General features: G+C 33.8%; 2 protein-coding genes across 12 annotated transcripts in view; one reads left to right on the top strand and one right to left on the bottom strand.

The window, feature by feature from the left end:
- The window catches only part of LOC120355023, a 1,216-nt gene extending 292 nt beyond the window's left edge, over window positions 1-924 (bottom strand). Inside the window, exons 1-2 of the mRNA XM_039443264.1 lie at window positions 665-924; window positions 1-559 (exon numbers count right to left, since the gene is read on the bottom strand). The exon at window positions 1-559 is cut by the window's left edge and continues 292 nt beyond it. Of these exons, the coding sequence (XP_039299198.1) occupies window positions 1-559; window positions 665-872 (767 nt within the window). The 5' untranslated portion in view covers window positions 873-924. The remainder of the gene's footprint in view (window positions 560-664) is intronic.
- A 26,018-nt stretch (window positions 925-26,942) lies between these two features.
- LOC111047107 (single-stranded DNA-binding protein 3) lies at window positions 26,943-132,837 on the top strand. 11 transcript variants are annotated; one of them, XM_039443252.1, is made up of 17 exons: window positions 26,980-27,211; window positions 28,448-28,520; window positions 29,174-29,235; window positions 29,953-30,037; window positions 33,529-33,570; window positions 35,278-35,364; window positions 40,696-40,761; window positions 41,871-41,948; window positions 44,120-44,168; window positions 46,506-46,535; window positions 76,032-76,246; window positions 77,069-77,107; window positions 90,513-90,573; window positions 96,518-96,583; window positions 98,856-98,926; window positions 121,116-121,319; window positions 128,840-132,837. In XM_039443252.1, the coding sequence occupies exons 1-17, from the start codon at window positions 27,156-27,158 to the stop codon at window positions 128,942-128,944; spliced, it is 1,389 nt and encodes a 462-aa protein (XP_039299186.1). In that variant the 5' UTR covers window positions 26,980-27,155; the 3' UTR covers window positions 128,945-132,837. The 11 variants fall into 11 exon arrangements, with proteins under 11 accessions (XP_039299192.1, XP_039299194.1, XP_039299195.1 ...); XM_039443256.1 differs by lacking the exon at window positions 40,696-40,761 and having other exon boundaries at window positions 26,946-27,211; XM_039443254.1 differs by lacking the exon at window positions 96,518-96,583 and having other exon boundaries at window positions 26,967-27,211.
- Window positions 132,838-144,179: the final 11,342 nt, after the last annotated feature.

Below are 144,179 nucleotides of genomic sequence, written 5' to 3'. Positions count from 1 at the left end.
TGTGAGAAATAGAATTTCTCTGCCGGCAAGTTATGATTGAACTGCATGATAAGATGGTCTGAAGCCAGTGGTGCGTTGGATGCATCTGGCTGATTTGAACTGAGAGTGAAGAAATCGTTCAGTTCATTAAGAGGTATATTGATTCTAGTATTAGATCTGGCTTTATGCGCTCCTAGTCTTCTGACATTATCCCACAGAGTAGATGTTGAATTATTTTGATTAAACTGCCTGTGATAGAAGCGAAGTTTTGCATTGCGACTCATAGATTTCACACGATTTCTCCAAGTTTTAAAGACCTCAAAGTCTATCTGGCTGCTGGTCCTTTTAAATACTCTTCTGGCTTTATCACGCTCACGTCTGGCAATCAGTATCTCTTCATTCATCCAGGGCATTGGTTTCCGCTTAGGATGTGCAGTACGCACAGGGGCATGCCTATCAAAAATGCTGTGAATCATATTATTGAATACTGCAACCTTATCATTGATGTCATCAATGAAACCTATAGTGTGCCATGGCATGTTGATAGCATCCTCAAGACATCTATCATCATTGAAATGTTTGAAGTCTCTATATAAATAGCTCACTGCAGACAACTCATCACATTTCAAGTTGTAGACTAAATAAATCATATCATGCATGGAGAAGCAAGGCATAGGTATCTGTCCAAAAGAAGAAACATAATCTTTATCACTCACCACCGCTAGATCTAGTAAAGTATGTGAATTGGGTAAGTGGTAAGTCGGGTCAACATTATTTACAATGTGGAAGTTGATAGAATCAAAGAGTGTCACGAGTTGCCTCCTTTCGAAGCTATCTCTCAATAGATTAGAGTTGAAATCACCAAGTAAGACAATATGTTGATAGCTATGCATTATCTGCAACAGAGAGTGCTCAAGGAGTGACAGTCAACCTGCTTTGGGTGGCCGGTATACAATCCCTACAAGAATTTTGTCTTCACAAGCTGTGATCTCTATGAAGATAAACTCTGGAGAGTTGGAGTAGGGTTGAGGAGAAGATAACACATGTTTGGGTGACAAAGAGGAGCGAACATACACGGCAACCCCACCTCTGTCCCTCCCGACTCTATCATTATGAAAAATGCAATACTCCGGAATGCTGAAAGAACAGGAATCCAGTGATGGTTTAAGCCAGGATTCACTAACACCTATTATATCAAAATTCAAAATAGTGGAAAATGTCTCGCTGAAATCATCGAAATGACCAGGTGAAGATTCAGCATTGATATGACAGAACCTGAGAGAAGACGAGTGACCATCTAGCAGTCGTGCTAACTCAGATACGCTCACATCCATTAGTATGAAATGTAATGTACTAGTAATGTATTAATATATTATTATAGGAAGATATATGAAATCACAGTGTACCCTGACAATGGTCTTAAGTAATCTTGAACAGAGCAAATTTATTAAAAATTACAGAATGCGTGAAATCAATCAAGTAAAGATCAATATTTATTTCAAATAGTTGGGAAGGTAAATTAAAAATTTAAATGATAATCTCAATTTAATCGTAGGTGACGTCGTAATTGAGCCCCCTTTGATGTGAGATAACTACTGAACAACAGTGGGCGTAAGTAATCTTAAACAGAGCAAATTTATTAAATATTACAGAATGCGTGAAATCAATCAAGTAATCCAATAAAAAAATATTCTTATAAAATAAAATAATCGTATAAAATATCAATCTCAATAAAATATTAAGAATAAATCATTTCCATGATGAACTCATCAAGTAATCATGAAAAAAAAATTCTATAATGACCAATCATAATAATCATCATAATGATCAAACTACAATCATTCTTCTAATTGAGATCATAATTCAAGGAATATTGAGATTACAAGGATACATGTTCACAGAGAAGCGGAAAAAATAAAAATTAACATTGCAATAATCATATTCAAAAGTACTGTCAGAGTTAGATTAAAGAACAGTGAAATCAAGTTCATAAGTATGGAAAATATATGGCTTCTATTAATTACTCGTCGAAAATTAGCTTCATGGAAATAAATAAATATCGAAAGGAAAATAAACAATAGTGAGAAAAAATAAATAAATAAATAATAATAATAATAATAAGAAAAATCATTTCAATGATAAACTCACCAAGTAATAATTATCAGTGCTTGGTAGGCAATGAAACTACGTACAGTACTTTACATATGACTATCACCAAGCTGATCCGAATTCGCATTATCATTAGGGCCATTAGAGAACTCAGAGAAGACTCTGTTGTTGTCTCTCCAAAAAACACGTCCATCACGACTCCAGATGTTCTTGAAACCCACTCTTCCACACATTTCCCGGAAAAACAAGTGACGCTTACGCGTGAGATCTTCTTGCACTGAGAAACCAGTACCACTCAACTGACGCCTATTCGATATTATAGAACTTCGCTTTTGATAACTGATAAACTTGACGAGAATCTGCCGAGGTCTCGGCTCTTGGTTGTCACGCGGTTGAGCGAGGCGACCGACGCGGTGGCATCTGTCGATGTCAGCCGGCTGGATCGGAACGCCCAGCTTGTCGCTGAGTAATTGCACCGTGGTCGCTGTCACATCCTCGTCACTCGCCTCAGGAACACCAGTGATGCGGATATTATTTCGCCGGGAATATTGAGCCAAACCGTCCAGTCGCATGTCTGAGCTCTCCTTGAGTTGAGCAAGCTCGGCGCGAAGGGCATCCATCTCGCCATTAAGATCGACCAGCCTGTTCTCAGGCACCTGCAGATGGCCCTCAAGATCCTCCAAGACTCGAGCACTGACAGTCTCCGAGAGGCGTGCAGCTAGTCAATCAACAAAGGCGTCGCTCGTCAACAGTTTTTCGAGAGCCGCCGCAAGTTGTTGTTTGGTTGCTAAGGAGACAGCAGAGCAGTCAGCTGTTGAGCAAGGCGGAGAGCTATGAGGCCGGGCAGCATTCCCTCTCTGTTGTTGTTGTTGTAGAATCTTTTTCTGTTTGGGCTGCTTTGCTGCCGGCGACTGCGCAACAGAGGTGGCCTTATCGTTTTCAGATTTCAGCCCTGTGTTTGCTCGTGTAACTGCTGGTGATGGAGACATAACGTTTTACGATTTACCGTGTTTGATAATAGAAAAAACAACAAAGTAACTAGATCAATCGATTCACAAAATACTATTACACTAGTAAGCAAAAATTCAATTCGATCCACTTAAGAAAACCCATGAAAAATTGACAAAAACTGGGAGCTCGATTTATAACACGCTAGCCTGACATTTCTCTTATCAAGAAGTGATGATAGATGGCATCATTGGTGCAGAGTTAGTTCCTCACTTGCTACGTGGGAGTCCTAGTATGGGTGAATCGCACGAATTGATGACTGTTAATAGTGTCTTTGGTCACATTCTGATGGGGAGAGCGCCGATTCTCACTTCAACAACGAATGTGTCGAATTGTTTTACAGCCATCTGTAGTCCATTCGTTAATAGTCCATCGTTGGATAGTTTTGTGGAACGTTTTTGGGAGTTGGAATCGTGCCCTGCACCAAGCTGTCAACTGAAACCGGAAGAGTTGGAGTGTGAGGTAAATTTTCGGAAGTCTGTACATCGTGTGAACTCTGGTCGTTTTGTTGTTGCCTTGTCATTTGCGGAGCCGCCCAGCAGCTTGGGAGATTCGTATGCTGTCGCCGAACGCAGACTGCTGACTTTGGAGAGATGACTAGAGCTTGACAGCAATACTCGTATTTCATATCATGAAATATTGATCGATTACCTACTTCAGGGTCACATGTCGTTTGTAGCAGATCAGACAGACCGAGGTGGTTACTACATACTGCATCACACCATCGTGAAAGCAAGCAGCACTACCACGCCCATCCGAATTGTATTTGATGCTGGTTCCAGAACATCATCGGGTTTGTCATTGAACCAGGTTCTTCATGCTGGTCTCAAATTGCAGACTGACATTTTTGTTTTGTTAGTTAATTTTCGTTTGTTCCCAATCGCACTAACTGCCGACATTAAACAAATGTATCGACAGATATTAGTGGAGGATTCCTGCCGTCGTTATCAGCGTGTATTGTGGAGATTTTTGCCGGAGGATCCGATCGAAATTTATCAGCTCAATTGTGTTGTTTTTGGTGTTTCAAGTTCTCCATATTTGACGCTTCGCACCGTCCACCAGCTTGTAGAGGAGGATGGAAATCGTTTTCCAGCAGCCAAGGCGAGAATACCAGGAGACATGTTCATGGACGACTTAGTCACATCTGTCGCCACAGAGTCAGAGGCCGCGGAGCTGTATCGTCGGTCCAAGCAGCTGTTTGAGGGAGGAGGTTTCTCGCTCACAAGGTGGACTTCAGATTCACCATCAATGTTGGGGAAATTCTCGGAGGAAGAGAAATCGTTTTCGTACAAGGATTTCGAAGCAGACAACTTCTTGGCTATCTTGGGATTGAATTGGCAACCTAGTACTGATCTGTTTCAGTTTTCTGTCAAGTGTGGTGAGGTCGTCGCTACTAAGTGTTCTATTCTGTCAGTGATGGCTCGTATCTATGATCCACTTGGTCTCTTGTCACCGTTTACATTATTTCTAAAATGTCTTGTCCAGAAACTGTGGAAATTAGGAGTGGATTGGGACGAGAAGCTGCCTGAGTCTATCTGCACTCTTTGGGAGAATTGTCAAAAAGAGTTGCCTCTATTGTTGAAATTTGCTGTTCCATGTCACGTTGGTTTGTTTCAGAATTCTCACATCAGTTTGATTGGTTTTTGTGACGCATCATTGTCTGGTTATGGCGCAGTTATCTATGTGAAGTCGCAGAAAGAGAGCGAGGAGCCAAGAGTTGTATTATTGTGTTCAAAGTCCAAGGTAGCACCATCCAAAGTTGTTTCAATACCTCGTTTGGAGTTGTGTGCGGCACTCTTGTTGGCAGAACTCATGAATTCAGTAGTCACTATTATTAGTGAACGTTGTCATGTGTCTCATATTGTCACACTCTCTGATTCTACAGTCACCTTGTGTTGGATTAATGCTCCATCCACGGAATGGCAAACTTTTGTTGGTAATCGCATCGCAAAAATACAGGATTCTTGTATACAGGAGTGGATGCATGTTGCCGGAATTGAAAATCCCGCTGACTGTTTGTCTAGAGGTTTATCACCAGTTGAGCTTGTGAACTTTCCGTTGTGGCTCTCAGGTCCATCCTGGATAGCAGAGGACGAATGCGATTGGCCCGTTCGAACTCAAATGGAAGAGATAGTGGATCCACTGGAGGCGAAAAAACCGTCAGTGTTGACAGTCACAAAATCTCCTGATGGTAACAGCAATGCAATATATTCATTGATTGGTTGTTGTTCGGATTATGGTCGTCTTTTGAGAATTGTAATTCTTGTTCTCAAATTCTTACGAATCTTACCCCAATCAGAAGAATCAGATTTCGATGTTGCTGAGAGGTATCTATGTAAAGTGGTACAGAAGATACATTTTTCATCTGAATTTGTGCAATTGGAGAAGGGAGAAGATTGTTCTATGCGCCTACGTCGCCTGTCTCCATTCATTGATAAAGGTGTGATTTGGGTCGGCGGTCGTTTGTCTCATGCTGGACTGGAATTTGAGACTTGTCATCAGATGATCTTACCAAAATCCGACGCTTTCGTATCGATGTTGATTGATTATCATCACAAGAAGAACTATCATGCTGGACCTTCGTTATTGTTGTCCTTGATCAGACAGAAATTCTGGATACTGTCTGCTTGCTCTATTATTCATATTTGTGTTTTTAAGTGTAATCATTGTTTCCGTGTTCGACCTAGTAATAATACAAAATTGTATCCACTCCCAACTCAATAGTTGTTGTGCTTGTTGCATTTTTTCTTTGTGTTGTTTTTTGGTGTTGGTGTTTTTGTTCTTTTTGGCATGTCTGGATTTTTCCTTTCTTTGGTTTTTTCAGTTTTGTAACTTGGCTGAAAAATAGTTTTTCAGAGGCGGGGGTATGGTCCGGCCAGAGAATTCGAATTGTAGCGCCAAATCCCAGACTACAGTTCTGCCAATAGCAGGTTTGTTGGCAGCAGTGCCGACTGTCCAGCTGTTTTTGGTTTGTCGAGAAAAAAGCCCGAGTCATTCTTGCTTTCGTCCATTAGTCGTCATTCAGTTTGTCTTGTCTTGTCACCCCATTGTTGTGCAAGATCAAATTTGTATTTTGTCATGTAATTTCCATCGGAAATTTCTTGTAATTGATTGTTTGAGTGTAGTGTGTGTGAATTTTGAGTATAACAGCGTAAATAGTGTTGAATTGAATTAATTTGAATCAGATTTGAATTTATAAAGAATCCAGTTTGAGCTTCGTTCAAAATACAGTACAGAGCCTGCAATTTGAACGTGAAAAGGCTGCCCGGAAGCAAACCTGTCTTTTTCCCAGATTTCTTCCCACCTGAATCTGACCAAAACACCTAATAAAGGCTTCGAAGGGCAAGTAGACAAAATTGGACTAAATCAGGTGAGTTTTTGCTCTTTTTTATTGTTCATTAATGCAGAGTTTAACTGTACCAATAACCTGGCTCAAATTGAAGATTAAAATTTGCTCCTTGTTTGTATTTGATAATTTGAATAGTAAATTACAGTCCTCTAGTAGCTCTAGCCTGAGCTTTGTTCAGAACAAATGTTTTTCTCGAAGTTTCATTTAAATAACTGTCCTATGCTTTGGAGTTGATCTTAATTCAATAACATACTTCATTTTTGCATTGAGGTAAAAGTAATTTAATTAAAGTAATTTAGTAGGTAGAAAATGGGAAATTAGAATTCAAATCAGCTGTTTTGTCCCCCCACCCCTCCACAGCATCGTCCCCCACCCCACCCCCTCCCCTTGGCTGAGTTGGGGGGTCACATGACAGCAGGTTAGTGATGTCATCAGCTTAGCTTTAGGACACTATAAAATTCCACTATTAACAGATGAGAATTTGCCTGTTGCATCTTCTTGTTCTTCTACCTCCACATCCTCCTCTCCTTAACCCTTAGAGAAAACATTTTGTAGTAGCAATAATTTTATTTGATGTGTGTGTTACAGATGATATCAAAAATTATTAGGTTGAATGTTGATGCCATCGAAATAAGCTACAATATTGATCAACAGTGCATGAGAATAAGACATGCAGATACTGCAATTGTATCAGCTTGTGTTCAACAAGAAAATTGTGTTAAATTCATATTCAAAATGAATATCAACAGACTATGGTTTGAAATAGAATTGACGGTACGAAAAAGTGATTTTACATGTGTTGAAACAATTGTAAAGTCAAACAGTGCATCATTTTACTTCTCGTCATTTCTTTTGAAAGGTACATAATTATTAATAGTGAAATACTACTATGGTTCTCCTCACCATCGTCAACATCATCATCAACCTTATATTGTGGCTTGTATGCCACCACTAAGACTATAGTGTGTGTATTCATGTTTTTATATATAAATCTTTCACTCATTATTGTAATTATTGTATGTTACTAACAACACTGACACTCTTTGTTTTGTTATTCAGAAGAAAATCATAGTGTTTTTAAAGGTTGTGTATGTGTTTGTCAAATCAAATTTGTGACTTGTATGTCACTAACACACTCTATAGTGTTCATGTTTATAATATAAATCTTTCACTTATTATTGTTAATATTATTATTATTATATGTTACTAACACTCTTGTTTGTTATACAATACAGTCACTCTTGTTTGTTATTCAGAAGAAAATCAAAAAGTTTTTGTGTGTTCATTCCATAATGTGTTAATAAAAAAAGCATAACTAACTCACACTGTGTCTCTCTCTCTTTCTTCTCTATTCCTAACTACAACTACACTAAACACACAACTGAAAACTGTGTCAGTTGTTATTCTAGAGGAAGATCAATATAGCAAGTTTGTCTTGTGTCAGTTTTTACATGCCCTACCCCAATGGGGAAGGGGTAGAAAAAAAAGTAGTTGTATAGGCCACAAAAGCACTACAATCAATAGTCACAATTATTACAGACTAAGCTAAGCCGCTGCTACCCCGCCCTCCCCCCTTCATTCCTCCCAGCTTTTTAGCCAAAAAGGAGAAAATGAATAGCTCATAGTATCATCATCAAGCTAACCAAAAGGTAGTAAACAGGGGTAAGAAACAAGGGGTTTGTTTATGCAACCAGCAATACATCAAATCAATACTTGGTCTGGTGTGTGTCACTGAAAAAAGCTTCCTTACTGGGTAAGGTGGAAATCAATAGTGTTGTTTGATTGCAGCTGCTACTATTAATATTTAATTTCAATAGCCTATTAGATGCGACACTGGGGAGTGGTAGGGGGGACAAAACAGCTGATTTGAATTCTAATTTCCCATTTTCTACCTACTTGTATGAATAGGCCTTTGTCCTATTCAATAGGAAATCTAATTATAAAACACAAGATATTTTGAGGTTCCTTTGTAGATTCTGATGTTACAGAACAGTTGGCAATAAATAAGAGATTAAAAATAGTAAGCAAGAGTAGTATTAGAGGAAGCTATAGAAACACTGAATAAGAAACTGATGATATGAACTCAAAAAAAAAAAATTATACGAACCTATGAACTGTTTAGTGGATAATATTGATATATTGACTAATATATGTTATGCTATAACAACTTACCAGGTATTTCGGAAACGAAAGGGTATGATTAATTCAAGTCTTTAGTCAGCATGTAAAGGTGTACCTGTTGATATCAATTTATTGTTATAAATTAAAGTCGTAGCTCAATAGTTATGAAGAATTGTCTGCTATAATGAGTGAATCAGCATAGCAGGAAATATGGTGAGACCCACCTAGTCATATAGGAAGATGGTCTTCAACTCCAAATTAAACAAACCCATTGTTCCAGTTGCACAAAAGCCTGTTGAATTTTATTCATTATTAAATGCCAAAAGAACCAATCAGGTCAGTCTTTTTTGAAAAGAAGGCGCCTCTTTTCATAGCATTCAACCATGGTTAAAGTTTGACAGGCTTCTGTGCAACTGACCCTATACAAAGCTGGATGGCTACCTGCTGGCTGTTGTTTCTCCATCTCTTTCTATTCAATACCATTTCCTATCTTCTTCCTTGTCTCTCACTTCAATGGCTACTACTTCCTCGAAACAATGGCTTTTGTATAATTCATGAGAGAAGAATTGAAATAAATTCAGAATTATCTAACTTTTAACTGGATAATTTTATCAAAAAAGCTAAAGGAAAAAGACGTTCAGAAAATTAATCTGAGTTGAATGGAACTTGAATGGAAGAGAATGGTTAGGAAATAAGGGAAATTCCAGTTAATTTATTTTAAAGATATCAAGCGCACAAAAAGGTTGAAACAAATCATTTTTAAGGCCTCAGAAACTTTCTAACCCTAAAAATGTCCAACCCAAAACTTTTATCACTCCAATTAAACATTGTGTGGTGCAAGGGGGCACAGCCCAACCCCAAATTAAAAAAAAAATCAACCAAAAAAAATCTGGTGTGGCGCACTCACACAACTTTCCTTGCCGTTATTAGAATTGATCACCTGACGCTAGTGTTCACGCGCATCACAAGTCTACTTATAAACAAAGATCTAAGCCAGCTGGTGACAGGACAATAACGCTGGAGACATACGAAGTCTGATATCTCTCCATAGTGAATGATTTAATAGAATCAACAGTTGCCAACAGATTGCAATTGGATAATCACATTTTCTCGAATTTCGAGCTTAATTTCAATTTTAGGTGAAAATGTTACTCAACATTAATTGTAGAGATTTTTATGCTCAATCTTCTCCACTTGAAGTTTTCTGTTTAAATTGTATCTGAAGCCTGATAATTGGGAATCTGAAATCCAACTCTGCATAGATGGGGCTGAGCTCCTGAAATGTTTACAGATATGGGACTTGTGGCAATTGATAGAGCTTATCAATGACTATTCCAGGTAAGAATTTAATCAGAATCCTTGGAGCCGTTTTCGAGAAAATCGCGAAAAACCCTGTTTTTGACAACATTTTCGCCATTTTAGCCGCCATCTTGAATTGCATTTGATCGAAATTGTTCGTGTCGGATCCTTATATTGTAAGGACCTTAAGTTCCAAATTTCAAGTCATTTCGTTAATTGGGAGATGAGATATCGTGTACACAGACACACACACACACATTCAGACCAATACCCAAAAACCACTTTTTCGGACTCAGGGGACCTTGAAACGTATAGAAATGTAGAAATTGGGGTACCTTAATTTTTTTTCGGAAAGCAATACTTTCCTTACCTATGGTAATAGGGCAAGGAAAGTAATAATTTATACCAGAAAAACATTTTCATGGGTGCTGCGTTATAAATACTAGGCACAGGAATAATCTTAGAACTGAATTTCTACAAATTGCAAGATCTCAAAAAATGTGGTTTCACACAGGTACAAAATTATATGTCTGATTATATATAGTAATTGTTAGAGATCTTTCGGGTATAGTTTTCAAAAACACAGTAAAACATATTTTTAAGGAAGAATGTTTATGCGTAAAGTTGTTGATTTTTCAAATCAACTTCCTGGATTATATAAAAAGGTAAATTTGTTCATTACTCTAAGCATCATACTATATAATCTTTTTCTATTCTCTGAAGCTTATTAATTTTGTATCTTTCAAATTCTTTATAACTTTAAACTCTTGTAACTTTGAAAGTTCGGCATGTAAAATAAAGATACCAGCATCTTTCCATCCTCCAATTGAGTTTTGTCAACAAAGGTGGTCAAGTCATATACATTCCAGTACTTGGATGATGGTCCCCAAACATAATTTTAAGTAATGGGAATCCATTACTACTGCATTATGCCTCCTTCATTGACAAATCTAAATATTTATCTATCTTCTATCCATCTATAAGACGAGATGGTGTCTGTCTTTCTGTCTGTTTGTATGTGAGCTCATCACACTTGAAATGTTGTTGTTGTTTCTTAGCACTACAGCCCTGGGTGGGCCTTGGCTTCCTCCGTCACTCGCCTCCACTCATTCCGGTCATTCGCCATCCTTCTCCATCCATGAATCCCCATTCTATTCAGATCTCCTTCGACATCCTGCAGCCACCTTCTCCTGGGTCTCCCTCTTCTTCTTACTTGGAAAATTTCACCCTCAAGCAGTTGTCTCTGGAGTCTGTTCTGCTCCATTCTCCAGACGTGTCCCAGCCATCTGATTCTTCGTGATTTGATGAAACGAACTATGTCCTGGTTTTGGAGGATATTGTTTATCTCTCTGTTGCTTCTTATTCTCCATGTTTCATCTTGCCGAACTGGTCCAAAAATTCTTCAGATGATTTTCCTTTCAAAGACTCTAAGTGCGGATATATCGGCTACAGTGAATGTCCATGCTTCGCTGCCATATGTAACTACTGGCCTGATTACTGTTTTATAGAGTTTTATTTTAGTGTCACATGTTATCAGCTTGGACTTAATTATTTTAAAATTTGCAAAATATGCTCTATTACCACTGATTATTCGTTTGTTTATTTCTTCAGACATTTTATTTTCCACATTCAGCTCTGTGCCTAGGTAAACAAAACTGCTCACATTTTCAAACAAGAACTGTCCTATCCTAACTGGTTCGTTTCTTCTTCTTCGGGCCTGCACACTTGACATTAGCATATACTTAGTCTTAGATTTGTTCACCTTAAGTCCTAGTGGCTTTCCTTCCTGCTCTATCTTTAAAAACGTCTCCTTAAGTGTAGTCAGATTCCAGGTCACCAACAAGATATCGTCAGCATAGGCATGAATTTGCTTTGATTTATATATTATTGTGCCTCTTGGGTCCATCTCCCGCATGACCTTGTTCAAAGCCAAGTTGAAGAGAACAGCTGACAGGGCATCTCCCTGTCTGACGCCCTTGACAATGTCAAGACTTTGGCTCAACCTTCCTGCCACTAGAACCCTAGCTTGACTTCTCATGAATGTCATTTTTGTCAGCATTATAAGCTTCTTTGGCAAACCATAGCTCTCAAGTGCATCTAGCAGCTTATTCCTATCTATCACACTTGAAATACTTAACTGATTAAGCTGTAATTCTTCACAAAGATGATCGTTCTGAAAATCCTTTAAGGATAAGCCCTATCTACCTTAAAAGTTAATATGCTTTTTTATGAAGGAAGTTTCCATTATTTGGTTTTCAACAAATCAGAAGTTAGAATCATTACAAAATGTATTTTGTCTGGCATCACAGTAGGATGTGTCCTCAACTGTCGCCTGCTGCAAGCGAGTCTCTAATTTTTGTACAGGCCTGACAGTCGAGACCAGCGAAGGTAGAGGACTCCTGAAAAAGAGGCCTCAAATGTTGCCTGCATTAGGCGACAGTTGAGGCCTCTCCAATTTTTGTACAGCCCTGACAGTCGAGACCTATGATGGGAGAGGACTCCTGAAAAAGAGGCCTCAAATGTCGCCTGCATTAGGCGACAGTAGAGGACTCTTCAATTTTCGTACACTCCTGACAGTCGAGGCCTACGACCGTAGAGGACTGTAAAACAGTCATCTACTGTCGCAGGCCTCGAATGTCGTCGGTCTCGACTGTCGCGCCCCCCACTTAAGAAACCATTAAAACGGTGTACACACGTACGTTTGCCTCGGGTGAGCATACGTGTATGGGCTTGCATTCGCACGTGTGGACACTGTTCGCTGAGGCATGTGGGCGAACCGGAACCCTGTCGGTATTTTGGCGTGCTCAAAGGCGCCTCGGGCGAGCATTGAATGTACGTGTGGACGCGATTTTGCCATACGGGTGAGGCAAAACGTAAACATTGAAGGCGTCATAACCTAATTCCAATGAATTAGGTTAATGAATGACAAATCAAATTGTGATCCAATAACTAATTGTAAATTGTAGGATTTTTGTAATTTTGTAGGATATGTGGATTGTCAAATATTTAAATAGAAACATGCATGGAGTAGATAATTTGTATCATGATTAACAAATTTAGAACTGCATAATTTAAGTGAAAAAAGCTTCTTTACAGGGTTCCTACAAGAAAGTATAGCTCAAATATTATTTTACTGTGGCTATCAAATCATCTTGTGTTTGTTTCATGTTATCAATCAGAGTTGTTAATTAAAATTGTAATCTTCAATATGATATTATTCGTTTTAGATAGCTAGGCTATCTATAGAGAGATTTATTCAAACTTTGAACTAGTGTATTCCCTTAAAGGTAAATCTTGGAGCTAATTTTTGGAGAATCTTGTTTTGTCATGTGTATGAGCAGAGTTAGTTCAAAATGGGCAGCAATTCAGTATTTGATTCAATTTATTGCTAATTTCCTCAAAGAAGACTGTCAATTTTTTGAGACAGTGTTAAGTGCTTTGATTAGGTCATCAAAACTTCTGGAATTATTGTAGAAATTTTCTTTTTTTGAGATTCAGAATAGATATTGGGAACCAACAAATGAATCCCCTAATGCCAAGAATCTCAAAGTTAGAGCCAATCGTTCTTGTGGAGTTATTGCTTCCCTCATGATGATATCATTATTGTTTAGATAACTAGTTGAATTAGATTCAGTATATTAACAAAATGATGTTTTGACAACCTAATAAAGTTTGAATTGTCAATTGTAAAATCTGACAAAGCATCTATTGGAACGGTTTCACTTGTTATTCGTTCCGCTACTACGTAGACTTCATGTCGTCATCATGTCTGTCTGTCTGCGCGCTGTGTCTTTTGTGCGTCTGCGCTGATCAGTGACGTCTCAATCGCGGTTTTTTGCCACTGTTCTATCAGCTGGTTTTCTATACATTTATTCGTATTTTTTCGTCGGATTGTTTGCCATTGCAATTTTAATATTTGTGCTATTCAATTTTTTAGAATTTAATCTTGTCTTTTGGCATCTTACCTTTTAGTTATTTGCCACTTTTTCACCAAACGTTTGTGGACGTTTCACGTACGTGGCTACATTTCCGCCTTCTCGTTTTTGTTGCTAGCGTTTTTAGCTTTTCCTGTCTATCTATTCATGGAGGTCGTCGAGTGTGTTCTTCCTGCGCTCGGTCTAAACCTTTCATCTGAATTCATCGGACTTACAAAACCTTTTTAAAGTGTGAATTATTCTTCAGATTAATTCGTTTGTTCTATTCTTCAGTGTGATTCAATTATTCATCGAGTTCTTTACTCAGTTACTCTGTTAAAATTGGATAAACTTTGTCTAAAATTGCAACCTCGTGTGAGCGTTTCATCGCTATTCATTTGATCTACAAAACCTTTTTAAAGTGTGAATTATTCTTCAAATTAATTCGTTTGTTCTATTCTTCAGTGTGATTCAATTATTCATCGAGTTCTTCACTCAATTACTCAGTTAAAATTGGATAAACTTTGTCTAAAAATTGCAACCTCATGTAAGCTTCAGTTGCCATTTTTTCTACAATTGGCTTCACCTTGTGAACCTCAAATTTTCAAGTGCATCATCTCTACTGTTTGGAAATCAATCCAAAATTTCCACAATTTGAAGATCGGATTATTCGTTTGGAATTCTACTCACTCCAGCCTACTTTTCCATTGGGGGATTCGCCTGCTGTAATGGACGTTTCCATGCTTGTCATCGCATGGCCTAATCAATTCATCGCTTGCTGATGTCCTGTTCCTGTTGGTATTGCGGAGTCGTTGCCTGTCTGCCTGGCCGCATCTCCTCTTCAAAATTTTATTCAGGTTATGTAAATCGTTCTTTTCAATTTTTGTTTACGTATGCATCATTATTGTTTTATTAATGTCTATCTTGACATTCAACTCATTGAGGCCACTGACGCCTACTTACTATTTGATTAATGTCTATCTTGACATTCAACTCATTGAGGCCACCGACGCCTATTAATTCATTGTATTTAACAGTTACCCTTGACTTCACAAGTGATTTCCTGAGGCCACTGACGCCTACTTATTATTTTATTAATGTCTATCTTGACCTTCAACTCATTGAGGCCACCGACACCTACTTATTATTTTATTGATGTCTATCTTGACATTCAACTCATTGAGGCCACTGACGCCTATATAATTGTATTCAATAGTAGCAACTATTAATTCATTGGATTTGACAGCTACCCTTGGCTTTACAAGTGATTCACTGAGGCTACCGACGCCTACCTATTGTTTAGTTAATGTCTAGCTTGACATTCATTTCACTGAGGCCATCGACGCCTATTTATTTATTGGATTTGACAGCTACCCTTGGCTTTACAAGTGATTCATTGAAGGCCACTGTCGCCTATTGTTAATGTCTAGCTTGACATTCATTTCACTGAGGCCATCGACGCCTATTTATTTATTGGATTTGACAGCTACCCTTGGCTTTACAAGTGATTCATTGAAGGCCACTGTCGCCTATTATTAATGTCTATCTTGACATTCTTTCACTGAGGCTACCGACGCCTACCTATTGTTTAGTTAATGTCTAGCTTGACATTCATTTCACTGAGGCCATTGACGCCTATTTATTTATTGGATTTGACAGCTACCCTTGGCTTTACAAGTGATTCATTGAAGGCCACTGTCGCCTATTACTCGTTCTAATTGATGTCTGTCTTGACATTCAATTCATTGAAGGCCCATGTCGCCTATATTCAACCCGGACTGTCCTCATTTGTATTTATTAGCTACCCTTAGCTCTTAAGTGATATTTTTAAGGCCAGTAACGCCTATTAATTGTTAGGTCGAAATCTATTTTGACATTCAAATCACTGAAGGCCTATGACACATATATTTTTTATGTATGTTATTTGTTGAGCATTTTTTTACAGCTTATTGTCATTTTTAATCATTATTATTGTACCTTAGTAATAACTTTCATTATTGCACTCAATTTATTCATTTCAGGTATCATTATTAATACCTTTGCATTTATTGCAATATCATTAATAATTTAATATCATTAATACCTTTGCAGTTATTGTCAGATCTTAATGGTCATTAATGTCATTGACCTAATTTCATTTAAGTTTTGTAGTTCTCTATATTATTTCACATGTTGTAATTTTCCCAAGATTTGACTAATTGTTTTTTTGTATGCGGCCATCTGCCTATTATTATTTAAAGATTCAAAGACTTAACCTACTTACAATTGTTTTTGTATGTGGCCATCTGCCTATTATTATTTTATTGATCTCAAAATATTTGATTCAATGTTTGTATGTGGCCACCTGCCTATCATTATTTTATTGATCCCAAGATACTTGTCACAATTGTTTTTGTATGTGGCCATCTGCCTACTATTATCATCTTATTATTATTAAATCTTATATTGTTGATTCATTTAGTCTTTTATTGGCGTACTTACCACACTTCAAGCTATCAGTATTTTTATGTACAGAATTCAAAGATTTATTTGTAGGTATTTATACCAACTATCATCCACAGTCCACTGCCCTGCCCTTGGATTCTGTCACAATCTTATGTCATGTAGCAATTTATTTCCTTACTTCAACCTACAATCGTTCAACCCACCAACATCGTTTGTCAAGTTTTATTTTTGATTTTATTATATAGGTCATTGAAATAAAATGATACTGCTGCAATTTGTGATAACTATCTTCAATGATGGAATGACGCCATTGTAGTCATGTTGTGGAAAATCTACATCTACCATGTCTTCGTGTCGTCTGCAAATCAGATAGCTTTTTGAATGCCGAGGCATACGTGGATCGCGTCCACAAGGACGTACAGTGAATGTTGAGGCATATGTACATACGATTGTTCGCGCGAATCTGTACGGACGTGTGTACAAGGCTTAAACCGCACTCCTACAGCGGGTACGCGCCACCTTAGTCCTCGACACACCCAGACCCTGACAGGAGTGAACAGCGATTATCTCATCCATCGACACCATATGCCAGCGACAGGGAAAGACTGTTTTGAAAGAGTCTCGTATTGGCGTGTGCGTTAGGCGCCAAAACCGGACACTTTTACATTCGTACAGAAACGACAAAGTCAGACACATCGAATCTCTGACACTTCCAAAACAAGACGGTTAGGTTACACTTCTTGGACGGACTGTACTACACAAAGCTGTCTTCTTTTATTCAAACAATGGTCATTGTTTGATGAACCCCCATGTGTAGGCTATTACCATTGACAATTTATTTCTGAAACCTATCACTCATTTCTATCTCTCTTTGTAGTTATATCAGGCGATGACTTATCTTGTAACTGTATAATTCGTTATATATCATTCCTATTTTGTGCAGTTGTCTCTCTTTTCTGCAGTCATTTGGAGCATAAATAATAGAGCTGTTAGTGAATTTCTGGACACAAAAAAAAACTTCACTTCATAGTTAAATTATCAAGATTAGTGAGTACACTGAAACCTCTCGATAGCTCTATAATTCGTAGTTTTGCCATCAAAAACACTGTAATTAGTATTCCCATAAAGATAAATACACTAATATGCCATTGTAACACTGATAACTCCAGTTATAAGTTCATTGAAAGCTCTGTTGATTCACATATAATAATATAAACTAGAGACACCCTGGGTTAAAGAAGTCGCTCATGAACAGGTATTGATCTCTGAAATCTTTTACAAGTATGTCAAATTAATATTTATAACAATATTTTCTAATATCCATTCATAGAGGCTATATTATGAATTAATTATGGGTAATGATGGGATCAGTATCCATGATACAAGTTTTTCGTATTCTGTTCTATCAGCCACGATATTGCAGAGCCTGATATATAATATATATTGATATTGCAGAGCTTGATATATATTCGTCACCCACCAAAATTTGTATCCAACGCTTGGTCCCGTAGGCTACAAATTATTGAGGTTCTACTGTGTTGAATGTAGTCTACTGGAGGGTGAATATACTCGAACATTGAGTATTTTGAAGATGATAGTTTTTTTTAGTATTGTTTTTCATTTTGAATTTCCTTTTATTTGAAAACCAGCAATAGACCTTTGAGACAATTGGTCTATCTTTTCATATTCCCTAAAAACTACCTGATTGTTATAAGCTTATGTGCTTCCTCAACATAGAAATACCCTTTTCTTGGAATATGGGGATGTAGAGGCATATTTATATAAGATAGAATTCCTGGAAGATTGGATATGTGAGCATGTTGTCAATGGAAATGAGTAGAATACTGTACAAAAACTTTGAAAAGTATAATAAAGTTGAATGAAATCAGCTTCAATTATTGTATGGCAAGATTACGATACTTATGAACTCTACTTAGAAATCCTATTATATTTAGCGAGCAATTTCTGTATATATTTTTATATTTATCTGGTTATTTTTATGTCTGGTTATTTATGTCCAACGGATCTCGAAAACAGCTCTGACGATTTTCACGAAATTTGGAATATAGTAGGTTTATGATATAAAAATTTGATTGCACTAGGTCTCATCCCTGGTAAAACTCGCTGAAGGACATTAAAAGGATCATTCAACCTTGGAAAAATAGCTGAGATTTCCGTCATCTGTGGATAATAAAGTGAGTGAGCGAGTGCATCTGTGGAAAATCAAAATATCTCATCCCCGAAATTCGTAAACTGACGTTTAGCCAGCTGTAAAATATAAACACGATCTCAAAATAAAAATTCAGGGAAGAAACAATTTTGGGCTGTGCCTGTTAATCCTTCCAAAATTATTTTGTTCTGTTTATCAATAAATAAAATAATAACGAGCGAAGCTCTGTGCCCTGATATTGGATTGTGAAACAAGATAATTGTACTGGAATGTATTGAGTAGTTCTGTGAACAGTAGACCTCACGCAGTTTTCTCATCCACAAGTATCCAATGTCACCTGTTTGAAAAGAAACTCAGTTCATGTTTGAATTTGTATTCCATATGATATAATTCATCCAGTTCTATGATAATCTTTCTTTCTGATAAGAATTATTTTTTACAATAAAAAATATCATAATCTCTTCAGCATTATTAAGTTCATTTGATTATCTTTAATCAACTATTAAATTAGTTTTTTTCAAAAGTGAGAATATTGATAATGATGGGCACGCATAATAATACCAATATCGGGGAACCGAGCTTCACTCGTTATTTATTTATAAACTATTGACAAAAAGAACACAATTCTTAAAAATCTGGTGTGGCGCACTCACACAACTTTCCTTGCCGTTATGAAAATTGTTCAACTGACGCTAGTGTTCCCGCGCATCTCAAGTCTACTATTCAAAGATTTGAGCCAGCTGGTGACAGGGCAATAACGCTGGAGACATACAAAGTCTGATATCTTTTCATAGTGAATGATTTAATAGAATCAACAGTTGCCAACAGTTTGCAATTGGATAATCACTTTTTCTCGAATTTCGAGCTTAATTTTAATTTTAGGTGAAAATGTTACTCAACATTAATTGTAGAGATTTTTATGCTCAATCTTCTCCACTCCAAGTTTTTTGTTTAAATTGTATCTGAAGCCTGATAATTGGGAATCTGAAATCCAACTTTGCATAGATGGGGCGGAGCTCCTGAAATTTTTACAGATATGGGACTTGTGGCAATTGATAGAGATTATCAATGAATATTCCAGGTAAGAATTTAATCAAAATCGTTGGAGCCGTTTTCGAGAAAATCGCGAAAAACCCTGTTTTTGACAACATTTTTAGCCGCCATCTTGAATTGCATTTGATCGAAATTGTTCGTGTCGGATCCTTATATTGTAAGGACCTTAAGTTCCAAATTTCAAGTCATTTCGTTAATTGGGAGATGAGATATCGTGTACACAGACGCACATACACTCATACACACACACACACACACACACACACACACACACACACACACACACACACACACACACACACACACACCACACACACACACACACACACACACACATACAGACCAATACCCAAAAACCACTTTTTCGGACTCAGGGGACCTTGAAACGTATAGAAATTTAGAAATTGGGGTACCTTAATTTTTTTCGGAAAGCAATACTTTCCTTACCTATGGTAATAGGTAAAATGATTGGGGAAGGACTAACAGGCACAGTCCAAAACTGTTTCATTCCCGAATTTTTATTTATACATTAATTTTTTTGTATACTATAAATAGTCCAGAAAGTAGGCTATGTCACATACACTTCCATTCAGGTTCAATTTTCAGTCCAAAAATTTAAAAACAAAAAAGTTCTAATTTTGATTATTTACAAACAAATTGAATAACAAAATAGCACTCACTAATCACTTAAAATTGCCAAATAATGAATAACTTTGAAAATTATGATATACTCTAGTTTAGAATGATTATCATGTCATGTCAACAAATCAGATTATTCAATCTGAATTATTATTGATGATCAAGTCGATTAAAATTTCTAGATAATATTTCTCGCCGATTGATTACTCAGCTGGAAATAATTCTGTCTCTCTCCCACACATGCATCTTCTGTTTCGACAGACGACAAAATTATCATCTGTTTTTCCAAGGATGAATTATTATTGTTATCCTTTTCATGTCCTTCAGTGAGTTTTCCCAGGGTTGAGACCTAGTGCAATCAAATTTTTATATCATAAACCTACTACGGTATATGTTCCAAATTTCGTTAAAATTGTTAGCGCCGTTTTCGAGATCCGTTGAACATAAATAACCAGATATAAAAATATAAACAGATACACCATACACAGAAATTACTTGCTTAATGTAATAGGATGACTGCAAAACAAGTTATTAAAACCAAAGACCTTAAAGATGCATATCTCTTTAAGGTCTTTGATTGAAACTGTAGACCTTATAGAAATTGACACGGTTTTTCCAGACATCTGTGCAATCCACTTGTCAGCTGATTGTTATGAATAATTCTATAGTCTGATTAATCCTATCTTCAGAGTAGATGATATATATACAGTGATATCAGAGTATGGAGGAATTCCTTTTCTTTTCATATTATCCTTGAAATTCAAAATTTCAAAGAACCTTGTGTAACTTATACATCGACGCGCAGTTGAAAAAGGAATATTCCTGCCAAATCTCATCTAATTCTATCAACGCGTTTGGCCGTAATTGCGTTACATACAGACAGACAAAAGAAAATCCGAGTTAAAACATAGACCTCACTACGTTCGGTCAATAAACTGTGATATTTTTATAACTATTTAAAAGCAATAAAGCCGTCCATTACAATCATTGAGAGAAAAACCAATAAGTTTCTCATATTATCTTCTCAAATCTTAATACATTAACAATACGCTATCGGTAATTCATGACTAAATACTGATGTTGAATGAAAAAGACTAAGAAATTGTCAAAAAACCACAGATTAATCTGATTAAGAAAAATCTGTGGTTTTTTGACAATTTCTTAGTCTTTTTCATTCAATATGAATAATTACCACAATATCTACTTCTCAACTACACAAAAAGTGAAATACTGATGTGGTCGATTTCAATGAACATTAAATGAAATGGTTGTTTTCTTCTAAATCTCTATACTTGAGCATTCTGTTAATTTCGAACAGAAATCACTTTCACGGGGTTTTCTCAGATGAGGCAGCAATCACTGAGGAATCTCCAACACAGATTTCAATAACCCAGGAGAGAGTAATCTAAAATTAAAATGATTAGTGCTATATTGCTGAATTATTATTGCCAATTATTAATGTTTTTCAGAAAATTATTAATGCCATAAATATGTCTCTTAATTAAATGATAAGTTCTGGAGTTTCAATTATTATAATATTTTTCGCATTCCCATTTCTCATTTTTTTATATTTTGAATCCCTTCATTTGGGTCTCTCGTTGTTTAGTCGAATATAGTAAGATTATATAGTATTTATATAGTATTATTCGGTTATATATTTATCAAAGAAATCTCTCTCAGCAGCGACTATATAAACGCTTAACATAGGTTGTTAGGGAACTATAATAATAAGAATATGTGATGAATAATCTATCCTGTTCTAGGCGAGCAATATCTCTGTATCACAGATATCCAAAAACTTCAACACTAGAATGTGAATATTCTTTGAAACGGTTTGATATAAATTGATGGGCGATTTCCACCATTCATTATCTCTTGAAATTCTATTTTTGAATCTTGCATTAAAACCTTCCCATAAAAAATGTTAAATTCAATGACCAATGAATCAAGATGGAAGACCAAAAATTGTGAAGCTACCTACAGATTTTTTTAAAAATTGGAATAGGATTTCCCAGTGGAGCCCACTGTCAAATTATCTTTCGAAAAGGAGCATTAAGTTGTTTTCCTATTAATATTAAGCTGTAGGCCTATATGAATCGATAGAACTTCATAGATTTCTCCTTATGGGTGAATGATTCAGAATCAAAATTCAAATTCATAAAATTAATAATACAAACGTCAGAGCAAACTGCCATCAGAATTTGTATTATTAATATTACGCGTATGTTATTGAAGAATAATAGTAAGGCAGACATGTTACATTTGTTTCCTGAAAAAGATGAGTAAAATATTTTGTTGTTCAACGAACTTGACTTGTAGAAAGGTTTGAAGAGTGAGTAATAAAAATTTGAAGCTGATCGATCAACTCTTTCCAAAGTTATTGTAGTACATTCAAACAAACAAACCCACAGACTGGCAACAACTTTGAACTTGGGTAAAAAGTGAGAGCTTGCTAACGCTCGTTCAATGAATATTATTGAGAGAACAACGGGCGGTATGCTCAAGTTGGAAGCACATAACTTGAAGGAGTCAAATTATTTCAGTGTAGGGGATTGTATATTTTACAAGAGAGTATGTTTCTGAGGGATATAGTCCTATAGTGAGAAAGTGAAGAAGAGAGGATTCAATTGAATCACTGCTTTAGTTTTGTTGCACAGCCGGCCTTCTCTCACATTCAACCTCTCGTATTCTCCAGTATGATGCTACATCAATATTATATTATACAATCCTACTCAGTGGAATGGGGGGATTCACAATGTTACAAGCAAGAGTTGATAGTAATGGATATAATTGACAAAAAAAAATACAAATGTAGGCATGGGAAAGTCAAATACAATATAGGTAGAAAATAATATCTCTGAAGCATTGTATGAAATAATAACAAAACCCTGAGAGAAAAGAAAGAAGAGAAGTATGAAAAATATTACTAATCACAATGAATATGACATGCAATTTGAATGTCGATAATATAATAATATAGTGAACTACAAACTGTACCTTACACATTGATTTAGATCAAATGACAGTACCATATTATATAAACGACGAATTTCCTTGTATGAAAAATTTAATAATTAGAATAATGATTAAATGTCATTTGAATTTTCGATTCTCTGAGAAGGATATAAAATAGTATCATTCCCATCAGCACACAACCGGGTAAGAGAGAGAGAGAGTGTGTGTGTGTGTGAGATAGACTGGCGCAGGACTGATAGAGAGAGGGTTGAGGGTGAGGGAGAGATAGAGAGAGTGAGAGGAAGCAACAGAACTGAATAAGGTTGAGATAAGAGACAATGTCACGCAGGAGTATTGTCTTATGAATGGTCACACACACTTCTCCAGTCACACTAAGTTATAAATAGAATACTTCCAAGAAGGTACAGTCTGTGCCAAATGCAAACCAGTTTACTTTCTCGCCATTCTTCCCGCAAAACTGGCATAGACGACAAGAATCGATGGGGACAACCAGAGACTGTTTTCCAGGTAGAGAAATTACTCACCCCGCCAAAACAAGACACTTCTTTTTCAACACAAGAACGACAAAAGCAGCAACCGCCAAAACAAGACTGATTTTCAGTGCTAGGATGGATGTGTCTGACTTTGACGGTGGTGTATACTGACATCGCCCCCCTACAGTTACGGTTCAAGCCTATGGCTTGTGCGTAATAGAATATTTCGCACCTAGGATCGAAAATGTACGTTTTCCAGCTCGAGATCGCGGTTTTCAAGTTTGAGACAAAGTCGAGAACTTGAAGCGTTCAAGAGCCGGAAAAACATTTTTGCCCATGTTGTGAACACTATTTTTCACCACACCAAAAAAAAAAACTTCCCAATATATAAGAAATTGAAAAATAAATAAAATTCAAACAGCCTATTTTGATAGTTTGAATCTTGGTTATGAAAACTTTTACTGTCAATTTATTTCAATATTACTGATTAATAATCTACAATAGTGACCATATTTTTATACTATTAATATTTCGAATAATTGTTTGAATTTTTATAGCTCGCACTTTGTGCCCGGTGCAATATCTCATGGATAGATGGATGAATAGAATTTTCATTACTATTTTGAAATAATGTGATGAAAAAATTAATATAATTGCATATTTCACAGTTTTGTCTCAAAATATATCTAAAAAATTTATTGAAATTTAAATTACGGTAACTAATATAAAAAATAGCTAATAAAAGTCGAAATTCATTGACAAAAAAAGTCATTGACTGAGATTCGAACCTAGATCATGCTTGTTATTCACTGTGCTTTGAGTTCTGATGTATTACACTTTTACGCTCTCGGCCATTGCGTATTGTTGAACATAGGGGCCTGACTGACTGACTAGGCTACTATATTATAGTGTATAGCAGCAAATTTGAAGCCGGTTTGCCGGCATTTTCACAACAAAATATTGCTCTGAAAATAGTTAAATCATAGAGAAAACATTCGAAGATTCAATCTTGAGTGGGCCTAATGTTTTCTCTATATGGTTTAATATTGAAGAAAAATTATCTAAAAGTTTTAATAATGAATTACGGAAAAATTACTAGGAATTTTTCAGTCAAGGCTGAGTTTCACCAGTAGGCTTACCTTAAACTTCAGATCTGTGCTGTATTTTCTTATTATTATTGTTGATTGTATTGCATTAAGAAGTGGAATTCGATAATAAAAAAGAAACAATTATTACTCTACCTCAATTTTAAATATTGATACAATTGTTGTAATTTGATTTCAAATTCGATTCTTCACTTTTAAATACTTGCGATACGTACCTTTCTGACAATGGAGAATGCAGCCAACATTATATTGTTGAGGCTATGGAGATATCATCATATTCTATTGTTTGATATCAAAAATACAATAATAAATATTAAATTATGAAACAGTAATTTATAAAATATATTATAGACATAATACCGCGATTCATGATACATAATTATATATATTATTACAGTCGTTATGAGATTATCTCTCTATGATTTTTGTGAGATCCGACACGATCAGCTGTTATTCAAGGTCATTTTACAGCCTTAGGGCCATAAAGTTTTACCGGCCTGGTCGGAAAACAATCACTTTCGGCATCCATATGACGCACGTAAACCAGCTCATTACATCCAAGTGTGGCGAAAACGTTTCTTTCGGTGCAGCAAAGTAGCACTTTGCACTAATTGCACAAATAACTATTTCCTACAGTTACGTTGAAAAGTGGCCATTGCTGCACTGATTACAGAACGCAAAGAATCACTTTTCCGCTCTAGTGCGGGAAAAATTTTTCTGCACTCCAGATTTGCAACATGGCAACGCAAAATACTTAGTAGGTTATATGGAGCAACAGTGCAGCAAAATCAAAATGAAGTTGGTAACAGTGACTGGGCTGCTATAGTGAGCAGAGGTGCAACGAAGCACAACGCACAAATTATTAGTATTAGATATTATAACCAAGGACAACATTTTTATTCAATTTGACAATAAATTAAGGTTTTTATTAATAATAAAATTACACAGAAAAACATTTGATGGATTTCAGGCAATTTTACCCATAATTACCCACTTTTCATATTCAATGGTAACTGTAGGAAAAACTTAATGTGAAATACGTGCACAAAGTTCCTCTGCTGCACTCAAGAAACCATTCCGCCCTCGCCTACGGCTCGGGCGTAAACGTTTCTTTCGGTGCAGCAAACTGTCACTTTGCGCACTAGTTGCACAAATAACTATTGTCTCCTCATGGCAGTAGGTTTGCTCCCAACGTTTTCACTTAAACATTTCTGTCATAATCATTTAATTGTGACGGAATACATTATCACATTGATCTTCTAAATCCAGCTACATGTACATCGATTTTCGTAAATTTGTTTTTTACAGCTCCTATGAATTCTACCAGGTTCAGCACAACTTCTTAAATAACATTATGTTTGATTCAACAGAATTCATAAGGACGGCAAAACATCGAACGTCAAAAAATCGCTTTCTGAGCAACTGGCTTTAACAAAACATGGCTTCACGAAATACAGTACAGTACGATAATTGTTACGATAGTTTAGTTTTAGTACAATATTAGTTTTTGAAACAATAATTGAATGACTAATAAAATTCTATTTTATACCATTCTATTTGTCAAAAAACCAAAAGGCCCATGCAATTTTTAAGGGAAAATCGAAATAATGAGTAGCCTACTGAACACGAAAAAACTATGGTTTTTAACTGGTATGTTAGTTTTCAAGTGTAAATTGCGCATAAAATCGCACCAAAATTGAATTTAGCCAATAACTTCGAAATGCGTAAAATCGCACCAAATTGAAGATAGCCTATATTTTCAAAATTTTCCGGGGAAGATCCCTCGGACCACCCCTTTTATGAGGGATTTTTCAAACTCCCCCCCCCCAAAGTTTAGGTGCTTTCTACGGCAATGTTATGATCCCAACCCCCACGAAATTGTTTTCTGGATACGCTAATGTGAACAGGTAACAGAGTACAGAGTAACAATGTACAGTGGCTTCGTGATCTATCGATCTATGGCTCAGGCTGCTTGGCTCACTGCCCACTCACTCACTCAGCCAGGAAGAATATTGACTTCTTGCACTTCCGAAAACCATTGCCAGAGCCGCATAGTGTCCCTTTCTCAACTGTTACGACTGATAGGAACCCTCCCTATTAGCCCTGTTGCTTATCCGTCAAAAGAACAAAAAGTTTGAAGATCGAACAGAATTATATCTGAATCATTCAATTATTTCCACAAATTGAGTTATAACCCATGTCTATAAACTCATGAAATTGAATTAAAATATCACAGTATCGAGTAAGAGAGCGATTGATCTATAGCTTTTAAAAATGGGGCGTAGCATCAGTAGGTGGAACAGGCTGCTCTATAATCGTTCAACCAATGGCGGCTGCTTCTCCGCTTGCTTACGCAAACCGAGAGTAGGTCCGTGAGCGCAGCTCAGTGTTTTGAACGATGGGGCATACAGTGTTTTCGTTGAGTGTTTCTAAAATTTTAAATTAAATGTTGACATAAAATAAACATTTTCTGATGGGGTGCTACTGTCAGTGAAATTGTGATCCAATTCGAAAATGTATGCAAAAGGAAAAGGTTCCACTGTCCCTTCAGATGCCCAAGCACGCGAAAAGTAAGTAGTAAAACGTTTCTATTGATTGATTACCTAAGTTTTTATTTCTTGGCTGTTTATTGCTAAACAGTATTGAAATTATTTGAATGAATTCGGAAAATTTTGAGCTGTTATTCAGACTAGTTCTATTACTTGAGCCGAGTCAGGTTCGGCGTCTATTTTACTTGAACTTTCTTTTGTGCTCTCATTACTTAATGTTCTTGAGCTGAACTTTCTTTTATGCTCTCATTACTTATGTTCTTGAGCTGAACTTTCTTTTATGCTCTCATTACTTATGTTCTTGAGCTACAGCTTGCTTATTTAGGTAATAGAATTAGTCAGATCTAAGAGTTAAACATTTCTCTATCAAATCTATTCTAATTTTCTGGGAGATTTATGTTAACCATTATCTAATATATATTATCTCTTAGATTATAATCAGTCATTTTATATATAAAATTTTTTGGGAGCTGTTCACTTTTGACAGCTTATCACTAGCTATAAGCCTACCTGCAATGGGGCTTAATTATTTAGAAATCACACATCTATAGCCTATGTTGTATGTCATAATTTCTTTTGATAACATGAGACTGGATAGATTATAAAATTGACAACATGTAATAGGCCTTGTACTGCCACTAGTGATACCAATGACTGCATTGTTTACAAACAAATTCAACAAGTTGAAGATTTTGTGGTTCGAGTTCCAAGATTTGTTAGGTCATTGTTGTGAAGCTTATTAGCATAGCACAATCACAAGTAACAATATTAAGATAACTAGCCACATTCATGTCTAGTTCAACTTAGCCTATTTGGGGAACCTGAAAACTCATAAGGTAGACACTTTGTGATATCAATTCAAGTGTAAATGAAATTGTGGTTAGTGTCATTGCTTGATATGTTCAACTCGAGTCAAATGGTTGTTGATCAATTTTGTGCACTGAGCGGTGATCATCCAATCATTCAAAAATTGGAGGCTTTCATTTGATGGATAAGCCCTATTACGTTACTCGAAAATTCCAAAGTTTACATTTAAACTTGACATTCCTCGCATTACGAACCTTTGTGCATATAGTCTTCACTTGACAATGGTGATTGAGTAAGTTTGTGCATATTACTTCAACTATGCAAGTATAAGAGAACCAAATTCAATCTCTCAATTTTTGAAACAGAAAAGATAATAAGGGATTGTGAAGTCCCATGAAAGTAAGGCAGCTTTTTCGTTGACACTATTAATAGATGTGATCATTATTTCAGATTGGCGCTGTATGTTTATGAGTACTTGTTGCACGTTGGTGCCCAAAAAGCAGCACAGACATTCCTATCTGAGGTAAGAATTATAATTATGACTAAATTTACAATTCGAAAATTAATTTTCATTCAGGATTGGAAATGAATTTTAGTCTATACAATTGACAATATTGAGGGTCTTGAATGTGCTCAACCCCAATAACATTTTTGAGATTGATGTAATCAGTTCATTCGCCTCACTTATAGATCAATCCTTGAATTTATTATTCACATTTTATATTATTCATTTATTGTATTTTTCGACATCGAATAGTAACAGTACGTATGTACTGAAATTGAACCGTAAAGGTACCGGTAAAATTTTGATGCTAATGGGGACTTCTCTCTTAATATAGCTTATAATGCTTAATATAGCATCAAAACTTGGTTGTTACTGTTATTAGTAATATTTTATTTCATATCAACTTTGTTCTATGTTAATTTTTCTTCGAGCCTCTGAGAATTTTGTCTATTCTCTTATGATATTCTGTTTTCTTTACTTGTTGCACCAAAAGTATACATTCAAATTAATATGTGCCCAAACAATGCTTTTTATTTGCCATGTACTTTACTTTGTGTAAAATTTCAACTAATTTGAATTTATTTATATTTCAAATATTTTCTTTTTGTATGATCAGAAAAACAAGATTCGGATTTTCGATTATTGTTGTAAAAATTATTTCTTGTTTACAGATAAGATGGGAGAAAAACATCACATTAGGAGAACCTCCAGGATTCTTACACTCTTGGTGGTGGTGAGTATACTATACTGTTTGAAAATATTGTGGTTTCAATTTCTCAAAGTTCTCTTGATCTTGCCTTGAGATTATTTTAGTTATGGACTCATGGCTTGATTTGAATGATGAAAGTACATGTTAGTTCAGATAGTCGCAATGATTAATGATTTTGGCAATAAAAATAACTATGTTCTATATTATCTGAACAAGTCAAACAACATAGATTAGGCTGTATTCCTATTTGATATTAATTCCAGTAGAACAGTTCTATCCTAGAAAAAAGAGGTGTATTATTTGTGAATCTCAACCATGCTTCACCTACACATAAATATGACGTGTGTCCTTGTTTAATCATATTTATCTGCACTTTATGATGTTTTCTCCGTCTCAAACGAATGGTCTCAAACTCATTAAAAATTTGTGTGTACAGATGCACAATATTTCATACCATCTCCCACTTTATTCATTGTTTATTAACATATTCTACATTTACTATCGTTGATTGTAATCGATAAACATTTGATCGTTAGATTGAGAAGCTCACAAGTCTTTAGATTTCAGTTTTGAGTTATTATGAGGTCAACGTGTGGATTTGGTAACCATTTATATATAGCCTACTCCTGTAAAAACAAATTCATACTTGATCGTTAACTTCAACTTGAAAAAATTGTTATACTGTACTAATAATTGAACTTGTAGTGTAGTGAAGTTATTGTTTTGTATTTATATTTTCAGCGTATTCTGGGATCTGTATTGTGCGGCCCCTGAGAGGAGGGACACTTGTGAGCACTCCAGTGAAGCCAAAGCATTCCATGACTATGTAAGTCCAACAATGGAAACTAGATAACTTGAAGATTGAACTACAAAGATCGCTTCTTATCTATAATTAATTAGTACAGTTCCATCTCTATGCAGGGTGATTCTTAATTATGGTAAATAATTTAATACGTGATAGTAGAGGTAAAAATAAGAAAAAAGTTCTTATAAACATATATCCATAAACGCTTCATTAGCGAGCTATACAGAGTGAAAGATTTCGCCCGGAATTCAGTTCCTCTGGTGATATACACCGATGCTGAATTTTTAGGGGACTAGTTTTTGAGAAACTTATGCTGGATTCATATGGAAAAATATCTGAAAAATTGAATAAAACTAGTCTGGAAGCTGTAGTGTGAGTAGTTTTTGAGAAAAAAGTTGAAATATGCAAAATATTTAAGTAGATAAACACAGACTTCTACGTTTGATGCCCAATAATTTTCTTTAATAACCAGTAAACAAATAATTTTTTGCAACAAAAATTGTAGAGAATTTAATTCTGGAAAGAATCATGTAAGCTGTGTAAACAAAATTTGAATAAAATTTATTCTTATGTAGTACATTACACCGCAAAATTTTGCTGTTTTATGAGGAGGAAACTAATAACTCATAGGTTGTAGCTGATTGCAAATAAAACATGGATTTAAATAACAGCTGTTCCAAAACAGCTGATTTATTTTGTTTTAAATAAGAATATATTTAAAAGAAATTATCAGCTGAAAATTATTTTCAGAAATATTTTAGTTCATTGTTGAACAAAACAACAAACTAAGTTAGGCCTACTGTAACCGCGCTGTGTTTTTTGTTTAATCTATTAACCAGTTATTTGTAATCATTTCACTTTGCTCTGAGTGTTGGCAGGTAATTTTAGACATTATTCATACTCCGAATTAGCTGACATGCATTTTAATGTATGGAATGGGACACTGTAATAGTATTGAAGCAAGACGTTTGTATCAAGAGAACTTTCCTAACCGAGTATGTCCAAGTTCAAGGTTTTTTGTCACTATTCACCAACGTCTGTCTGAAACAGGTTCTTTGATATCCAAAGAGCACATTTATGCAGGCAGGCCCTGATCTACTATGACTGTTGAGTTAGAAAAACAAGTTTTTAATGAAATTTATGAACATCCAGAGAAGAGCACGAGGGAATTGTCAGTGCAGTTTAATGTCAATCAATCTATTATTTGGAGGATACTAAAAGAGCAACAATTACATCCATACCACCTCCAGAAAGTTCATACTCTATTGCAACGAGACTGTATTCCTCGTGCTGGTATTTGCCGATGGTTTTTAGAAAAACTTGTTAACCTAAACTTTTTAACAACCGTTTTATTTACAACAGCTATCGTTAACGTCCACAACCAACATATTTGGGCAGATGAGAATCCTCATGCCATCAATCCTAATCGTCCACAACATCAGTTTTCAGTAAACATTTGGGCAGGAATCATAGGAGATCATCTACTTCTGTTCGAGCTTCCTCCCAGGCTTAATGGCATAATCTACTTGAACTTTTTGAGAGAGGAGCTATTTATAGTACTTGAAGATGTACCTCTTCAGTTGCGCCAAAACATTTGGTTTATGTATGATGGAGCTCCAGCACACTTCTTCAGTGTTGCTGTTCGTGAACACCTGAATCACAGCTTTCCAAATCAATTGATAGGCCGAGGTGGGCCACTACCATGGCCAGCTAGGTCACCAGACTTAAATCCTTTGGATTTTTATCTTTGGGGACACTTGAAAACCTTAGTATACAATACTCCGATTGATACCATTGAAGAACTCCGATTAAGGATTTTGAACGGAATAGAAATGATAGAGCAGACTCCTTGAAATATTTGAACGGGTCCGACAATCGATGAGAAGACTTCTGAACATATGCATTCAGAACAACGGAGGTCACTTTGAACATCATCTTTAGTCTTTTGGTATAAGTTTAATGTGATTTAGATATGTTACTTTCATAGAAAAATAAAACTTATCATAAAAAACCGAATATTTTGTTTGCAATCAGCTACAACCTATGAGTTATTAGTTCTCTCCTCATAAAACAGCAAATTTTTGTGGTGTAATGTACTACATAAGAATACATTTTATTCAAATTTAGTTCACACAGCTTACATAATTCTTTTCAGAATTAAATTCTCTACAATTTTTATTGCGAAAAATTATTTATTTATTGGTCATTAAAGAAAGTTATTGGGCATCAAACGTAGAAGTCTGTGTTTTTCTACTTGATTTTTTTGCATATTTCAACTTTTTTCTCAAAAACTACTCACACTACAGCTTCCAGACTAGTTTTATTCAATTTTTCAGATATTTTTCCATATGAATCCAGCATAAGTTTCTCAAAAACTAGTCCCCTAAAAATTCAGCATCGGTGTATTTCACCAGAGGAACTGAATTCCGGGCGAAATCTTTCACCCTGTACAGTTCGCTAATGAAGCGTTTATGGATATATGTTTATAAGAACTTTTTTCTTATTTTTACCTCTACTATCACGTATTAAATTATTTACCATAATTAAGAATCACCCTGTATTTGCTGATTACTCTTTGTTATATTTATAATAAATGTATCTAACGAATGAACTACTGATAAGAGTGATGAAAGTGAATATGTAATGTAGAAACACAATAAAAGTTATCTAGTACCCTTTTTCATTTCATTAAAAAGTGAGTATGTGGCAGAGAATTGAGCTTCCACTTTTTCAACATTAACCTTATCATATAAAGTAGGACAAGGTCTTTGTACTAAAGTGAATGTGTTGTCCATAAAGCCTGGTTTTCACTAGTAGAGTTAGTGGTCGAGTAACTGGAATACTAACTCTATTCTAATTACTTGGTCGAGTAACTATTTTCACTACAATTGAGAATAGTAGCATAGTAGGTAAAGTGTGTTGTCTAATGAACAGAACTAACCTTAAAATGTCAATACTTTTCAATAAATTAACACTTTGAAATGTTGAAATCAGGGCTACTTATTTTTATTTTTAAAATAGAATTATTATAGTAGCTTTTTTAAATTAATAGAATGGTAGATTAAGAATACAATTATATTTAATTATTGTATTCGTAATCTATTATTTTATTAATTTCAAATAATTCTATTTTATAAATAACACTTTTTAATAAATATCAATACTTCTTGATAGCCTACTGCACGACTACTAGCTCGAGACTGTTTTCATTAGCAGTAGTGGTAGAGTAGAGAGAGAAGCGGTGGTTGATGAAGGCAAGTGGTAGAGTACTATCCCACTCTACTAAAAACTAGTACTCTACCATGACTACTCTTCCATGAATGTTTTCATTGGGAGAGTTTACAAGATAGTTAGTACTTGCCCAGGGAACTCTACCACTAACTCCACACTAATGAAACCCAGGCATAATAGTAGTTGTAGGCCTACTAGTAATGCTATTATACTGAATCCTGAATAGAAAACGAGCTTGTAGAGTCTGGGATACTATAATTCATTATTCATTTGTTTTGCAGGGATTTGTGAACTCAGGCTATGGAGTCAACGGTTTATCGCATGTAAGTTGCACTTTCTTATCTCGGCTGTTATATTTGTTGATATACAATTATGGGCTTCACTTGTAACTTTTGCAAATTTTCATATATGTGATTGATGTAAACGATTATATGATTGTAGTAGAGTTGAACTTGAATTCGATACGATAATAAAATTAGTAAAGAGTGTTCCATGATATCTATCATAAGAGCACATTATTGATCTACATTCACAATACGATTCTTCAACAAGATCTACAAATTCTGAACCTGTGTTTGCCTTATTATCCTCATATTATTATAATTTGCTATTCAGTTATATATTAATATTTTTGAAGATTCGTCATTTAAATCATTTAACATTACCTAGTTTCTTCATACTTTTAATTTCTTCAATTATCAATGCAAACATTATATTTATTTATCTCGATTGACTCATTTAGACCTTTCTAAATTGATATTTATATATCATTGAAAAATATGTATAATAGCTTTATGTACCAAGGGTGTAAAATGCGACATTATTGCTTCAGCAAAACAGTTCTCGTATTATTCTGCTATATTATATAATATGGCTAGAAGAACTAGCAATCAATCAGCTTATTGTAGACAAAAAAATTATAAATCAAATTTTCAAATTCATTTTATCAAATTGAATTGAATAAATCAATACAATGTATGTTTTATAAATAATAGATTAATATAAAATACAAAATAATATTCCAATCAACACATAGACTCTTGAACTAAAAATAACACGTTTTTAATCTGACAATGCCAGCAAAATCTAGGTTCATAAAAATTATGATTTCTTGATTTTAGCAGGCGAAAAAGTAAAAACCGTAATGCGCATGCGCAGCAAGCAGTTGTAGAAAAACATGTTTTTTCACAAATTGGATAAAAATCATCACTATCTGGAAGAAAAGAATGGGTATTTTATGGGTAAGCTACTGCAAAAAGTATCAAATTTGGTGATTCATTAGAATTATTTGATTCTATTTAAATTCATCCCGTTGATGAAATTTTTAAAATCACGTAAGATACATCAAAATTTAATACTAGGAAGATTGATCATAAAAAAACAGTGGTAGAAGTGAATCCATTAGGAATTTTAAAGTTGGGGTTATGCGTAAGCCCATGTTGTCTTTGAACGTTGCATGTTTTGTGTTGTCCTGCTAGGGCTAATATCGTATTTTTTATACAAGAAATGAATGTAAAAATATAACATTTTACATCATAACATATTGCCTAATGTTTCAATGTATTATTTTTTTCAAGTTTTAACTAAACTGATTCGAAGCACTTGACATTAGGCCCACCCGCCTATAATCACTCCCCTCCCCTAAATATTTTAGGGATCCCTGCTAAAAAGTTAACCAGTCGTCATTTCAAGCACTTCCGACCTTTTATGACCCCCCCCCCCCCTATAAATTAATCAAATATACAGTATAATTGGTAATTGGCAACATGCATATTGAATGATGGACTTATGGTCCCACCCCTACCACTAGATACGCCAGTGGTTGTTGATATTAATAGTTTGTATAAATTTCATTGTTCGTAGTTGAAAGAAATGTTTGATAATATGCAATTTTACAATATTTTTTTAATTAGAATTGAATAAATTATTCTGCTACAACTATATTATTCTGCTGGGACCGTTTCACGAAATTCACTAGTTGCATTTTGATCAGTGAATTGTTGAAAAAGTGTGAACTTGACATGTTACAGAACACGGGACCAGCACCGAGTCCCATGAGTCAGATGCCTCCCAACGATGGTATGCCAGGAGGCCCCATGCCTCCGGGATTTTTTCCTGTAAGTCGTTTATCATGCATGATTCTGTTAAACACAGAACTTAAACTATGGGTGACAGTTGTTTATTTTCGACGCTAAACCCTATCCTATTATCGCTGGGACTAAAATTAATCTTTGAATCAATTTCATTCGATATCAACTTTTGATAATCTGTAGGTGGGTTGAAATCGCAGTTTACTCATGTCAGCTAGAAATAATCGTTTCAGTTCTAGGATTTTACCTAGTCCTATTTCACACGGCAGAATCACGTCTCCTATTGTTAGATCATATTTCGCGCTTCTCCTGTGTCTTTCACGTGGGAATCCTACAATTCAGGCGACGTTTGCTACACTATGCATATAATTATATTGTAAAAATGTACTTAAAAATAAGATAATAATTCTTCTGTCTCACAAAGAGATAGGAAAAGGTTTATAGAAGTTTGTAAACACATTGAAAGTTTGAACATGAAAATTTTAAAACTTTGGAAGTCCTAGTTTTTAAAAACGTTTTAAACTTTGAGAAGATGAATCCAAATATGAAATCAGAAATCATCTCCCATTATCACCCAAAAAATATTAGAAAAAGGAATCTTGTACAGTAAACTTCACTGTATTGTTAACGTCATAATTTCAATATGTTATTCAACAATTTAATTTATTAGGTTCAAATCATTGAATAGTACTCTAAATTCCAGTAATTTTTGGCTTAAAAACTTTGCATCGATCAATAAAATCTATTATGAACATACAGCATAAATATTGTGCTGATCTGAATCGATCTAATGGTAATAATAAAAATTGAAAGAATAAAAGATGTTCTATTCCATGTAAAACGAAAACTAATACTTGTGTTTGTATTAAAATTGCTGAGTGGATACTGCAGACTGAGAAATGTATAAATAGTTCAGACCAGCCTGGCGACTTTGATGCTATTGTGTTGCTAAAAAAATGATAATACATTAATCACTGATGACTTATATTATTCAATGCAGCACATTAGAACTTAGTGAAGTTGACCCAGTAATAATTGAAAATATATTCATCAATGGATTTGAATTATTTTGAATCGATATTGGATGAATAATATTGACAATAGTTAATAGTTGATAAGTTATTAGTAATCCAGGTATGATGATGTGATAATCATAAAATTGATGACAGAATTCATTCAAGAACTTGAATAAGAGTTCTCTTTTTTCAAGTCGGCTGAAAACGTTGGGTTCTAAAAGTTTTTTACTCCCTTATTCTTGGGTGTTTTCGGAAATAAAGATTCCACCTTATTTCTCACACGGATCAGTATAAGTTATATTATAATAGCTACAGTACATACGTACTATCTCTCTCTCTCTCTTGGGTTAACAGCCGTAGGGCTGGTTGGCAGCAGCTCTCCATGCTTTTCTGTCGTCCGCTTTCCGCTTCAGCTCGTAGTATGATCCACATCTCATATCCCGTAGCAATTGTTTCATATACTCCAGCCTAGGTCTTCCTCTCATATTCCTTCCCTCAACCATTCCCTCCATTATCCTTGTCAGTAGAGTGTCATGTCTGATGATGTGGCCAATTTTAAAATTAAAATATATACTATACCGTACGGTAAATATACGTAAAGTACTGTACTGTACCTGTACGATTTTACTATATAATTATATGATAATGGAAAGCTATATTAAAAACAGTCATGACTTCCTCCTTGTTTTCGGGTATTTTTTAAAATTGGACATACGCTTTAAAGAATTTGGGGTCGCTGAATCCAAATCTTAAATCAGAACAGGTATTTAAAGTCTTCTTTAAATTCTTACGCTTTAAAGAATTTGGAGTCGCTGAATCCAAATCTTGAATCAGAATCCTCCTATCGTTTTCGTTTTCAAGAAAGATAGATTTTGAGAGGAAAATGATCCTCATATCTTCATTTTCAATAAAGATAGATTTTGAGAGAAAATGATGACCTGAGAGACTTAGAATCATCATATGAAAGACGCCACTTGTCCTATTGTATCTCGATCAGGAGAGGAGGTTGCCTGCCTTGAGGGGAAAAGACGTGATGAAAGCCGGTTCCTCATGTGAAAGACACCATTAGACTCAATGTATTTGAGCAAAAAAAGATGAACACTTGATCACACAATAATCATGGTCCGTCCACGTCTCCTATCGTGTAGAACAGGCCTTACGGTTTATTGTACAGGATTGGTGAGAATTATGGAAACAGCTTAATATTTCTTTTACAAGGATAATTTGACAGTAGGTTCCATTGGGGATCCTATTCGAAAAAAACTATTGCTCTGTCGCTGCTTCAAAATTTCGGTCCGCTATTTTGAATCGAATTCAATTTTTTTAAATGGGAAGGTGGTCAAGTGATACATGATTTTAATACTGATTAATTTCAAGAGAAAATCAATGGCCAAATCCGCATATCGATATTTTAAACCTTTTGAAAGATTACTAATAAATCATACAATTTTTAGTTTTTAAAGAAATAATTGATAAAGTTCAATCAGCCGCCATTTTGGATAAAAGTATCATAGAACATTTTTATTGATGTATTTTTTCTCGTTTTGAAAAGGGCTTCAAAATTATGTATCACAGAATGGGTGTTTACATTCAAAATATTTGAGTTACAACCCCTCATTTCTTTAAAAACTAAAACTTCAATCAGCCGCCATTTTGGATACAAGTATTATAGAACATTTTTATCGATACCATCTTTCTTGTTTTAAAAAGGCCTTTAAAATGATGTACCACACAATGGGTGTTTACATTTAAAATATTCGAGTTACAACCCCCTAAGTCAGCCCTTATGACGGGTTGAAATTCAGTTGTACGTCAAAAGGTAGAGTATTTGACCAATAACTTATCCTGAAAGTAACAGTATTATATCTACAACAGTCTCCAACTTATTGAAGGTTACCATACATATGACTCACTCTGTATATTACTAAAGTGAGATTCACTTCAAACTGTCAGCATTTCTTATAAATAACATCAATGCTTCTCATTCAGTCTATGCTGACGTTTTGAATAGTCAACAGATTTATATGTTCAAGATTGAGAAAGTTTACTATAATACGGAGACTGTTGTTGTTAACGAGCTGTCCATAAACGGCGTGTTATGTAATAATAAATTCGTTGCAAGTTGTAATAGAAATATCCTGTATGCCTCTGGTTTATTCTGCATGAATTGTTATTTTATTACTATGCTAAATATAATTATTTTCGGCGCAGTTTAATTATATTAACTGCAATATTGTGAGCTTTTGTTGGATGTCAATGTGCCTATTATATTTTAGTTTATACTATGTACAGCAATGATTTGGAAATTGAAATGAGAATGGGTTTGAATGCAACGTGTTAAATGTCGAAATGAATGGGAAACTTGTTAATTTGTTCGTGTTTGTATGCTAACTGTCCATTATCTGACATTTGCCTGTTGGGAAATGTACATCAAAATGTCTATTATTGTGGCCTCAAACTTTTCATGAGGAGAGGTATGCTTCAATTTCTTCAGGTCATTATGTTGGAAAACTCCATGGTTATAAATATTTATTCTCAATTCGGGCCAAAATTTCTTTCTTGAACACACAAGGGTTGGTAGTATGATGTGTATTAATGTCTTGAAAAAGCGTTTACATTGTTTCATTCATATTTATGGAATAGCTTTAAATACAATAAATAAGCACTAAGTTATTTAGTGCAACAGTGAGCTATTAGGCTAATCATAGGTGAAACTGAAAACAATCTGACTCATATACTTTCAAAAGCTAGAAATTCTCAGCTTTTCATCACAGAATGTACTTCTCTCAACGAAAACAGTGTGGCAATAATATAAGATGCTCTATTATACATTTTTATGAAATATAAGAAATCTTACAATGATCATCATCGACCCACTATTTGATGAATGTTGCGAATTTGGGTTGCAATATCTATAATGTATTACCCGTACATAGAAAAGTTGAAATTCTCAAATGTGCAATTAAATTGAACCAATACCTAATCAGATGCTGTTTATATTTTATGTGTACCTACAAAGATTGTCTTCAAAAATGCTCTTACCCCTTTTCACAGGAGATAGTGAAAAGGAGAGCCTGAATGCTCGAAATAACCATCAATGATATGAAATAGTGATGCTGATTTGTTAATTCTTTGGTCGAAAATTTTCATTATTACGCTGTTGTCAACTACTGAACGTCAATAAAGAGTAACGCCCTAACTTATTTTGTTTGAGCAAGTTTCAAGTCTTGGCAAAAACTTCATTATTTTCAAGTTGAAATTCAAATTTCATACAAGAGCTCAATCGCCTCTTATCGATCATGAAAATCGCGTTATTTCCATCATTCACGTGTTGTCAATCTGTTTCAATCTCACCAAAATTGTTTTTGTACAAAAGCAACTCCAATTTCAAATATAAATAGAAGAAACGTGTGCTTCCATTGTATTGCTTATTAATGACTTATATACGATAATATTTTTCATGAGATTTTCTAGATTCCCTGCAAATCATTATCAAATCCGTCAAATCTTAACATTCGCTTTATTCTAATTTTAGAAAAGGGTGTCATTTCTTGTGGTTGGTTTATTGAGAGACAAGAAATTAGTGTATCAAATGTCAGTTTTCTTGAACTACATTCAGTAGTCATTTTGTTCTACTAATCACTATTGAATAGTAAGGAAAATATATTATGAAATATGAGTTTCAAATCATTTTCAGCATTTTTGATAATTTGCTTTTCATATTTTTACTTGTTTCTGATTACTCACAACTCGTACTCATTCTTAGTTTTCTTGAATTTTCATTTACTCTTGTTTAATATCGTAGCAATCCATAAACTTAATTCAAATTTATACCACTGAACATTCTCGAAACATCACCTCATAATGAGACATTTCAAACTTTGATCTATAAAAGACACGCTTCGGTTATTTATAGCTTCTTATTCCTTTCCACCTTATAAATTAGCTATTTTAAAAAAAATGTAACCAATTTTAAAATAAAACTTCCAATCGAATAAATTGCTATTAGTAGCGAACCAGAAGAATAATCTCAGATTTTGTACATTCTTCGAGGGATACATTTTTACAATGATTACAGTATTTAAATCTTCTCTTGAGAAGATCATCACCAAATAACTTTGAATTGTTGTATCATTCCAAGGAAAGAGTTGCCGTCAGATAGCTGCTTAGTTGTTGATCAGCTAGTGAGAAACATTAGGTCGGGCAGAAATGAAAAGCAGTGAGCTTGTTTGGCTTGGGCGCTGCGAATCCCTTCTAATAATTCATAATTTGTTGAGAACTGTGTTGAATATGATTGCGTGTAATATTGAGATTTCAGTGAGATATTGAAGGTGTTTTTCAGAACTCCGCCATGAGGCCGTCACCACCTTCACAACCATCCCCGCATGGTCAGATGATGGCTAGTCAGGTACAGCATACCTTCAGTACATACATGCCTACATTTTGCTACTGACTTCTAGACGCTAGGCTGTAGAGCGTCTTATCAACTTCAACCAGATGTAGTTCTATTTTTCTAACTCCTGTTTGAGACACCACTCTACATTTACAACTAACAGCGGAATCGGTTAAATTAGGCTTGTCATCATTATAATCTATTTGTATCATCTTGAACTTTGTTATCATTAATTCTGTATAGCGATCAAACATTTTCTTTTCAATTATTTTCTATCAATTTTCAATTCATATTTTAACTTTTGATCAACTGTGTCGAGAAGTTTTCTAACAAAAGTTGTGTGACGAACATTTTCCAGTTACTTTTCAAATTTGATCAATACATTCAATTAATTGAACTAATAAATCAATTATGTTTAAACATACCAATCTCACCAATTACTCGTTTCTACATTGTGGTTAGCGGGATTATATTAATGTAGTCTGCTATTCCAAATTAAGTATCTTATCGAATTTCTTGTTTTAATCTCTTCATCTGTCCTGTTTTACTGACGTAATTTAATGTTGCTTCAACTAACATTTCCTGTAACTTACCGATCTTGTACATGCATGAAGATTGATGTTGAAGCTGGTGCGTAGCCAAATTCTTGAAGGGTTGAATAGAGTAGTTATTTTGGCGGCTCCAGTCACTATTTCTTCATAGCGCTGTCTACTTTCCATTCGATCGTAGTAGCTGATGAATTTTCTTCTGAAATCTCATTATTATTTTCTTCCAACTTATTTTCAACTTATAAGTTGAATGGCTAATTGCGATGAGAGATTTTTATTGCAACGCGTTCTACGTTCATAAGCGATTCTAATGATAACGGGTAGGTCCTTTTTATGATACTCGTCTATAATTTGATGTCAGTTATAATACTATTGCAACACTTGTGCCTTATATATAGTACACTTGACCTTGAGACGATTTTCATGTTTAAATATCCATCAGTTTTCTATAATAATAATAAAGAGCTACTTGCGTTGGCGGTGCATGGAGAAATGGAGCAATTGCAATGGTTTTGGGTGAATATGGTGGATGTGATGGTGTTGCTTTAAAGTATGTGTTTCCGCTTGATGTTGCAGCCTTTCATGGGCCCTCGCTACCCTGCCGGCCCCCGCCCCGGAGTAAGGATGCCTCAGCTAGGCAACGACTTTAGTGGGGTTTGTATCTTCACTATTCAATCCATTCCAAATTCATAAATGCTACTCCCAGTTGTAATTGAATTATTCAATCAAGGGTCCCAGTCCACTTCTGTTACTTGATACATTATTCTCTTTATATCGAATAAGAGATAAATCTTATTCCTATGTAGCACGTCCGTCAATATCCAATAGTGTAAAGTCTTGTAGTAATTACTTGACACAAAGTGTTGCCAAGTTGAATGTTGCTACATGAATTCATTTTGAGTTAATTTCGCTATGATAAATATTATCTATATCTCTTGTCTAAAAAAAGTGTTTAGATTGAAGAATTTAAGCAGTGCTTCAATACTGGAGAATTTAAGCATTGCTTCAATACTGAATAATTTAAGCAGTGCTTCAATACTGAATAATTTTAGCAGTGCTTCAATACTGAATAATTTAAGCAGTGCTTCAATACTGAAGAATTTATGCAGTGATTCAATACTGTTCCATCGTATTTTGCTTGCAAGATTCTGTCTGTGGTTATGTGTCCTTGTTTTATAATATTGTATATAATCGTATGCCGAATGCTGTATAGTTATAAACATATTCAAATAAGCAAGATCCAAATCACGATATTTCTTTCGAAGAGAAATGAATGCTTGTCGATACTCACTCATGCATGAAATGAATTTTGTTCTGTTCATCAATTAATATAATGTCATGGCTTTTTTGACACATTGCCATGTTTCGTACTTTTTCTGTAATATTCAATAGGTGATAATAGTTACAATTTTGTTGAGTTTCAAATTGGAGAAGCGGTTAGTCGCGCTGATACTGATAAGCTATCGATAAGGTGATTTAAGATGAACAGTGTTCATTGTAGGGATGATCACTGATTCCAGGACCCACTTCAAGCTGTAGGTCTACTTTCTCTAATAGATCTCTAATCATCACAATCTCATAACCCACATGCAAGCTAGAAGCTCATGTGGGCATCACCTTCGGTAAAAAATTTTTAGTCCAAATGCATAGAAAGTTAAATTTATATGAATATTGATCGTAATCAATATACAGAGTGTTTCGAACTCCCAAACAATATTCTAGGGCTGTGTTCCTGGGTACGAAACATATCTAAATATCAATTTAAAACTGTCTGAAAGTCCGAAAATTACTCAACCGCCATTTTTTCCACTCATAATTTTTTCCCCTAAATAATGGCCGAAGTGAAACTTTGCACGAACAATCACAACTAGAAAGCTACAAAAAATTATGGCAGTTTCTTCAAATTTATAAAAAAATGGCGGCCGTTTAAAATTTCTATTTCTTGAATGACCAAAAAATGTACAATGGTAACATTTTTAGTAAATTTAATTACAAATCATTTGACACCTCACTTTCCAAAATTGAACGCATATTAAGTGAGATATGGCAGCTTCAATGATAGGTGACCTATAGAGTGTTATGTAACGTCACAGAATGCAATAAAGAATGGAAAGTCGGCTATTATTTTGACGCAAAAATCCGCTATCTTGAAAGAAAGTTCAGCATTGTAATACTATAGATGTGAGGTTCGGATCACTTTACTGATCCGGGCCAATTGGTCTCGTTCACTGCCGCGAGCCAATCAAAAGACCCGGATAGCGGTGATTGTAATTTCCAACAAGATGGCGCAGTCACGTGACGTGGTCTTGATGCACTCAAATCTTTGCGTAATGTAAAATACATTGTTTGGATTGATACTTTCCATTCTGTATGTATTCTGTAGTAACGTTTTATTATTGTTTGAAATAATCTAAAAAAAATTGTAGTTCTGTCTAGTTGTCATGCAAAGTTTCACTTCCCTATGTTCAGCCATTATTTCGAAAGAAATTGTAAAAACAAAATGATGGCTATTTGAGTAACTAAGGTCTTTCGGACATTTTGAGAATAATATTTATATATGCTTCGTACCCAAGAACAATGCCCTGGAATTTTGGTAGGGAGCTCGGAAACACTCTGTATTTTATCATCATAGTAATCGATTGTAATTGTGAATCGTATGACAAACATTTCATAATTTGTTAATTTCATTTTAACGAGTAAGCTATTTCAGCTATAAAATCGAAGTGTTGGCTACTATCTAAGTATGATTTTTATCAGTGACTCAACTGTTCATTTCCCTTTCAATGGCTTGTGAGTTTCTTAATTGTATTGTTTGATTTTTGCAGCCACCAGGTCAGCCTATGATGCCAAATACAATGGACCCCACCAGGCAAGGTGAGTTGTAAATATAGAATCTTTAGTCGCGGTAACTGTTTCCATCTTGTAGCTCGCTTCTGTTACTGTCTACCTCCTTTAAAACGTACAAACGTTCCGCCAAAAATGATCACGAATTGACAATTTCTACTGACTCACTCATTTGCCTCATTCCACATAGATCATTACAAGAAAAATCGTCCTTAGTATAAAATGTTAGGAGCCAAAATCTTAATATCCTCGTATCTTCTCGTGTAGAGAATAGAGTAAACTACTATTTGTTACAAATCTTGCATAATTTTTGTGATGAAAGCAAGAAGAAGATGACTTAGATAGCCGATTCTTGATTATTGGACGGTTCGATGCATTCAATAAATTGAACTCTATTACTTTTTATATTTTTTATTTCCAGTTTCTTTGTCATATTGTGTAAATGAAGGTATGGATAGGTGAGATTAGAGGATTATGCTTGCACACACTATTCGTGTTCGGTACTATATAATAAATATCGTCTTCGTAGAATGTTATATAGATTAATTGACAAATGTAAAGTGGGAAAAACTCAATTCTTCAAATTGAGAATGTTGACATATACAGTTGATACTCTACTAAGCTATTACTGGAATTTCCAGCAGTCATTTGATAGAAATCGTTTGCCCTATTATATAGTGTACTGTTTTCGTTTTTATCCCCGCGAGAAAAACTGATTTATGAATGAGTACTGTAATTTGCTTGAGATAGTTACTATCATGGTAATATTGATGCAATAATAATATTACAAACTGGTTGAGTAAAGAAGTATTTTGCTTTCAATGGATGCTCCTGTAAAAAGGAATATATAATAATCCCTCAGTAAGGAGCAGCTATAATTATATATTATATAATTATAATATTACTTTTGAAAAAAAAATCAACTTGGAGTTTAGAGCTTGTAATCAGAATATACATTTTGTTCAATGATATTAATGATATTGATCTATAGCGAAAATAAATTCTATTTGTTAGATTATTCAATCTACAGTATTGGATTGAATTGATCCTCGAATAGCAAAACATTTCTATTGTTAATTTAGCAATTATAATAATTAAGCTACAAAGCTGTGTGTAAGGAAAAAAAAACTGTATTCCTCTTATTGACTAAGAATTACAGTCAAACCTCTGTATAACGAAGTCGATTATCCCGAGAAAAAATCCGAGGTATTCGTTATTGAGAGGTTCTGTCAAGAAATCTGCCACGATCCTATGGATCTTATAATATCGTATCACGGCAGTAAATAAATTGATATGGTACATAGAACATATCATCGCGAACGTAGATAGGGTACCTATTAGGCCAATATTAATTTGGAAATTTGAAAATTCAAGCTGTTTGGAAAAAAACATGTTTTTTGAATATTTATAGAATGTAATAAGTAAGTAAACTCACCAATTTATTTTCAGAAAGCTTGATTTGTACTATTAGTGGCGTTTAATCTAACTAAGTCCATACTCTGTAGCAATATTTTTCAACTCTTTACACTATTATTAGATGGAACTCAAAATACGGTTATTTTGTCAATAACTTCACTATAAATATCAACTTTCCTATTTTTTAATGTTTCATATTTGAAAAAGTGAGTAATTTTCGGTTCAATCTTGCATTTGAATAAAAAATCATGTTTGATAAACGACTCACATCTATTCAAACAGTAATAGACATGTCTGGTACACTATTTTCCAGTTTTAATCCTTGCCTGATAATTTTGAAAGCCTCTAGAACTTCTTGATCTGACGGATTCTTCTCATCAGGTTCCGTCACAGCTGTCATCATCATAGAATTGAAATGTGTGACAAAAGCAAAAATGGGGAAGTCCAGTCGTTCACCTGCCTGGTCTACAATAATGACAAGCTCTTGGAATTCAGTATCCAGTAACTTGCATTGAATTTCCGACATGTGTTTCACCCTCTATCAACTGTCTACCACCCTATCTTCTTCCTACCTGAATTGCCATTATTTTTAGTCTATTGACCTTTCTGCTGAAACTAAACAATTCCTTGGAAATAACCGTCTGCTTCCAATACACACTACACTTTGTAGTCAAGAGAAAACTTTGTTGTTGAGAGGTCCGAAATTCTTTACATAGAGGTAAATAAGCAGCTAAAACTCAAAAATGTCATGTGACCAGGTAAAAATTCGTTGTGTAGAGGATTTCGTTAAGTGGAGGTTCGTTATAGAGAGGTTCGACTGTATTTATGTTTTATGTTAGATTCTATTTATTTTACTGAAGATATTAATACAATCTGTTGATTGTACAAGGAGTAGGGGATGATTATTCATACATTCAATGAAAGTGATGAGTGATGTTGTTTTTTCCCCAGGTGAGGGCGGAGAGTATGTAGGGTGGCAAGGTAGGCACAACTTGTTTTAAATATTTATAATAAGTTGCACTTGCACTCTGCTTCCTCTGTCGCACTTATTTCTGTTTTGTGTGCATCTGCTATTATTTCAGCTGTTAGCATACTAGAGCCTTTATAATACATGTGTATTCTACTTAACAACTTTAATAACAACCAGTTATGCAATACTGCCTCACAAATAATAATACAATATTCACTAGAATCGTGAATCCTAACATATCAAGTTGCATGACGGATTCAGTCCTTATATGTCAACGGATTCACACGGTTCCTTGGGTTTTTGGTTACCGTGTTGATTTATTTATATTATTTTTCTGATGTACGGACCACTACAATTCCTAATACCTTGTTTATTTTAATAATGGATGTTGTTTTAAACATTTTGAATACTTGAACGTGAATTCATAGAGACATATTTTCTCAATTTAAAACTTACTTGATTACAATAACTGAAGGGAAGCGTACTCTCTTGAGACGAATACATGCTGTAATTAGTTGCCAACTTTACGAATTTGCTTTTAATTGGAATCATTGAAACCAACATGATTTCGAAACCATTCAAGTTTAAGAAGATAGTAGTAAGTAATACATATTTGAATTCTAGGTCCCCAAACTTCTATATTGGCAAAAGTGTATTAAATGCCAGATGAAAGTGTTCGTTAAAGAGAGTTTGTTATTCATTAGTACTGTTCCAGCTGTTGTTTTTGTTACGTTGTGTCAGAAATTATTTTTAGAAGAAGATAAAAGGAGATGAATATCAGATAGGAGAGGAGAGCAAAGCAACTAGCTTATTAGCTGCTGTTAGATGTGTTGATTTTAATTATTTATTGTGATGAATCCTCAACTTTATATGAGTTTCAAATTTGAGCAATTACTAGAATATAGATTCATTTGTAGGAAGTATTTATTTCATAATTGTCTGATCATGTCATTCGCCGTATCTTATATTAGCTCGATATTGCCAAAACCAGTCTGAGTTGCGATCATTTGATTCGGAATATGTTTCTTTAAGTATTTCTATTTTGTTCACATAAGCTTACCTTTGTAGTGATTTGACTAATTAATATTTAGTTAATTGACCATGAAACAGTGATATCTCAAATATATCTAAATTAGTTTCTGGCCAATCTTTTGAGGCACTTCCCATAGAGCTAGTAGTTCTGTTGCTAATTTCTATTTCATGATAATTCATCTACTTTAAAAGGAGTTTGAAGTTAATAGGAATAGAGCAGCTTCTTTACTTATTTGAATCTCAGGTTGAAATGAATGCTGAACCCTGTTTTGTTAGAATAAAAAATATATTATTAATAATGATGAACTTAAATAAAGAATGACAGTTCTTACAATTTATCCAATAATTTTCAATGAAATATGCGCACCATTTCATTCAGTCAAATTTATTTAATCTGGCAACCTTGTTGGCCGGATGATTTTATCTGTTATGAGCAGGAGGAGCCAATAGCTCATTAATCTGAAAATAATATTTGGAGAAAATTTCACTAGAAATGTAATAGAATACTATTCGAACTAGTAATTTTTGAGATGGATAATGTTTTGATATCATTTTTCATGTTTAACATTCTTGACGGAAAGCATTAAATATATTCGTTCAAGCTATAAGCTTACCTTGCGGTCAGTTACTTCAGTTACGGTCAGTACTTGACTTCTTCAATTACACTTGAAGTTTATTTTATAAACTCCTAAACACCATCTATTTGATCATGGTCTCTGACCAATATTTATAGATGATATCCTAGCTTTCATATTAATTAGCATTATATTAGATTAATTAATTAGTTTTATTAATTATTGCTATTAAATAATTCTCATACGGAATATAGCACAATATCCAAATCTATTGCAACTGTTCAAAATTGACAGTGGAATTGAAAGCAACGCATGTGTATACTGCTCCGCCCGCTTCTTTATGTTATCTTACAATATAATAATATACTCGATGTATTGCATGTTTTTCGTAGCTTTTTCCAACTGTATCGTTACATGCGATTAACACTCATTCGTTTGTGCGCATGTACCTGACACTTCAATTGTATTAATAATATTCAAATATCAATTAATTTTATATATTTTTCCTAATTTTATGAAGCTTCAATATACATTTTAATGTTGCTCGAAATAGTAATTATTATTCCTTCATATCAGCTTAGTTTGAGGTTAAGGGCCCTACACACCTACGGATTTGGATCGTGGATTTGGCCTGTCTTGGCCTGTGTCCTTGAACGACTCGGGAGCAAAATCACTACACACTAGTCGTAAGCATCGCAAGCCCGGCCTGCCGTTCTTTTCAAGGCTACCCTCTCCACCAAAATCTAAATCGTCCAATAATGGAGATAGAGGAATTTTGATTTCAGATTTGAATTCAGCGACCCCAAATTCTCTAAGGCGTTAGTCCAATTTTTGAAAATACCCGAAAACAAGGGAGTTATGGCTGTTTTTAATATAGCTTTCTATTATGATAGTAAAAACGTTCTAGGTTAATAAGATAATTATTTTTTGCTCACAAAGGGAAAGGTTTTTAGAAGTGTTAAAACACTTAAAAGTTTGGGTCTAAACATGAACATTTTCAAAACTCTTTTTTTTATTTTAAACTTTGAAAAGATGAATCCAAATATGAAATCAGAAAATCAAAAATCAACTATGATTATGAGAAGAGTTGAATATGAATTCAACTCTGACCATTTTCACTTCCATTTCATTCTTATTGTTATGTTATGTTGTTATCTGTCTCTCTACTCTCTCTCTCCCTCTCTCTCTCTCACACACACACACACACACACACACACACACACTCTCTCTGACAGATGTGAAATCAGTAGGCTTTTTGAGGTCCGCTGAAGTGCAATTTCATTATCAGATCTTTCAACGCCACTCAAAAGTAATTGTGCTTTATTTGTTGTTTCTTTTTAATATAATATTATATATGTTTTACTTTTCTTCTTCATTTCTTTTCCCTGTCCCCTTATTTTTCTCTATTCTCTCTTCCTCCTGGACAGAGCTTTCTGCTATCTTATAATTATAACAATTAATCTGTCATTTTCCAGTTATCTACTAATTTTTCTTTTTCTTAATTGCATTAATAGGCTACTATTTTGCTCATGATACTATCGTTTATTTTGTTCAATTATCTGGATTATTTCTAATTGCATTAATACTATTTTGCTAATGATACTATCGTTTATTTTGTTTAATTATCTGGATATATATTTGTAAGAAGCTGGTTGCTCTACATTCACGCTTCTTCTTTCTAATCATATGAACCATATGACTTGTTAATAATTTACTAATGTTGTTTATCAAACTAACAGCAGAGCTGATGAGAGAATCATTGAATGTTCATATTTGTACAGTTTAAGATTTATTGAGATTTATATTATAATTGACATTAAAATCGATTTTCTAAAGTAAATGAAAATCTTTCGTCAATTATTCATTTTAAGTAATATGTGCGAAGTAAGATCATTATAAATCGATTTTTTTGTTCAACATGCCGAAAAAAGGTAAGAGTGAATTTTCAATTGATATTGATAGGAAATTTGTTTTGGAAAAATTCTCTTGGAAAATTGGACAAAATGCTAAATTCTGGCTGGAAGATTTTGAGAAAGAATGTATCCGTTACAATATCCATAACGATGAAGAAAAAATAACATGTTTAAGACTATTTTTAGAAGGGAGTTCTGAAGATTGGTATACTTCCAACAAATATAGATTAGGATTGAAAAATTGGAATTTGTGGTCAAAAACATTTCTCCAAACTTTTTCTAATAAAGGCTGGTCAAATGTGAGATATGCATATTCATTCAAATACATTGAAAATTTTGGATCTATGCTTGATTATGCTTTGAAGAAGGAACGATTATTGCTTGAATGTGAGAGAACTATAACAGATGAATCTAGAATCTCACATATTGTTGTGGGACTACCAGTTCATATTCAGAATAGATTAGATAAGGAAAATATCGAGACCACAGAAGATCTGATGAATGAGATTCAAAAATATGATTCATTCACAAACTCAAACGGACATAGTCATATAAATAGCCAGAAAAAAGACTCAACCAAGATGGAAGAGATAAGAAGAAAGAAGACTCCTTGTTCTGTATGTACAGCCTTGGGAAAACCAAATCGCTTTCATCATGCAGAGATCTGTAGGAATAGAAATAAAACAGTGAATTTCACAACCTGTGAGGAAAATACACTCGATGTTGATAACTCAAAAAACTGAATAAGCCGGCGTGTAAGTTCATTCCATTGATTACAGTTAATGTACTAGTTGATATAAAGAAGATTGTAAAAGGGGTTTATGACAGTGGCTCAAATATCACTCTAATAAATCAGAAAATTGTTGATGAGCTGAAGACAAAACTTATGAACGACCATAACCTTTTTCGAACTATTAGTGGTGTGAATTTTACAAATCGCCGGGCCAAAATTCCAATGAAAATCAATAAAATCGAAGAAATATTAGATGTATATGTTGTGAAGAACAATAATTTCTCTTATGACTTACTTCTTGGATTGGATGCAATAAAAAAGTTCAAATTGATACAGAATGAAAATTTAGAAATTTTACAGAAGGTTGATGACAAAACAGATGTTGAAAGATTGAATTATGAGTCATCTGTCTTCTCTGTAAATATGGAAAGCAATCTGAATTATCTTGATACTGAAAAGAGACAAACAATAACAAGGCTGATTGAAGGTTATGAATCACTATTTGCAAAACACAAATATGATGTAGGTGAGGTAAAACATGCAGAGGCAGAAATCAAACTTTCAGAAGATAGATATATTATTAAGAAGCGATACAGAACGTGTATCCCAGATAAAAAAGAAATAGAACAACAAATTTCAAAACTTTTAGAGGCAGGATTGATTGAATATTCAACTTCACCATTTGCATCTCCTGTTACACTTGCCTTCAAACGAGAAGAAAAAAAAAATCACGGGTATGTATTGACTTCCGGGAACTGAACAAAATTGTAATACCAGAGCCACAACCATTCCCAAGAATAGAAGATATAACAGTGAAGGCTGGTAATTGTAAATGGTACACAGTACTTGATGTTAATTCAGCATTCTGGACAATACCAATAAAAAAAGAAGACAGAATGAAAACTGCATTTGTGACCCACGAAGGCCATTATCAATGGTTACGGATACCATTTGGTTTGAAGACCGCGCCTGCAATTTTTCAAAGATTATTGGGTAACACTTTACAAAAAAATAAGTTGACTGATTTTTGTACTTGCTACTTTGATGATATTTTAATATTTTCAAAGACATTTGAGGAACACTTGAAACATATAAACCTCGTACTTGATGCGGTTTATAAAGAAGGGTTCAAGCTGAAATTGGAAAAATGTAACTTTGCAAGGAGTTCAATTAAATATTTGGGACACATAATTGAAAATAACTCAGTCCGTCCACTCACTGACAATCTCAAAGCAATTGAAAAGAGACAAACAACCGAAAACCAAGAAGAATGTACGCCAGTTTTTGGGGAAAATAAATTTCTATTATAAATACATAGAGAATGCAGTGAAAGTTCTAGAACCTTTACACAATCTACTGAGGAAGGACATACCTGACATCTGGTCAGAGACATGTGATAAAGCTTTCCAAAACGTGAAGAAATACTTATGTTCTAGTCCCGTATTACAAATTTATGATTATGAAAAACCAGTATTCATTTTCACCGATGCCAGTGGAGAGGGATTTGGAGCTGTACTGAAACAACCAAAAGAAAATAATGAGCTTCATCCAGTAGCATATTTTTCAAAAAAACTGAGCCCTGCTCAAAAGAAGAAAAAAGCTATTTATCTGGAATGTATGGCTATAAAAGAGACAATTATGTATTGGCAATATTGGTTGATAGGACGGAAGTTTACAGTGATCACAGACCACAAACCATTGGAGAATCTCAGAGTGAAAGCACGAACCGATGAAGAATTGGGAGATCTTGTATACTACCTATCACAATATGATTTCACATTGATATATAGCCCAGGAAAAGGAAATGTTGAAGCAGATACTTTATCAAGAAATCCAGTTTTAGAGCACTTTGAAGGAAATGAAGACATTTTAACAGTTGTGAATCTGATATCTATACAAGAAATAAAAGACGATCAAGAAAAAAACAAAGAAGCAATAATGAATAATAGGAATGTTGAATATAAAGAGGAAATATTCGACAAATGTATGAAATGAAACAAAAGAATCTTCCTTTCTCAAGAAAAGGGTAAAGAATTGATTGAGAAAATTCATTTTCAACTAGGACATATCGGAACTCACCACACACTATTACACATACGTCCACATTACTACTTTTCCAACATGGATGAAATGGTCAAGCGCTATTGTGATTCGTGTCATATATGTAAGAAGAATAAAACAAGAAGAGGTCGCTCAATAGGATTACTTTCACAATTGGGTCCAGCTAGTGAACCGTATGAGATCATGTCGATAGATACTGTTGGAGGGTTTGGTGGAAACAACTCAACAAAACGATACCTACACATATTGGTCGATCACTTCTCTAGATATGCATTCACTTCAAGCTCTAGCGGTCAAACTACTAAAGAATACATTCGTTTGCTAGATCCTATCTTACAAAACCATTCTGTCAAGATCCTATTAGCTGATCAATATGCGTCTATCAAATCAAAAAAGTTTAGAGATTACCTACTCGAAAAAGGTGTTACAATGGTGTTCACATCGGTAGATTGCCCACAATCAAATGGTCTTAATGAGCGGCTAAACCAGACATTGGTGAATCGTATTAGATGCAAAGTGAATAGTCCAGAAGGAAGAACGCAGACGTGGTCGAAAATAGCGGAAAGTTGCACATCAGAATACAAGACAATCCATAGCACTACTAAATTTACACCAAGATATCTGCTATTGGGAGAGAATTTGGAAATAATACCATCACAACTGAGGAAAAAACGAAACTTACAAATAGACAGAGAAGAAGCAATAAAAAATTCCAATTTAAACCACAAACGGAACAAACTGAGATGTGATAAGAACAGAAGAATATATATGGTTTCAAGGAAAAAGAACTAGTGTATATAGAAAAAGGGAACAAGTTGAATAGAAATAAATTAGATGAAGTTAGAAGTGGACCGTTCCCCATTATAAGAAGAATATCAAACTCAATGTATGAAGTGGCCTGCGGAATCAATGGGAGTGAACCAATCATCTGTCACTCAAGCAAATTGACACCTTCGAGGAAGTTTCTCGTTCAAGGGGGGGGAGATGTAAGAAGCTGGTTGCTCTACATTCACGCTTCTTCTTTCTAATCATATGAACCATATGACTTGTTAATAATTTACTAATGTTGTTTATCAAACTAACAGCAGAGCTGATGAGAGAATCATTGAATGTTCATATTTGTACAGTTTAAGATTTATTGAGATTTATATTATAATTGACATTAAAATCGATTTTCTAAAGTAAATGAAAATCTTTCGTCAATTATTCATTTTAAGTAATATGTGCGAAGTAAGATCATTATATATTTTGTAATGCTGTTTTTGTGCAATGGGTCTGTCGAGACCAAGCACACTATCAATAGAATCAATCAATCAATATCTCTCTGTCTCTCACACAGACACACACCAACTCTTAATTCACACAGCTTACAGTAGATAGAGAAAGAAAGAAATATGAAAGAAAGAAAGAAAGAAATATTTATTGCCAAAATCATTAAACACAACTTTACAAATGTGAAAAATATAAAAATTTTCATATACAATACATTACAAAAACTTAAAATTAAAATATTTTTCATTTAAACATCAATTATAATATTATCATTGGCGTTACCAGCAAAACTAAGTAGTTTGAGCGATGGCAACGAGTAATCAGTCGGCTATAATTAGTGGCTTGAGATTCAGTCGAAAATAGGAAAAATATAATAAAGAAAAAAGAAACATATGGAATGTATGAAAAACTAGAAAAAAAAAAATAATAAAATTTCAATCCGAAAAGAAGAAGTACTAAGAGTGAAATACTAAGAGAGTAGAAAAACTAGAATGAATTCATAATAATTTAAAAACTCAAAAGAAAAAGAGATGATTCATGTAATTATTAATCTACAATTCACTGTACATATGTAATTATAGTAACATTTAGTAACGTAATGTAATTCATTTGTAGCATATATGCAATTCCTTTTGTAAGCAAAAAGAGAAAAACAATACAATACAGTACACATGACACAAAAAATAAAACTTAAACTCAGAGAGAGAAAAATTAATCTGGGAGTATAGCCCTACTAATAATAAATTCAGAGGAACTGAGGAAGACAGTATATGTACATCAAATTAAAATATTTTAGGTATGATATCTTCTGTCTTTATCCAGCTTTCAATTTTTAATTTAAGTGCTTTTGTAGGTTTTCCTGCAATGAAATGTTCTGGCATAAAATTAATAAGCTTTTTTGTTGTATAGTTGAATTGTCTTCTGCATATAGTTAGATCTGTTCGAGGAACAAAGCATCTATTTACTGATCTAAAACTATAATTAGTTGAATGAGGTGTAAAAAGATGTATATGGTTGCTGATATATTTAACAAGATTTCTGATATACAGTTGCCTAACTGACAGAACTCCGAACTCCATAAAAAGTTGATGGGTAGGGTACCTTCTATGCACTCCTAGTGCTGCCTTGAGTATACTCTTTTGAATAATATTTAGTTTATTGAAATGAGCATTAAAAGCACCACCCCAGACCCTAATTCCATACTGGAAAACTGATTGGGCGTATGCAAGATAGACCATTTTACTTAAAGATTTCTCTTTTAGTAAGCTCAGTTTATAGAATTTATGAATCATGAATTTCATCCTGCTACACATCTTATCTATATGCTTATTCCATCTTAGATTTGGGTCCAAAGTGACACCTAAATACTTTGTTTCAGTTACCCTCTCTAACACAGGACATGAACAACTCATATCATCATTGTTGGGGTCATTCAAGCAAGTCCTTTTATGTACTCTAACTGCATTTACATTATCTATTTTGTCAGTTGGCTGTGTACTCGAGTTCGGAGAAAATGTCATATAAACACTTTTTTTATAATTCAATGTCAAAACATTCTTCACAAGCCAAGACCTCACCCTGCAAAGTCCACTGTTAGCAAGAGATATAACACTGTCCCACGAGGATCCAGTAAAAGCTAATACAGTGTCATCTGCGTAAGACAATATCCTACACCCCTGAATAGGAAGACTCAATAAATCGTCTATGTAAGCTAGAAATAGAATCGGGGATAATACTGTTCCTTGAGGTAGGCCAAATCCTGACAAAGCTATTTTACTCTCCCTTCCATTCAAATTAATCACCTGTGTTCTGTTTTCCAAATAACTAGCAAATAGTCTTAATACTGGACCACGAAAGCCATTTCCTTCAAGTTTCTCAAGCAGGTTTGAATGAGGGATGGTGTCATACGCCTTAGCCAGGTCCAGGAATACAGCTAAAGTTTTTTTATTTGACTTATAGTTATTTGTTATTATATTTACAAGTTCAGCCATGGCATCCTCAGTGCATTTATTTTCTTGAAAACCATATTGATATTTGTTTATTAAATTGAATTTATTCAAGTATGGAACAACCTGTTGTTTTATAATTTTTTCGAAAACTTTGGATATATTACTTATAAGGCTAATTGGACGATAATTGGTTGGGTTTGTTTTATCTCCTGACTTGTGTAATGGAATTATGTTGGCAATTTTAAAATGACTTGGGAAATGCCCTGTTTCCATACATTTATTGAAGATTAAAGTTAGAGGTAGAGCTATGAAGTGGGCTATTCTTTTAAGACAAACGCTACTTAAATTATCGAAACCAGGAGCAGCACTATTTTTTAAACTATTTATCTGATTTATAACTTCATCATAATTTGTGGGACGTATGAAAAATGAATTCAGAAATCGAAAGTTAGAATTATTACCAGTTTCTTGAGGAAAATTTTCATTTTCTTCAAATAGTTTTTCTGCATATGTCTTTCCCACCTGTGAGAAATAATTATTTAATAATTCAGGATCAATATCAGGGGGGAGCTTATGACGTTTAGTGTCTAAAATTTCCTGGATGCAGTTCCATACCTTTTTATTGTTTCCTTCACATGATTTCAGTTTGTTTTTATAGAATTCGAATTTAGCTGATTTAATAAGTTTATTTAATAAGTTTCTATAGGCTCTATACCTCTCTTTCAATGTGACATTAAAAGGTTGTTTTTTCAAGGCATTATGCATTTTGTCTCTTGTTCTTATACAATTTACCAGGCCTGAGCTTATCCATTCTTTTAGGGGTCTATTCCTCCTTTTTAATTCTATTTGACTAGTTGATAATTTTATATAAGATAACAACTTATTTACGAAACGGTCAACTATATTATCTAAGTTAGTAGAGTTATCCAATTCTGAAATCTCATCTATCCAGGTTTCTTTTTTTAAAAAATCTAAGAGTTTGTCAAAATTTATTTTTTCAATGAAATTATTGGAGTTATTCGATTTTTCAGATGCCAGAGAATTTAACCTTTATACTTAATACTGTAAAACCTCAACCAGCTCCCAATAAGTACGGTATAGAACTTTTTACATCTTGTGTAATATAGTATTTAAAATACTATGACAATTCATTGATTAAAAAAGGTTGTCATACTCGATAGTGTCCTGTAAAAATAGAGAAAAAAAAATTATGATTCAATTTCAGCTTCCTCAATAAAATTTCACACAAGTAGACAAAATTAATATAAAAATGAGTTCATTTTCATTGAAAAAAAAATTGAAATACTCGTATGTACTACAGCTAATAAAATTTTGTGGGAAACGCTGGTTTTATTATTGTACAGTACTGTACTAGTATTTTCTTGCTTTAAGTTCAACCAAATTCTTCATAGAAATAGAATTCTTCATTAATAACATTGAAGTGCTCACAGAGTTTTTTTTTCGACTATTTTAGAGTTCCCGCGAACCATTCTACTAATTCGAGGGCACTGAATCCGAATCTGAAATAAAAATTTTGCTATCTCGATTTTTAAGCGATTTAGATTTTTGGTAACTACACGGATTTCGCCCGAGACGAGCTGAGCCGCGCCAGTAGCCCTGGACGGATTTGGCTCGGCTCGGCTCGCAATAAAATCGCCTACACACCCACGGATTTGTCCCGAGCCGAGCCAAGACAGGCCAAATCCGTAGGTGTGTAGGGCCCTTTACAGTCATTGAGAGAAGAAACTTCATTACATCAATTTGAATATCAATGAGCATTATTATATACAGAGTGGGTGAAAAGTCCGAGAACGGCTTAATATCTCATACACAAAGGTAATTTGACGGTGGGTGTGATTGGGGATCCTACTCAAACTGAAAATACCACTTTACTATGACTATAAAAATCTGGTGCGCCATCTTGGATCCGCCATATTGAATGCAACTTTATTTTTTCAAATAGGAAGGTTGTCATACAATGCATAATTTCAATACAGAATTTCAAGAGAAAATGAATGGCGAAAACCGCACATCAATACCTCAAACCGTTAATAAGATATTCACATTATTAATCAATACCATGCAAATCAGAAATGAAATACAAAAGTGGTATTGATTATTAATATGAGTATCTTCTAAACAGTTTGAGATATCGATGTGCGGTTTTCAACATTCATTTTTTCTTAAAATTTCGTATCGAAATCGTGTATCTCAAATAAGTTTTCAAAGATGGCTGCGCAGGCGCAGGATTGAGAAAGTAACTCTTCATGTAGCTCTTCATTTTAACGTTTATTTTAAATTGTGATGGATAATATATGAGTTCTACTTACGTTATTATGAACCATATAGTGGTGGTTTATTGTTGGTGTCAAGTGAATTCTTTGTGTATTGTGAGTAGTTGCTGGTAATACAAATTCTATTTTCGACTGTCTACATAACCTAAGACTCAACCGGCTACTAATTTATTTTTCGCTTCAGCGTCAGATCCTGTTGTTCATACTATATATTTTGGAACTTTTTGAATGAGAGATATATATACTGAATGTTTATCTTGGTGGGTCGAACTGTACAAATTTTACCGTCTTTTCGGCCGTTTCATTTTCAAGTGATAAGATAAGACAGTTCTGTATTGGAAAGTGCTTTTGAACCGTTAATTGGTATGATCAGCTGTGCGGACTTTTGATTTTCTGGCGGGAAACTCGTTGCCATAGCAACCAAGAGTATTGTTGGAAATCTGTAGCTTCTCATTACTTGTGTTATCTGTTGTCTTTGTCTCTGACAACGCTGATTACTCACTCTCATTGAAATGGAAAGTATTAATCTTTTTCAAACTTCAAAGGGTAAACCTGGAATTATATATAAAGGACATAAATACAGAAAATCTTTCAGCTCTACTGTTAGCAATCGTATCACGTGGCGGTGCCTTGATAAGGAGTGCGCGGCTTCCTTAAAGACTAATATAACGTGTGATAGCATTGTTGACTTAGCTGGTACACACACGTGTGATAATATTTTAACGCATTCTTTACCCGAATTTTCGTCACCATCCCTTGTTACTGATGACTTTGCTACCCAAGTGGAGAAACAAAATATTGACTTCAATCAATCACTATTGGTATCCAATAGTAATTCGAACCTTCTATCTGGTCCATTAAATGAAGAACTTTCTCAGTTAAGAAGTGAAAATGAACTGTTGAAATCTCGTCTTGAGGAGTTAGAGATTCAGCGTAATGCGGCCTTAGACAGATCAATTAATCTAGATATTCAATTGATGCAGCGCCTGGATGCTGCTAGAGATGCAACAACACAGACTGTTAAAATTGGAGACAGTACGCCTACTGGAACTCTAATTGACCGATTACATACATTCATAAATGATGAATTACTCACGGACAATGACATAAATGTATATTGTAGGAAAATGTTTTCTAGCTGTAAGGATTTAATTGTTGTTGATACGGTTGTAGGATCACTTATTGTCAATGATAATGATTATGATCACTCTTTTTTAAGTTCAAATTCGTGTGTAAACAGAAATATTGCATTCATTCTGAATGACAGTCGCACCAATAATTGTATGGATGGATGGACTGGCTCTCACTGGAGCCTAGTTGTCTTTGATCATATTGAAAAACGTTTTATAATTTTGACTCATTGCGACAGTATAATAACAAATCTTTAAATATCTTAATAGAGAGGCTAAAACCAACATTCAATTCAGATAGAGTGGTTCATATTGATTGTTTGCAGCAGCAAAATTCTTTCGACTGTGGCATCTTTGCACTTTTTCATCTTGAAAGTTACATTAAAATTAGAAATAAAAATAATTGTCCCGGTATTTATAAAAATTTTAAATTAAGGAAATTTGACGCTAAGAAACAAAGATTGCATGTACTGAACACTATTGTCAATTATTTGAAGCATCAGACTGATGAATTTGAAGCTACAACTGGTGATTTTCCACAACCGATTATTTCAATGAATAATGTTAATCTTGAGAGAGAATCTCTTTTGCTCAAGTCAAAAGCTTCTGATCCTATAAGAAAAATTAAACTTTTCATGGATAGTGCCGTGCTACCAATTTTTCCTTAAATCGGTTGGAATAGCATTTAACACCTATTAACCTAAGGATAGTTGTCGGCTCCAATGTAATAGATTCTTGATAAATTATGAATGGATCTATCGCCTATGAATGAGAAATCCAGTTTTCAGAGCAAATGAACTTATAATCTTCAGATGAATTTATACAAATACACAAAGAACCATATCTTATAAGCCTAATTATTAGAGTTACTACGAACTAAAATACTTATCTAGTTTACAGTTGAAAAACAGTGGCTATTGGCTTGAATACACAAATAGCAATATACGAACAAAATAGAACACTAAAAATTGTTTAAAACTCAATTTAAAACATTAATAAACGAAAATGATTCAGAGCAAAATTTTACAACAACACACGTAGCCAGCCATTTTTCTAGAGAAGAAGGAAGCCACCGGAAAAAACTACAAGTCAGAACAAAGCCTGGTTCGGTGTCGATTTTACAGACACGTCACCAAAAAATTATAACTTACAAGTTTAGAATTCACACCCTACATCTGTTCTCAATAAAACTTTATTTTGAAACTGTTATTTTAATTTTTCATATATATTCTCTATTTAAATAAACTATTTATCTATTAATTCTGCTAACCAAGCCTCGGTGACACCATGGAACAATGCAACAATCATTTACGATAAAAAAATTCTCCGTCGAAAAGTTTGTCCGTCTATTGATGACTCTGATATTTACTATAAAGTTTCATAGATCTCGAATTGAAGATTCGATTCCAATGTGAGAAGAAAAATGTTATATTACAAATACCCCCCTCTTGACATAAAAAAATTTTACTGTTTGAAAATTTAAAGAAAAAAAAATTACATTGACCCTAATGAAAATTGTTGAAATTTGAATTCGAGAACAGTAACAATTTTTTCTAGAAAAACATTACATGTCATCCAATAATATTGAAAATTATTATAAAAATTCATCAATAGCGTTTGTTTTTTTTTTTTTTTTTTTTATTTTTTTTTAGCCAAAAAACAGGATGTCACAATTTGACATATAGGCCAGTCAATATAACAGTAAAACACTCAGTCAATACAAATACTGTCAATAAAAAACAATACAAAGTCACATTTACAATAAAAACATGTATGGTATATTAATCCTATTCATATGACAGTACTATTAATAAATTCTAAATATTGAAATCTTCTACATTCATTTTCATGTCGATAAACTCTTCAACTGAGTAAAAGGGGTTCTTCAAGAGAAATATTTCTAAAATCTTTTTGAACCTCCTGTGATTAAGTTGCCTCACCTCAATAGGAAGCCTATTCATCAATTTAATTGCAACATTCGAGGGACTTTGATCAGTTTTATGCAGTCTGCTTCGTGTTACATTGAGCGTCTGATTGGATCTTGTATTATAAGAATGAATTGCATTTCTCAACTCCATTTTCTCTGGATTTGCTTTCAGGAATAGTAAGCATTGCAATATATATAATGAATATAGAGTTAGAATTCGAAGACCTTTATAAATATCTCTACAATGTTCCCGATTCCGCGCCCTGGCGATGACTCTGACAGCCCTCTTCTGCATTATGAAAATGTCTTGTGCTTGTGAAGAACAGCCCCAGACTATAAGGCCATATGAAATGTATGGATGAAAAATACCAAAATAAGCCTGACGTAGTCCATGTTGGTCCAGCTCCCCACATAATCGTTTAAGGGCAAACACACCGCTGCTCAACCTACTTTTCAGAACAGCAATGTGTTGTGCCCAACTTAGAGTAGGGTCAATAATTATTCCTAGGAATTTCTGCTCCTTACCAGTATCATTTGTTGCTGATCCCTTTTTGAGCCTAAAAGTGACTGTTGTGGTTTTGGCTTTGTTGAGGAACAGTTCGTTGGCATTCAACCAAGTTTGCACCAACTCCAGATTCCTCTCCGACAGTGCAACAGCTTGAGCATCATTTTTATGCTTATTAAGAACTGTGGTATCATCGGCATACATGAAGATTTTTGTTGGGACATTTATGCTAAGATCATCAATCATGATCAGAAAAAGCACTGGACCCAATACAGACCCCTGAGGCACACCACACTCCACAGGCAAAACGCGAGAGTTGTCACCATTCACGGAGACGTACTGCACTCTGCCTCGCAAATAGGAAGAAAATAGCTCAAGAGCAGGTCCCCCAACATGAAGGTGTTTCAATTTCGCCAGGAGGATATCATGTGACACACAATCGAATGCACGACTGAGGTCACAGAAAGAGACAGCGGCAGAGGATTTATCTTCAAAGCAGTCAAGAATTTCTTCAACCAGTTTTATAAGAGCATGTGTGGTTGAGAGTCCTTTTCGGAAGCCAAACTGTGTTTTGCAGAGCAAGTTATTAATTTCAAGAAATTTGCAAAATTGCATTGCGAGCAGAATTTCGATTATTTTAGACAGTATAGGGACCAAAGCAATAGGTCTATAGTTGGCAATATCATCATGCTTGCCCTTCTTGTAAATTGGTATAATTTTGGTAATTTTAAGAGAAGTGGGGAATTTTCCATTAGCGATGACTTCATTAATAAGTGCAGTGAATGGGGTAACAATACAATCTATGATTCGTTTAATTAGGGCATTGGATAGTCCATAGTGATCTTTGCTTATCTTTGGTGACATATGCTTAACAACTTCCAGAACGCAATTCTCTGTAATGGGCCTGAATTCAAACATCTCAATACTTTCAGGAACATTCTTATTCTTTAGTAGATTATCTGATGTAACTTTATCATTTTTATCAAGTTTTTTCTTAATTTCATTAGCAATATTTGCAAAGAAACTATTGAAACTGTCTGGAGATATAATGTTCTTGAGTAGTTCTTTTTTTTCTGATTTATTCTTGTTTACTATGTTCCACAGTGTCTTCGACTTATTTTCAGAATTCTCTATTAAACTTTTGTTGGATTCTCTTTTTGCTTTTTTTATCATTAGTCTGTAATAACTTTTTTCTCGAGTATACATATCTTTATAATCAGAGGATGTGTTGGAAAGAAAGTATAAAAAATCAAGCCTATTCTTATGATTTTTCAATTCTTGTGTATACCAGTTTAGATTGTTACTTGAACGTCTACCAGAACCAGTTTTCCTATTTGTAATGATTACGTTGAAACTTAATTTATAGTAATATATAACCGTATTTAGAAATGCTTCAAAATTTGTATCTACTTCAGCATGATTATTGAAAATATCTGACCAGCCTTCTATCAACAGGTAACTCCTAAGTACATTAATATTACTGTCATCAATTTTAGTTACTATTTTATAAATCTTTTCAGTGTTTGTCTTAGATTTCTGTGTATCGATATAATTCACTCTACTCATTGAAATAAGTTGGCTCAAGTGATCACTAACATGACAGTTACTCACTAGAACACTCAAACTTTCTTTGAAAGTTGTGAACACATTGTCCAGACAGTTGGTACCCCTTGTCGGTTCATGAACCCTCTTTTCGAACCCATACATACAACACAAATTAACAAAGTGTTCTGCATCCTTACTATTTCTATTAAAATGTAGGTTGAAGTCACCACATAATATTGATTTCCGGTTTTTCTTATTTAAATAACTTAAAGCTAGTTTCATAACCCTGCAAAACGTTTCAAAATTACCTTGAGTACTTCTATAAACAGTAATGACCATGATATCAATATTCAAGAAATGAGCTCCTGCTAATTCACAGTCCAACTCAACCGAAATGTTATTTAAATAGTTTAATACTTTGTATTGGGACGCATCATGATTTGAATATATGGCCACACCACCATGAATTCGTATTGAGCGACAGTAGCCGGTTACTAAATGTAGATGCTTAATATTAGAGTTTACTTTAAGCTCAGCATCAGTCATCCAATGCTCCGATACACATAAAATGTCCAACTTATAATTAACAATAATCTCCTCCAGCAGTCCTATTTTATTTGATAAGCTCTGTACATTTTGATGTAAGATATTTATATTACTTTTCCTAGAGTGAATGGCATAATCATCCCTATGATTCAGCCGATATGGATTGAAATCAGTCTCGGCTGATGGCCTTAGTAGTTTTTTAGAGGAATAAGTTTATTGGTTGGAATTATCACGTCTTTATTGAATTGTTTTAAGATTTGTGAGGCAACGTACCGCTTTCCAAGATTATTCAAGTGGTGCCCATGTTTCGTATGAAAACGTTTCCCCAACTTACAAAGCTCTAACACAGTGACATTTTCAAAATGTTTACATGTTTTATGTATCTCAGAATTTGCCCATTGAATTGCTTTATTTACACAAGACCATTTTGGGAGGTCATACCTGTGTGGAATGTCAAATAAAAATACTCTGGTGTGTCTTAAATCAGCCAGCCTCCTACGCAGGACTGATATGAAACCTTTGGCATCATTTCTGGCAATGTCATTACCCCCTCCAATCAACACTGCCGCATCCAGAGGCCCCAAATCTGAGCAGTCACCCACGCTCTCCCTGGTCACATCCTCAAAACAAGCTCCAGGCTTTAGTGTACCTGTTACTTTACATTTTTCATCTTTGTCACGCATTAATCTATCAACAACAGTACGACCCTGGCTACTCATGAAAAGTTTAATTTTTCTAACTGGTTTAACAGTTTTTGACTTCGGAGCAAGAGATTTTTTTTTCAAGATTTGTTGAGACAGTAGATTGAGAAAAATTACCAATATCATCATTCTGCTGCTTTAAAAAATTAACGATGGCACTCAATACCTCCAATCTATACTTTTTTGAATCAAATCTGGCAAATTCAAAACTATTATTAATGGATTTACTTTTGTTCTTAGTTCTGATTTTGATGTAGCTTTCAAGGTGAAAGAGCGATAAGAAACCACAGTCAAATGAGTTTTGCTGTTGCAGACAGTCTACATGAACTATCCTATCCGAATTGAGAACCAGTTTCATTCTTTCCACCAAAATATTCAATGACCTGTTGTTATATTCTCTCATAGAATCGAAATTATAGAAAGTACTATCAATGTAATCAAATACAACAAGACTCCAGTGTGAGCCACTCCATCCATTTACAGAATCAACTTTGCAATTGTCATTAAGAATAAAGGCAATATTTCTGTTTACTGACGAATTGGGGCATAAAAAGGAGAGGTCATAACTACTATCATTGACAATCAAAGACACTACAGCCGTGTCAACGACAATTAAATCTTTACATCTAGAGAACATTTTCTTACAATACACATCAATGTCATTGTCTGTGAATAATTCATCACCGATGAATGTATTTAATCGATCAATCAGAGTTCCGCTAGTCCTATTGTCCCTGGCTGGAGCTGGAACGGTCTGTGTCGTAATGTCTTTAGCTGCATCCAGACGTTGCATCAATTGGATATCCAGTTCAATCGATCTGTCTAAAGCCGCATTACGCTGTATCTTCAACTCCTCAAGCCGAGATTTCAACGATTCATTTTCAATTCTCAAAAGGAAAAGTTCATCATTCAGAGGACCAAATTGAGAATCCGATCCATCGAGCATCGATGACAAACTATTGGAATCGATATTTTGATTTCCCACTTCAGTTGTAAGTCCAACAGAGATAGTGGATGATGACGAAATCGGGGATTCAGAAAGCATTGAAAGTCGAGTATGATTCTTATGAGTACCAGACAATTCAACAACCCTATCACAGTTCACATCAGTCTTCATGGAAGCCGCACATTCCTTATCAAGGCAACGCCAAGTGATAACACTGCTAACAGTAGATGAGAACGATTTTCTATACTTATGTCCTTTATATATTATTCCGGGTTTATTCTTTGAGGTCTGAAAACGCTGAATATTTTCCATTCTTATAGAAAATTGTTCACAGTGTTGTGTAAGATGGAGACAATATACAACGCAAGCAACAAGAAACTAGAAGTTCATTAAGATTGTAGGTAAGTTGCTATCTAGAACGATAATAAGAAGGCACGTGGAATCAACAGGTTAAACACTGAGAAAATGTAACGGGTTGTCTATAAGGTTTGCTGATAACGATTCATTGATGATTATTTGTCCTTATCACTTCAGAGAGGTTTTGCAGTCAGATTGAAAATCAACTATACTCTTGAAGTCACCGTTACAGGAATCAAAACTCACCCGCACTCACAGCAGCAGACTACTATATGGCATGCAACTAGTGGCATGCAACTGATCAAGGCGCAAAGACTGATAACATTGCACTGTTCAAGACCTAGCCAGCCGGCATCCGAAAGTGAGGTTAAAAACACTGATCCAGAAAACACACAACAACACGAACTTGATTCAGTATTAGCATATCTTAGTAACTGCAATATGAACTCAACACTTTACTTTAGTCCTACCATAACTGATTTTTCTCTATAACGTGAGTAATACTTTAAGTTACGTAAAAGTTTCGGAACAGATACAACTTTGAAACATCACAGGCGGTCCAGGCCTGCCAAGTCATATATGTTTCATATGTTATATGTTTCCAAACAATATTTCAAAATATAGAATATCAATATTACTTTTGATTTAGCTTTATAATTTAAAGGAAAATATCTCAACAGAAAGTTTAATATGTAAAGAATAGTTTTTTGAAATTGCACATAAATTTAATAGATAGAAAAATTTAATTTTTATTGCATAAAAAAAAAATTAGTATGTTGAATGAAAAATTTATTATTATTATCATTTTTTTTTTTTTTTTTTTTTTTTTTTTAATGAATTGATGAATTGTTACATTTAATTTTCACATAAAATTTCAATAAATCAAAAAATGTTCATTTCTTTCACTATTGACGCACTTGATTTTATTGATGCACATTTTGGAAAACAGTCCGTTAAGGCACTCAGTATGATTTTCAGTTAAGTGTGACTCCAATGTGATGACGTTAGTGTTGGGCTGATCTGGATGCACGTAGTGTTGGGCTGATACTTGTAGTCGACTGATGCATATCAAACTCGATACAGGTGACATCTCAGTTAGCATTGCCTCATGCTTGTAGTAGACGGCTGCATACCAAACTCGATACAGAGTCACGTAAATTTTGTATCATATAATTATACAATGTACATTTCAGGCTTGAAATGACAATGTAATTCGTTTTTTGGAAAAGAGATAGACGCTGCATACAGGATTAATTTAGGTGAGGATTAATTTAGGTAAGGTTTGGTTTTTTGATACTTTCAGTGTTCAAGGTTTAGAGTTCTGCATAAAGGAATAATTTAGGAGAGGATTTTTGAATCAATTCTTTCATGATACTGTGACTGTTATTCTGAATTCAAAGTTGTGAATGTGAACATGGATGGCAATTACCTCCAGGTAATGTAGTAGTGTTGAAGTTTGAGATACAAAGTCAGCAATAAGCGTAGGCATTGTTATTGGCGTATGCTTTGGTGTCGGCATTGATTTTGGCATTGGCATCAGCATTGGCGCAGGCATAGGCATTGGTATCAGCATTGGCGCAGATATTGGCATTGGCGCAGGCATCGGCGTTGATTTTGGTGTTGGCATCAGCATTGGCGCAGGCATTGGCGTAGCTATTGGCATTGGCATCAGCATTGGCGCAGATTTTGGCATTGGCGCAGGCATTGACATCAGCACAGGCATCGGCGTAGATTTTGGCATTTTGGCGTAGTTATTAGTGTTGATATTGGCGTAGTTATTAGTGTAGGCATCAGCATTGATTTTGGCGTAGTTATTGGTGTTGATATTGGTGTTGATATTGGTGTTGACATTGGCATAGTTATTGGCGTTGGCATCAGCATTGGCGCAGATTTTGGCATTGGCGCAGGCATTGGCGTAGCTATTGGCATTGGCGCAGGCATTGGCATCAGCACAGGCATCGGCGTAGATTTTGGCATTTTGGCGTAGTTATTGGCGTTGACATTGGCGTAGTTATTAGTGTAGGCATCAGCGTAGATTTTGGCGTAGTTATTGGTGTAGATATTGGCGTAGTTATGTCACACTAGTTCGAAAATCACCCAAATGTTCTTAACACTCTTCATGGCGTTCACTTGTTGCTGATTTCGAGATTCACATGATAACTATTTCAATGTTAATGTCTGTGCTGTACCTGTTATCTTAAAATGCTTATAAACCAAGAAGAAAATCTTGATTAGGCTATCAATACAATCTAATACACATGAAAATTATTTTTAAATATATATGAAATTGAAATTTGTTAACATCCTATTATACAGTCAGCAATACATAAATTGTGAAATATGGACATATCAATTACAAATTTTCACTATAAAAAAAAATTTCATTTCCATCTATTCACTGTTCAAATATCAAAGTTTAATCCATTCTTCAAAATAGAAATAGAATATCATAACACCCTGTATCATTATCAAAATTGTAAAAAACATCAGATCATCACAACAAAAATTAATTTCAATATATATTTCAATAATTTCAGACAATTGATCTTCTATTCACAATCATTTCATAATATATCTGCATTTCATTATCATTTAGTATAACATTTCATTTATAGCAAGTTCATTTCACATTTATGATTTATCATTCAGGGTTTCAAAATTATTTAGTTTTAATTTTGTTCAAAAATTGTATAAAAAGCAAATTATTTAATATTATTAATCATCGTTTGTCGGATACTATAGTTTATTTCGACTTTTCAATGTTCTGAACACAAGCTACATTTCATGACAAAACTTTACTATCAATCATTAAACAAGAAATCATTCAAAACATCAATAATATTTTGCTTCAAAGGCAAACAATATTCATAATTAATCATCATTTTGCATCTATGGCAATCAACATTATTAATCATTATTTTTGCATCTATGGCAATCAACATAAGTAATCAACACAAAAAATATTATCTCATTACTGCCTCTCTAAGTCATAACCTCTGTTATTCCTTCTTTAGGCAATAATGGGTTTCCATCTCAAAAAACAATCACATACCAGCAAAATTCTAATCAACAAACCCCACTAAAAATTCTACATACACTCCAGCATCCATTTCAAACGATAATCAATCATATCAAAATTTATAGAACAAACAGTTTTAAAATTTAAAAAAAAATATCAATTACAAAACACTTTAGAAAAATTTTTAGCCTTTAACTCATTTCAATTTATAATATAACACAACGTTTTTATTCAATAAAAACATTATTATTCAAGCTAACTTTCATTAATACATCACATATATATGGCTACAGAATTCATTAATACTTTCAAATTTTGAAGTTTATTTATTATAATAGCATAATTTATAATTTAAAGACTGTATAATAAGTACAAACATTTCAAGATTATAATACAAAGATGATCAAGATGAATAATGGGTAATAAGTTCCCTAAAAAAATACAAAAAAGAGAAAAAGAAAACTGGGTAAATAAATTTCCTAAAACAATACAAAGAAGAGAAAGATTAATTAGAGCCTATCCTACATGTCAGTACTGAACTTTCATAAGGAAGTATATTTAATAAAATATACTACTATGGAATTTTGTAAATTCCAAGTATGACTCTAATTGTTATAATTGTGAGCTATCACTCCCACAAAAACAACTGGTGAAGGAAAAAATGTTGACTATTGTGACTGGGTGGATAGTTCCTAGATGTCTGTAAGGCAATGTGATAGCAGACTCTAGTATCGGACCACAAAAACAAAAGTATGCAAAAGTTTTTACAAACATTTGATGTTGCAGTCTTAAGGTTTTTATATCGCAAACAAGTAGGTCAGATAATCGAGTCCAGCCGTATGTGGTTCACGCCCACACCTCTAAAAGAATCACACCTACTTGTCTACCAAAAATCCAAAGTATTGGACAGCAAAGAAAAAATAAAATGCAAAATGGGTTAAAAGCCCAGAAGAAAACTATAACCTAATTACATATGGCTTATGGCACGATATGCAATGAAAGATGAGAACATGGGACAAAATTGCTCTGAAAAACCTAATTACCTAATATAATACCTGAAAAAAATAGACATGATTAAAATATGTAATACATGATGAAAAAATATACCACAAGCAAACAATTATTTACACTACAATGGATAGATTTTAGAAAAGTTAGGTTTTATCAACAATTTAAAGATTAGGAAAATAAGCTACTATTTCAACTTCTAATATTATTTCAGAAGAATACAAATTTAAATGACTATGGACAAGATTGGTTAAGATATGCATCATAGAAGAATTTTACTGAACATTACACAAAGACAGGAAAGAATTGAAATTTGAAAAGATTAAGGGCCAAGAAAAATAGGCTACAGGAAAGAAAAAAGACACAATTATGGACTCTTACCATACACTGCGTAGCGATTATGCTATTCTGAATCCCGGCATAACACAGGATTCCTAATCATTGTGTGTTGGGGAATACCCTTTCATCATGTGATTCACTGTCATCATCTTGTAAATAAGCAACTTGAAACAACCTTTGAATACTAATACATCAATGGAGACTTTGTGTTTTGTTTTCTTCAAGAACATGATTTTATTATTCATGGGTTCATTTGTTTCAACAAAGCCGTTTTGCCTACAAAAGTTAGTCATGTTCACTTGAGAGTGCATTGCATACACCTTTTCAATTCTCAGTTGAAAGTTGAATTCATCAACTTGATTCAAAGCAACATTCATTTTGTTTACATTGTTCCTAACCTCTACAGAAACCTGTCTCATGTGAACATTCACTTTATTTATAGTTTTCCTAACCTTCAATGTAGCAATATTACTTTCATGATAGTTGACTTTCAGTGAAGACAACTCCCTACCTACTTCTTTACTCAATTCTACTATCTCATTAGGGTTGACTTTTTCAACAACAGTAACTAGGCCTACATTGTCAGAAACTTGAATGAGTTGATCCTGTATCTTAACACTACTATTATCATGCTTCAATTTGTTTTCATCTTCATGATTATCACTCAATGTTTCATGTGCATTTTTCAATAGAAGGTTTATACTAGCCTGCTCTAGTCTAATGCTAGCAAATTCTTGCTTCATCTCATCAAACCTAGCATTTAACTTAGCATTTTGATTTTTAAACATTTGGTCTAACTTAGCCTCTTGCTTATCAAACAGTTGTGTTAAGGCAGCTATTAAGTCATCATCTTTTTTAATATTTTTCATATTATATGCCATTTTGCTAGTCTGCACAGATAATATATTCATTAGGACTTGATCTCTCTTGAACCGATTTCCCACTCAGCAACAAACCATTCATAACCTATCAAGATATCTATCCTACCAATAATTTTTTATAACCAGAGATATATTTTGTAGTTTGAGTCCCCACACCAGGGCGTACCATTTGGGACATATTTATTTTGTAATTCTGTCCCACCACAGGGGTAACATTTGCCGTGCTACCAATTTTTCCTTAAATCGGTTGGAATAGCATTTAACACCTATTAACCTAAGGATAGTTGTCGGCTCCAATGTAATAGATTCTTGATAAATTATGAATGGATCTATCGCCTATGAATGAGAAATCCAGTTTTCAGAGCAAATGAACTTATAATCTTCAGATGAATTTATACAAATACACAAAGAACCATATCTTATAAGCCTAATTATTAGAGTTACTACGAACTAAAATACTTATCTAGTTTACAGTTGAAAAACAGTGGCTATTGGCTTGAATACACAAATAGCAATATACGAACAAAATAGAACACTAAAAATTGTTTAAAACTCAATTTAAAACATTAATAAACGAAAATGATTCAGAGCAAAATTTTACAACAACACACGTAGCCAGCCATTTTTCTAGAGAAGAAGGAAGCCACCGGAAAAAACTACAAGTCAGAACAAAGCCTGGTTCGGTGTCGATTTTACAGACACGTCACCAAAAAATTATAACTTACAAGTTTAGAATTCACACCCTACATCTGTTCTCAATAAAACTTTATTTTGAAACTGTTATTTTAATTTTTCATATATATTCTCCATTTAAATAAACTATTTATCTATTAATTCTGCTAACCAAGCCTCGGTGACACCATGGAACAATGCAACAATCATTTACGATAAAAAAATTCTCCGTCGAAAAGTTTGTCCGTCTATTGATGACTCTGATATTTACTATAAAGTGTCATAGATCTCGAATTGAAGATTCGATTCCAATGTGAGAAGAAAAATGTAATATTACAATAGTCAGGGTCTAATGTCGTTGATAAATTAATGAATGACAAAAATGAAAAATGTCAAGTAACAGGTACACTTAAGCCGGGAGCTGTTTTTCAAGATGTGACCAGTGAGAGCGGTGGTGACTGTTCTGATTTAGGTCCGCTGGATGCCGCTGTATTTATTGCTGGAACTAACGATATAGCCAGAAATGAGGCCAAGAATTTAATATCAGTTTTACGCAGGAGACTGTCAGATTTGAGACATACTAGAGTTCTCGTATTCGATGTTCCTCACAGGTACGACCTCCCTGATTGGTCGTGCGTTAATAAATTGGTTGAATGGGCAAATATTCAGATACGAAAAACGTGTAAACGCTTTGGAAATGTCACTCTTTTGGAGCTGGGTAAGCTGGGGAGACGCTTTCATACAAATCATGGGCTTCACTTGAACAACATGGGTAAGCGCTACATTGCTGATCAGATTTTGAGGGAACTTAATACAGATACATCTTTTCAAATTGATAAACCTATTCCTTTAAAAAACTAGGCCACTTGGCCGGTATTGATACTAATCAATATCGGTTGAGTTTTGTCAATAATGATGCCTTATCTGCTCAAACAAATAAGTCCGCGCCTCTGAAAATAAAATTTATACACCAGAACATTAGATCTTTAAATAACAAAATAGATAGACTAGAAATATTCCTTGACTTGGAACGACCGGATTTCCTAATTCTAACTGAACACGGTTTAAAAAACACTGAGCTAACTTGTTTGAATGTACAAAATATGCGTCTAATTGATTATTATTGTAGAGTTAATAAGAGTATGGGTGGCGTTGCTATATACCACAGTACGTGCGGTAATCAACAGCCCCGTAACATTGTTAAAATGAACATAAATGATTTTTGTATAGAGGGATGCATTGAATTAGCTTGTTCCAAGTTCAATATAAATAAGGATGTATACGTACTTCTAGGTATTTATCGGCCTCCAAATGGTGACGTAAACTTATTTTTCAACAATCTGATTAATGTCCTTGAGAAATTGTCGGCGAATATGGGAATCAAATTAATCTGTGCAGGTGATTTCAATATTGACTTCTTGATGGATTCTTCCCAACGTAGAGCTTTTTTGAATGTACTGGATCAGTTTAGTTTAAGGTACAATATTGAAGTTCCCACTAGAATATCAGAGCTTAGTAAAACGGCCATTGATAATATAATTACTAGTTCCTCATTGACTAATATTAATGTAGACGTAATACACTCATGGCTATCGGACCACACTGCTCAGTCTATTGTGTTGAATTTTACGAATTGTAATCCCATTGCAAAAAATATTTCCTATATTACATTCCGTAATTGCAGTGTCAATAATATGGTTGGCCTCGAGGCGGCTTTGTCAGTTGTAGATTGGAGTGCTGTTGCCTCCGAAAATGTAACAAACAACAAATATGAGTTGTTCCATCAAACCTTTCTTCACTATTATATCATTCATTGCCCTATGGTGACCAAGCCCTCACCTACGACGAAAAGGAAGAAACGTAGCGGTGGTAACTGGATGACTGAAGAAATTAAACAAATTAGAACTGTGCTTGAATTTGCAACAGGGAAGGCAAACGCAATACCAAATTTAGATACATCTCTTATCAACAGTGTAAAAAATCATTATGACCAGCTAATAACCAGAGCAAAAAAAGAATTTTATGGTAATTTAATTAAAAATTCAACAAATAGATCTAAAACCAGTTGGAAGCTAATAAATCAATTTAGAGGTAAAGGGTTTGAACGAAAAATTGACTTACTAGGACTTGATATTGAGGATGAACATGTTACTGACAAAAGACGTATTGCAGACGAATTTAACAATTTTTTTGCTAGTGTTGCTCAAAGATTAAGTGAAGATTTAAATAAAACACAACTGACTTCTAATAATACTCCTATAAGCAACCAGAATGTTCCAGTTCCGCCATCTGAGCACTTCTACCTAATACCATCTAACGAAGATGAGATCTTACAAACTATCGATAGATTTAAGCCAAAAAATAGCACTGGTCATGATGATGTCTCCTTAAGGGTGTTAAAACAGTGTAAAAGAGCCATTGCCCAGCCAATATCTTGCATCGTCAACTCTATGCTCGAATCTGGTGAATTTCCGGCCATTTTAAAAATAGCTAAAGTTATTCCACTTTTCAAAGAAGGTAGCAAACATGACATAAATAATTTCAGACCCATTTCAATTTTAACAGCTTTTTCAAAGATTTTTGAAACCATCATTCTCACTAGACTGGTAGCCTACCTTGTTAAGCACAATCTGATTTCACCCAATCAACATGGTTTTGTAAAACAGAAATCAACTACTTCAGCCCTAATAGAGATTTTTGAAGGACTGATAACAAACATTGAAGATGGTAAATATACGGCTGGTGTAATGCTAGATCTATCAAAGGCTTTCGATTGCGTGGACCACAGCCTGTTGTTAGATAAATTAAATGGCCTTGGTATAAATGGTAGAGCAAATGATCTCATAAAGTCATATCTGTCTGATCGATATCAGTATGTTTCAATTCAAGGCGATCAGGAACAAACCGCTTCAAAACTTGTTAAAGTATCCTCAGGAGTACCGCAGGGTTCTATTTTGGGACCTCTTCTTTTTATACTATATATAAATGATATTTCTTCTCTTGTACCTCAAAATAAGTTGACGCTATACGCTGACGATACATCTTTGATATTTGCGGACAGAAACTTGGAAGACCTAGAAATTGATTGTAATCTGGTGTGTAATAGAGTTGTTCAGTATTTTAATTCGCTCTCCCTGACAGTAAATTCAAAAAAAAGTAGTCTAATAAACTTTAGTCTGAGACAGTAAAAGTAGTCTAATAAACTTTAGTCTGAGCCACATTTGTTTATAGGAAATGATTGTATACGAAATACAGATTCTGTGAAATTACTTGGCCTAGAGCTAGATTTCAAGTTTGTGTGGGATGAGCATGTAAATGTCATAATTAATAGAGTGAGTAGAGATCTTTTTGTGATAAGAAATATGGTAAAATTTGTACCATTATCTGTTTCAAAGATGGTTTACTTTGCATTGTTTCACTCCCATGTTGCTTATGGGATAGAGTTATGGGGAAGCACTGCAGATTTGCACTTCCAAAAAATATTCAAATTGCAAAAAAGAGCTATTCGCTATTTGGCTGGACTCAAATTTAATGAGTCATGTAGAGAGGCTTTCGTCTATTTGAACATTCTAACTCTACCCTCAATTTATATTTTCAAATTATTAGTCTTCACTCACGACCATATCTCAGATCTGGCCACAAATGCTGACATCCACAATCATAATACTAGAGGCAGAAATAAATTAGCTTTAAGACAGCACAGGCTTCAACTGTATGAGAAAATGCCTTCTTACATTGGTTCAAAGCTTTACAGTAGTTTGAATCTATGCTAAAGAGCGTCTAATGAAAGATAAAATCGTTCAACCAAGATGCAAAACATATTACAATAAATCAACTTATTAAACTAATTACTTAATGTATTTTATTCAGTTGTTTTGTGACTGATGTTGTAGTATTTCTGTGATGAATAAAACAAGAAATGGTCAACCACTATTGAATTTGAATAATTTACTTGAGAGAACAAAGTGGCGACGTGTCAGGCAATGCCATGGAATCTGGTTTTCTTGTGTAAACCTATTCATGATTTAACAGTAGGTGACAATTTCTTATTTGCTTCATTCGAATGGAATACAGTATAATAATATTGATATGCTATTTGCAGGCCCCCCAGGAATGAGTCCAATGAACCCTCGCATGAATCCGCCTCGTGGCCCCGGATTGGGACCAATGGGCCCAGGCTCCTACGGCCCAGGAATGAGGGGACCACCACCAAGTAGTACTCTAGGCCCAGGACCTGGACCTGGTGGCCCAGGAATGCCTCCCATGTCCATGTCTGGACCTGGTGGCAGACCCCAGTGGCAACCTAATACTTCCACTGTAAGTCACCCAATCATCCCTTTGATCTTTTTTCTTCTCATGTCAATATACATTTTATTTTTTAATGAGCTTGTGATTTGATTTGAGAATAATCACTTTGTATGCCCTGTCACTGGTCCAGCCTAGTAACCCAACTTGGGCAAATTAAGGCCAGCAGCGCTGGCAAACCACCCATCCACACACTGGCACTGGTCGTCATTGGCTTTCATTGGGCCAACATGTAGATGCGGCATGAAGGTTTTAAAAAAAAACAGATAATAGTCAATGACGAGAAAAAGGTTGATATTGCAGCGGCTTAACAGCAGCAGACCCTTTTCTCGTGACTCAACCATCTATAGTTTGAAATAACTAAAAACAAAGGTTTTCATTCGAATACCATTTAATTTATACACCATAATATTTTGAATTTAATCCAGCAAATAACAGATTATAATTTGGTAAAGCTAAATTAAGATGGTCATTTTGCCCACACATCAGTGACATTCGATGTGAATCAAAGCTTGATACAGCAAGCATTATCTTATTATTTATTGAAGTTTTTCGGTTTATCGTTTGATAGTTTGACACCTTGTCAGACCGGACTCCCCAATGATTATATTATTCATCTTTCAAAAGAGAGTATTGTTCTTTATTAGTATTCACATTATCATTATTTTAATCCATATCAATAAACTTGTTAGTCGTTTGCCAAAATACATAAATCAAAACGTCATAATCATAGAAAATAGAGAATCAATCTATTTCATCTTGTATCTCTTCTTTCTAAACCAGGAAACTATTACATACTATTGAGTAATTTTGTTTATCTGTTATTTTTTACAGCCGATGAACTATTCCTCGTCATCACCTGGAAATTATGGTGTAAGTATATTATTTCTTATACAGTATGCCTAAAAATATGTTTATACCTCAGGAACGAAGGTAATTGACCTTGATCACTTACCACTATCATAGAGGAAAGATAGCATTAGGAGATGAGCATGAGGTAGAGCCTATAGGTCGTTTATGTTCCAAATTTCAAGCCGATTACTGTCGACTACTGTCTATTATTACTGATTTTTGCCGAGTGAGAGTGTGGGTACGGCACAGTATGAGAGACTACAAGGATCACATAGCGTCATGAAAAATAACTACTAGGATTATCGGCATGAGTTAACATTGGAATATGAAACATAAACGCCCTATACCATCCATGACCCTCAAGCATACCCTTATCTTCTTATGATATTTTTTCTCTATTCCACTACTACACCTCAAACTATTATAATTCATAATATAAGTACTGTTATTAGTTGTTTTTATTACTGAAGTTTCAAATTATGTTGAACTCATTGATCAATGAATATTTTGGTTCGACTCGATTAGTATTTATTGCGAAATCATATAAAGGTGCGTACAGATATACGCGCCTCGAACACGCTTCGCACTCGCTCCGATCATGGATGTGACCCTTTCGACCCTTGGTTCGAAATATGTTTGAAGGATGATAGCTCCGCTCTTTTCTTATTGTTGACTTTGCTACAACCTAACCTCACAAATGTGAAACGTCCAATCCAGCTGATCGGATGACAAAACTAAATAAAATATTCTTACCAGGGGATTTCTGGGTAGCCTAATAATACATTATGTTTATATAATAAATAAATAATAAATATTATGATTATTGCATTTATTTTAATGTTTTATTAAAAGGTAATGTCTGTCAATGTTTCAAAAGGTGAAAGGCTTGATTGGGAGTTCGGCTTCTTTCTTCTAAATGCTAATATTCTGGTACCTATTATTATAAATGCTTTTATAACTTTATATTATTTAATTTTGATAATTTCATTTGCTAACACAAAGATCGTAACGTAACTATTAACAAACATTACAAACAAGAACGTTGACCGCGCAAGCGCAACTATTGGTTAGTTCGACCTAGGAACTTTGAGCTCTGTTACACACTCTTTTCGCGTTCCACTCTTGCTCCACCTGCGGTCATCAATCGATCTGCTCGAGTGACGTTCGATTGCGGAGCAGAGCGTAAGTCTGTACGCACCTTAACACTAACAATAAATCTGAAATAGATCTGAAGCTGGATAAAAAAGTGCTGCATTCATCTGCCAAAGTAATGTACTTGAATTTCTTTATCAACCAGTAAATGCGAAAAAATAAGGAACTATATGAAGTCTTTCTTATCAATTAGTAAAAAATGAAATAGAACTTTGAATTTGCATGTAATGATTTAGATTTGAATTGCATTGCTTTAAAAGTGGGCGGTAACAGTTGGCCATATTGAGTTATGTCTCCAATAATATCAATGTAATCTTCTTGAACACATAGCGTTCTTATGAACAGAAATTCAACTTCTATATGTAATTTGAAATAAAACTACCTCAAGGCAATTATTTTTCAGTTTTAAAAATACTGTGATTCAATAATCGAATTAAAAATAAAGTACTTGAAGTTTTTATCGTTTTCTGGTAGGAATATTTACAATTTGAAAAATCCATTGCCCTGTAACATTAAATACTTTATCCGTTCATTTTTTTCGAGAAAATCCTATGGCTACAGGACTGCGTTTTTACTTTTATTCACACCCAATTCAAAGCAGTGAAACCACGTATTTTTTGCTCCATGCCGTCTCCGCCTATTACTCGTGTTGCTGCTGGTTCGAAGTTTGGCAATGATAAGGCCAGTCTTATCTCTCATTCACCGGCTGGGCAGCAGCAGTTCAATCAACAGAGAGGGGTGACTCGGCTGCATACTTCTTCGTCTTGCTCGATAGCTGACGGCGTTCCTGTTTCCATGAGGACCGAAGGTCAGTTGGAGGCGACTCTCGAAAAACTACTGTCAAGCGATGCATTTGTTGACTGAATTGCTGCCCGTCTTGAGGAGCGTTTGTGCGAGCGTCTCTCTCAGACAATTAGCGCTCAGGTGCTCGCTGAACTCGATGGCCGGCTGGAAGCGGTGGCGCGGAGAGCTGATGATGCTGCGAATGAGTTGGTCAGCATCAGACCTCGTGTCTCCGAGCTTGAGAATAGCTTCGATTTTCGACTTGATGAAAAATACTCCAGGAGAAATAATATTCGTTTATCCGGTGTTCCCGAGGGCGAAGGGGAGGATGTGACTGGGGCCGTCGTTAGTCTGCTCAACGACAAGCTGAAGGTGAGGATTGTGTCGGCCGACATTGACAGATACCACCGTATCGGTCGCTTGATCGCTCCTGCTCCGCCGGCGGCGCATCCTCTGCGCGTGAGCCACGCCACGGGCAGATACTCATAAAGTTCGTAAGCTATCAGTAGCGGAATTTAGTTATTTCAAACAGGCGCCAATCGAGTGGTTCTGGCTTATCCGTGTATAAGGATCTCACTATGAAGCGACGTGTCTTGTTTAGAGAAATACGTGGAAAATTTGGTTTTAGAAATGTGTGGAGTCGTGATGGTGTTGTGTTTTGGAGACTGAACGGGAGGGTGGCTCTCAGTTCTCAAACGGCCGTGATAGTGTTGTACATGAAAATCAATATTATTGCAATGAGTGTGTATTGGCTATAATTCACGCGTATGAAAGTGATTTTTTTTTTCTTTTTTCATTGAATCTTTTGTATGTGTATTTTAAGAATATTTTCTCAACTCTCCAACTTGATAGCTAAATCCCCTGTAATTTCTTAATGTTTATAAATTTCTCTGGGTGAAAATAGCTCCTCCAGAGAGGTTCATTAAATATTATAAAAAATAGTAGGCATTGCTGAAAATGATAATATATTATTATATAGCCTATAATGTGATTATAAAGTATGATGACATTGAATTCCGTAGCTCCCGCAATAAATTATGTGTCTGAATACAACTATTTTGTTATTCAAGTTTTGAGTGAAATTCTATATTATTTGATAGGCTAAACAATTAGATACAATATGTAGATGAGTAATTTATTGAGGATGATAGTTCTAGGTAGTCAACTAGTTGAAATCAACTAATTGCTCTGTTATCACTGCATTTTTAATTATTATTTCGTTTCAGCAATTCAAACCTACATTTACATGGCTTCTTAAGGTCTTTGATAACCGTACTTGTGGTATATGCAAATTTGCATAGCTTCTTGTATGGTGTGTGTGGATGTTTTTGTTGCTGGTTAGATTTGTTTTCTCAGACTTGACATGTAGTAGCAGGGTGTACATTTACAAACAAATAACTGTCATTTCTCTACTTTTAATAAAAAGTGGCTTACAGTGGGCTCTCATCTCCGAATTGGTTATAATTCTAATTGCTTTCTTTTGTAATAAAAAACTTCGGATATTCTTGCACAATTTCCCCATAGAATAATACCATAATTCAATATAGAATGAAATAGAGCATAATAGATACTTATAAAATAACTTTCAGGTACATGGTATTTCAAAGTCTTTAACAAATAAATAACCTTTGAAAGCTTACTACATACTGAATCTATGTGGTCACCCCATGTCAAATGATTGTCAATCTGAACCCCCAGTAATTTAATTTTTCTCACATATTTTTCTGGAAACTTGGATCTGGTGTTCAATGAATAAATGGCCTCTTGAGTTTTTGACTCATTGATGACAAAACTATTAGCTTTGAACCATATGACAGCTTGATTTAAGGTTTCATTGGCAATCCTGTTTAGAGTTTGTAAGTCTCTGTCAACAGAAAGAAAAGTTGTATCTTCTGCGAACATGATTGTTTTTGAAAACGTTGTACTATTAGGAACATCATTGACCATCACTAGAAACAACAGTGGCCCCAGTACTGAACCCTGAGGCACACCAAACTTAACATAGGAAGCAGATGATTTGTTTCCATTCACATCAACTATTTGCGATCTGTTATCCAGATATGACTTGAAAAAATTGAGACACTCTCCACGTATTCCCAAGTGATTTAATTTTTTGAAATAGAATTGAGTGATCTACACAGTCGAACGCTTTACTTAAATCGCATGCTGTAATTTGAGCCACACACTTATCCTCAAAAGCCTGTATTATATCATCGATAATAGTTAAAACTGCTCCTGTAGTATTTTTGCCTACTCTATAGCCGAACTAGGAACTACTTATCAAATTGAGACTGTCAAAGTAGGTACAGATTTGGGTCTTCACAATTTGTTCAAAAATTTTGCCAAAAATTGGAACTATTGAGATTGGACGATAGCTTTTTGGTAATAACCTATCCCCACTTTTTTGAACAATGGTACTAGTCTTGAGATTTTTAATTTTGATGGAAAAACTCCCTGTCTCAAGCACATATTGATGCAATAAGTAATTGGTACAACAATAGGCTCACACACACACTTCAAAACCTGGTTGGAAATGTCAAATATGCTCTTTGAATTTTTCATAATTTTTATAACTTTGTAAACGTCCGCACAAGAAACATCCCTCCATTTGAAATTTTTGTGTGGAGAAGGCAGGCGCTCCATGAAGTCCTTAGCTGTCAACTGAGGTCGCTCAATGCTGTCTCTTGCATCCTGGACTGATGAGAGGTAGTAGTTGTTGAACTCCTCTGGTGGAATCTCGATGCTTTGTGACTTGAAACCTCCATTCCTCACGTTGTTAAGGGTCCATGCAGCTTTTGACTTGTTGTCAGATTTTTCAATGTAGCCAGCATTATGATTAAGCTTTGCCTTATTCAGATCATCCTTATAGATTTTTTTACTTTTTTGTATGCCAATTGTGATTCATTGCTTTCATTTAGTAGGAAAATAGTTCTGAAAGCCATCATAGTATTCTTCAATTCAGCCAATTCTGTGGTGTACCAATTTGATTTTTTTCTAGTTTTCCGTGTCTTCTTACTTTCGGTTATAGGTATACTTGGGCATATTTCGTTGAATATTTTGTAGAAGACTTGAAAGAAATGATCAAAAGCAGATTGGGCCTCCTTTATACCCTCAAATATTTTCCTCCAATCCACTAACATCAATCTATTCTTCAACATATCAAGCCTTTTTAGTGATACATTTCTTGCAAACTTTTTTAATGAAGGCACCTTATCATTCATTGAATTATTTGAAAATGTCATGTGAATATCAGAGTGGTCTGAAAAATTGAAATTCAGTATTTTCAAAAGAATGTCTTGTTTGTCGACTGTGGTGATGACATTATCCAGACATGCTTTCTCTCGTGTAGGCAACATATTCAAGTAATCCATGCTAAATTCGCTTAGGAGGTTTTTGAACTTCTGCACACTGGATTGTTCTGCTGCTACATCAAAATGAGCATTGTAGTCCCCACCAATAAATATTTCCTTCTTAAACTTGAATAGGTAGAAAAGAAGATGCTCCAACTTTTCCATAAAGAGAATAGGGTCTCCTGATGGTGATCTGTATATGCTCACTAAGATCACTTTGTACTCATTCAGGTGAAAAGCTGCTGCTTCAATTGTAAGTTCCTCGCATATCCAAGCTAAGTCAATCTCTTCATAGTTTAAATTCTGTTTGAGTACACCGCTACTCCTCCTCTTGAGTGATCTTTTCTGCAGTAACTTGAGGCCAGGACGTAGTTATCAATCACCTCATATCTCAAAGCATCATTCCGCTTGCAGTGCTCACTTAAACACATTACACTAAAATCGTGCTGATCAGCCAAGTGGATAAGAATGTTCAATTTTCCTGAGATCCTTGTAAATTCAAAAAATAACTCTTTGCTGGTAGTCAGCATTCTCATGCAGAGCTGCATTAGTTTGTAACGGGCTACCAAAATCTGGCTCTGATAGCGATACATTATTACCTATCACTTCATGTCTAAAAAATGTTCCCATGTAAAGGAATAGCCTGCTCAGAAACACAGTTCTTTTGTACTCCCGATGAAAAACTGTCTACAAAGTTTATTATCTTCTGTGGAATTTTTTTTCCCAATATAGTTAAGATGGAGCCCATGAGTTGTATGGAACCGTCTGCCTACATTACTCACATCCAGGAATTGACAATTATTGAAATATTTACACAGTTTAGCAATCTCCGTATTAACCTTCTTTACCTCTTTATTGATGCATGACCAATCTGCCAAGTCTTGACGATGGGCTACAGAACAAATGATAACTTTCGATTGTCAAAGTTCTTTTAGTTTTTTTCGCAGATTTATTAAAAAATCCTTCGCTTCATTTCTACCAACATCGTTTGTTCCACCCAGCAACACTACACAGTCGTTTGATCGAATGTCAGCCCAATTGTCTGGTCCTACATACTCAAATTTGGCTCCAGATTTGATGGTCGAAACAACTGAATAGTCACTAATCTTACTGATAATATTGTTCAAATTCCGTCCATGACTTTTTGCAAATAAATGGATTCTTCCAAAACTTATTTTCCGTTGTTCGTGAGATTTAGTAGTGTTTTCAACCTTTTTTTTAGTCAAATGTATTCTAGGAATGTGTTTCACCCCTCTATTCCCATTCAAAACATCACTGTTCAATGAGTCATTATGTTCTGAATACTCATCCAAGCAGGTGAATCTATTGTTTGTCATTTCAGGAGAGGAAACATTTGATTTATTCAATTGTTTAGGTGACATTCCACTATATCTCATTGAATTATTTCTCTTTGAAGAAGTCGTTATCCATTGCTCATTTTATAGATTTTAAAATATCGAGTTCCGTCTGTATTTTATTTATTTTCTCTTCTTTTTTTAGACATACTTTACTCAAATTGCTTTTCTGTTTACTGAGTTCATCATAAGCTTGCTTGAACTCTTTCATTTCTGATTGCATGAACTGAATAGTCTTATTTAAGTTATCTATTTCCTTTCTGAGCTCACCATTGGAAATATGTAGTTCACATTTTCCACAAAACCATTTTTCCTCACAGATTGATAGTCTTTGATACTCTATTTCATAAATAACAGCACATTCTATGTGGTACTAACATACCACATCTCACATATGTGCTCGCAAAAACAGCAAGACAATCACCCGCTTAAATTCATACACGTACCACACTTGGAATTCTTCAATCTTTGCTTCATTATCAATTGATAGTCTGTCCAACAGTTTTATAAAAGATTTAAAACTTGATGATAGATACAATAATGTTTGTTATAATGGTTAGGATAGGAGCAACAGGAGAAAAAGGAAGCGCCAAGAGAGCGTTCATGGCTTGGTTTAGATGAGGAAGCTCCTGAGATCACAGGTAATAATGGAAAGTTTAGAATGGGAGGAGACCGGTGAATTTTTGAGTAAGCGAACCAAAAAAATTTGTGATGATAATATTTATATGTAATTATCAAGAAGAAGTCGTCTTATTCTTCATTTGTCAATATATCAGCAGCTGTAAGAAATCCTTCTCCGCAAAGATAAGCAACTTTATTTTTAAAAATTATCAGTTCTGATAACAATACTTTTCCAATAACTCAATTTCAACTACTGTTCTGCTGATAGATATGAAGGGAAATTCCTCAATGTTCGTAAATTAGTCTACATAGAAGAAAGATGCAGACTTGACTTATCTGTATAGCTAGACCATTATTTTTCCATTCAATACCTTTCTCAGACTGGATGTTGGAAAAAAGATGCACGATTATCTCTTCTATTCAAGCTTATACTCACTATCTTGTGTATACGATCCAATATCCGGTGTTTAATCGAACTCACTGACACAAAATTTGCACTATAAACTTTCAAAAACCCATATTAATTTGCTAAAAACAACAGAGCATACTTATAGAGCATTCACCGGTAGACTCCACGTCTACCAACCTCAACTCAACTCGAGTTTAAGTTCATTAAAACATGTCAACTTGTGGATTGCATACCGGAAAAACGGGAAAGAATTTCAATTTTCCTTCTAGATTTTTCATAATTAATGTTCAAATTTCATTTATGGGACATACGATTTCATACAGCGAATTCACCAAATCATGGGATAGAAATTAAAAAAAAAACAGCTGTTCTATTATTGCTTTCTACCTGATTCCACTTAACCTTAATAATATTGTTTTGATAATTAATAATTAATTTTAATAACTATAATATTATTATACTCATTATTGTTATTATTATTATTAATAATATAATAATAGTATTGTTTTTATAATTAATAAATATTTCTATTTTTACAAACTCTGTATAATAACATGGTGAATGTGAAACAGCTGCATTAAAGAAATTATCTCAAAAACTTTTGAGACAAAGTGCTAAATAAACGTCTACAGTTTTATCAGTGCTGTATCGGCAATATGAATACACATGCAGTTAATATGTCTTTGAATAAAGGTGTTGGTATTATTACATAAATAAATTGTTCTCTTCCATTCTCATTTAATTACAATTCCAAAATTATTTAAGCCCTGATAGAATATAACTGACTCAGTGTACAGTCAGTCGAAAATTTTAATATTGAAATGAGAGGTATTTTGGCAAGCTGAACAAAATAATAAGGTCCTATGCACCTTTTCGATATTTCTTCAAATTAAAAATGAAATTTTCGGGTTGTCAAAACTCCCCCTGAAAGGGAAACTTATCCTATCATTTAATAAAATAACAATGATCTCTGCGTTGAATAACATGTTTCTTGCCAACAACAATCAAACTATTTGTGAATTTAGATATGACCAGCACTGTAGATTCATATAATTTTATTGATTAAATACATGGGGATTGAAGTATTTATTTCAGTCAGTTCATGGTTAATTGATGAAATTGATTATCAATAAAAAATGATATAATTTTATCAGTACAGAATTAGTTGAATGAATTGTCGTTGTACTGAATTCTTGGTCAACAATATTCTAATATTGGTATTTATCCATTCATTATTTTTCCAGAAGTTATTTTATTTGAATTAGATAATATTTATCTGGTCCTATCAATTATTCGTAACAATGAATTGTCCAAAACATTAATAAAAAAAAGGCCCATATACTTCTGTATTCTTGTTCGCGAACGTGCTCGCATGTTTACACTTGTGATGGATAGCCAAAATTGTAGAGGAAACTGCACGGAGAATGTAATGGAGGACTCTGTTTGGCTGAAAAGTTCGGGGTGCGGTATGGCGAACAGTTGAAACAGGCGAGCGGCACGGCGAACGGTCCGTACGGCGAATGTTTAACAGCTGATTTTTAACTTTATGAAACATGCTCATGTTCGCTGAAAGGCGCGATGTTCGGCGGAATGCACGGTTTGCTGCGCGGTTCGAGGTTTGGTTCAGCATGTGTGGTCGCATCTTTAGATGTTACAGGACATTTATACAGATCACAAGTCAAAGCAACGTAATAATCTATAATATAATAAAGGCAAGAACTGGCTTATACACGTACGGAATAGGAAAAATCTGACAAATAATCACGTCTTAACTACTGGACTGATTAACTTTAAATTTTGCGTATAGATTCTAGTATTAACCAAGGATAGTTATATGCCTATTTTCGATTCTTCAAGATTTGATTACATCAAGTTTTCAATTTGTCATGCTTCCAGTTGTTGTATGGAAGCAGCTGAACATTTCTTTTGAAAGGGAAATCAGAAGATAGGTATGATTGGTAATCCTATTCGAATAATAAAAACAGGTTTTCCGTCGACCCAAATTTCGTCCATCATTCTTGAACCGCCATTTTAAATCATCTTCATTTTTTTTTATTGGAAGGTCGTATGATATATTATTCCGATACAGGATTTCAGGAGAAAATATGGTGAAAACCGCACATCGATACCTCTAACCTTTCAAAAGTTATTCTATTTCAAAGATACTTTATTATTTTTATTATTATTAAATCATCTATTGACCACCTTTAAAAGGGTTATGTAGATTCGTCAATTAGTCTAAACGCTTTCAGTCTTAGTCTTAGAATTTATCTAATCAGTCTTACTTGCTCGCAATGAGCCATAAATTCCGCAATTGAATATGTGGAGACATTCAATAATTCTTTTTTTATTGTTTTGAAACCCTTACCGTTCATCTCCTTGAGATGCGCAGAGCATTGAACAATCTTATACCAGCGCATTTCACTCCCCGCTGATAAAGAGTTGTTCGATGGACCTCGTCTCTCAAGTTTTGCCTGTACCGAGTTCCGTAATTGTGAAATACCTCTCCTGTATTGAACTCATGATGGTGCTTCTTTATAAAACAAAGTGTCTCGAAAATGTAAAGACTAGGCAACGGAAGGATTTTCAATCCTTCAAAAATGATAAATCCTTAAAAAATAAACAAATAAATAAATAAATAAATCCTTTAAAAATGGCCGACAACTGGTTCTTCTTGTTTCTTCTGTCATTACTCTCAATGCCCATTTGCAGTCTGAATAACTCCATAACACCACTCGAATTCCCCCAGAAAACAATACCAAATGTCAAGAGGGAATGAAATATTAAAAAATATACCTGTCTGAGCGTTTCTTTCTATAGCAGTAATTTCAAATGTCTAATCTCAAAAATCGTAGAACTAAGTCTTCCTCTCAAATATGACAAAAATGTGGCTTCCATGAAATCCCTGAATCGATGACTATACCCAGTACTCTTATGTCTTTGACAGACTCAATGCTGCTGTTTCCAATTCTTAACTCGACATTCTAAATGGGATTTATTTAGTCTTGCAATAATTTAATCTTAACATATTTGCAGCTAACCAGTTATCCAATTTGTGAAGTGCTTCTTGGCATTGTAGATCCATATTAGATTGACTGTCATTCTTTAATAAAATACTGATGTCATCTGCGTACAAAACACAGTGAGCTGGCTCTAGGTGCGAGGGTAAATCATTTATATATAATAAAAAAAGAAAAGGACCACGGTACTCTGAGGTACTCCACTTCTAGTTTTCAACCATTTAGATTTATATATACTTGGGTGAGGATCAATAACAACCCTCTGATATCTATCTTCAAAATATGATTTGAACCATTTGAGCACCGAACCCTGAAAACCATAGAATCTAAGCTTATCCAATAAAATCTCCCCATATACTAGGTCGAAAGTCTTTGATAAATCTGCTGACACCACAAACCTATGATCTATTATCAACAGAAGTCAGAACTTCATTCATTAAAGAAAAAACTGCATCATTTATAGAAAAACCTAGCCTGAATCCATATTGCTTGGGAGACAGCAAACCAACCCCGTTCAAATACTTTCTCAATCGCCTCAATACTACCTACTCGAATATTTTTGAAAATACTGGGGGATTTGATACAGGACGGTAATTTTCTGGTAGGACTTATCTCCTTTTTTATAAATAGGAACAATTTTTGAAAGCTTTAGATAGATAGGCTGCCTTTATTTTAACCTAGAGGGCGAAGTTAGGGCGCAGCCGGCCCTCTCCCACTTAACCCTCCTATACAATTCTAATGCATCTACATCACAACATAAGGAAATAATCTCTTGAATATAATAATAAGTAATATGATAGAAAAAAAATATGTATAAATATAAATCAATAATTGAAAAAAAAAAACAATTTCATTCTATTTAGTAGAATATATTTTAGACTGAAAGAAAATATAAAAAAAGTTAGAAAATAGAGTTATAGGAAAAAAATATTTTTTTTACCTCCTCATCCTATGCCCCGATCGCCCTCCCTCAGCCACGCCAAGACCTCCGCGCCGAACAGTGTCCGCCTCTCCACACTCCTCAAAGATGCGGGTAAGCTATTCCACAGTCTGCAAGCAGTCACACAGAACGACTTATTATATGTCACAGTGTGATGGATGGGAATGCTCAACAGGCTTGCGCCATGTAAGCCTGTCGGCTTAGCTTAGAAGCTCAGTATGACAATACTGATATAATCCATCTATCTATCATCTTCTTTACTATAATGGAGGAAAGAACTGGCTTATACACGTATACACGTGTAAAGGATAGGAAAATTATGTTTGACGCATCATCACGTCTGAACTACTGGACTAATTTACTTGAAATGTTGCATATAAATTCTTAATTAACCGAGGATTCTTATAGGCCTATTTTCAATTCTTCTAGATTTCATTACGTCAAATTTTCAGTTTAAATTTTGAAATAGACCCTTGCGAAGCACGGGTTACCTGCCAGTTTACATATATAATCAGTGCTGTCTATTTTGTTTACTTCATTCTAGTACGTTACATAGTTCCCAGCTTCACTCTACATTTCTTATCTGGATTATCAATTTGTTATCGTTATCTACTTTCACCACTCTGATTAATTAAAGGTGATTATTAAATTACTGTGGAGACTCAACTAGCTATATTGTGGGCTTCTATATTGAATTGAGCTTATATTTATATAATATAAAATAATTTCTCAACTTTGTTTAACTTAGGAGCTCAAAAATAATACTCTCAATGTAAACAGTCGTACTTTGGATCTGGTACTTAGCTTGATTTGAGTGTTCAGCGGGATCATCTATGGTTTTTGATGATTTATCTTGTCATTCTGAAACTTGTTTCAATTTCTGTATAAGTTGTATTTTTTCTTCTGTATTGTTTTTTGTGGAGTGCCGTTTTGGGCAGTGTGCCTGTCATCCACACTGATGTACCTACTACATTGTATCATATATTTTTTTCCAATAAATTAAATTAAATTATACTGTAGACTTAATGTTGAGTTCCAAAATGAATGCATTATTCGACTGTTTTTAGATTGATCTTATGGAACATAAATTCAATATGGCCGACTGTTACTGCCCACTCGTGAATAAATTCCTCAAAATAGAAGAGTGATTCTATAAACCAAAGTAGCACCACTGAGAATAACCGAGAATAAGTAAACATTATTATACTGGTTACTTGATACGGTTTGTGATAGTTGACGATGAATCAATTATAGAATCTAAATACTTATTGAATCTACAGATGAAAATTACTGAGATATTGCAATTATTCAAATGCTAATGAATTAATAGTTATCAAACGAAAATCCAAATTAAATGTTGTAATTCATCCCGAAGACTTCAGCTACTGCAAATATTGACAACAGGGTAAATAGCTTGAAGGAAATTCAATGAGCTCCACTATTCAAAAATTATTTGTCAGCCCGGGATTATTTGTTCCCGGGCTGATTAATAATTTTTGAATAGTGGCGCTCATCGAATTTCCATCTAGCTGTTTACCCTGTTGTCAATATTTGCAGTAGCAGAAGTCTTCGGGGTGAATTACAGAATTTAATTTGGATTTTCGTTTAATAATTGAATCAGTTGATTACATTAAGCGATGTTATAGTTATCATGATGTCGAGGATTGAATCAGTTGATTACAGTAAGCAATGTTATAGTTATCATGATGTCGAGGTACATCTCTTAAATAGCTTATAGCTAGAGGGATTCCAGAAGATGCTGCGAGTGAAGTTGCATTGTGTTCTGTTTTGTGAAGGGACCTCCGGGATCGAGTGGACCACCAGGCCCGGGAACACCTATAATGCCCAGTCCGCAAGGTCAGTCCATCATTATTGCTGTTAATAACACCTGTATGCAGAGAGCACACCAAATTGAACGAAATTAAGTTCGCTTATTCTATTGTTGCAGCGACAATTTTTTTATTAAAAAAATATGAGTACATTATTAAACCTTATTGAAGCATTCGCATTGACTTGAACATAATTGATTTATAGATTACCAACATCAGTGGAATCACAAATAAGCGCGCTTATCATTTAAATCACTAACATGTCATGGACACCCTATGGTTGGCTTCAACTGCGATCGCCAAAAAGGTTTTTTGTGACTTTTGTTGAATAAAAATCATTTACCTGCTTGCTTTAAGATTGAAGTAATGAGGGAAACTAGTGAAACCAAAGCACAATTCCCGTTGAACTGGTTAGAGCTATTTGGTTTTAGGATGACCTTAATCATTCCTTCATAATTAATTGTACTTGAGAAGAACTATGAAGAACTATTTATTGAATCTTATATTTCTTTTTTTTTGGGCGCAGTAGTATTTGTTCCAGCTTTGCAGTCTCTCCCCTAATTAACACCTTTAACATCATTCAATGAAGCTGAAGCGCCTCCCCGTGGTGCGCCTGGATACCCAAATTCAGGATGGGGATCTGAATCTGGGGAACTAAATCAAATACACACCTTAGCGGACCGGCAATAACACCTGCCACATCTACCGTGCCAAGGTGTGGGGTTGGTGACTGTTGGATATTGGCAATGATTGTTCTGATCAACATGATATATTATTCCATACTAACTGCGCAAGGTTTTTATTGGGGTAATTCCGTTCGCGTCCGTAAACCAACTTACACGTGCCCCTTGGCTAACACTGAATGAGCGGAACCAAACGAGAAAGCCAATATAAAACGGCTGTACATCACATTATGAGAAGAAGGGTAAATACTCAGACAAACAGCTCTTTTCAGAGCTTCCAGACAAAGGATATTGGACCTTCAGTCCGAATCTGCCAACTAAATATTGAAGGAATAAGTAGAAGTAAGTCTGAATGTCTGTCTAAACTACTCAGCAGCCACAAAATAGACGTGGTGCTTATCCAAGAAACACATGTGAAAAATGATGACCAATTGCTATCTAGAGGTGGAATACAAGGATATAATATTGTGGCAGCAGTGCATCATCGGCAATATGGCATAGCCACCTATGTAAGGAGTGACTTGCAGGATGTTGGAGTGAAATCCAGCTCTTCTGCAGATTCTTTATCAAGAATAACCATAAAGATTGGTAACTTACATATAACAAAAATCTACAAGCCACCAAGTTCTGTCTGGCCGCCTGGAGTCTTGGATTGCTACCCCCACCCTGCAGCATACATAGGTGATTTCAACAGCCATAATACGGCATGGAGGTATGCAGAGACATCAAAATGGTCAAACTATGATGAACTGGGCAGAGCTAAATGATGTATACTTAGTATTTGATGCCAAGGATAAAGGAACCTTCCGATCAGCTAGGTGGCTGAGAGACTATAATCCAGATCTATGTTTTGTCTCCCAGGATGAGAACAGCCGGCCTCTACCTGTTCTAAGGAAAGTGCTTACTGATTTTCCTCATAGTCAGCACAGACCTGTGTTTCATGAAGTTGGAATTAAGGTACCCCTTGTAAAATCAATACCCAAACCACGGTGGAATTTCAGGAGAGCGAAATGGGATCATTTTTGCCAAGAGTTGGACAGAGAGATTGTAGAAGTTCCCTCTACCTGGAACAACTATGATAGATTTGTTGAACTGGTTCTGAGGGTGGCGAAAAAATTATTCCAAGAGGCTACCGCAAGGAATATATCCCTGGGTGGACAAACGAATGCAACCTTCTATACAAAGAATTCATACAAACAAAAAACCAGGATGTGGCATCAGAATTGCTAAGGAAGCTGGATGAATCCCGTGCTAAGAGATGGAAATCAATGTTGGAGGAGACTGATTTCAGACACTCAAGCAGGAAAGCATGGAACTTATTACGAAGGCTTGGTGCTGCTCCTAGCATTCAGAGTACAAATCCAGGAATTGACCCAAATAAGATTGCTAGCAGAATAGTCTTTCTTTCCAAAGTACCAGCACATAAAGACCATACAAGAGAGGTTCAGCGGAATCTGAAAGAGATAGTGAAGCAAACCCAGCCCTCTTCTGCCTTATCAGCACGTTTCACAGTTGATGAAATCAATATAGCTTTATCTAAGACCAAAACAGGGAAAGCAGCTGGACTAGATGGCATGTTCCCAGAGTTTCTGAGAGGGTGTGGAATTGAAGTAAGGAAGTGGCTTGCAGATTTCTTTTCAAATATTCTTGAAACTGGGATATTACCAACTGTTTTTAAGAAAACAAAAATTGTTGCCATATTGAAGCCTGGTAAAGATCCAAATGATGCTAGCAGTTACAGGCCAATCGCCCTCCTAAGTGTAACATATAAGGTATTGGAGAGGTTGCTGTATAACAGAATTGAGCCAACAATCACTTCAGTTATCCCCCCAGAGCAAATTGGTTTCAGACAAAAACGTAGCTGTGCAGATCAAGTCATGGCCCTAACCACAAACATAGAATGTGGTTTTCAGAAGAGTCTCAAAACATCTGCAGTTTTCATAGACCTATCATCTGCCTATGATACTGTCTGGAGAAAGGGACTCCTGTACAAATTAATCAAAACTATCCCCTGCATGAAAATCTATAACTTAGTAAGCAGCATGCTATCAGCAAGAGTATTCTCAGTGCATATGGGTGGCAAGGAGAGCAGAATGAGGCAGCTCCACAATGGTCTTCCTCAGTGATCGGTCCTCTCCCCATTGTTCTTCAATCTGTACATAAGTGACCTGCCACAGACGAATGCAAGGAAATTCATCTATGCTGATGATATTGCTTTGACTGTGCAGAGTAAGAGTATGAATGCGGCAGAGGACAAACTAACAGCTGACCTTACAGATCTGCAGGAGTACTTTCGAAAATGGAGATTGTGTCCAAACTTATCAAAGACAGAGGCCTCATGTTTCCACCTAAATAATAAGGAGGCAGGTACTGCTCTGAATATTACACTTGATGGGAGAGTACTGAGACACAATTTTACTCCTAAGTACTTAGGAATTACACTTGACAGGTCGCTCACATACAGATGCCACACTCAAAAGCTGAGAGCAAAATTGCATACAAGAAACAACATATTGCACAAACTTGTTGGCTCATCTTGGGGTGCCTCAGCAGACACAATGAGAACAGCTGGTTTGGCCCTGGTATATTCAGTTGCAGAATACTGTTCTCCAGTATGGATGAACAGTGCTCACACCAAGCAGATAGATACAGCTTTGAACTCAACTATGAGGATGATCTCAGGCACTGTCAAGTCAACTCCTAGAGAGTGGCTCCCTGTGTTGAGTAATATTCCACCACCACAACTGAGACGTCATAAAGCTCTTAAAAGCTTGTTTGCTGAAATAAATAAAAATCAGACCCTACCCATCCATAAAGACCTTAAAAATATGCCAAGACAGCGGCTTAAATCCAGGAATGCTCCATGCAATTCCGTGGACTTCAACTTTGACTTATCCAATGCCTGGAGAGAACATTGGCATAATTTTGCTGAGAATGGCAGTGCCTGGAATTTGGATCCAACCATAAGACCAGCAGGATTTGAACTGCCACGAAGAACATGGACTCGGTTGAACCGAATCTGGCCATGGAAGATGTGGAGGTCTGATGTATAAATGGGGCTTTGCTGACACTGCTGTATGTGAATGTGGCGCTGAGACACAGGCAATGAATCATTTAATGTTAGAATGTCCAATTTTCAAATTTAATGGAAACCTTGACGAGGTGCATCAAGCAACACCAAATTTCATCCAATGGCTTGACGCACTGATTTTAAATGTGTTACTTTTACTTTGTAAATAAAATGATGTGATGTACTCGATCTCATACGATATAATAATAATAATAATATTTCTTTTTTATAATTTCATGTGTACAAATATTTTTCTACCTTGAAAAATAGTTGATAATATTTGAAATTCAGGCCTTGAAGGCATCAAACTGTAGAAGACAATTCAAATACATCCTATTATACCATGCATGAATAAATTCAAGCACAAAAATATCATATTCTCAAATTCTCTGTATATTCTTATTTTTGTTTAATTAATTCTCTTGTGTTATTAGTAAATACTCATCTTACTATCGATTCCTTCATTATAGTGTAGTTTCAAGAACTATCTTCTTTGAAAAAGATTTTCTGAAACCTCATGCACAGTCTATAGTATTTTTCAGGTTTGTGTTTTCCGTCTTGGACTAAATCAACCAAGAGAAAAAATAAATTATTTTGCGAACTATTTTCATCAACTTTTAATGCATTGCCTTTGTAAGATTAGAGAGAGCTATATTGAATTGAATCAGAAATTTGGCATTAATTAAAAACTTGAGTGTTGTTTGGATTATAAAACTGAAATTCAATACTATCTGATATCCGATTTGACGATTTCCAGTTATGATTTTAAGTTACATTAGCCTACTTATGCCCATTTTCTATAACTCTTATTAAATCGTTTAATGGACCGTTGAAGTTGAAGTTATATCATATTTCTAAAGCATTATTAGACCAAAGTAATGTTTATCATACCTATTTTTTATGTATTATTGAATTATATGTGATCAATTTTAAATGTTTGTATATTAACAAAATGCAATGAACGTTTTGAAGTTATCCTGTTGACAAATTAATGTTCTAATCACGTTTGTTTATTATTCTAATTTTCAATTCATTCAATTTTTTGAGTAAATACAGTTATCAATCTTTAAATACCAATTTCAGTTACAGGTTATTTAAAGAAGTAAACTTCTTAAACTTTCTCAACTAATAAATTACATTTTAAATACAACTTGAGTGTTAACTTTCTCTACTAATAAATTGCCTTTTAAATACAACTTTCGTGTTTTACTGTTAATAACAAAACGACCTTATAAAAACAGCTGTTGATTCAATGTTCATTTTTAATGGTCCGCTGTCGGCAAATCAGTTTAATAAAAGAAATTCTTATAGATGCCAATTGATGAACATTATCTTCAATGTATGTTATATCTTTAGTATAAGCGTCCTTTATAGAAAGCGGACATAACCTCAAATCGAAAATTCAAAATTATTTTATTTTTTTAAATAATCATATGTTTTATTAAATTTCAACATACATTCAAAATTGATAAATTATAAATGAATATGCTCTTGAAAATTAAAATGATTGAAATTACCTCAACGTGATAATGTTTTACAGATTCGATAGTGCTTCAACTTGATGTTCCATCCAGTTAAATAAGTTCTAGAAACCAAAAATAAATGACACAATAGAGAAACGTTGATGAATTTTCTTTAATCATTGCTTTGTCACAATAGCAATTACCTAAAACTTTTACTTTATTCCCCAATTATCTAAAATTATGTAGATACAAGGTGAAACAAATAGCTTCGAGCATGGCTAAATATCTAAAACTTATAATACCTGCGGCCTCGATACTATTGTATTGGTCAAGGTTATGAAAATGTGTGTCAAACATGAGAATTCATTGTGCAAATTCCAATGAAATCAATTATTCTATTTTTTTTTATTGTTTATAGTAGTTTTAATTATTAGAGCACATTTGATTGACATTGCAATGATGCGCCCCTTAGCATATATCATTAATGTAGTTAAACAATGATGTGTTTAAATGCTGTGATGCAATTTGTAATATGGTGACATTGATGCACTGCGTTTTAATTTGCGCTTCCTCCACCTTAGTGAGCCTACATTTATGCTATTGCTTGGCTTCGGTTTCGGTCTCAATTATATAATACCAAAAATATTTGAATTTTCAATTTGACCCAGTTTTGAATGAAAGCTCACGATCTTCCCCAGCCCTCTTAACCCCCCCCCATCCCTTCATTTGATGAATGTGTGTGATTTCTGTTTCTAGGTTCAGTGGGCCCCTATTCCCCTGCTAGTCATCGAATGCCCACTCCCAGTCCTGTCACAAGACAAGGTGATTCATATTATTTAGCATTGTAGTCCCATTTATTTCCCACTTCTTTTTTCAATTTATTTTCACAATTACAACAATTCTTTAGTTGTATTTTTCTTTTCCATTATGTAGTAGTCTTCTTTTGGATAAGTTATATGATTTCCGTAAGATATTAGTCTAAACCTTGTATGAAAACTTTTCAATTTACTATTTTAGAAAAATCGTGATTGATTAGCAACTTTCCTTTTCGTTCTCAGGAAGCCTATTGAATGTGTAGATTCCTAACAAATATTGTATGCATGCTAATTATTATTTAAGGGACTAAATCAATCTTGACACTGAACTTTTCCTATTAGTTTTTTTTTAATGACACTAAAAATAGTTATTTGTATATCTAGAGTGAAAAGTACGACTTTTTCTCCCTGTGGGAAAAAGTTTGAAGCCCGAGGCGAAGCCGAGGGCAGCAATTTTCCTGAGGGAGAAAAAGTATTTTTCGCTCGTGATGTACACAACATTTTTCCTCCATCTACATTTTTTTATAGAAACTGCAAATAAAATCATTCTAATAACTTACGTATTGGAGACAATGATTCCTAACAACATAACCTGAATCTAAAACCTAAAAACCGGTCGTCTGATTGGCACTGCCGATTGCGCTATCTATCGGCAAAAGTTGTAACAATTATATCAGTTGAGCAGCTACCAAAAATGGCTGACTCCAGATCACGCGGTTCAGATTTGAATTGCAGATCAAAAATATTTGTTGGCTGGTATTTTGAATAGAATAAAATATTTTAAAAATTGTATAAATTTTTATCGTCTACTAATATTAAGAATATAATAATTATCATACAAACATATATTTCATGAGTTAATCAAATTTCTGGTTGTGGTATTGAATTCAGTTGACTCAATGACAGACACCTCTATTATGCTTTCTCATCTGAGCTTAGACCTTCTAACCTATTACAATGTAAGTTTCAAAATAGAGATGCTCCCCATGTTATTTAAATGGAGTCACTTTTACTCCCTAGGGAGTTTTTCTGTTTTTTACTACTGAGAGCGAAAAGTGACACTTTAGTATTAGGTTTCAGGGAGTAAAGTAAGTACTTTAGACAGTAGGTGGAGGAAAAATATATTTTTCAAAATTTGAACATAATTTCAGTGCATGTAATAATCATGTAATAATTAACATTTTTCAAATTTAAGTCTCGATTCTCAAAAGTTGACAATCAGTTGATTCTTGTAGTATAAAAATCCTATAGATCCTTCAGCTACTATTGAGGGATCTATTGTTCTATTTTAGAATGTTCTCTTCCTCCAATTTTGCGCCAAATATCTTCTCAAATAAATTCTGCCAAAATTTCTCCTCTTTAATTTCACATGTGAGAAAATACCATAAAACGAGCCATTCTTCTTCCTTCCTTTTACGCTATTTTTCATTAAATATTCCAATCAATTGTGTAATCAAAATTACCTTAATCACAGTCTCCAGAATTCAATTCTTATTGAATATTTAGCCTTTAGCGTATTTTTTTTTCGTTAATTTTTGTATATTCATTGCTTATTTGAACTAAATAATGTGTTAAGAATCTTTTAGTAGAGGTTTATTTTTTCCCTTTTGGTTTGTATGGCTTTATGGCACTTATAGGTTATAGCTACATTGAAACTTTTCTGTAACATGCACTTTTTTCTACTGTAATTGTCTATTCAGGTATTTTCTTTTGCGAGCAGTATATTTCACTTTTGCTTTTCAACCATATTACAAATTTGATTTTCCTAGAACTTTGATAATTTCTTTAACTAAGCAATTTATTGTAGAGAATATTATTTCAAATGCAAATGTAATGATCAGACACTATTTTAGAAATTGAATGGAAACATCAATGAAATCCTGTTTCTTTAAATTCAAATTATCTTGGAAATCAGGTATAGAATTCTTTGGAAGAAACATATATATATCGATTAGGTTTTCAAAATCTACTTTTCTATCAGGTAATATTGAAATATAGTTTCTTAATGGTAATGTTTTTAAAAAGGAGGTGTTGGCCATTTTCAGTTGAGTTCTTCAGTGAGCCAGATGGCAAAATATCTGATACCGGGATCTGTAATTATGACGATTTGTTGAAATTACGTTTCAAAATTACCCTTTGTGCACTCTTTTTTTAATTGTAGTCATTTAAACTCGTTTTTACTATTCTTGTACACCCTCCTAGTTCACGCTTGAATTCTTTGGAATTTTTGTTGTTGAATTTGTGTTCTCCCAGATGCTATAATTCTGTGTCGTTTTCAGATTCGTCCAACTCTGGGGGCGAGAATATGTACACAATGATGAAGTCAGTACCTGGAGGAAACATGCCAAATGTACGTAAAACTATATTTTTCTTGGGAATCTTGTGCATGATACCCACCAAAATTTTGTTTGGATTTGAGTTCTCAGTTACAAGACAAGACTGCTGTCAGGTTCAATTCATTATCGAATTTAATAAATATATATATATATATATATATATATTATATATATATATATATAATATATATATATATAATATAAATTAAAACAGGAAACACACGACATAGATAGAGATTAAAAACACTTAAAACTTACATGATTTTCGGAAATTTTCGATGGCTGTGCCATCTTCGACAACCATCTAGGGAGTGGTTGACGACACGACACTTTCCACTCCCTACATGGTTGACAAAGATGGCACAGCCGTCGAAAATTTTCGAAAATAATGTAGGTTTCTATGTGTTTTTACTTTACTTGCCCTATTACCATAGGTAAGGAAAGTATTGCTTTCCGAAAAAAATTAAGGTACCGACATTTGTAAATTTCTATACGTTTCAAGGTCCCCTGAGTCCAAAAAAGTGGTGTGTGTGTGTGTGAGTGTATGTGCGTCTGTGTACACGATATCTCATCTCCCAATTAACCGAATGACTTGAGATTTGGAACTTAAGGTCCTTACAATATAAGGATCCGACACGAACAATTTCGATCAAATTCAATTCAAGATGGCGGCTAAAATGACGAAAATGTTGTCAAAAACAGGGTTTTGCGATTTTTTTTCGAAAACTGCTCCAACGATTTAGATTAAATTTATACCTAAAATAGTCATTGATAAGCTCTATCAAATGCCACAAGTCCCATATCTGTAAAAATTTCAGGAGCTCCGCCCCATCTATGCAAAGTTTGATTTTAGATTCCCAATTATCAGGCTTCAGATACAATTTGAACAAAGTTCAAGTGGAAAAGATTCAGCATGAAAATCTCTACAATTAATGTTCAGTAACATTTTCACCTTAAATTGAAAATAAGCTCGAAATTCGAGAAAATGTGATTGCAAACTGTTGGCAACTGTTGATTCTATTAAATGATTCACTATGAAGAGATAGCAGACCTCGTATGTCTCCAGCGTTATTGTCCTGTCACCAGCTGGCTCAGATCTCTGTTTATAAGTAGACTTGAGATGCGCGTAAACACTAGCGTCAGGTGATCAATTATAAAGCAATATAGGCTGAACTGAAACAAGTAACATACTCGAGTTTAATTCAATATCAAAAAGAAAATAATTCCACAGCTCATAACCATTCAAGAGTCATTGAGGCTCACTTAACTTGTAATAAGATACTAGTCCAGGCAACGAATGCTCAAAAATATATAGAGGGAAAAGTTTGGAACCCAATTTTCGACCTCGCAGTCCTTTTAAGGATAGTGAGGGGGTAAGCATATAAAAAGTCCTCACTCCTACCACACTCAACACTAAAACTGCTATAAAAATTGATGGAAAGCATAAAATGATGAGATAATACATTAAAAATTGAGGTTTAAAGCAGTTTTGGGCGAATGCCTGTTGTTTTTACCTGGATAGTATTTTTATACGAATAAATAAATAAATTGAAGAGGATTGAATGCTTTACAAGTCACTGTCTTTTAAATACTCCTATAGTCCAGTCAATGAAAGATTATAGAGGGAAGATTTTTGAACACAGTAATCATATTTAAAAGTCCTCACTCCCACCCCCTGTGTAAAAAAATACATTTTTTGATGCATTGTTGTTGAGTAATAAGCTATTAAAGTGCAAAAAGTTGGAAGAATAACTGTCTATTCAAAGATTTTACACTTTTAAAAGTGAATATCTCAAAAACTAAAGAAGATATCACAAAACTCTACTTTACAAATCTTGTCGGAAATTTATCTAGCTTCATTTTTACTCAGTTAGCCATGTCGCTGAAATGCATTGTTTCCCAGTTACATGCGTGTCAGCCAGAAATGAAAAATGCAACTTTTAAACTACCCTCATTCCTTTAGCTCAATGAGTAGGGATGAGGACTTGTGATATGTTCACCTTCTAACTAGTTAAAATAAAGCTGCGAATTCAAATATTGTGTTCCAAAAATTCCCTCCCAATTTTCCTGACAATTGATCTATTGTCATTAAACTGAAAATTTCACACTCAAACACTATAACGGCCGCAACAATCGTTGGGAGATGCGTAAAATAATGAGACCATAGATGAAATTGAAGAGAATATAATGCTCTATGAGCCCATGATTAGCACGGATTTTTTCAATGAATCTTTGAAAAGTTAAGGCCAAAAAGATGAAAAAATCGGAGCCGGAAGGGTTTTTCTTCAAAATGTGATACCTTAGAGAGCTCATACCTAGAAAACTATGAGAGATATGGAAAAATGTAGGAAATGAATCTTGTAGGATAATTTGTGAGCATTATTATTATGATTGTGTTTGACGAAAACTTCCGAAAGGCGCATATTGTTCGAGATGTGTGCAAAAAACAAAATATGGCATTTTCAAACTACCCCACCACCTTAGCACAGGGGTTAGGAGTGAGGACTTTTGATATGTTTACCCCCTTACTACCCTTAAAAGAGCTATGGGGTCAAAAATTGAGTTCCAAAATTTTCCCTATATAATCTTTCATTGAGTCCAGTCAATACGAGTATTTAAAAGAGTGAGTGAGTAAAAACAGGCTCAAATAATGATGATTTATTGATTATATCAATGTAAAATATGGCTGAGCTTGATCAATATCAAATAGAATGATGATTTATTGATTAAATTGATGTAAAATATGAGTGGGATTGAACAATTTCAATAATTTTTAGAACAATTTTATAAATTCCCAAAATTTCTTGGCCTCGGAAATATTGCCAAATAATAAGTTCCTTCCCTCTGGGAATATTCCCGATCCACATCACTAATTATAATTTCCCTCTTTTAATGGTATAGAATAGGAAGAGCTGAGCTAGAATTTTGTATTGTCTAGCCTATTCAAGGTAGGAGCGCTCATTCTGAGTTTCTCTGCCGTGGTGTTAACATGTCTCAATAAATAAAATATATTTAAAAAAAATACAATTCGATGTTCAGAAATTAACTTATTTGGTGCCCGAACAGGGACCGAGTGACAAAAAATTCGTGAAATAGTATAATTTCAAAATCAAGTATAATTGACCGAAGCGAAGCTGAGGTCTTAGTTTCGACTCGATCGGCTTTTGTCTGTTCGTTTGTACCGCAGTTACAGTCGCAATTATTGTCTGATTTGGATGAAATTTGGTATGCAAGTTCTTTGAGACAAGGCGCAGAAACGTATGTGTAACAATTTTTGGTAAGACCTCCACTTTTTGTAATTTTCAAAAAAAACTTAGACTAACCTCAAAAGTTACTTTTTCGTATTTTTGAAGATACAGCATTCATGTTCCTACATTTTCGCATCCACTGTTACCAGGGCATGGTGTACAAGTTCGGTTTGAGCGTAGTTTCTCACACTGTGGGACCCAGATTCAAATCTCGTTCCGACCAGATTTTTGCAGACGATACTAATTGTTTTATCTTTTTCTAATAATATATCATTATAAAATCATTATTATGACTATATAGAATAATTAAATTGAATCATCTTATTAATAAATTGATTTATCAAATTGGATAAATTATTTTAAAAAAATCTTTAATATAAATGCATAAATAACTATTATTATCAGTGTTACAGATAACTCAACTATTTTAGTTGTAGACAATTTTTATAATCATAAACATTAATCAACCATTATTTTTATTTTATTTTAATGTTGATTAAACATTAATCAACAACTATTTTAGTTGTAGACAATATTTAACATCATAAACATTTCTTTAATCTCCAACTTCTTTCATTCATAACTATCAGTTATTATTTTAGTTATTTTCTAACTGAATTTTCAGTTCATCAGGTACAATAATTATTGTATTGTATGCATTTTTTGTGTATTTTTGTGTCGCTCTACAGTGTCAAGTCTTTTGTTTTCCTTCTGGTATGAGATCGGAAACCGATTTGCGAACATTAACATTCGGCATAGGCATAACAAGCCATAACATTGAATCCACTTTTCATGAAAAACATCATTAGCAACCTCCTGTCATTGTCACCAACAAACCCACCTTATTTAGAATCATTTTCCGTCTTACCATCGTCTGTGAGACGATTCATCATCTAAATTGCCTACTGCATATTCCATTTTTCCGCCAGTTGACCGATTTCTTATAATTAATTATTAAAAAAGTTGTAATTTATGTTTATATTGTAAATATGGAGACGATATAAAGGTACCTTGATAAGTCTGGTGTCCCTGCAAACAGTGTCTCTAGCACTTTCAATTGAGAAAATAATAGATGACATGGCTAAATCTTCACAATATACTGTACTTACTGTACTGGCCCTTCTCATTAGATTGAAAGTTGTGTTCATGAGCGAGGTCTCCTGTTCGCAGAACTACTAGTTTTAAATTGTTGGTGAACTTTTATTCTTCACACCCGATCCAATGAGATGTTTTTGCGAATGCAAAAGTGCTGAGTTTGTCGGATAGCTGAACTCAGTACTCAACAACCTGGCGACCAGTGGACGCTCATTACGCAGCCGCTGGGTACCAGTGTACCACCATTGCTACTTCAACATTGTCCAAATCTGAAGAAGTGGAGAACGAAGCAATGCCGAAGTCAACGCCTAAAACGGGAGCATGCAACCCACACAACAACAACTGGTAGTAGAATGCATTTCTAAACCTGTCTCCAAAGATGATACGGATTTGATCCCTGATTATAGTGCTGATACAATTTACTTTTTTGGAAGTAGTGAAAGCTTTGTTTGAATCGAATCGTGAAGAAGCAAACTCATAACATTAGAAAATGAATTGAAATCGCTGTCGTTTTGATCTTTAAAAAGAAACTTTGAAATTGAAAACTTTTTGTCAAGACAACGATTTTCTAAAAATATTGAAATAATTTACTAATTGCTGATAATCAGTAATAAGGAAATCCTATTACTAATTATTCGGTATTCTCATCTAATGGAATGAACTCAGGAAAAATTCAAGCAAACACAATAAATGTTTTGAAATTAATTATTAAAGAAAAAAATTAGCACTTCACAAAAATATAATGTACGGCACATGATAGTAACATTATTCTGAATAATTGAAGATAGGTCTATATTCCCTTGGTAGTCTTTCATAAATTTCAATAACAGGAAAATATAATTTGATCAATCACATTACCTCGGTACCGAGTTACATCGCGGAGTATTCAGTAATGAAGTTCCATAATTTCTTGAAAGAAAACACACTTGGCAATATAGTCTCCTATCCTCCATATCCTTTAAATCTGTCCTTAATGATGGGCCTGGAACCCCTTGTCTCCTAGTCATAATTTTGGATTGATTTGCCATTAACAAGGATCATTTTTCCATAGTTGTAAATTAGTTTGCCACAAACATGGACCGCTGTGAAATAAAACAGTAAATAATAATTTCTAATATTCTAACTTACTTATCTTACTAAAAGAACAATTCAATTATTATATTATTAATAGTGTGAACGATTATCTCCAAATACATCCAGACTCCTATTACACTTTACCTTTCAATTGAGTCAATAATCAAATTATAACGCTTAAGAAAGCTATTGATAATTACTTTCCCCAAGAACTATGATATAATATTAATCAGAGAAAAAAAATACTTCTATTTTATTTACATTAATTACTTTTTAAGTTGGTCAACTCTCAGAATGAACAAGAATTTAAATTCCAACTTCGCACATAAGCTATCAAACTGCTCTATCGAAAGTATCAATAATAAAAAGTATCAAGATTATAATAAAATAACATAACAAATAGTTAACCTTCAATAGCGGGTTTAAGTATATACAAATCTTCACACCATGTCGTAGTATTCAAACATTCACTTAATAAAATTCAAAGAGAGAAACTGATGTGAATAATTACATCGTGAGATTGATGTTAACCCAAGGGCTGCTTGCCTGTAACTGAATAAGGAGAAAATAATTTCTTCCCTCCATCAATACAAGCACTGTATGGGTGCTCACCCAGAGCTAGCTGAGTCATATCTGCACGTGAATAAGCAGGAATAAATAAATGCTCTGTTCGTTCTTCTCCTTTGTTTCTTCTTCCTAAATGTTTGTTTCTTCTTCCATTTATTATAAAATGAAAGGGAAATAAAATTTGATTGAAAATCAAAATTTGTTTCAGAATGCATGGTACTGCACAAGCTGTTGTTCTAAATCAGTGGTCGCCAAACAGTCAATCGCGAGCTACCGGTAGCTCTTGGGGTAGTTTTTGGTAGCTCACAGAAATGCTTGGGTTATCAACCATGCATTGAGAAACATGGCTACAACATTTTGCATTTCTCACAGATATAACTGAGAAGTTGAATGATTTAAATTTGCAGCTTCAAGGGAAAGATAAGGACATCGGTAGAATGATTTGAACTGTACAATCGTTTTCCAAGGAGATTGAAATGTGGGAAAAGAATGTCGTCTAGTTTGAATATAAACACTTTTCCAGTCTGAAGAAAATCAATGACGAGAAAAATCCTCCACAACACCTCAGCAATAACCAAGAATACGTTACAATTCAGACTTGAGTCAGCAGTTTGATCAATGATTTCAAGATTTTAAAAGCATATCGAATATGGTACAATTCGTCAACTCTCCTTTTGTAGAGATCGATGCAGAAGATTTTGCAGCATATGTTGTAAATCATTTTTGTGGAGATCAGGCTTCAGTTGAAATGGAATTTGTGGATTTTTAAAAGGATCTTGTGTCTCAGATCACTTTCTACAACTGGAAATATTTGGCCTCAACTCCTCAAAAAAATGTCCAATTATTATTGAAGTTACATTGAGGTTGAAAGCTATGCTCAGCTCTACCTACTTGTGTGAATCATCTTTTTCAAGTATGTAATTCATAAAAAATCGATATAGGAACATTTTTTGGACAACTGCATCAGAATGGCGGCTACAACGTTCACTCCAAACATCAAGAAAATACTTGATGGCCAAAAAGAGTTCCACTGCCCTCATTGAAATGTAACTTTCAATTTCAACCTTTGTTGAACTTTTTGCTATGAGATAAGTAGATTTCAACACTAGAAAAGTCTCTTTATAGGCAATAAAAGATACTTCCTTTATTCTAATATTGCTTGGTAGCTCACTAGAACATTTATAAATGCTATTCTAGCTCACAGGCTCATAAGTTTGGCGACCACTGTTCTAAATTCTACAAGTCAAGCCATAGTTGTATTCCTACTCTAAAAGACAATTTTGCTGATAAATGTAGTGTTAACTTACAATTGAACTACTTTGATATCAATTAAAAAAGCCCTCTCAATTTTATTAACACTCGAAGAGAAACGTACTACTATCATTTTCCGACTTGAGTTGGATGGAGTGAAACATGAATTTCTCGATTTTGTCAAAAAACAACTTGTGATTGGCAGGTTATCAATGTTCTTGTTGATGCATTACTTTATCGATAGCTCACTTACAAACTCTGAACGTTTCGAATTTTCAAGAAGCTAGGAAACTCTTATTAGCAAAAGTAGTGCATTGTGCACTAGGATTTACATCCTGATTCCGATCGTAATACACAACTGAGAGACATTGATAAAACAAAAAAAAAATCTTGGGTGACTTGAATATCAATCTATTGCAAAATAGTAAAACCTCAAATGAATATATCAGTTAAATGCACATAAACGGTCACAAGTCGTTCATTAACAAGTCAACAACAGTAAATGATAATTCTGAAACGTATTGATCACATTTTCTACAAAAGTCCAAAAATTGGTGAGGAAAACGTTTTAGGTTTAAAACTTCTATAAAGGATAATTTTTGTTCATTTCTATATTAATATAAAGAACCAGTATATTAATATAAAGAACCAGGCACCTGATAAACCAAACAACTTGAATCATTAAAAGGAAAAAATAAATCTTGTCAAACTCATTGATTTGTTAAAATAGGTAACATGGTCTAATGAATTTACAGAACTGGACGCTCCACTGACTTAGATGATATAGGTTGACCGTTTCGTAAATGTTATTTTCTCATATAAAATTGATTCTCATTTCCGCCTTGTAAATTCATTTTTTATGCATCCTACAAGTTCACAAGAAGTTATAAAATAAACAAATAATTTGAAAAAAAATAGTGCATCTCCTGGTTTTGATAATTTAAGTAGTGCTTGCTTAAAAAGAATAGCCAATTTTTTTGGCTATTCCCCTAAGAGCTCAGCCCTATTCTCAATTGATTTATGGAAACTGGACATTTCTCAAGTCACTCACAAATTGAAGACATTTTCACAAATCTGGGGACAAAACGTATCCAAGTAATTATCGTCTAATAAGTCTTTATTAGACTAAGTAATTTATCCAAGGTTTTTGAGAAAATAATAAAAGAACAGGTTGTCTCATATTAAAAAAAAATAATATTAAACCAATATCAATATGCCTTCCAAGAAAATGAGAGTACTGAGGATGCCTTGTCTGAACTTGTAAAAGAAATAAAATCTAATTTCAACACAAATAAACGTAAAGTGAGACTAGTCCTAAGTTAAGGAACTGGAATAACCATCCGGCTTTTTAAAAAGAATTATTTATTTCAACATATTAATACATCTAATACATGGTTATAAGCGATGTACGCTCTACGAGCACTGGCAACAGACTGACTCGAAAAATCAACTAAACTAATGGCTAGTAAATAACAATGCACAGCTACATCAGCATTATAAAGGGGGTTACCAAATGTAACTCCTCCCCCCAAGTGTGAAGCTGCCCTCAGCTTCAAAAATAAAATAGCATCAAGTACATGTTCAAAAATTAAGTATTAGTTACATGGCAATCTTGGATAAATTTGTTGGGAATCTGTATTAACAATATCGTTATCTACGCCAGAATTACAATTTTTTGATTTAGAAATGAACAGTTTCTGCCAAATTATTTCAATGCAAATGAATATCAATAAAATTATAATCAAAATAAATAATATAGTAATTACAACAATATAGATAATTCTATTGTCTCGTAGAGGTAATTCATCAATAATATCGAGTTGTTGAAATTTTATGTTAGCAGTTATGTACTTGATCAAAACTAAATTTGGAAATCTTCTTATTTTCTATAAGTTTAGTTGGTACAATAACTTCATTCTCCCAAAATATGTTTGGTCTGTAATATCCAATTAAAGTCTCTGAGTTATCAATTTTTAACAATTTAGTTTTTCCGTTTGGAAATAGAGTAACATTTTTCTTCTTGGCAGCACTGTAAATTATACATGAACTTACATTAAACAATATAAAATTATCAATTATGCTAATTTATTTAACTAAAGAAGACTCATCCTTTAAAACTAATTTATTACATCCATTTAAATCTCTATCATCTAACAATTGTTCAATAGATAAATTTTCAATACGACTTATATTACTACAATAATAATTATCATTGATAAGTTCGCAAGTTCCAAAAAATAATTTATCATTACAGAGTACAAAAGAAGGATGTACGATTGTTGTTACAAATTCATTTTCTTGAATGACAGGATACGATAATAGGAAAAATCTATCATAAATCGCCGACTGTAGTGGTACTTCAATGAAATAAGAAATGTGGTCTTTTAACATTGCACAATGGACTTTGCTGAGTTTCTATATTACACTGACATCGTTTGAAATGAAGCTAAAATTTGAATTTCGGTGTATGAGAAAAAGTCCATCGTGAGAAATAATAATCGAGTGGAGTACATTCAATTTACAAAATTCTAAGCTTGTTACAATATCGGAAATTTTATTATTTAAAAGCAAGAGAGAGTCAAATAACAATGAGGATTGCTGATTAAGTTCAATTCTATTTGATCGTATTATTTTCATTTTATTGTTAAATTCCTCCATTAATTTATGATTAACAGCAAATTGTTTTTCTAGATTATTACTAAGATCTTATTCGTGTGATTATACAGTTTGTAAAATTTTATCATATCGTTCCTTATCGTTAGCGTCCATATTACCAGTGAGCCATGAAAGTGCAGATCCTACACTGAGGCCTCGTTTTTGTCTATATAATGGATTGAATTTGATTTTATTTACTTTTTCGTATACTTTAAATTTAATTTCATGATGCTTAGACGACTCTTATCAATATCCTTATTAGCTAAAAAATCAATAAATGTCTCTATATTATTTAATTCTAATCTTAAATAGCTAGTACTTATTTTAAGAACATATGTGTATGTCGTGTTAACAATAAAGGAGCTCTGAATTTTAATGGGAGCAACACCGGAGGATTTGCTCAGGTCAATCATTTCGTAAGGTGCTGGGGCCAGCAACAGGAGAAGTAGGATTGGTATCATCGTGTCCTGTAACACATAAGTTCTTTCGTTTCTCCATTTTTTTTGGGGGCGTTTCATTCTATTAGGGTGTACTTTAAATGAATGAGCGTTCCTGTATTGCTCGAGGGTTAGCTAGTTGATCTATCATTTTTACTGTAGTTTACTTTGAAGAATTTCGGTTCAGTTTTTTTGTTAGAAGTCGTTTTAATGTAAGGCTCTTTTTCAATTTCTACATCCTTTTCACGATTGACATTCAGTTGCTCAGTGCGTGTCTGTTTTTCGGATTCAATTTTATTCTTTATCAACTTGTGAACTAAATTCATTCTTTCTAAATATTGGTGAGACTTTTGTTCTGTCACCAATCTTTCCATAACGCCGTTAACAAAAGGATTGTTTGACATGCCATAAGTTATTTCCATGGGAGTCATTTTCAGAGTTGAGTTGAGCGTATCATTTAATGCTATAACTGCTAGTTTCATGTTTGTTTCTGTTGTATTGTTTTTATTCTCCAATTGAATTGCATTTAGGATCTCGATAAGCGTAGAATGAGCTCTTTCAATCAAGCCCTGAGAGTCTGGGTGTCCAGGAGTGACGTAGTATGCTTCAACACCGTACAATCTCAGAAAGTCGCGTAAACCTGCATTGTCGACGTACAATTTCAGGAAGTCGCGTAAACCTGCATTGTCGAACTCACGGCCGTTGTCCATTTGTATAATTTTGGGTAGGGGAAAAGATGAAAAATAATCATTCAGGCGTTCTTGAATATCGATTTGGTTTAAACTTTTAAGGGGATGGACCGTTAATCGTTTGGAAAAACAATCAATCATTGTCAAAAACTTTATTTTATCGTATTGGAAACAGCCAATTTGTAGTTTTTCAAATGGTTTATCTGGAGTTGGAGTGACTTTATATGCGACTCTAACAGGTTGTCTATCATACTTTGATTATACAGTATACCATTTTTTGGTAGAGAGTTAGTGGGGAGGATATTTTTATTATTCTTCCCAAAGAATGGACATTGATATGTCCAAAGCTCCGCCAATTTATGTAGATGCATAACAATATGATTATTATCTATAGTTATTATATTACAAATTGCTTTTTCATATCATATACAGTTCTATAGTTATTTTCCTAGTCTATATTATGTAAATTCATCTATAATTTTGCTGTATTGTAAGCTATTGTATATAAGTGTATAAGCCAGTATATATTGTAATCTACATAAATAAAGTACTCAATCAATCAATCAATACTTTACTTTCAGGTATACAGCACATTTGTTAATGTAATCTGTTACGTCTCTTAGCATTGATGGCCAGTTATATCTTCTCCTTATCTGATTATACGTTTCATTGATACCTCTGTGGTACGTCTTTCCTTCATGTTGATTAGAAATTATCTGTTTTTGTTCATCAGTATCCACTATATCTAAATTCATTTTCTTAAACCTTTTCAGTTTTATGGAATCAAACGTTTCTAATAACACACTTTTAAAATTGTTGAAAATTTGCTCGTACTCATCATACAAAACACCTTCTCGCGAACAGAAAACTCCATACATTTATTTATCATGTCATCATAATCATTAGCGTTCCCAAAATAAATGGTCAATCGTCTTTTATCAAAAACTTTTCTCAATTGAGGGGCTTGGTTACCTCTTTGAAGAATAAGTTGGTTATGCTCAATATTAAGCAACTTATCATCATCAGCTACCTGTTCATTCGAGCTTTCTTGCGAGTGTATCGTAGCTAAGCTGCGATTATAGTTCTCGGCTTCTTGTTCGTCATCATTACTCACGATAATCTCACGATCAATGTCATCAAAAGCATTATCATTTACAACGTTTCCTTCATTAGCATTAGTTACTAAGTTATCATTACCAGTATTATCATTCCGCTCGCCTAATGTACCTATTCGTTGAAAAAAATCTTCGTAAGTACTACTATCTATCGAGGGTACGTCAGTGTTAGTATTGAACCTTATCAACTCGTCTATAGTTACATCATCAAATTCGTGGGGGTCATCACTAGTATTTTCCAAACCTTGAAAATTATTCGCAAAACCTCGAAAACCATCCTCGAAACCTCGAAAACCATTCTTTTCATTTTCCATCATAGTGACGTCATAAGGACGGGACAAAGCATCCGCTACAAAGTTGGTTTTCCCTTTTATATAGGTAATGTCAAAATCGATTCTTCTAACAAAAGTTTCCATCTTATCAATTTGGAATTTGGTTCTTTGATACTATGAAGCCACTGGAGAGGTTTGTGGTCAGTCTGATTAGAAATTTACGTCCATATAAGTAGGGCCTGAAATATTTACAACACCCTACAATAGCCAACAGTTCTTTTTCTATGGTTGAAAGATTGATCTCATTTTTGTTCAATGTCCTTGAAGCATAGGCAACAGGTAGATCTTTACCATTGAAAATCTGTGAAACCACTCCTCCAATAGCGAAATTGCTAGCGTCAGTAGTAACTATGAATTGTTTTACAAATCGGGTAATTGTAATATTGGACTGTTTTGTAGCATTGTTTTCAGTTTTTCAAATGCATTAACGTACTCCCTATCGGAAATGTAAACCTTGACATCTTTTTTTAAAGCTTGAGTTAGAGGCTTAGCGATTTTTGCATAGTTCTTTATCATTTTTCTCTAGTAACCAGTTAATACTAAAAATTGTTTTATTTGTTACTCGGTTTTGGGAATCGGGAAGTCTTTGATTGCTTTAAATTTGGCGGGATTCGGTTGAATTCCTTCCTCTGAGATTACATGTCCTAGGTACAACAATTCTCTTTTGAAAAATTCAGTTTTATCGAGCTGTATTTTCAGATTGTGTTCTTTCAATTTTTTGAAAACGGATCTCAAATGTTTCAAATGCTCCTCTGAATTGTCAGAGAATACAATGATGTCCATATACACTAAAACATTCGGCATTCTAGCAAATAGTATGTTCATATTGCGCTGAAAAAATGGGGGTGCATTTTTCAATCCAAACGGAAGCCTTAGGAATTCGAAGTGGCCGTCTTCTGTTGAAAAGGCTGTTTTTGGTCCATTACAATCTGATGGAAACCAGGATAATATAAATCTATCGTCGTCGAGAAATACGTAGCTCGTCCGATTTTTCCAAATAGATCTTCAATATTTGGTTGAGGATATTTGTCAGCTATAGTTTTTTCATTGAGTTTTCTGTAATCGATTATTATTCTAATTTTCTTTTGACCAGAAGCATCCATTTTCTTGGGAACTACCCATATTGGAGAGTTGTTTGGGGAGTTTGAGGGTTGAATTATTTTGTTCTTTAGCAACTTTTCTATCTCAAATTGAACGTCTTTATTGAAAATTTGAGGGTACCTATAATTTCTTGTGTAAACAGGATTGTCATCAACTGTGTTGATTTTGTGTTTGAGTAAGTTCGTCGACCCTAGAGGGATATTTTCAAGTTTGATTATTTCGGGAAATTTAATTACTAAATCAATATCTCCCTTTTTCTCTTCATCATTCATATGATCTGTGCGCAAAGTTTCAAAAATCAAGTTCTTCACTAATGCAAAATTTTCGGGACTCTCGGTCACTGATTCATTTGTTGGCTCATGAATATTTTCTATCTCATCTATTTCCATGGGTTCAGGACTGATGGTCATGAGTTCATGAGAAAACGCTAGACATGTACATAATACAGGCTCAGCCTAGTTTTTCCTCTCCAATGTCATATTTATATTATGATTATAGTGTTTTATACAAGAAATGAATAAATGAATGAATGAATGAATGTATACCTTCGTCAATACTAAAATTATCATTTGTTACAGCTTTAAGCAATCCTCGTCCTACATTGGGAATAGATGTAACTGGGACAGTTATCACATTAAAATCTCGTTTCAATTCAATGTCGTTACTACTAGAATTCATTACAAATAATAATTTTTCGATCCATTACGATAATCTAAGGTCTTATCCTTGAAAATAAAATTAGCATTGAGTGCACTTAGTTTCATGTCCTAATAAAATGTCATACTTCTTAGAAAATTCAAATAAATACATCTTGATTCTAACACACATTGGAAACACTTGTGACGAGTTCATAAAAATATACTCATCACCTTTTCTTTCACCAGCAGGTGGCTTCACGATAAATTCTTCCTTAAATCTAGTCACACAGGTGGTACAATAGCGGGATTTATATAGTTCTTCACTGATCCAGTGTCAACAAGCCATTTTAGATTGGAATCATCGACAAAGTACGGGAGTGATTTGTTGATAATCTTCAACTCGAACTGATTGGCGGGTCCCCCGAAGGAGCTGGACCTAATCCTAAAAAACGGTCTGCCAATTCATTCACAGCTGAAGTGAGAGAATCGATTTGAGTTTGCATAGATTGAACGAAATACATTTCATCAAGTTGAGTGACATTTACGTTAGATTCGTCAATGCAATTTCCTTCCAGATAATGAACATCGTGAAACGAATTGTTCCGTTCAGAGTTGTTACTACGATTGGTTGAAACAGTATTTTGAGAATTCCAATTTGGAGACTGTAGAACGTTATGTGCACCGCCTTGGAAATTACGAAAGCTACTGTTGAAGGATTTTGGTTGGACATTTTGAAATTGAGACTTCTGAAATCTTGCGTTAAATGGTACTAGATTCTGTTGAGATTGGATTTGTGGAGTTTGTTGGAATTGGTTGTGTTGAAACCTATGTTGGTTAAAAGGGACAAAAGTTTGCTTGAAGGGTTGTTGATGAAAACTTCGAGGTGAATACTGCCTGAATTGGGGAAACACTGATCGCGGTTGAAAGAAGTTACGCTGCCGAAACTGAGGATTGATAACTGCACTATCAGACACAGATTCCATAATTTTCAATTGATTTAGCACAATACTGCAATCACTACGAAGAGTGTCACGGGCTTCGTCCAAGTTCTTAAGCTTGTAAACTTGGAGATGAGCACCGAGTGTTGGATGAACACTGTGAATAAGTGTCCTTACAAGTGTCATGTCAAGTTGTTCAAGAAGGTTTTTGAGTAAGTCACCGGATACACCGTCTAATTTGTAGCGAGTAACTACCCTGGTTCGCTTCTCGTTTAGTCTGTCAAGAAAGTCAAGGGGATGCTCATGTTGAAAAGTTTTCATAATAGCAATCTGCTATGAGGTCTGGAACAGTGCGTTTATCGGAAAAGTGTTTCTTTATGAGTTGAATAAGTTCGATTACATTAGAGCACTCACTATTTTGAACTTCGCTATCAGCTGTGCCTTCTAAGTTGTGAAGTGCAGTGGTATACAAAAGTCAGTGGTTCTGGTCACGTTGAGTTTTTTCGATAGTATCATTACAGTAAAGTCCGAAAAGTTCTTCAATGGATCTGAGAAATTTGGGAATTTTATTGGGTGTCCCATCGAACTTGGGGATAAAGTCCAACAGATGTTCGGGGATAGTTGTTATAGTGGAAGAGTCTAATTTGGAGGGCTTGATGAGTGGATTTGAAGCAGAAGAAAGTGAAGCTGAGGTAGAAGAATACATTCGTTACTTACAGTAGCAGCAATGGTAAGAACTGGATTTACTTCCGGTTGTTGGATGAAAGCGTTTCGGAAGGAGTCTGCCAGTGTGGTTGCCAGGATGAAAGAAGTCCGGTGGCGTGATTATCCCGTGTAGAAGTTCCGTTGAAGTTGAAGGTTCACCTCACTTAGTCCTCCGATAGTTTCCTTTTTAAAGTCGAATAAGCGATCGTGACATGAATCTGAAAACTAATATTGTCAAACGAACAACATTGGAAAACTGCGCGAGGGTGGTTCGGGCGCCAGTTAAGGAACTGGAATAACCAACCGGCTTTTTAAAAAGAATTATTTATTTCAACATACTAATACATCTAATACATGGTTATAAGCGATGTACGCTCTACGAGCTCTGACAACAGACTGACTCGAAAAAGCAACTAAACTAATAGCTAGTAAATAACAATGCATAGCTACATCAGCATTATAAAGGGTGTTACCAAATGTAACTCTATATTTCAGAAAACTGATGAAAAAAACCCAAATCTGACCGCTACCCTCTTCCGAACATCGAAGAGTTATTTTCCAAAATGAGTAGAGTAACCCACTTTTCGACTATGGACTTAGTTTCAGGGTTTCATCGAATCGAACTTTCCGGCATCAATTCCTAAAAAAGAATTCTGGTGAAAATGGTGATTCTGAATTTGTCAGAATTTGCCATTTGGTTTGCAAAATGCTCCTAGCAATTTTCAAAAAGCTATGAAATTATAATTTTTTCTGATTCGTCAGTAGAACATATGAAACACTTGAAAATCGTATTTGAAAACCTAAAACAATATCAACTGGACAAAACCGAATTTCTCTAACAAGAACTCATGTATCTGGGACACATCAATTCAGAAAAATATATCCAGCCTAACCTAGAAAAATTGAAAGTAATAAGAGAATTTCCAATTCCACAGACCACAAAACAGATGAAACAATTTCTTGGTTTAGCAAGATATCGAAAAATGATTCAAGGATTTGCAAAAATTACGAAAAACATCAACCATCAAACCAAAAGGTTCAATATTTATCTAATCAGTAAATCTATTGAAAGAAGCTATTACAACTTTCTAAATTGAATAAAAAATTAAGTTTGATTACGGATGCATCAAATCCCGCCCTTGGTTCCGTACTTCCTCAGATAACTGATAGAAAAGACACTCCAATTTAATTTGCGTCACGTACCCTTAATTCAGCAGACCAAAATCTTTCAAAAATAGAAAAAGAAATGCTTGCGATTAATTGGGCAGTTAAACACTTTCGACCTTATTTGAACGGAAATCATTTCATTCGAAGAACCGATCGTAAGCCACTTCATTCACTAAAAGAGCCGAATACAAAATTGATGCGTTGGAAACTTTTGATGAAGGAATATGACTGTACCGTGCAATATATAAAAGAACGATCAAATCATGTAGTTGTTGCTCTTTCTAAACTGTCCAATGTAAATATGATGGAAAACGATGGCAATGACTTTTTAGGATTTGACGAGTACCCAGGCTTTCCCGCCGAAACTAATGCGACTAACAACAATGACAATATTGATGAGTGTAATGGCATTGATATTGATGATCTCACAATCAATAACAATGAAGCTCCTCCGTTGAATGAAGCATATTGAATGACCTCGATGAGCAAATAGGGGACAGTACGATCGGCAATGTGAATGTTGATAATAATAATGAGCATAAAGTATAAATTGGCAACGAAAACCGTATACTACGGATAAGGATAATGGCAACGACTCAGCATTCACAGGAAATTTCTTACGATAGAATTTGCATATGAACGATAATTGTATTATAAATACCGAAAACGACCAAATATTCACTTTCAAATATTGAGACTCCTTAGATATCATAAACATACAATGTAGAAGAAATTAAAGGATATTTGAAACCTGATTCTGTATATGGTATAGTATTTTCGAGCAAGAGTCCATTTTTTCGAAAATTGACTGCATTTTCATTAGTCCATTTTCAGTTTCAGTCCATCCAGTCCTTTTTAGTCCATTTTCAGTTTCAGTCCATCCAGTCCTTTTTAGTCCATCCAGTTTCATAGTCCATTTTTTGAAAATATAAATTCCAAGTGCAATGACAGAAGAAATAGTGAAACTAATTCCTTCAGTTAAATTTCTAATATATAAAATCGTGAACGCCGACGTAACCAATAAGGATGAACAACATATGATAATAGCCCGATGTCATGAGGACAAGAACTTCTATAGAGGAATCAATGAAAATTATAAACAAATCCGTGAAAACTATTATTGGCCAGCAATGGCCAAAGATGTAACAGAATTTGTAAATAAATAATGTGAGACTTGTTTGAAGACCAAGTACGAAGAAAATATAATTTAAAAAAAATCATAATAACTCCCAAGCCTATAAAGCCTTTCGGAAAAATTCAAATGGACACATTCACTTACGATAACATCAAAATCCTCACAGTTGTAGAATGCTTTTCAAAAAGACTTCCTGCTTTTACTCTAAAAACAGCTAATGCTGTAGGCATAATTGAGAATTTATATAATTGTCTGTCAGTATTTCCTATCCTGAAATGTATTCAAACTGATAACGGGTTGGAATTCAACAAAGCTCTATGCAAACAATTTACAGCAGTCACTGGCATTGAGTTCTATTTCACTACACCATACCACCCTCAATCTCAAGGGTTAATTAAAAGACACATTCGACATAAATCGAAATTCTACAAGAACTCGAAATCAAATTTACTAAACACAGTGTCGACCAAAAACTTAGATTGGCATTGAGAATTTACAACAATTCTATAAAAGATCAATTTAATTTTACTCTAAACGAATTAACTTTTGGAATCCAAAACTATTTGTCAAAAGATCAAGATGAAGATAGTCCCACAAACATCCCATTAGAACACGCTCATCAATACTTCACAGAAATTCGAACTTTGAATGATGCTGTTTGCAAAAAAATTTTGACCAAAAAGAGCAATGAACGGAAAAGCTTACAAAATAACAAAAATAGAGAAGAACCTCATAAAATACCAATAGTATTTGAACCCAAAGTTCAGAAGTAAACTTAACTGAGAAATCATCTTTTGAATCCAGTGCAGTACTGTTTATAACAAAATGACACTAGAAAATAAACTGTTTGTTTAATATTTATAAAATCTTAATAGGACTTCTGTCGGCCCATTAGTTGAACAAATTATTTTCAATGTATATTATTATATCTATAGTTAGTGAGCGTTTTATAAAGCGGACTTAACCTCAAATCGTGAGCAAATTTTCTTTGCTTTTAATATAATTATTCATTTCATCAATATTTAACATTCGAAATTGATTATTTATAATTCAATATGACATAAAAATACCATTTATGATAGAAATTACCTCAAATTAATACTACTGTTCTAGAGATTCGATAAAGATTCAACTTTAATTGTCCCTTAAGTTCAATTATGAGTTCCAAAACCCGAACTCTAAACTTATTGATAAACTATGTGACTTCTCAACTTATTGGATTTCAGTAAAAATAAATGCTAACCCATGCGTTGCAAGTACTGAGATTGAATAACGTAAGAGAAACGAATTATTATTATTGCATCAGCAGTATCTCGCGTTCAATGGAGTTTCTGATACATGTGTCCTCATGTTCCTGCCAACCTAACAAAGTGACAGCAACTAAGTATTGTTTGGAAAGCATCTTTATGTCATAATAATGTTTTGATGATTGAGGCAGTGTCAATTGTTTTTTAATGGAGGTTTCTAGTGATGTAAAATTCCCGGGAATTTAAGATCGAGGAAATATTACCAGGGAATTTAAGGGGAATATTCCCAAAAATCATAAATTCCCGGGAATTTATGGGAACTTTAGGAAATTTATGATTTGTTTCAAAAAAATCACCGCAAAAGACGTTTTTTGTTACACATGGTGTCAATCACCTGTTATACAACAGATTTATTCAAGAAATATAAGGATGAATAACTTATAAATGGTAGTAAGTTCAAAGAAAACAGTAATTTGAAGCTCATATACTGAAAGGATAAATGAACACTCAATAAATCATTCAATTGCACCACTATTATTATGCTACTTTCATGTCTCACAAGTTGAATAAGATTTTTTTACTTACGGTACTAATAAATGCCTGTAAATCAGGTAAACAAAGTCAACAAAGTATTGAGTGTAATTCAACTTTCATTGCATTATTTTATTCAATTTCTCCGCACAAAAATAATTGAACGACCCCCTAAATGAAGATTAGAGTAGAATATTAATCCAAAAATTAGAAATTATAAAATACAGCAAAATAGGTTTAACTAAAACAAGGAGCATACTCCAGTTTAATTCAATATTAAAAAGAAAATTATTCTACAGCTCTCAACCTTTCAAGAGTCATTGAGGCTCACTTAACTTGTAATGAGATACTAGTCCAGGCAACGAATGCTCAAAAAGAAGATATAGAGGGAAAAGTTTGGAACCCAATTTTCGACCTCGCAGTCCTTTTAAGGATAGTGAGGGGGTAAGCATATAAAAAGTCCTCAATCTTACCACACTCAACACTGAAACTGCTATAAAAATTGATGGAAAGCATAAAATGATGAAATATTACATTAAATTGAAGTGAATTCAATTCTCTACAACTCACTGTCTTTTAAATACTCCTATCAATGAAAGATAATAGAGGGAAAATTCTGGAACACAATTTTTGACCCCGTAGCTCTTCTTTTAAGGAAAGTAAGGGAGTAATCATATTAAAAGTCCTCACTCCTACTCCCTGTGTAAAAAAATTACATTTTTTCGATGCATTCTTGTTGAGTAATGAGCCCTGAAAGTGCAAAAAATTGGAAGAATAACTGTCTTTTCAAAGATTTTTACACTTTTAAAAGTGAATATCTCAAAAACTAAAGACGATATCACAAAACTCTACTGTACAAAACTTGTAGGAAATTTATCTATCTTCATTTTTACTCAGCCATGTCGCTGAAATGCATTGTTTCTCAGTTACATGCGTGTCAGCCAGAATTGAAAAAATGCAACTTTTAAACTACCCTCATCCCTCAAGGAGTAGGGATGAGGACTTCTAATATGATCACCTTCTAACTAGTTCAAACAAGGCAGCGAAGTTAAATATTGTGTTCCAAACATTCCCTCCCAATTTTCCTGACCTCACAATTGATCTATTGTTGTTAAACTGAAGATTTCACACTCAACACTATAACGGCTGCATCAATCGTTGGGAGATGCGTAAAATAATGAGACCATAGATGACATTGAAGAGAATATATTGCTCTATGAGCTCATGATTAGCATGGATTTTTTCAATAAATCGTTAAAAAGTTATAAGGCCAAAAAGATGAAAAAATCGGAGCCGGAAGGGGGTTTCTTCAAAATGTGATACCTTAGAGAGCTATCTATAAATAGAAAACTATGAGAGATATGGAAAAATGTTGGAAATGAAACTTGTAGGATAATTTTTGAGCTTTAATATTATGATTGTGTTCAACAAAAATTTCCTAAAGGCGCATATTGTTCGAGATATATGATCGATATATGCAAAAAACAATATGGCACTTTCAAACCACCCCCACCACCATAGGTGGTATGGCACAGGGGGTAGGAGTGATTAATTTTGATATGTTTACCCTCTTACTACCCTTGAAAGAGCTACGGAGTCAAAAATTGTGTTCCAAAATTTTCCCTCTATAATCTTACATTGACTGGACTATACGAGTAAAAAGACAGTGAGTGAGCGAGCAAAATGATTTATTGATTATATTGATGTAAAATATGAGTGGGATTGATCAATTTCAATTATTTTTAGAACAATTTTATAAATTCCCTCAAGTTCCCATAAATTCCATTAAATTCCCAAAATTTCTTTGCCTGGTAAATATTGCCAAATCATAAGTTCCTTCCCACTGGGAATATTCCCGATCCACATCACTAGAGGTTTCTATACATGTGTCCTCAGCCAAAGAAACCAATTATTTAAACAGCACTGTCCTGCTTGTTATTTTTACGGGTTTTTATACTAATGCATTCAAATTACTGCCAACCTCACGAAGTGACGGCAACAAAGTATTGTTTGAAAAGTATCCTTATGATCATCTTGATAATGATTTTAATTATTGAGGCAGCAGTGTCTCGCGTTAAATGGGGTTTTGATAAAAATGTGTCCTCAAGTTATTGCTAACCTAACAAAGTAACAACAACTAAGTACTGTTTGGAAAGCACCCTTATGAACATCATAATAGTGATTTAAATGATTGAGGCAGCAGTTTCTCGCGTTCAATAGGGTTTCGATAGATGTGTCCTAAAGTGACAACACCTAAATGTTGTTTGTGATGTTACAGGACTTTCCAATGGGCGGTGGGCCGGAGAGTGGAGGCATGGGAGGGCCGATGGGCCCCAACACAATGGGCGCAGTCATGAATGGAGACGGACTGGATGGCATGAAGAACTCTCCGGCCAACGGTGGACCTGGCACCCCACGTGAAGACAGCGGCAGTGGCATGGGGGACTATAACCTTGCGGGGTTCGGTGGGCCGAATGAGAATGTGAGTATGGCCACCGCCCACGGTGCATTCTTCCCAGACACAAAGCTAACCACAAAAGAAGAGTGGTGAATTGCTGAATGCCAATGCAAAATTATCTTATTCTCATTTTCATTCTGTTGCTCAACCTTGTCTGTGTTATTTGAGGTTGATTTCAAATTGCCACTATCTTTACACTAGTGAGATTATTACTTCTTAGATCTTAGATCTTCTTAGTTTCTAACCAGCCATAAATTGAAGCATCAAATGAAATTTAAACAGTGTTTTCTGCTAAATTTGGAACCAGTAATATCATTGAATTTGTAGATATAATTAGTGACCTGTATATCAGATATCATTAATCAAAACACTTATGTTAAAAAATCACAGACACTGAACCATCTCTTCCAAGAATTTCCAGTCATTAATACCAAACAACTGTACATAAAATCCTAATCTCCATTAAAAAAAAAATGTAATCTGTACATGAATTCAGCATGTTTATCCCACCAGGAACAGGTTAAACAACTTCCTGACCTTTTGTTTGGATTTATTTTGTATAGTCCTTCTATATTTGATAAAATGAGCCCTTTAAACGCCTTCAAATAATGTTCCGTTAGGATTTTTATTACTTCATTTTATTATTCAGTAAAAATGATTTATTCATTCCATAAAATTATTTTTTCACTAGATTTTCAACATATTATTCCATTGAAATGTGCATACCGTGATTCTTATTTTCTTCTGTTCAAAAGCGACTCATCCTTGCACACGGACTTATCGTCCAAGGAGATATTTATAAACAAGGAGATATTTATTCCAATATTGGTATTTTTTTATTTTGAAACTTGTGATAATGTTTATTATTTATCATGCAATGTATTTATTTCGGAGTAAAATTGAATTTTACTTAGATGAGGGATAGCGCCTCCCGAAGCTTCAAAATCATTAAATCTTTTCACTGGGGATGGAATCATTCAATGATGTATTTCAACAAAAAAAAAAAAAAATAAAAATACATCAAGTACGTTAGGCTAGGTCATATTGCAGATAAGTCATATTATCACAATAACATTTATATATTATCAACTTGAATTATTATCACTGATGCACTAAACTTGATCTTGGAAATATAAACAATAAACGGCATAATTCATACAAATACACTTAACTTTTAATCCTTAGAGATGAAATTAGTATAGCCTAAAAATGTAATGTGGGTAACTTGCAAATATAATAGATGAAGTAATCACTGTACAGATAAGCTGGCAATCATTGAATTGAGGTTGGCCTCCCTGAATTCATCCGTAGAATAGAAGGGGTTGGAGATCAACCACGACTTCAACATTCTATTGAAAGTCACAGGGGGCAGGCTTCTTATTTCGTCAGGTAGCATATTAAAAATCTAATACCAGATGAGGGAAAGCTTCTACTTGTTCGCTCCAATCTGACTCTTGACTGGAATATATTCTGATTTCTCCTTGTTACATGACCATGAATTTCATTAGCTAAAGTGAATGAATCTGGATTTTTCTCCAAAAACGTCAAGCACACATATATAGAGAGATTGTAGACTGTCATCATTTTCAACCGGATGATCAGTGGCTTACAATGATCAATCCTCCCAGCCCTCACCACAACCCTAACCGCTCGTTTCTGCAGCAACAGGACCCTATCAACACTGGCCGCATGTCCCCATAGGATCGTTCCATAGGCTATATGGCTCTGTAAAAATGCAAAGTACGCCTGGCGCACAAACCTGTCAGGCACACAATCCACAAGAACACAACCCTACTGAGCCTGATGCATAGTTGATCTATATGAGTCTTCCACGTCAACTTACTGTCCAGGGAAAACCCCAACAGTTTCACAGAATCTGGAGATTTAGACTAAAGACTGAGTCTTATAATTATTGAGGGCCAGTCTACTTGCACTAAACCTCTGGGAAGCACTATCATACAGCACTCCAACAACCAACTTGGCAGACTCAATACTATCATGTTCAGCAAAAAGAGACGTATCATCAGCAAACAGAAGAACACCACCATCCACTGAGTAATAAAGGTCATTTATTGAAATAAGAAAGAGCAATGGCCCCAGAACTGACCCTTGTGGGACTCCATAGTGTAAAGGAGCAGAGCCTGACAATTCCCCATTCCAGTCAACAAACTGGGACCTATTACCAACTCCTAAACCATACCTCTTCAGCTTTTTCAACAATAAATCATGTGGAACACAGTCAAAGGCAAGTGTCAAGTCACACAGCAAAAGTGAGTATGATTTTTACCTTCAAAAGCATCTTGGATTGACTATATAAGAGTATGAACAGCCAACACAGTGGACTTTCCCTTTCTAAAGCCAAACTGAGCAGGAACCAGTAGATTATTGGTCTCGAAATACTCATAAAGCTGGACATATATACTGTTTCAAAAATTTTGGCAAATACTGGAATAATAGAAATGAATCTATAATTATTACATACATTGTCTACAGCACCTTTTTTGTGGACAGGGACCGTTCGTGAATCCTTGAGCTCATTCGGGAAGACACCCTGATCTATGCACTTGTTAATACAAGCAAGTATTAGGTACAGAGGAACAATGATCTGTTTCAGAAAAGCAACACTCATAATATACATATATCTTTTGCCGTTGAGGTGCTAAACCCATTCACAATATTGACTGTCATCACCTGTCACATGACTCCATTCAAAATTAATTTCTATGGCTGGGATCTTTTGAAGAGCGGTGAAAGCATCACTTGGATCATTAGGTATATTGTTAACGATATCCCCCCAGATGTGACATAAAACTTATTGAACTCAGCAGTTGCAAATCCTGGATTAGTTCCTTTAGATTTGGGCTTTGGTGAATTTATAAGCTCCCAGCCAGCTTTACATGGGTTTTGAGCCTCTACAATGAACCTTGAATTGGCACTTTTCTTTGCCTCCCGCAATCTAAATCGGTATTCCTTCTTAAGTCTAGTAGCCAACTCAAATAGATAAGGCCTACTCCCAGCTAAATCACCAACCATCGAAACCATGTCTGTCATTTGGGCTAGCTCATCAATCAATCCATCACCTGTGGAGTTCCCTCTCTTTGTCACAAACCTGTCAAAAACCCTTAGCCTCAACATTATTGGAAAGAATCTTCATCATGTCTCCTATTACCCATTACGTAATCTCATATGGGTATCATATTCTGCAAATAATTATTCATTCCCTCAAACAACACAAATTGACAAAATGCACTAATAAGAAGCCAATAAAACAATTGGGACGTTACTACTAAGTAATAAAACTTATGGATGAAATTAGAAAATAGTTAATAAAAATTCTTTAATTGATTAGATTTCAATGAATTAATAAATTACGTTTTAATCAACTAAAATTAAAATTGAATTATCTATCCATTAAAATTAAAACGAAATAAGATGTTGAATACAGAAAATCTTATATTTGAAATGACTGCAAGTGGGCATTTGAAGGGAATAAGGTATGATCAATTAACTTTAAACCATGAAAAGTACAAAATAATTGAACAATTTAATTTGAGATTATATAAAATATAAAATGATGGCCAACTTCACCTAACATTCTACATCTTGATACTATGTTTATTTCCCTTTTCATACAAATCCATGTATCATTTTCACCCTTGCTTTTATCTGTGTTATCAAAACAACTATAATTCAACTATTCCATATTCTTATTTCTGTTGCAATTTCTCTTTGACAATAATAATCTCATAGATTATTTGAAAACCTATCTAAAAAATTGAAATTTACCATGGGATGACTGCTAAAGGTGAAGCGCCAACTTCACTGACGTTTCTTGCCTCTTCCTGTTTAGAGATAATAGCACTAAACTTTTTGTATATTTTTATTCCTAATTATCTCGCTCATCATGCTCTATTGAAAGTTAGATTGTTGATTGTGGTTGCTTTTTATTGTTGACAACATTTCAATAATAATTACTGGTTTCTCATTTCAAGTTCATGTTTCCATTTACTGTACTTCTATTAAAAATCTTCGATGCTCCAACTTACTGTGTGTCATAATGTGAAAATTGATAGAATCTCTTGTTTTGAAGTCGTGTTTACCGTAATGGTCTCTCTTAGATTATCAAATAAATCTAATACTTTTGATCGAATTACTCTTAACGCTTCAAGAATAGATTGAAGGCCTTTTAGAATGATGTATTTATGTTAGTGAGAGTAATAATTTCACTGGTGTAGAATTAGAATTGACAACTATGTACATACAACTACATGACTGCAGTGCAGTGCAAAGCAAAGCATACTGTCCTCAAGTTGTATCTTACTGTGTGTGTAAGAAAACTATACATAATATAAAGGGAATCCAGTGTTATTGTGCATGTGTTGTTTGGTGAATCGAGTTCGATGAAAATGACCATTTTCAAGTTTTCCATATCTAGATTTTCCAAAATCAACTCACTGGAAAGGTTTTGATAGAACGAGATGTGTCAAGAAGTAGAAAACTTGTTGATTCGTAATTGAATGTTATCATCAGTCATTTAAATTATGAGCAGTCCCTCTGTTATTTGTACATATAATTTACAACTCCTATCGTAATATTGTAGTTTTTCAATAATACTGCTTTCTCATATGGAACGTTTTTTGATGTATGGAAAATAATTTATTGAAGTAATCCTATTCGATTCTCTGTGTGTTAGAAAAATACTGATAGATGAATATTAATTAAATGGCTTTGCCTAGTTTATTATTGCGGGAGCAGATCTTTGTTACGTATCAGATAAGTGATTAATTGTAGCAAACGAACATTCTATGTATAAGTGTTGTAAATTTATCTCAAAGTTGATGTTTTAATGTTCATGAATTTTAGTCTATACGAAGTGTATATTCGAAATATACATTTTAAGTATACACGAAGTGTATATTCGAAATACCGAATTGAATTTTGAAATAAGGTTGGTATTAGAAGTAACGAAAAAAAATATATATATATTAACTTATAATAGATGTCATATTGAAAACTTGTATATTTCTTGGCACATCTATCAATTTCCTTTTACAAAATAATTATTTTTGTAAATATATTTTTCTATAACTGTTAATCAAAATTCGTCTGGGTCAATTTGTATCTAAATTGATGTGCTCAAAGTGTTTGATAATTAATTGGATTTGACGATTGGCGTCCCAACTAAGGGTGACCTTGATAAGAATATTGTGTGATATTTACGTATCCTAGAAAATGTGCTCATTTTTATTGGACATCATCGATTTTGCTATAATTTTTATTATTACCTTAGCTATTAATTTTAGGTAGTTGTTAAGATGATTTGCCAAGTTTAATAATTTATTTAAGTAGGATGTTTTAAACTTGGACTTCATTGGTTGTGCTAGTTGTAAACTTTACTTGAATCATGGTCTATATTTTTTAACATAAGCTTCAAACTTTTAACGATAAAAAACTGTAGTTGAACTACATATATGACTTTACATCACATAATTACATCACAAACTGCTATGTTACATCACTGAAGGGATTCTATTATTTTATGATTTCAAATCCAATTGATATTAATTGATATTATTTGTAATTGATATTATTTTTAGATATTTAAAGCTTGAAAGACGATGCTCACTTATTGTTGGGCATATGAAAGGCTGCCTCATGCCTCATTATTTCTTATTTATTCATTGAGCCGTCTGTCGGTTTCAATTTTATTAGTATGACTCTTGACTCTTAGATACTTTTAGCATTTATTTATAGATCGAATTAAGTGATCCTTTTTGCAATTTTACATTCGTGAATTTAAGTTGAAAATAATTATTTCAAATTCTCACCTCAATCATTTTCATTCGTCCCCGGCTATCAATTTACAGCGTATTACAGGAATAATACTCAATTTATCCTCGTTTTGTGCTTCAAAGTCACTTTAATATAGTACTGTATATCATTTAGTGTGGAGCTTTTACTGAAATCGTTTCTGGGCACAAGATTTTCGCTCCCCTAGCAAATTCCAATTTCATTAAATCAAAATTATTCAGTCAAGTCAACTTATATTCTAATAATTAATTTCACGTAACCTTATTCCCTCGATTTTCAGTTGCTTTTAAAGTAGAAAAATTTGATGTCACTAGTTCGTTGGATTAAAAATAAATTGGAAGGCTATGATTGAATGGATTACCTGTGGCATGTTTTTGCCTTTGCGCGCCAATTACCTTAAATTACTGAACGGCCATCAATGTATTATCGCACAATATAAGATTGAATTACGAATGAATGAATGAATACTTATTAAACCTAAGACTTGTTGTTTGATTGTCGATGATAATATTTCAAGTCTCTCAAATCGAGCTTTTGGTGTTTCTAATAATAGTATGCCGTCAATTACTTATGCTACAGGTTTAAAGTTTTGTCCTAGTCAAAAACTAACTTTCCCTCCTCACTGTGACTGATGTTTTATGGATAGCTATAGGTTACGAGAATTTGAGGTTATACCATTTCATATGTTGTAAATAGATGTTTAATGGATTTTAACTACTTGTTAATTTTGTTGAATTTATATGTTACGAAGAGCCAATCATATTTCTGTAAATTCTCATGTTACTGTTAAAATCGAAATTTATTCTTTGATCTTTTTGTAAGTTGAACCCAAACAATAAAAAATGAATGCAAAATATTGAGCGATTCGTTTTCTTGTATATCTGATCTGTGTCATGAATGTGTGCCGGCTGACTGAAAGACTGAATTTTCTATTTGCCAATATTTTCAGCGACTATAAGGGGAAATGCTAATTTCAGTACAAGGAAACAGAAGACTGCTGAAATTAATTATCATTGGTTTGTATGCACAGTCAAGCTAAGACTACTTCGAAAACCTAATATTGGATATTAAACAAACGATTAGAAGAGTATAACTTGAATTCAGTTATAGGCTACACAATGAGACATCCTTCCCCACTTAGAAACAGATTGAAAGGCGAATCATGTCATTAAGTCACTCTGGATCGCTCAATAATCTACAAGTAAAAGACTGATGATGGGCTACTGCATTCACATTCGTTTATTGTTCTTTACAAGGTGCTGTTATAAATAACTTAGTGTCTGTGCTATCTCTTCTCACACCAAGTCCTCCTCTTTCTTCTTTCTTATCATAGTCAACATTCACTAAGTGTTTGCTTATGCTTCGATTGATTTTATTTAATAATAGTCTAAAAATAATAATCATTAATAATAATGATAACAATGATAGGAGTGTAATAGTGTAATCCTCCTTGTTCCTCTCCACGTTCACGCTGAGAAGGGTGTATTGCATGAATATAATGTTCTTTCTTCTTGCTCACCGGATTCTGGCTTTTGTTCATACAAGTTTGGCACAAAATTATTTTTATTTACTTGTAAGAATATATTCTTTAATTTTTCAATAATTTCTCTTTTCGGTTCAGCTACTAGTAGCTAAACACTCTTCTCATGAGAGTGACGTGAATGGTTTAAATTAAATTTGAATTGAACTTAGTGAGAGAGAAAGACACAAACACGAATTTATCTTGCTTGCAGGACCAAACCGAATCAGCTGCCATTCTCAAAATAAAGGAAAGCATGCAAGAAGAAGCGAAGAGGTTCGAAAAAGACTCCGACCATCCGGATTATTTCATGCAATAACACCCCCCCTCATCATCCCTACCACCCCTCCTCTCCTCTTCAACCTCCTCATCCTCAACATCATCATCATCCTCCTCCTCTTCCTCCTCCTCCTCATCCTCTTCAGCATCTCGGCTTGCGATCTGATCACTATAATAATATTATTTATTTTAGTCATTATAACACAAAAACTTTATATTAAAACACAAACCTGTAGGTTACGTTTGACTTTTAACCCTTTGACTAGTTTCTTGGCTAATGTTACCGCAATAAACAAGCAGAACAATGTCGATTAAATTTTGCTTCCAATATCTAAACAAATTTCTAAACTTGATAATATTTTACGCTATTATAATTATACCTTTTTATGTAACTAATAAATTATTCCAACACTAATAGCGAGTTGAATTTCAATAATATAATTATAAAATATATCTAATTTATTTTGTAATTATTTGAAATAATGAATTTTACCAAAAAACACAGTTTAAAACATTGTTCTAACGTTGACAGCTCCAGGTTAGACCAGGTTGTTTTATCTCTATTTTAACTTTTATTTTAAATTAGGAACTTTTTAATTATTTTTTTTGAATTTGAGGGAATGCTATTCTGAACATCATAATCCCATTTCAATAGTCTTAGCTTTTCATCCTCTTATAAGAACTATTTATGTTCCTCGCTTTTAGAAAGTATTTTTGTATTTGAGTGATAGCCCCTTCGATATTATTTTACAAAATTATATGTAGATCATACCACTGTTTCAGTCTATACTAATGAGATATTGTTACGATTAAGCATTATGTATATTTAGTATCTATCCGATGTTGAGTATCTGTGATTTTTTTATAGTATTATTGAGGTCATACAATCACAAGTATTAGATTTTAATATTGTTCTACTATTTCCATCCCATAGAAAAGTTACCTAGGAACATTATCTTATGATATTATTTATAAAAAAACACGAATTATTACTCTAAATAAAAATACATTCAGGCGATGATAACTCATTGAAGATTTTAATTATTATTAATTTATTAGTGTTGTCTATTTTTTGTTGAACAAAAACAACATTCGAAAATAGTATGAAAATTTGCGCACATATCTCAATTGAAAATATTGTCCCTAACTCACGAAATTCCTTCCCAATAAATTACCTATTATTATTATTATTATCGTTGAAATTTTCACATAATATTTTGTTACTAGGTTGTTTACGAGTCATTAGTTAGATTCTTGCAATTCCTTTCAACTGTAAATGGAGAACTAACTACTTTTATTCTCATTTCTTCCAATTGTTATCGCGATTACAAACTGTCAGTTGAGCATTTCAAGCTGCACAATCAATCCATCATAAATTTCCAAAAACCTTTTTTATGTCTTGAACAAACTGTGAATTCGCCAATCTAGTTGCATGTATTATTACCTTGAGAAAATATAATTATTATGATATTATAATTATATGTATGATATTATATGCCTTGTTTACTGATATTTTTATTGATAGGTCATAATGAGATTGTTGTCAGTATCGTCTCTAGTGTTAATTGTGACCATGTATTATTGATAATGTATGTTTTAAGATGAGATATGTAAACTCATGAAAACTATTATATTATAATAGAACATCACAATATTATTAGATTACCTCCACATTCTAAATGCAGTGTCCTTACGTTTGCAAACGATTCTTTCAAATACTCATAAAATGACTATTATTTTATTTATTTAATGTTTTTGTGTCAGTGTCAGAAGTCCCAAAGAAATTTGCTGGTGTCTCATACATGTCATATTTATTAATGTGTAACTGTAACTGAATTCGTATGTACTATTCTCTATGTATCACTCAGTTAAATTACTGTATAAATATAGATATAATGAATATACATCACTTGAATTTATATTACTAGTCAAAGGGTTAATTATTGAGATTAATAAGGAAGTGAGCTGCCGACTAGGCAGCTAGATAAATTTTACTGTATTAAGCGGAAGCAAGTGGTGCAATGCAATAAGCAATAATGTTCACTGTATCACCTACTATTTCGTTTGTAAGACTATCTAATTTTGTTACACGTCTTCTTCACTAAGATATCGTTTTCATTATAGTTCCTATTATCAACTTTCAACCCTTTACTACTCATCTATCTTGAATCTATTAATATTTTGTTCTTATTTACAATTTGTGTTGAATGATTCAATCAATGTTCCTCAACTGATGCAATAATATTTGCATCTCTCAACCCATTGTACTGGTAACATCATTCCACTCTACTTGGCAAATAAAAGCACTGTTATCTTGTATTAAGGTAATATGCTTATTTAGGCAACATCTGGGATTTCAATTTTCTATTGAAAATGGCATCTACAATTTGTATGTACATAAAAGTAAATTCACCAAATCTAAAAATAAACCCATTCACCCTTCTCTCTAAGTGTGAACCGTGTTTGTCTCATTCAATTGTTTTTTTTTCGCTTTTGTTGTTGAACTATTCATGGAAATCGAAGGCTACTAAACAAGGGCACTCATCAAAAAAACAACTTAGGCCTATAGTTAGTTCTAATGTAATTGATAATATTAAAAAATGAACTAAAAACAACTGTTTATTGTTTTCATTCAAGAAAAGGTTAGATTCATTAATTTCATCTTTGATTATTTTAATGAAGCGGTTACCCAGCTGAGAAAAATCAAGGGACCAAAAAGGATACTGTAGTTTATGAGGCAAATCATTCAGTTCCAGTGCACTTGGAATTGCATAGACTCAACTCGTTTCTCATCTAATACTCACACTTTTCATTGATTAATAGTTAAATCTCATGCTATGTATGGTAAAAACGTGGACTATTTTTTAAGTGGCGTAAATTCGAAATCAAAACAAATACAAAACGATGAATATTCTCTCAAGTCCTCCTTTTTAAAAATCCTTAAATAGGCATATTTCATTTTTTTAGAGCTCTACCATTTGAATTGATTGAATCATTCCTTATCTGTACTTGTGTATTGTTTGCTTTTTGTACGATTTATCTTTTCAACAAAATATCACTTTGAAATTTTAATATGAAAATTCAGTTTCCCTATTGACTAGGCCTATCATGTAATTAGTAGCCTATAATGTCATGATTTAGTAATTTTTGTTCGATAGCAAGATAATATCCTTCTATTTGCACGTGTTAATATGATGAATTTGATGATTAATTTATCTATAGCATTGAATAGTTACATCACATTCGTATTGGGAAGAGCAAATTCTAATGTATAGGTCGGAGGAATTGCTGTATATTATTGATGCGACTATGTCTCCATGATTAGCTTTGTGATGTCTTGCACTGGAAATGTTGAGTTAGAATTAAACTGCGTGATATAACTGTGAATGTTATTCCTCACATTTGTCAGAAACATTCCATTAATGGTTATCAAAATTTTTTCACATTTGCTGGAAGATTTAAACTTGTCTAACGATATTCAATAGAAATTTTGAAATTTCTAAATGTTGATAACCGGAAACATAATATAAATGAGATAGTTCAAGAAATACTCCCTTTGGTAATTGGAAACAATTTTAGAATAATTTTATTCAAATTGTTTTACCATCAAAATTCAGATTGAATACTTTCAATAGCCTATGGCGTACCTAAACTGAGTGTACATTTTTACATTAGGGAGGCACCATAATTATTGTAAATTCAATCAATGACCACCAATGTTGGCAATCGCCGATTTCAGTATTATATTTCCGTAATAATCAAGCACAAAGTTGACAACTATGAATTTTGCAAGACTGATGTATTCAATGTCTACAGTGTTTGATAATTTATGTGCTGATTACTTTATTTCGTTGAAATAAACCAATGTTTCTTCGCTATAATAGAAATAATTATTGTAAAAACTCCACAATAAAGTTGATGATGTATTAAAAATATGAGTAAAATTACAAATTTATTGAACTCTTCTGTCATTTCTTCTTGACTAGGTTTCTAATTATCAAGTCGATAAAGCACCTAGTGACGCAAGTACTGCAAGAGGTGATACAAATTCTGCAAATATCTTTATATTTTGTATGAAGATTTTGGTTTGAGAAGAATAGCATGCGTAGGTATGAATTAATATTTTCTGATTTTGAAGTTTATTTTTATTCTTTCGATTTTAAAGTTCATTCTATTGGCACCATTTATCGGAGTTTCTATTGTGTAGGCTTTAGACTTATTTAGAACGGTATTTGGGCACCTATCGAATAAGCTTTAGTGTTGACAATTTTTAACCTACTGCTGTCCAATATTTTTTTTGACAAAGAAAGCAAAACAAAATTTTGTTTTTCTTACATAAAATTCACGCCAATAACTGACTCGATATCTCACACTGACCTCTTGCACCAAAACTAGATTACAAATTGATTTAATTATAGTAATTACTTTTATTTACAAATGGTCTCATATATTTTTATTTCACTTCAACGCAACATGAGACTTGAGTGGTACTTCGAGACCATCTGTAATTGAGGGTTTCCTTGCCTCAAGTTGCGTTCAAAAACACTGGGTAGCCTTCGTAGCGGTTGATTCCTATCACTCAAGCTTTGTGACATGTACTCTCTTCAAGTGTGAGACGAAGTGACTCACAGGGAATTACGGCGCTTTATTACGGACATTAAATCTCTGACACTAATGGTGTCTGAAAATCAACGGAGATCATTGAATCAAAAATGTTGTTAATTTCTATTATGGCGTTAATTAGCATGATTAGAGTGTTTGAAGTTTTTGATTAAATATTCAAAAATAAATTGAAAATTTATAAATATTTTAAATTTATTTCTATAGTACTATTTGAACCTTTTTTTACATGGAATTAATAATATTCTTTTTTGGGTCTTGACAAGTTTCAGGTATTTATCCTATTATCTAGTCAAAATGAATTTATTATTTTAAAGTAAAAAATATTAACTTCATAGTTGATTGCTTATTTCATATTTTCGATACTTATACGAAATCATAACACAATATTTAAAATAAAAAATATGAAATTGGCCAGCGGCTAAGAACTTTAATATTTGCTTACTTCAATATAATAATTCATTTTGACACTTGATAATGGATAAATACCTGAAACTAGTCGTGTCTCAAAAGATAAATAAAATGAAAAGGTTACAAGTAATCCAATGCTAATAAATATTCATTGATTCATTCATGAATCACAATGCACTTGAAGAGCATGCAATGTTATACATTTTCATAACATGAATGAAATGTTAATTATTCATTGCATGGTTTCTATTCTATTCTTCTAAAGCAATATCATCGTACAATATAGTTGATTATAATACCTACTTATAACATTGGAACTGTAATAAACACCTCATAGACACTGCAGACTGATGTTATTATAAGTAGGTGCTACTTAGCATCTATTTTGGGCTTAAGAATGTCATTCTAATCTATGTAATTGCCAAAGTTGCCGTAGCAATACATGCATAAAATTAGGGTTTCTAAGCTTCAGCCACAGGCCTAGATCTCAAAGTGTGCTCTTAGAGACTCACTTTGTTGTATCTAAAAACTGTTTTTTGCATTAGTTATTTATTCATTTTTCATAAATATTTTCCAAATCTATTTACAATCTATCTCATCTACACATAAATAACTTCGATAGGTTGAAAAGGAAAATTCCAATGAAAGAGAAGCTAGAACAGATCTCAGGTGTAAACCAAGATACCCTAGGCATGGCGGTAACAGCCGAACAGCTTGATCTACGCAATGCTTGAGACCGTTTAATTGAAAAAAACCTACTTTTCTGTTGCATCAAAATTAAAAAATGAAAATCTGAAAAAATATACTATCAAATTTCAAATTTTTAAGTGTTTATGAATACTTTAAATAACGTATCTATTCACATATTTCACACCTTGAACATAGAAGTTTTTTAATGTAGGCTATTCAATTTTTGTTTGATTTATTAGTAGTATTTTAAAAAAATGTAAATAACTTTGAAGTGGTTTGAGATAGTGATGTAGTCCAACGGTTTCTGCCATTAATTTTCTCTTGAAATTCTGTATTGAAATCATGTATCATATTCATTGATACATATGTATCGTATGATTTATCATATACCTACTGGAATATGATAAGATACTCGTTTGAAGAGCTAGATCATTCATTAGTTGAATGCAATGAGTGCTCTGATATCAATAATTTTAATTCAGTATTTATTGTAGATACTGCAGGAAGCTGCGGGGCATCTGGTTTCTCAGTCATCCACCAGAAAATACGTAGCTACAGGAGGAATTTTGATGACTTTTCAATAGTTTTTTCATGGTTTAGGGCATAAATTCAATTGCGTGATCTTAACCGAGGCATGGCTCAATTACCTTCTCATTAAAAGAAAAAAGAAGTTGAATTCAATAAAAGGGGCCAAAATTTTGAAGCGATAGTGCGATAGAATAGTATATTTCGCACCTAGAGCAGAAAATGAGATTTTTCCGGCTCAAAATCGGTTTCCAAGGCCGTAGGCCGAGGACTAGAAAAGATTGAGAGCCGGAAAAACATTTTTGCCCGTGGTGCGAACAATATTTTTTGCCACACTACAGGTATTGCTGACAAAATAAATAAAGAATACAAAAAAAAAAATACTTGTTATCATACCTATCTCTTGATTTTAGTGGTAGAAGATTTGCAGTCAGGATTTCAGATTCTTTCAAAATTTCACTTGGAATATCACAGGCGTCGTCATCATCAAGCATTTTTGAAAATTTGGAATGTGCTAATCAACAATAAATAATTGAATAAAACTGGTTGCGAAGCGAAATAGTTTGATTCGAAACTCGAACTGAAATCATGGCGACTTCAGCTGATGAAGAAAGTGGACACTCGCCCGATCTAGCGGATGACTTATTAACTACAGACTTCCATGAGCGGCTGGAAAGAGACAACTTTCTGGCCTAGACCGGAGAAGAAACCCTTTTCTGACGTCAAACGAGAGTCGTCTGCAGACAAGGTCTTTCAGATCTACATAGGGACTGGAAAACAGCTGCTTTTTGTGCAGTGTGGCGAAAAAGTATTTTTTGTTAATTCGAATAGGATCCCTAATGAAACCCACTGTGAAATTATCCTGGTAAAAGAAATATTAAACTGGTTGCATAACTTTCACCAACTCTATAGAATAGATATTTGGCCATATGAATAAAGTTGAGCATTTGCTTCATTTTCTATGAATAAACGCGAGCAAAACATTTTGCTAATGCTCATCAAAAAAATAGTTTGAGCATTTACTCAAAAGTAAAAGCTTATACTCAAAATTGTATTAATAAAGTAGAGCATTTGCTCAACTTTTGGAGCAAATGCTTCAAAAAAGGTGAGTCTAGTCTAGAGCAGTTTTTCACCTTCTGCTCATAGTAAAAACTAATTCGTATGATGAAGAGGAAACTATACCAGATACGATCAAAACCAATAGTTGAGAACTGTATAACTCATTTAGATTCTATCATGATATATCACCATTATTCCTACAAAAGAATAAATACAAAAGATACCTGATATAAAGATAAGATCAGAAAATAGGAAATAGGCATTTAAGAAGATGAGAGTGTAGACGATTATAAGAAGGCTATTGATATTATAAGAATATGCTGAAGGTTATTATAGAGATGACATTTTTTCACGCTTTTATTTCAAAATTCTAAACTCAATTAACCTAAAACTCAATTCATAAATAGAAAACAGAGCAGATGATGCGCAAACACAAGCGGTGTCTCCTACTTGCATATTTAGCGCTTACGTGAGCTATAAAAACAAAGTAAGGTCACAAAGGCCATTCAGCTGATGAAAAATCTTTAAAATACGTGAACATTTGCTTCAGAGTTCAGGAGCATAAGGTAAGAGTATAAGGTAAAGATTATTCATATAAAAATGAGCAAATGCTTATGCTTCTTGGAATCACTCAACCTTCCGTCTATGCAACTGATATTGTATCATAAACCCCAAAATTACATCCAGGGAGCACTCGAGGGGGGCTGTGTGATTTTTGGCAATTTTGAAAAATCTGCAGTTACACTGGACAGTATAATGATGTTTAAATATGTTAAAAAGTCATTGAAAGTGATCTTAATGAAAGAGAAAAATAACATATATGAGAGATTCTACTTGGGGGGCTACCCAGGCCCCCCTCAATTTTTCCACCTTTTCAATGGTTAATTTTATAGCAAAGTCAAGAGGAACAATCTTATTCAGCACATTAAAATGAGGCTATTCATCATATGATACGGTATAATGATGTTTTTTTTTTTTTTTTTTTTTTTTTTTTTTTTTTTTTTTTTTTTTTTTTTTTTTTTTTTTTTTTTTTTTTTTTTTTTTTTTTTTTTTTTTTTTTTTTTTTTTTTTTTTTTTTTTTTTTTTTTTTTTTTTTTTTTTTTTTTTTTTTTTTTTTTTTTTTTTTTTTTTTTTTTTTTTTTTTTTTTTTTTTTTTTTTTTTTTTTTTTTTTTTTTTTTTTTTTTTTTTTTTTTTTTTTTTTTTTTTTTTTTTTTTTTTTTTTTTTTTTTTTTTTTTTTTTTTTTTTTTTTTTTTTTTTTTTTTTTTTTTTTTTTTTTTTTTTTTTTTTTTTTTTTTTTTTTTTTTTTTTTTTTTTTTTTTTTTTTTTTTTTTTTTTTTTTTTTTTTTTTTTTTTTTTTTTTTTTTTTTTTTTTTTTTTTTTTTTTTTTTTTTTTTTTTTTTTTTTTTTTTTTTTTTTTTTTTTTTTTTTTTTTTTTTTTTTTTTTTTTTTTTTTTTTTTTTTTTTTTTTTTTTTTTTTTTTTTTTTTTTTTTTTTTTTTTTTTTTTTTTTTTTTTTTTTTTTTTTTTTTTTTTTTTTTTTTTTTTTTTTTTTTTTTTTTTTTTTTTTTTTTTTTTTTTTTTTTTTTTTTTTTTTTTTTTTTTTTTTTTTTTTTTTTTTTTTTTTTTTTTTTTTTTTTTTTTTTTTTTTTTTTTTTTTTTTTTTTTTTTTTTTTTTTTTTTTTTTTTTTTTTTTTTTTTTTTTTTTTTTTTTTTTTTTTTTTTTTTTTTTTTTTTTTTTTTTTTTTTTTTTTTTTTTTTTTTTTTTTTTTTTTTTTTTTTTTTTTTTTTTTTTTTTTTTTTTTTTTTTTTTTTTTTTTTTTTTTTTTTTTTTTTTTTTTTTTTTTTTTTTTTTTTTTTTTTTTTTTTTTTTTTTTTTTTTTTTTTTTTTTTTTTTTTTTTTTTTTTTTTTTTTTTTTTTTTTTTTTTTTTTTTTTTTTTTTTTTTTTTTTTTTTTTTTTTTTTTTTTTTTTTTTTTTTTTTTTTTTTTTTTTTTTTTTTTTTTTTTTTTTTTTTTTTTTTTTTTTTTTTTTTTTTTTTTTTTTTTTTTTTTTTTTTTTTTTTTTTTTTTTTTTTTTTTTTTTTTTTTTTTTTTTTTTTTTTTTTTTTTTTTTTTTTTTTTTTTTTTTTTTTTTTTTTTTTTTTTTTTTTTTTTTTTTTTTTTTTTTTTTTTTTTTTTTTTTTTTTTTTTTTTTTTTTTTTTTTTTTTTTTTTTTTTTTTTTTTTTTTTTTTTTTTTTTTTTTTTTTTTTTTTTTTTTTTTTTTTTTTTTTTTTTTTTTTTTTTTTTTTTTTTTTTTTTTTTTTTTTTTTTTTTTTTTTTTTTTTTTTTTTATATATTCCTTTCTTCTTCTAGAAGAACAAGAGGCGATTTACCTTCTCGTTGTACACACTTCAGATAGAGTTTTTGTTTGTTGAAATCCTCAAGTGTTTGAAGATTCAATACACTCAGAAATTTCTCAGGTAAGTAAACTTCGCAATAATAGTGGGGTTTTGAGAGAGCTGCCTATCCAATAGAAATCGAGGGGTGTGGCCTCCCCCCTCCACCCCCCCAGCCCCAGTCGGCCATTTTGGCCCCGCCCCCAGCCAATAGGAATCAAGGGGCGTGGCCACGCCCCCCTCCACCCCCCCTGCCCTAGTCAGCCATTCCCCCTCCACCCCCCCTGCCCTAGTCAGCCATTTTGCTCCACCCCCCCAGCCCCAGTCGGCCATTTTGTCCCCGCCCCCAGCCAATAGGAAGCAAGGGGCGTGTTCAAAATGGCGTCGTGCCCCCACCACCCCAACCAATAGGAAGAGGCCATTGTAGCAGGTGTCCATCTCCCCTACCCAGCATGGGTGTGTTCAAAATGGCGTCCCCCTTCCCTAGTGCCCCCACCACCCCAACCAATAGGAAGTGTAGCAGGTGTCCCCAACGGTTCCCCAGCGGCGGCGGCCATCTTTGTTGTAGCAGGTGTTAACTGACATCTGCTGCCCCAGTTAACACCTGCTTAATTTGCATATTAAAAATATCCCCACATTTAAAATCTTTAAAATCTTTAAAATCTTTAAAATCACAGATATCTAAACTCTCAAACCACACTACTAGCGTTTGGTACAAATTAAACTATGTTCCTTGTTTTCCTCCACCACAGGAAGAATGAAAAAAATTACATTTCATATTTGTTCACGTATGAGATGTTATTTTTCCCACACTATGCTGTAAAAGGAATGGTGGCGCTTTTTTTAATGTGCTATCCCCATATTGAGAAAACTCTAATTGAATGTCACTCAGTTATTCAATACAAAGTATTAATCAACATTAGGCCTATTGCACGGGTCTGTAATAAGCTAAGTAATCACTGATATCGTTAATATTAACTGTATTTAGAAATATTGCTTTCAATTGTCTAGCAATAGTACTGTTTTTTGTCTCTATTGCTTTTTGACACAAATCATACCATTCAATGTAGTTTTGTAATTTAATTTCTAAACATTCTGGCGCATAAGACCAATTTTGCGGATTCATTATAGCTCTTCAATCTGCTGCTGCTGCTACCGAGGGTACACTAAATGAGTGGTACTAGAACAGTGAAATTTATTGCTTTTCGCTTCTCCCTTCCACCGCTACAGGTCAGACTGCATACTCTCGCTTTATGCGAAATCAAATCAAATCCACAATAAACACATAGTATGCTTTCCCCATCAAAATAAAAACCTTGTCGGGCATAGTTGCGTTTTCGTTGTTTAGTTAACAGCTTACAATGTTTCATACTTTCCATTCTATTATTTTCGCATGTATAATCGATATCAGCAGCAGCATTACGATTCAATGAACTCATATTTTTTGTAGGCATTGAAGCAGCACTATTCTCCTTTGTTTGCTTGTTACACATCAAGATTGTCAAATAATGATAGGCACTGAACAAAGCACAGCGGCCATTGGACGATTTGTTATGAATTTTGCATACACTAAAACACCAAGAATTTTCAAACATTGTATAGTCTGGTTTTTGAATATCCTCCGGCATAGTAAGCACATTGTCGTGTAACCTTTTCAAAAACTGTGTTTTTTCTCTTCCCTTTGTATAGATTGTGGTATAATTTTGCAAATATGAAGCAAGCAGCGCATCAGTGTAAATTAAGTCGCCTTGGTCCCATCTAATTTTATGATAGTTATGTTCAAGCCAGCTGACATCACGGTACATTTTTCTACTCAGTAATGTTTTCGGAAATGGTGATTTAAAGTGTAGCACAACATGACGTAGTTTGTAATCGATTATGGCTACCTCTTTAATAATGATAAAATTATCATCACTTTTGAAAAAATGAAACTCGACTACAGCAAAATCAATGTCATCATTTTTCCTGTCGCATTCTTCTTTACTCTTCTCCTCCTCCTTAATTCTTGCTGCCTCCTTCTCCAATTCTTCTTCTTTATCCAAGTCGCATTGTATGCCAAAGTCTCGAAATTTTGTTGATACTTGCTCATCATCGTCCATTTTCTGTTGTCCGTCGGTGCATGCACACATTCTATGTACAAATGCATCAAATTTTGCTTTTGTCAATGATGACAATGATGATGATGATAATGATGACAACGACGATGACGACGACTGAGGAATGTTATTATTCAAGCTATTAGAACACATTACAACTGAACACTGTATTGTTCATACACGCACTTTTATATAGCCCCCTCCTCCTTCGTCATGCATAGCTCGCTCTTGCGTCAAATTACTGTACTTCACGAACTAATGCGCTCAATGGTTTGTATTCTACTAATGTGTCACTTATCAAAATACAATATGCAGTCGTTAAATTTGGCACATTTTCTGTAAACTCCATTTCCAATCGAATGTCTGTTGACGATGTTAAATGATCAGCTTGATGTGAACAATCTAGTACAATTATTGGACAGTTATCAGTAAAAGTTTTATAATCTACAACTGTACCATAATCAGTATGAAGTCCTAAATTATAATAGCTGGGCGCAAATTCAATAAACATTTTGTACAAAATTTGTTTGTTTCCATTTATACGATCATACGGCAGATATTCACTATTCAGGAAAAGTTTAACATCGTGCAATTTGCACATATCAAATTTCGACATTGACTTTCCCATTACATTTTTCCTGTTTGTCTGAAATGCTAATATTACAAATCGCGGTGTATCAGCTTTTGAAGCCGTCTTTATAGTCCAAATCGTGCTAACACTGTTCGGCAGCTGAGGATATTCGTGGATATCCCATTTTCTGAATGCAATTTTCAATGGCCTATCCTGATCGACAATTTTCAGAAATTTCAATCTTAAATGATCATCTACATGAATATAGGGCACTTTCCAAAGCAATTTTGTTATTTCCAATGACATTGATGTTGCTTGCGGCGACTGAATACAATTAATATCTGTTGCGGATCTCAAAAGCACAAGCTCTTGTCTCATATTCAAAATTACATGTTGAAAATCTTCGAAAAATGGCAGAAGTAATTTTAACGGTACGCAATAAGCAAAAGTATTATTAGTTAGTGTTGATGCACTATCAGTGAAACCTGCTAAATCGTATGTATTTTTATCGTTTAGTTGTTTCACTAAATATGATTTAATAGTAGAAGTAATACCTACTAGTCGACTCTTTGCAACGACTGTACCTGCCAACTCAAATCGTATCTCATCAAACATATGTGCTACTGCATTTGAACTGAGCGTATATGCAGCCTCCGCCGGCGGATCATCAGGTTTGTCTTTTGCCGGCGGTTTTGTACATGTAATTTTCCCTCAACAATAAGAAAAGATTTTGCAACTAATGAAATAAGGTCATGAGACGATTTCGACAAACGTATTTCATCATTGTTATTAAATTTCAAATTACCATACGGCGCATGCGTATGATAATCAAATTTTGTTATATCTGAATAATAGTGTATGTCTTGTTCAACATTTAGTATGTCACTAATTGCTGCTGCCGCGTGTTTTGACGACATATTTCCAATTCACTTTAAAACCAAGCTTTTCTAAAAACCTTGCTCGATTATGTGTTATCAGTTTCACGGACTGATAAGTACTAACCGGTTGCTGCTGCATGCTAAAAGCAGACCTACCGCCACCGCCACCACTCCGCACCCTCCTTGCGCCTAGGTTGTTATACACAACAAAACCCATTCTGTAGCGCTTCTCTCGCTTGTGTTGTTTGCGTGACTAATGCTCACATCATTCTAACACAATCCATCACCGCCTCTCTCTCTCTCTATTCCTTCTTTCTAATGTGTACTCTTATTGTTATACTATCGCCGCGGAAATCAACTAGTTTACCATTCTGATCAACTACTTGAATTACAATAGATTGAATTCTGTGCGTGTTTAATGGAAAGTAAATAATTGGCGATGGTGATTCATTTATTAGAAAACCAGGTGCAACCTTTGGTAGGAATTCGAAAATTGTATGAACCTCTTGCCCATTTCGATAACTGCCGCATGCAATATTACAAGTAACCTGGAACGATGTTATATTTGTAATGGATACTAAACGTTTAGAATAATGCCATTTATTTGCTGCAAGAATTTCTCTATCAAAACCGAGTATATCGGCTAGTGATGTGTTCATTGTTAAATCAACATCTTTATCCGCTTTTAATTCACATAGCATTGTTGTATTATTTCCTTGTATAATTAGATTTGAACTATCAACGTTCAATTTTCTCTTTATTTCATTTATTATACGATCAATTTCGTAGGAGCCTGTATCCAAATCAATCAAGCTATCACCATACTTAAAAGATGAGTTGACATTTTTAATTATATTCGGTACACTATTGTATGTCCATAAATTAATCAAACCAATTTCATATTGATAGCGTGCGTCTAGCTCTAGTACAGTGGGAAGTACTTCAATTAAACAACTGCTGCTGTCTTTGTCTTTAGATGATAATGTTATTACAACCATTGCTAAAGTTTTACCACCCACCACCTTCTTTCATACACATCTACAAGTGAACTGACTGCTATAACGCATCTGCAAGAAATAAAAGACAAAAATGACCGCATACATTACTATTTAGTGTTTGTAATTGATCATAATTGAAATAAATTTCAACATTTGGTTGTTGTTTGAAATAGTTTATCAATTGTATGGGCGGCTGTAAATTACCAATTGGATCGAAATAATATACTTTTTGTGCATGTTTTTTGTATGCCACCCAGTGTGTACCACTGTTCATGATCGAGTCTAAATTTATGATCGATTTTTCATTTAAATTAATTCTTTTCGGCAATGTATCAATCATATAAATACCACGCAATTAATATCTAAAATATCAGCCCAATCTTGTAGATCATAATTTGACAGCGGTCCTTGTATATTAATCTTCATTTTTTCTTTGGCGCTCTCCTCCTCTTCTTCTTTGTTGTCCTTCTTCTTCTTTGTGAAGGTGTTTCAATGATTCTACCGCCTTTATACAAGGGTGCATACGGTCTTAAATAAAAACCTTGACCAGCTATGTGCTTACTTAAATGTTTAATTGCTTTTTGTCGTAAATGTGCACTTCTTTGTTCTTGTAGTGATGAATTATTTTTCCAACCTTCTCTCCGCCGCCGGCGCCGCCGTTGTACTCTACCCCCGCCAAAGGCAGCTTTAGCTTTGATCAAATTTGTAACTAAGTATGCGGCTGCTTTTTCAGTTAAACCTGTGTTTGGATTTTTAAAAACAGACCATGCTTTATCAGCCAAACGACGATCGGCCACATTTCGCGACGAATTATCACTATTCTGCGCATACGCTATATCATGCTCTTTACATGCTTCATCCAGACTATTTATTCCTTTATCCCCCCTCCTTAATCTTTTATCTAATTTGGTGCCGGGCCCGCAAAAGCGGTAGGAGGGGATATGCAACTCTAGGGGTAATGTATCGACAATTTTATTAAGGGCGGTTGATGCAAATCCGCTAAGTTTCGATAAAATACCAGTACCAATTTTACGTCGCACTCGTCGACGACA

The sequence above is a fragment of the Nilaparvata lugens genome, chromosome X (genome assembly GCF_014356525.2).
Source record: "Nilaparvata lugens isolate BPH chromosome X, ASM1435652v1, whole genome shotgun sequence".
Lineage (NCBI taxonomy): Eukaryota > Metazoa > Arthropoda > Insecta > Hemiptera > Delphacidae > Nilaparvata > Nilaparvata lugens.
Note: the sequence above shows the minus strand (reverse complement) of the source record. Positions and strands in the feature narration are given on the sequence as shown.

Bases quoted from the DNA above. Each gene is read 5' to 3' on its own strand.
- LOC111047107 (XM_039443252.1), top strand. From the start codon at position 27,156: ATGTATGCAAAAGGAAAAGGTTCCACTGTCCCTTCAGATGCCCAAGCA. The intron at 29,236-29,952 runs GTGAGTATACTA...TTATATTTTCAG, and splicing joins TTCTTACACTCTTGGTGGTG to CGTATTCTGGGATCTGTATT. The intron at 46,536-76,031 runs GTAGGCACAACT...TGCTATTTGCAG, and splicing joins AGAGTATGTAGGGTGGCAAG to GCCCCCCAGGAATGAGTCCA.